This window comes from Myodes glareolus, chromosome 4 (genome assembly GCF_982192425.1).
Source record: "Myodes glareolus chromosome 4, mMyoGla1.1, whole genome shotgun sequence".
Taxonomy (NCBI): Eukaryota; Metazoa; Chordata; class Mammalia; order Rodentia; family Cricetidae; genus Myodes; species Myodes glareolus.
The window spans coordinates 57902498-58037677 of NC_142029.1; the positions used below are offsets into that span (position 1 = coordinate 57902498).

The 135180-nt window shown below is 44.5% G+C and overlaps 2 protein-coding genes and 1 long non-coding RNA gene across 9 annotated transcripts; 2 read left to right on the forward strand and 1 right to left on the reverse strand.

Moving 5' to 3' along the window:
• The first annotated feature begins 1668 nt into the window (after positions 1 to 1668).
• Positions 1669 to 57850, forward strand: Cep70 (centrosomal protein 70). 5 transcript variants are annotated; one of them, XM_085689604.2, is made up of 18 exons: positions 1669 to 1687; positions 7345 to 7442; positions 15404 to 15526; positions 20804 to 20894; positions 21027 to 21150; positions 21833 to 22013; positions 29705 to 29874; positions 31092 to 31148; positions 32876 to 32963; positions 33055 to 33143; positions 34903 to 34977; positions 41933 to 42038; positions 48740 to 48910; positions 53052 to 53198; positions 53297 to 53465; positions 54657 to 54771; positions 55878 to 55957; positions 57128 to 57850. In XM_085689604.2, exons 2-18 carry the CDS (start codon positions 7434 to 7436, stop codon positions 57187 to 57189), a joined length of 1857 nt encoding a protein of 618 aa, XP_085545730.2. In that variant the 5' UTR covers positions 1669 to 1687; positions 7345 to 7433; the 3' UTR covers positions 57190 to 57850. The 5 variants fall into 5 exon arrangements, with proteins under 5 accessions (XP_085545730.2, XP_085545729.2, XP_048272797.2 ...); XM_085689603.2 differs by lacking the exon at positions 1669 to 1687 and adding an exon at positions 4873 to 4963; XM_048416837.3 differs by lacking the exon at positions 1669 to 1687 and adding an exon at positions 4985 to 5202.
• Positions 57851 to 65684: 7834 nt separating this feature from the next.
• On the reverse strand, positions 65685 to 113258 carry Esyt3 (extended synaptotagmin 3). 3 transcript variants are annotated; one of them, XM_087905485.1, is made up of 23 exons: positions 112728 to 113257; positions 94196 to 94237; positions 91412 to 91546; positions 89018 to 89094; positions 87656 to 87722; positions 86479 to 86568; positions 85536 to 85591; positions 83394 to 83514; positions 79899 to 80069; positions 79125 to 79207; positions 77581 to 77629; positions 77044 to 77133; positions 76525 to 76587; positions 76380 to 76442; positions 75892 to 75960; positions 75477 to 75563; positions 74633 to 74782; positions 72850 to 73343; positions 72120 to 72218; positions 71514 to 71645; positions 69709 to 69814; positions 68122 to 68171; positions 65685 to 67817 (listed from the first exon to the last, which is right to left on the reverse strand). In XM_087905485.1, the coding sequence occupies exons 1-23, from the start codon at positions 113064 to 113066 to the stop codon at positions 67781 to 67783; spliced, it is 2670 nt and encodes an 889-aa protein (XP_087761611.1). In that variant the 5' UTR covers positions 113067 to 113257; the 3' UTR covers positions 65685 to 67780. The 3 variants fall into 3 exon arrangements, with proteins under 3 accessions (XP_087761611.1, XP_087761613.1, XP_087761612.1); XM_087905487.1 differs by lacking the exon at positions 75477 to 75563 and having other exon boundaries at positions 112728 to 113258; XM_087905486.1 differs by lacking the exon at positions 68122 to 68171 and having other exon boundaries at positions 112728 to 113258.
• Positions 69311 to 72405, forward strand: LOC148122281 (uncharacterized). Its single transcript, XR_015737700.1, has 2 exons — positions 69311 to 69407; positions 69919 to 72405. It is a non-coding gene; the product is annotated as an uncharacterized LOC148122281 (long non-coding RNA).
• Positions 113259 to 135180: the final 21922 nt, after the last annotated feature.

Genomic DNA, 135180 nt, shown 5'->3' on the forward strand with positions numbered 1-135180 from the left:
GATTACATCTGAATGAAGAATAGGCTTGGATAGTATTAGATCTCAGGGCATACCACACCCAAAATATTACTATAGGGGAAGAGGGCATTCTGAAGACGTTTTTGCATATTTTGAGCTGATGTTAGAATGTCTGTTAATTTTTTTTTAAAACCTAACTAGCATGATAGGCACCTTCCAAAAGTAACGAGTGCTCCCCACACAAGGAGGCCCAACAACGGAACAGAGACGTTTAAAGGGATCGAGGGCTTCCACGGGCCTAGCATCTTTGAGGGCTGTGATCATCTTAATGATGTTGTCCTTTCAAAATTTGTGTGTTGAAACTTGACTTCCAATAGAAGTCTTACGAAGTGTGGCCTTTAGGAGGTGGTTATGTCCTGTGGGCGCTGCCTTCCTGAATGGGATCGATATCTTTATAAAAGCAGTATGGCAGTTTCCATTTGCCTCTTCCACTGGTCCTGTTCTGCTCAGCTCAAAATATGCCCATTGCTGAGATGAGCTTTGTCAAAGAGAGATGATTCGAGAGGTGTATGAGAAGGCAAGTTTTACGCCTGCCTCCTCAAGTGTATTAGTGACAAAGTGACACAAACAGCTTAGAGGAGGGATGGTTATTTTGGCTCAGGATTCCAGGGGTGCCAGGGTGCCATGGTGGGGTTGGTGTGGTGGATGGAGCACCTTACACCTTGGTCCCCAGGAAACAGACCAGGTAGCTCACATCATGACAGACTGGAGGCCAAGAAAAGAGGCCAGAGTAAGACAGCATCCAAGGACATGTTCCTAGTGACTTTTTCCTCCAGCAAGGCTCCGTTTCTTACTTCTCATCCCCTACTGATAAAACCATGTTAGACTGTGAACCATCAAGGGATTATTCCATTTATTAGGTCAGAGTCCTCAAGATCTACTCTGGAAACATCATCACACTGAGAATTGCTTCACTAATTCCCGAGGCATTTCCAGTTCAGTCAAGCTGACAGTGAAGATTAGAACCAACGCAGAGAAGACAGGGTGTAGAATATTTAGAATATTTACAGACTGGGACATGGAGAAGAGAGATTAAAAGCTAGGAAGTAATCGGGGGTTTCATGATCAGACTTCAACAACTACAATGACATAAATGCCAGCTCGGAAACTGGCGACTTTTAAAACCAGTTAAAAGCAAGCATCTAGGAACAGATGAAACAGATTAAGTTGAGAGGATTTAGGCTGGAATTGAGAGCAGGGAGAATGGGTTAAGTGTGAAGAACTTGTTCAGGTTTTCTTTGGCTGCATATGGATGAAGGAAGAAGGCATCGCGTTTGAAATAGGCAAAATAAGCCCTCTCTAGGCTCTCAGTCCTCTGGCACCTTGACTTCTCAGCCAGAACAGAAAGCAACAAATGTCTGTGATTTAGAGATGATCTAGTCAAAGATTCTTTGTTATTATAGGAGCCGGAATGGGTCCCATCTTAGCTTATCTCTGCAGCGGATGATAACGTAAGGAAAGCTTGTTCCAGTGTTGGGATTGAGACAGTGGATAAAGTTTCGAGGAGCTGAGCAAGTTCAGTCTGGGAGAGAAGACAGCGGACGGGAGGAAGCAACCTATTGATTAGGTTAATAGATCTCGAAAGTGATATGCCTGAAATCCTCAGCAAAGTGTGCGACGGGAGAGCAACTGCTTTGCTCCTGACCTTGCATCGAAAGATCCCTAAAGAGTAAGACTTCTCTGTAGCCCTTTCTTGGTTATTTGTTTTTATTTGTAGATTAGAGTTTATCATAAAAGATTCACGAAAAAATAAAGAAGGTGGTGTAGAGTGGAAGTTTCCAGAGTTTGGACAAAGTTGGTTGATTTCCCCATCCCAATACTTAGTGGTCCCCATCTGAATTCTTTTTTTTTTTTCTGTAGCTTTGGAGCCTTTCCTGGAACTAGCTCTTGTAGACCAGACTGGCCTCGAACTCACAGAGATCCACCTGCCTCTCCCTCTCCAGTGCTGGGATTAAAGGCGTGTATCACCACCACCCGGCCTGAATTCCTTTTTATCAAATCCTTAATTCTGAGAAACAACTCTGAACTGGGAGGACCAGGAAACCCCAGTGGGCTCACACCTCACAGCTTGTGAAGGATAACATTTTTTTTCCCCATAAAATCCAAGGATTCTTGCTATCTTTTGTAAGACTAATAAAAACAATCCATGAAGTTCTTGCTATGTACCTCGAGTTCTCACAACAGCCCAGGGATCATATTTATTCTATTTTACACGGAGACCCAAAAGCCCTTCAGAAGGTATGGGCTTTATATTTGGAGTTAGGCACATAGGATTTGGAATGTCTATGCTAAGAGAACATATATTCAGAAAAATATTGTGTTTGAACAAAAACTTGGGCTTGATGTTTGGGGCTCATCCTCTGAGGTACACTGAAATTTGTCTGGGATTGGACAAGGTTACCCATGATTCCTCAGCTGGCTGTTTCCTCTCCCCATAGTTTCTTGTATACTGGACTCAGCGAATTGTTTGGGCGAGGTTTTATATCTGTTCCGCCGAGGCAGGACACCCACAGGAAGAAGTCATTTATCACCCACCAGGACTATGTGGCAGGAAATCATGTCTGAACAAAGCACCTTGAAAGGTCTTGAACTTAAACACGAAACATTCTTGGTGGGGCTGACTGAGCTTTTGGCTTTGTTCTGGGACTCAGGCTGCTTCCTTGCTTCTCAGGAGGTACCCAAAGGCTATTCAGCATTTCACCAACATGTTCACGGAACTACTGCCTTAAGAGAGCAGCTGGAAATACTTCCATCACAATATGACATAGTTGTGTGCGGCCTCCTTTTGAAATGGGTGGGCTGATTTTTCCAAATACAGTTTTTAAAATAGATGGAGACTGAAATTAAAGGAAAATAACTGTACCACATGCCCAGATATTTTAATTTTTTACTGTCACCCTCCCAATGTTGGCTGCGAACTCAAGGAATATTGGCTATCACCACTTTGGAAACCACTTACGATTATGGTGGTTTCTTTTCTGGAACTCAGGTTTATGCCACCCGTGCATCTCCCAAGCAATTACGATCCAAACAAAATACTGATCAGGAGGCATGGTGTGTCTGCAGATCTGTCTCAATAAAACAAACAAAAAAAACCAGATAAGTTTCTGAAGGGAAAGGAAGATTGTGGCTCTGGTTGCTCCTCATCGGCAGCTGGAAACTCATTTTAGTATGAATTTATCATGTGTGCAACAGCACAGACTAAAAGCAATTGGACCCTTTGAAACGTATTGAATCGCGGAATTAACCAACCTTAAAGTCTACCTCCTCTGGGATTTCTTGTTTTGTGAACTAATCAATTGCTGTGTTGTTTAAGACAGTTTGAATTAGGTTTTCTCTCACTAGCATCAGAACTAATGATAACCCAGGGATGTTGGACCTATGGATGCAATTAGAGCAGCTGGACTCAGAAGGATGGTAAAGCCACCCTACTGCTCTGGGAAAGGCAAGCAGTGCGCCCGTGTTAAGGAGTGGAAAATGAAAATCTGCCAGCCCCTGTTAGTGTGAATACCCAGATATAGAAACAGATGGGGAAGGAGTAGGCGGGGATAGAGGGAGGTGTTTTTGCAGGGAATAAATACAGTTCAGATTCACAGTGGTTCCACCTGGCTTGAGAGCAGTATTCTCTAAGTGCCCTTGAATCTCCTGGTGAGAGTCACCTTAGTTGGTGCATCAGGTCCACAGAAGCCCTGATGGGGCTTGTATTTTCACAGACCTTTTGGAAAGGCCTGTTATCAACAGCGACACCATGTGGTAACAAGATGCAAGAACAATGACGTTAGATTGCCTGGAATTTGAAGTCTTCAGGTTTGTGGAAGGTGGATTTTCTCTTCAGTATTTTGGATTTCTTAACCCTCTATTAGTTTTTGAAAATAGCGGAGAGGGAGCCTAGCTTTATTTTTTCTTTGGAAGCTCCCGGTGGCCTTGGCTTTTGCTATGTGTGCACTTTTGATATCTGACCTCTTCCTCCTAAATTCTTGGAGGTGTTGTGCTACCACACCTGTCTTAGGCGGTATTGAGGCTGAAACCCAACTGCTTTGCGCCTGCCAGCCTTCCACCAACTAAGCTACGTCCGCAGTTCCTGTTCCCCTCCAGGTTTAGATTCAGTCTTAATTGCACCTCAGTGGGCACTTATCCCTCCTAGCTATACATTATAATCACCTGGGGGAACCTTATAAACTCTGGACACGTGGGCCTCCTCACTCCAGAGATTTTGATTTAATTAATCAGGAGGCCCGCAGATCAAGTTTTCAAGGCTTTTCAGCCTTTCGAATGTGAAGCAAGGGTTGTGCTCCCCTGGCCCTTTGGTTCCTCTCTGTAAACTGTTTAGCCCTTTGCTAAACAGGCTTATCAGTGTCTAACACCTCCCTAACTAGACTGAGCGTCTTCAGTCGGGCAGCTCAGTACTGCATAGACATTTAAAAATGTTCAAGAAGATGAAATGTTATCAAGAAACGCTGATTGGGGTCCCCCAAATGTCAGCCTATATACACGGCTCTTCGACCGGTCTGGAGAGTCGAGAGCGCACAGATGATCCCCGGTAAAGGCTTGCAGTGAGCGCAAGCATCCAGTGATGGCGAGGCAGCCCGGGCTTCACTTTCATTTGCGACCGCAAAGTGTATTTCTAGCTTCTCACGAATCAAAGAGACTCCACACTGGTGACAAAGCGTCTACCCGACCAAGCGCCCGGGGGAGGGTCAGTGTGCTCACTGAGCACCCCGCCGCCGCAAGGCTGTGTGGGTGGGAAGCCCCGCCTCTATGCGCGGAGCCAATCATAGAGCGCGGCGCGGACCCCGCCTCCCCGGCGCGCCAGGTGGCTCCCCCGCCCCGCGGGGAGGCCATCGATGACTTCGGCTCGATTGGTCAGCCTCGCTACGCTAACGGTCGCGGAGGCGGGGCCCAGGCCGCGGGGCGGGCGCGCTGCAAGGTGCAGGCGGCTGCGAAGGTGAGTGGCCCTTGGGGTCGCCAAGGGCGTCTCGGGGTCCCCTCTCTAGAGCACGCCCCAAGGTGTCCCTCCGGAGTCTCGACCGTCTCCCTGACCAGCCAGGGCCTCCCGGGCTGCTAGGTGCGGGCTGGGAGTCGCGCGTGCAGAGGTGAGCGTGGAGCACCCTACGGGAGCCCGCCTGACACTCAGCGCAACTCGCTTCCCACTCCGTTCCCGGGGCTCCAGCTCCTGTGAACAAGGTGAGCCACCCGGTAGAGGAGGCAGGACCTGGAGCTTAGAATCGTACAGGCGCCAGCTGTGTTTGGGGTTACTTGGGGGTTGTCAGGACTGAGTTCGCTCCAGCTCGCTTTGTCGCGCTAGCTAGTGACAGCGATTTGGAGCAAAGTGCGAGATCGCGGAGTCAGGGTAGATGAGGATCCCCTCCCTCCTGTCAGACTCATTACAAATTCAGGGGGGAACTCCGCTTTTATGTAGAGTCCACATTGATTAATGTGAAAAATTACCACAAAGCCTAATCAAGGTTCCCATTGCCTTCAATCAATAAAGTTTGTGTGTTCACGCGACGGCTGGGGCGTAGAGAACGGAGGACAACCTCAGGTGTGGGTCCTTGCCTTCCACCTTGTTTGGAACAAAGTCTTGTTTTTCTGCATCCTACCCGGGCTAGCGAGGAGAGCGAGAGCATCCTCCTTCCATCTGTCCACGGGAGTGCTGGGATTACAGAATTCTCGATTTCTGTGGATTCTGGAGGTTGTATCTCCAGTTTTCTATCGGCAAGTGCCTATACCCACTGAGCCGTCTTTATTTGTAATCATACCTTTCAGCGCTGCAGGCGTCGGTTTCAACCTACATCGCATGGACTTTTGTTTTTACCCTATTGTCAAATACACATGCTCCCCCATCTTCCCTTGGGAAAGAAATTTGATGAGACTCCATGCTGCTTGCTGTGTTGATTATGCAGGGTAGGAAGGAGTTTTCCCGAAGTTTTTTCCTTCAGTCCAGGACAGGCCAATTCTGGCCTTTCTCGTCATCTGGGATGGAATGATCTGAGATGATCTCCAGTTCTAACTCCCTTTTTATTTCAGAACAGTAAACAACAAGTTGCAATATTATTGGGAGTTGTTTTATCTTTAATTTTTATTTTTTTATGCACAATCGTGTGCAGCTGAGCCTGAAGATGACCTTGAGTTCCTGATCCTCTTCAGAATGCTGGGATTACTGCCAAACATCACCACACAGAGCTAAAATTTATATATATATATATATATATATTTGAGACAGTGTTTCTTTGTGTAGCTTTGGCTTTCTTGGAACTAGCTTTCTAAGCCGGGTGGTGGTGGCACACACCTTTAATCCCAGCACTCCGGAGGCAGAGGCAGGGTCCCTGGTGAGTTCAAGGCCAGCTAGTCTACGAGAGCTCGTTCCAGGAAAGGATTGATAGCTACAGCAAAACCCTGTCTCGAAAAACCAAAAAAAAGAAACTAGCTTTCTAGACCAGGCCTTGAATTCACAATGATCTGCCTATCTCTGCCTCCCAGAGTTCTAGGATTAAAGGTGTCTGATACCTTGCCTGACTTCTGGCTTCTTTTTTTTCCCTTGAGAGAAGGTCTTGCTTTGTAACCTAGGCTCTCTGAGACTCATGATTCTCCTTTCTGAGACCCCAAAGTTGGGGATTATAGCATGTAATTTTTTTCCTTTTTAACACTTGGCTCCATTTGCTACATACTAAATAATTTCTATTCTTTACCCCTACTCCAGCAGTCTGAGGTGTTAGTTACACTCCTTAATGCTGTAGCTTCTGCCTTGGTCCTAGGATGAGTTTGTTTTCTTCCTGAAATTTCAGGGTTCCAAACCTGTGTTCTGTTAATAACCCGAGGCGGGGAAAAGACTACTGCAAAGTATTGGCATATTTGCATTAATAGGTAATACTTTCAAGGCTTTAGTTAATTTGCTTTATTAATTTGAAATGTGCTCTTGAGAAAGCTTACAGATTTCACTTTGACTCTTGGAAGAACAGGTAGAGAACTCAGGATGTTGGGGGACACTTGATCACAGGTGTAGACGAGTGCTGGACTTCCTGCTCTTACTTGAGAGTTCACAATACACTTGCGAGTAAGAATGACTACCCTTGAAGCCACCAATCAGAATGATAGATGTGGATATCCAGCACATGTTTCAACAAAGCAACGGGAGAAAGGATAAGAGAAAAGGCAAGGGGAGGTCTTTGATGAAGAGCTTTGGAACGTTCTTGTTACTGCAGTTTTTTAGGCTTTGGTTCCATGGTTATCTGTTCCATGGATACCTGCCTTGTTAATAACACAAGACCATTTTTAGTGACAGGCTGAACATTTGAAGTCTTTTGCTTGTGTCTTTTTGAAACCTAGATCAAGATCCAGTTTCGGGCATGAGACTCATTGGGTAATCATTTGAGAGCAACTTGGCTGACCGGGTGTAAAGTTCAAGAGGACTCACAATGACTGAGGTATGTCCAATGTAATGGATGACTCTAGATTTTTCCCAATTTAGGGAGATATCAAACAAAATTTATTGTGCTAGATGATAAGTTATGTTTTTCTTCCTTTTGAGTACCTGATAATTCTGTCAAATAATATTGATAGTTTAACCTCAGTAAGAAAACTGAAGTTCCACAAAGTTAACTAGATAGCAACTCTGCCCTGCTGTGATGAGCTGGCACTACTCAGTACTCTTTGAGTATTTAGTTTTCTAATCCTTGTGATACTTTTGTGAGCTAAGTACTCCTCCTCCTCCTCCTCTTCTATGAAGAAATCAAAGCATAGAGGGATTGTTTTCCCCTGTTGTGTGTTGGATTATGTGCTAGCTTTCTTTTGGTTAGTATTGCCTTAGCTTTTTTTTTTTTTTTTTTTGTTAATGATTTGGCAAACCTGTCTCAAGTGGCTGACTGGGAGCTCTTTTGTTTATATAGAAATCTTGGATAGTAAAGAAGTATTCCCTTAGTGTTGACATCCCTGAGTTTGAGACATGGATTCTAAACCTTGAGGACTAGAGGCTTAGGGCTCCAAGCTTTCAAAACCTTTTAATGCCAGCCCCGAGCAGCTCCATCGAGAGCTCTGGAGCTGTGGCTCTTTAACCTGTGCTCTTGAACACTCCTCGTACCTGGGGCTTGCAGTTCTCACAGCCGCGCCTCCTGCCTTCAGTTCATCACAGTCTCAACTTTTAGAACACACCACTACCTTTTGTGGCTTAACATCTTGCTCTTTCTGCCCTTGGGTGCTCTCTGGAGCTCTTCGGCTGCTTTCTTGTGTGGTAGTTCTGGTCATGTCCTTGGCTCGCAGTGGCTCAGTGGAATTTTTCACTGACTCTTGTCTTAGCTCTTGGTGGCTTTCAGAAACTTTTTAACTGTTTCTGCCAGAGCTAGAAGCTTGGAAATTTTGTCTCATCTTTGTGTAACCAGTTTAATCAGGTCTTTCTGTGATTAAAGTCTACAAGTAGGCAAGAACAAGTAGGCAAGAGATCGTTTGAGAGAAGACTTTATTGAGCTTAATATTGCAACATGGGGCAATGAAGGCTCATAGGAGGGAAGCCTCCTGACTGACTGATTAAAACGGCCAGTTTATGTAGCTGGAAGACAGGCCTGCCTTGTTTTGATCTGGACTGTAATTTTACCAATTTTGGTGATTTGTGCTGTTAACTTGGCAGAATCTAGACTCACCTGGGAGACTGGCTCTGGGCATGCCTGTGGGGAATAATCTTAATTACATTAATTGTGGTGGGAAGCCCACCTGAGCTGGGCAATGTCCCTCCCTGAATAGAATACCGCATCCTACAAGCAGAGAAAGGGAGCGGAGTAGCATGCTTACATTCAGTCCTATTTTCTGACTATGGATTCAATGGACCAGCTGCTTTAAGCTTCTGCTGCCTTTGCCTTGCTGCCATAATGGATTATACCTTGAACTGTGGGTTAAAATAACCCTCATCTCTCTTAGTGAATTTTTTGAGAAATTCCTTAGCTGACCTAGAACTTGCTAAGCAGACGGGGCTGGCCTCAGACTCAGAGAACTCTGCCTGCCTGTGTCTCCCAAGTGCTATGATGAAAGGTGCACACTATCATGCCCATCAACGAGTTGCTTTTAAAATCATATCACAGGCGTTACACACCTTTCATCCCAGGACTTGGGGCAGGGGCAGGCCAGGGCTACATAGTAAGACTCTGTCTCAAAAGACACAAAACAAAGACTGTTTACAAATCAGATGAAGGTATTTACTTGTTTATTGTATGTGCGTGCCCACATGTTTATGCTACTGCACTTGTGGAGATCAGAGGACAACCTGGTTGGACAAGTTGGTTCTTTCCATCTGCCTTATGTGTCCTGGTTTCACGGACTCAGGTTGTTAGGCTTGGCCTCGAGTGCCTTAACTCACTGAGCCATCTTGATGGCCCCTAAGTTGCTTTTGTCAGAGTTTTTATCATAGCGCCAGGAAAAGAAACTAAGAGACCAATCATACTCCACAGCTGCTGCATAATTGTAGGTCTGTTGATCACAAACCTTATATCTGCACCAACCGTATCCTCTACTAGGAACCATTCATAAGCCATGTGTCGTACCAACCACAGCTTCTTTGCAGACTCTGGGGAGGTGCTCCCTTCTGCATCCTGAGTGAGAAGAGCAGTGGAGTGGTCAGAATCATCTAGAGTTAGCCAAGTGTTTCTTGCCTGGAGTGCAGTCTTGAATAGCCTTCTGAAGCTGGGTGATTTTTAGAAACAGGGGTTGACACTTTAACAGCGTACTGCCATGGTCTTTGCACTGAAAATAGTTTCCTCAGAGTGATTTGATAATAGCTTGACTGCCCTGATGATAGTTCAGGTTGACTTCAAAGAAATTGATTTATTAGGAGTAACTCCCTACTCAAGGCAGCTAGGCACAAAGAGTTTGACAACGGTCAGTTAAGAGGTGGAGTGGTTCCTTGCTAACTAAAGGGAAAATTAAAGGATGTTTATAATAAAGACCTATCATTAGTTTAACTTTTTTTCTTTTTTTTTCCAAGATGGTTTCTCTGTATATCTTTGGCTGTCCTAGAACTAGCTCTGTAGACCAGGCTCTGCTGTGGGATATTTGATCACACTGTGAAACCCGAGATTGTTTTAATAAAATCAACTTTGAATCAGAGGGTGGAACAAGCAAATAATTGACAGACATTAGTCATGGTGAGTATGCAGGAGGCAGGAAGATGGATAGAGAGATGCATAGGAAGTATGCATAGGGAAGGTCAACTGGTTGCTTCTCAGCCTCTCTGAGCTAGCAGGTTTTCATGCCAACATCTGACTCCCAAGTCTTTATCGGTAAATAAAATAATAGAGACTTAGTTAAAAACTACATTTCATGGTAGACTATTGCAGGGCCTCGGCCACAGATGGAAGTTAAAATATCAGTGGATTCAGATGCAGCCACCAAATTGACAGAAAAACAACACTCTGCCTCCAGAGTGCTGGGATTAAAGGTTATGTACCACCACTGCCTGGCCAACTTTATTTTTTTTTTCAAGACAGGGTCTCACGTAGACTCTGGTGGCCTTGAACTCGCGGTGTAGTGAGGATGAACATTGAACTCTAGGCCAAAGAGGATGTTGGATTCCTTGGAGCTGCAATTACAGGTAGTTGTGAGATGTCTAACATGAGTGCTGTGAACCAATCTCAGGTCCTCTGGAAGAACAAGTGCTCTTAACTACTGAGCCATCTTTTTAGTCCCAGCAATATAGTTCTTAACTGAGCACACTGAGTAATGGGCCAGCCCCTATGTGAATATCTATAGGTCCCCCTGTCTAAAATCCCCAAGGTCCTTTTGTTTGAGGAAGGTGTTATTTTGACAGTGACTCCCATAATCTTTTTGCCTGTTGTAGGTAATAACTTTTTTTTCCCTCTCTTTTATGTCTTGGCTGTATTTATTTTGGCTTTGCTCTAAAAAAGATGTGAACTCATTGTATTTGGTTACAGAAAGATTTTTATTAATTAGAATAAAATGGTTCTTGACCTCTTGTCAAGGATGCTGTCGTAGGGTTTCTATTGCTATGAAGAGACACCATATCCTTGGTAACTCTTTTAAAGGAAAACATTTAATTGGGGTGGCTGACTTACAGTTCAGAGGTTCAGTTTATTCTCATCATATGGGACATGGCAGAGTGCAGGCAGACATAAGTAATGGAGCATAATGAGGAAATACTGGACCAAAGCAAGACTGAAAACCTCCTGGGCAAACTCTGCATCTCCATATCTGATATCAAAATGCCCTTCAGATCTCTAACTCCTTTTAGCTTTGTTGACTGCAGCACACTTTTTTCTCTTGGACTGGTTCTTCTCCCTGTTAGTAACTCTCTTCAGCAGATACTTCATAGCCCTCTTCTTCTGTCCTTGACTCTAGAACCACCTGGTCGAATCTGCCAAGTTCTGCTGTTTAGTGGTGCTGAAACATGGCTTCCTCATTCAATTACATCTTCATCAGCTTTGTCTTTTACTACCAAGCTTGGCTCCTGAAACTCGCTCTGTAGACCAAGCTGGCCTCAAACACAGAGATCTGCCAGCCTCTACATTCTGAGTGCTTGGATTAAAGGTGTGCACCACCACACCCAGCTCTAAGCTTTTCTTTAATTCCTTTTCACACTTTGGAAACTTGGCTGGGTGGGATCTTGCCCTGAGGTCACCACTCCCTTTATTCCATTTTTATCTTATTTTTAAAGGAATTTTTAAATTTTTTAAATTTTTTAAATTTTGTGTTCATTGGTGTTTTGCCTGCATGTATTGTGAGGGTGTCAGATCTTGGAGTTACAGACTTTTATTAGCTGTCATGTGGGTGCTGGGAATTGAACCTGGATCCTCTGGATAAGCAGCCATTTCTCTTAACTGCTGAGCCATCTCTTCAGCCCCTTTTCTATTTCTTAGTCTGTTTATCTCCTTGACCACAGAATTTAGCTTGATTCTACTTCCTGGTGCCCCTTTTCTCAATCTGTACATTTTGTATTTTTATTTACTCAACTTGCTCCTTTTCATCATAAATCTTTATCAGAGTTAACATTAATAACCACATGATAGAGTCTATATAGGCTGTTTGGAGATATCCTCTGCTAACAGAATTAATCCCAAACTCTTCATTTTAGCCTCAGGCAGGCTCTTCAGACTGGGGCAAAAAGCAGCCACGTTCTTCACCAAAATATCATAAAAGTGATCTCTAGGCCACATATTAATTTCCTTTAATATAACCTCTTGAGCCAGGCCTCCACAGTTCATGCCTTCCCTGCTTCTAGTAATATGGCCCATTAAGCAATGCTTAAAGCATTCCACTGCTTCCCTAACCCAAAGTACCAAAATCTAAATTCCTCCAAACAAAATCATAACAATACCCTAGTCTGTGGTACCAACTTCTGTCTTAGTTAGGGTTTCTATTGCTGTGAAGAGACACCATGACCACAGCAACTCTTATAAAGGGAAGCATTTAACTGAAGGTGCTTGCTTACAGTTCAGATGTTCAGTTCATTATTGTCATGGTGGGACTTGGCAGAGTGCAAACAGACATGGTGCTATAGATGTAGCTGAGAGTCTGAAATCTTGTAGGCAACAGGAAGTGGTCTGAGGGATTGGGCATTGCTTTGGGGCCTATATGAGACTTCAAAGCCACAGTGATGTACTTTCTCCAACAAGGCCATACCTACTCCAACAAAGCCACACCTTCTAATAGTACCAGTCCCTGTGAGTTTATGGGGCCATTACTTTTGAGCTACCACAGATGCTTATTAACTGAATGATTTAAAACTGAAAGTAGTCTACATTTTTAAGAGGTAGAAAACTAGTATCCACTCTACTCTCTGGTCCTCTTAAATTTATCTTTAACTTTGGAGGATCTCATTTACTTCTGTCAAGTGCCTGAAAGTACTCTTCAGGATATCTTGAGAGACTGAACAATCTAGAAGAGGGAAGTCAGGCTCTAGGTTAATAGAGAGCCTGTTTCTTGGTTCATACTTTCCCTGAGAAAGCTCTTATAAGTCACAACTTTAAGCTGGAGTGGCTTTTGTATTTAGTATTCATTTAGTATTCCTCAGCTCTTGAGTTTTATTAAATATCTACAGAAGAAAAGTAGCTTCTAGTTTTCTCTTTTAAAGATAGGATCTCTTGTTGCCCAAAACTGGCTTCGACTTTGCTATGAGGTTGAGCCTGAACTCTGTTTCTCCGGCCTGTACCTCCTGAGTGCTGGGACTATAGGCTTTTACCATGCTACAGCCCAGCTCACTTAGGCAGTGCTGGGACAACAACCCAGGACTTCGTCTGTGCTGGGTTCTCTAGGGGGCAGAGGAAACCCTGAGTGAGTGACGCCCTGAGTGAATGTGTATTTTGACACGAGCAAAACCTGTTGAGTACTTGGAGATTGAATGGCCCATGGGACAGAAGTGCCTCTGTTAGCCATGTGGGCCAGGCTAAAGGGGGATGGCAAAGCTTTCCTCAGATGTTAAGAGTTGTAATGACTGGTTTTGAAAGATTAATCAGTGTGTAATGAGTAGTAACTGGGGTGTCCTCTACATATCCTTACAGGCTGAAACGGCTTACCTACAGCTACCCCTTTCCCCTGTGCTGTACCTAATAAATGCTCTGAGGTTCCAGGTTGTGGCGGTAGTACTAGGGAACCCCACCAGATCCTAGCTTCATTGAATGCATATCTATGTGTCTGTCCTTTATTTCCTCACTGCCCCAGCCAGGTTTCCAAGACTCAAGTCGAGTTGAGGTCAAGGCAAAGCTAACTACATTTCTAACCCACTTCTTTTCAAGGACAAATTTCTCAGCAGATCTATAATGCCTGGTTTATATGACATCTTGGAATCTGGAATAATTCTAGTAGTGACAGTATCACCATCTTCTCCCTTCTTGACATGGATGGTTGATTTGCTGCTGCTTGTAATTACTGTGCCTTCTCAAGGATCTTTCCTGACCTGGTCCATTCTCCCTTCGTACTTCCTGCTAGCTGGGAACAGAAGTTTTCTTTGTTTTTGTTCTTTGTTTTTCAAGACATGGTTTTTCTGTATAGCTTTGGTGCTGGTCTTGGAACTAGCTCTTGTAGACCAGGCTGGCTTTGAACTCACAGAGATCCGCCTGCTTCTGCCTCCCAAGTGCTGGGATTAATGATGTGTGCCACCACCGCTTGGCCTCAGTTAGAAGTTTTAAGTTAAGCAATTTCCAGATTCTATGATGCTAATGATATGACCTTTTTGCCACTAGAAAATTTTATCTCTGTATCAAAGAAATTGAGGAATCCCCCTCCCCTGCCAAAATGGCAGTCTTATATTGCAAGAGTGATGATAAAGTAGACTATGAACTTTTTTGTTTGTTTTTATTTTTTTGTAGGCCAAACAGAAACTCTTCTTCCTAGTTTCTGATCTACTAAGAAATGAAGGCTGCCTAACAAAGGGATCCTGGTCCCTCCTTGTATACCAGTGAATGTGAGCAGTTCAGAAGCCTCACAGCCCTTTCAAAATATCTTGGGCATGGTGGCACAGGGCTGTAATCCCAGCACTCAGAGACAGATTCTCTTTGAGTTCAAGGCCAGCCTAGTCAAATTCCACATAGTCAAGACAATATACAGAGACCCTGTCATTCTTATATATAATTTCTCTCATTCATTTTTATCAAAAACTAAAATGCTATATTTCAGAGAACAATGTAAGATAGGATTTATTTAACTAAATCTTCTATAAGCATGTTGTCTACGAAGTAAAAATTTTGATATTTGCCCTGTAAAAAATAGTGGATTTTTCTTCTTTTTTCTTTTTGTTTATTGGTTTTTTGTTTGTTTGTTTGTTTCGAGACAGGGTTTCTCTGAATAGCTCTAGCTGTCCTGGAACTCACTTTGTAGACCAGGCTGGCCTCAAACTCAAAGGTCCACCTGCCTCTGCTTCCCAAGTTCTGGGATTAAAGTTGTACACCACAACCACCTAGCTGTGGATTCTTTTAAATAGGATTTTTGGGGCAAAAGTATTAAAAGACATTTTAAATATATGTTTGTTTTGTGGCAGGTCTCTACTTAGCCCTAGTTGTTCTGGAACTCACTGTGTGGATCAGGAAGGCCTTAAACTCATAGATTCAATTGTCTCTGCCTCCTAAGTGTTGGGATTAAAAGTATGGCACCACATCCAGTAAATATAAATAAGCATGAGGCTTAATTAAGAAGAGAGTCGCTGAGGAGAAAGTAAGATACACCTGAACACATGGGTGTGGGTTTGTCTAAGAGAGTGTGGCCCTACATATAATTCCTTTAACTTTGTGTTTAAGAATGACTTTGAAATTCTGCTCCTCCTGCCTCCCCCTCCCGAGTCCTTGGACACGCTAATTTTATGCAGATTTGGAGACTGAGCCCAGCATTGCGTGATAGAGAGGCACTCTACCGGCTGAATTACATCCCCAGACTTCTTTAACGTCTTTTCACTTAGGGAACTCAAATTTTTTTATCGCCGATCTTTACTTTGGATTCTACAAAAGAAACAATGCCTCTAGCAGCCCCTGAAGCCCAGGACTCCAGTCAGTTATTAAACAGATTCCTGATTGAAAAACAGGTAAGCTTAAAATAGTTTAGGTCACTGTTTCCCAAAGTATATGCCAAAAGAATGCTAGATGTACACATAGAAAATTCTGACATGGTTTTTTTTTGCATTTATTTATTTTTGTATATGGTATGTATACAGAGATCAGAGGAAACCTTGCAGGAGTTAAGATTTTCTTTCTCTCTTATGAATCTCAGGACCAAACTTGGCCTGTCAGGCTTGGTAAACTCACTGAACTTCTTGTTGGCCTGAAATTTTGACTTTAAAGATTGGTTGGTGGGATTGTGAGATGGCTCAGTGGTTAAGAGGGTGTACTGCTCTTCTAGAGGACCTGAGTTCAAGTCCCAACACCCACATCATGCAGCTGCCAACTACTCGTAAGTTCGGCTCCAGGGAATTCAACCCCTCTTCTGGCCTCTGCAGGCACCTGCTCTCACTTGAACATACTATCCCTCACTCTACTCCACCCCCAAACAATACATAAGTACATATAGTTAAAAATGAATCTTTTAAAAAATTGAATAAATTACTGAAGAATTCTAGATTAAAGACTGTCAAGTATCTTTATTTCTTTAGCACCCTCAATTTTATCAGTCTCCAGGAAGGTTTGACATATGGTCTAGAGCTGAAGTTACAGGCAGATGAAGCACCTTGACATAGGTGCTGGATACAGAACTCAGGTTTCTTTAAGAGCATGTATGTGCTCTTCACCACTGACTATTTCTCCAGGTCCCAATTTTCAGTGTGTATGAACTGTTACTTTATTCTTAGACACAGACTAGATCTTGGAAGATGGCTTAGTGAGTAAGGTTGTTGGTTGTGTAAGCATGAGGACCTACATTTAAAACCCCAGAACCCTGCACAGTCTGGTCATTGTGTAGCATAATCATTTTCCTTTGGGCTGCCAGCTCACAAATAGTGACATGGAGACTTATTATTAATTATGAAAGCTTGATCCTAGCTTAGGCTTGTCACACTAGTTCTTATAGCTTAAATCAACCCACTTCCTTTAATCTGTGCTCTGTCATGTGGCTTGTTATCTCTTCATACTGCCCATGCTGATTCCTCCTTGTCTGGCTGGCAACTTCTTCTTCTTCCCAGAGTTCTCTCTCTGCCTGGAAGTCCTTCCTATACCTCCTGCCTAGCTATTGGCTGTTCAGTTTTTTAAAAATATTTTAATATTAGACAAAAGGGGAAATGTAGTGATATTTCATTTGAATTTTAATAAATAAAGCTTACCTGAAGTTCAGAGAATAAAACAGCTGTACTGGTCAGCCTTACAGACCAGGCAGTGGTAGCACACACCTTTAATCCCAGTAGCCACACTAGTTTGCCATAGAAACTGGGTGGTAGTAGTGCATGCCTTTAATCCCAGCCCTAGAGAGGCATGTAAGACAGGAGGAGACAGCTCCTAGTCTCAGTCTCATTCTGAGATTCCTGGAGGAAGAATCACCATTTCAAACTGAGGTAGAGGTAAGAGCCAGTGTCTGGCTGTTTTGCTTTTCTGACCTTCAGGTTAAACCTCAATTTCTGTCTCTGGGTTTTTATTAATCATACTACAGAGACCCACCTGCCTCTGCCTCCTGAGTGCTGGGATTAAAGGCAGGTGCCACCAAGCTCGGCTGAAAAAGATGAAATTCTTAAAAATTTGAACTTGAATAGAAATGAAACAACTTAAAAACCTTTAAAGGTGGAGCTGGAGAAATGGGTCAGTGGTTATGAGTGCTTACTGCTCTTGGAGAGGGCCTGATGAAATACCCAGCGCCTATATCAGGTTGCTCACAACTGCCTGGCACTCCAGTTTTAGGGATCCAGTGCTGTCTTGGCTCTTCACCTATGTGGTTTACATAAAACTTATTCAAGCACACACATACATAAAGTAAAGATAATAATCAAGTCTTTAAGAAAAACCTTTAGCCAGGCAGTGGTGTCCCAGCACTCGGGAGGCAGAGGCACGTAGATCTCTGTGAGTTCAAGGGCAGCCTGGTCTACAAAGTGAGTTCCAGGACAGCGAGTGCCATTACACAGAGAAGCCCTGTCTTGAAAAATCGAATCAAACAACCCCAAAACTTTAAAGATGTATAAGTAAAACCAGGCTTTAAAAAAAGTTGTTACCTATATGGTGCTCACAGCTGTCTGTAACTCCAGATCCAGGGGAATCAATACCCTCTTCTGGCCTCTTCTGGCTTCAGGCATCAGGCACAGACATACATGGAGGCAAAACACCCATACACATACCAAAAAAGAAGATATCTTTGTTAAAATAATAAAACTCCATATTGTATTGGCACTGAGTAGATTTTGGGTACCTGGCCAGTGTGCAAAAAGCAAACAATTAAGATCTTCAGTTCCAGGCTCTTTGTGTCTTGGAATTTCCTGTTCATCTTGTTGGGCGTCTAAGTCAGACGATGATAGAGATGGTAAACCAGTATTTGCTCTGCTCTGCTTTGCTCAGCCTCAGGAGCGAACAGTCTCAGCTGTCCCACCAGCTCCTTTTGTCTCCGTGCTATTGTGCTGTTGTGGTTCAGAGTCGTTTGGACTTCCTGAATGGATAATTGAAGTTGCCGTGTGTGATACCCATGTTGAGGTGACTGTTGACAGTAGGTCTCATCTCTTTGATTTTTCTTGTCTTTGTTGTCTTCTTCTCCATGCTGTCTTTGGTGAAGAGAGCCCCCATAGAATCATGGTCTATGACCCCAGACATAGTCTTACTGGTCTGTCTTGCTCTCCTGAACCGTAAGTGTTAACAACCTCCCTCACTTTTCCCTGTGCAGGAGGGTTTGGAATACTGTGGTTGACACCCATAGGATCTTGTGTAATGATGTGGGACCCTTTACCTGGGGTAGGGCCTGAGTTGTTGGGCTTTCGGATCCCTCCTTTTTCCCTCAAATCTCACTGTTCTGGTAATTGCCTGGAGGATCCCCATGAGATGGATATTATCTATAATGGTTACTTTCTGTCTTGAACTGGAACTCCACAGGGCCTGTAACACCTTCTGCTTCCCCACCCTCTTCGTTAACAATATCAAACCTGAGTTTCTACTTCCAACACTTCTTCAAAGGTTCTTTTTGGGATTATTCTTCTTTATGGCAGTCTGTTGATGAAACTATATCCATGTCTTACAGTGAGCTGATTTACCATCCCTTACTGCTGCATGCACAGCTGCCTATGGTGCCCAGCTTGGTGTCTGAGGGTGCGGAGGTAGGGGCAACTGCGGGGTCTCTCTGTCTTGCTATTCAGGGTTGAGGTGATGGCGATTGGGGCAGGCTCTGGCAGCTGTGATTCCTTTGAGGGCAGGATGGTCAGGAGACTAGAGGCCTAGGTGTGGCTGCTCAGGGGTCTCCCTGGACTGCTGTTACTAATTGTAATGGTTGATCAGTCAGCAGAGGACGTATATGAAGGACCACAGGGCTTGAGGGCATTGAATGACTGTATGCTGTGTTCACAAATGCCTTCTTTGCCTGCTCTGGGATTTGGAGATGGCACCTTCAGAAGCAAGCAAAGGGACTTCCTGAGGTGACTCAGGCTTGTCTGAACTCATGGTAAGCAAGATGATTTCTAGGAACTATCCATGAGGTTTCTAACTATTACAGTCGAGCGAAGTACAGAACATTGAGGGGCAGGCTATGGGAGAAGAGAAGGCAGCACCAGCGGTGGCTCCTTCCAGTTGTGCTTGTTCAGTGGGCAAGGACTGGGAGGGGGCAGGCTCAACTGAGCCCCTTCTGTCAACTCACGAAAGGATTACTTAGATATTAAATTGTAGTGGAAACAAGATGGACTAAAAAGCCAATGTTATTCTATGTTGGTGGAGATGGGAGGAGAGAAGCAGAAAGGGCGCAGCTAGGGACAGTTCTGTGACTGGGACCCAGCTGGTGACGCATGTTCCATTTTTACTTTCTGAGTCTTTTTCTTCCCTTTGGTATTTGATAACAGATTTCACCAACTGTCTACCTTCCGTCTCTACTTTTCTCGTTTGTCTTTTTCTTGAGCTCCAGCCTCTGCTTGTATGTGTCTTTGGCATCTTTGTCTTTCTTTTAATGTCCAGCTCAGCAAGCAGTTTCATGGTTTGTTTGTATGCTGTGCATTTGAGCAGGTCAGGATCATCCTCTACATCTGTAAGTTTTCCTCCTCAGCTGCTGCCTCTTAACAATGCCTTCTCTTCTGTCTGAATGACATCTAGGGCTCCCCTAGCCACTTGTCACACTGTCCACAGCTTCAAAGCTTTCTGTGCACCAGCAGCAGCATCTCGATTTCAGTCAGGGTGTACCGGTGCTATACAGCTGCTAAACCTCTCTTTTATCTCTTTGTCTGTCACTTCAAGAATAGCTGGAAAATCTCAAATGGGTCCACATTAAAGAGAAACCTGCTGAACAGGGCAACCTTTCAGTTTGTTTTGGATGTAGAACTTCTATTTGTTTAGCCTTACTGTAGAAAATCATACAAGCCTCCTCTGCTACCTGCCCAGCGCCCCACCCCTTTGGAAGCTACCCTATCTCTGAAGCTGCCATTTCCCAAGTCCATCCTCTACATGACCCTTGGTTTTCTTTTTTTCATTGTTGTTAAAAGGATACTTGTTTCAGAGTGACTAGTTTTAGTTTTCAGTTGTGTCCTTTGAGTATGACCTGACCTTATTCAATTAGACTTATCTGTTTCACTGAAATCACAAACTTTCTGTTGTTTTTGTTTTAATTTGCCCACTAAAACTTACATGTGACTATTTTGTATAATGCAATAATTAACTCATTTGCATACTTCTGTTGCTGATTTTAATAATAACAATAAATCTTTTAAAATTATATTTGATCTAATCACAGCTTTATGCCTATCATACTTGAAATGGTCTTAATAAAATGTTATATTAAGCCTAGGCATGATGTACATCTTTCATTTCAGCACTTGGGAAGCAGAGGCAATCATATCTCTTTAAGTTCAAGACTGGCCTGCTCTATATTGCCGGTCCTAGTCCAGCTAAGGTTACATAGTGAGACCCTGTCTGAAAAAATTATGAGACCATTTGAGCTCTTGCTGGTCTTCCATAGGACCCTGGTTTAGTTCACACCATCCATGTCATGGGGCTCACAACCACCTCAGACTCCAGGGGCTGACACTTTCTTCTGGTTTCTGCTGCACCTGAACTTAACATGCTGACATCTACATATAGACAAGCAAGTGCATACATCTAAAAATCAAGTCTTTTGGAAGAAAGGTTCTTTTCTGAAAACATAGGAAAGTAATAAAAAGTTCTTCTTCATATCTTAAGTTGTCCTTTTTTCTGTACTGTGATTATAGCAGGAGGAAGCAGAATGGGAAAGCATAAATGGGCTGTTGATGACGCATGGCTTCAAACCTTTGTGTCTAGTCAAGAGAACCGACCTCAAAGGTAACTAGATTCTGCTCTTGCTCTGTTAGGTACAAAGCTTTATTTTTCTTGGAAAAATGTTTATCTTAAAATGGTTTTACCTTCTCTCTGCTTTTACCGTTTCTGTATATATATATATATATTACAATGTAGATCTCATCGTTTTTGACAAACAATCATCACAAAGAATGAGGCAGAATTTGAAAATGTTGATGGAAGAAACAACACGTCAGCAGAACATGATCCGGGAACTCATAGAGACGAACCAGCAGCTTAAGTAAGATGGTGGGAGTGCCCCTGGGCTTGTCTGTGTGCATTCTAACATAACTCCCCTGAAGAGGGTCCTGAAATTTCATTGCTCTTATTTTTTTTTAAGATTTACTTTTCTTCTTACGTGTATGAGTGTTTCTGTCAGCAATGTATATAAGTGTACCGTGTGGGTGCCTGAACCCACAAGTTCAGAAGCGGGGGAAGAATCAGGTCCCTGGAACTGTAGTTATAAACACTATGAACCACCATGTGGGTGTTGGGAACTGAGCCTGGGTCCTCTGAAAGAGCAGATAATGCTCTTAACTGCTGAATCATCTCTCCAGCCCCCTGAAATTTCATTTTTATTAAATGTAAGACATAAAAATATTTTTACAAGTAAGTGAGCAAAAATTAAGTAGATGACTTTCAGTAGCACTTAGCATTGATATGTAATGTTACCCTCTATTTCTTCTAATACTTTCTCTTATGAGGAAGACGAGATTGGGTGTGTCGGGCATGGCTCCAGACTGTTATAAGATAGAAGTGTTGAGGCTGGAGTACAGTTCAGTGCTAATTATGCTATTTTTTGATTCTCAGCATCAAAGCAAAGTAAAATATGTTAAGAATGTGGAGGCATTTTGGAAAGTAAGCTGTTATATAGCATGTACGATCTGATTTAACACTGAGGGAAGGAATTGTCTCTTAATTAGAAGTGAGCTTCATCTAGAACAGAACCGAGCGGCACACCAGGAACAGCGAGCCAATGACCTGGAACAGATTATGGACAGCGTGAAATCCAAAATTGGTGAATTAGAAGATGAGTCACTAAACAGGGTTTGCCAGCAACAAAATAAAATTAAAGACCTTCAAAAGGAGCATAAACTGTTACAGGTATTGTATTGACTTAGATATTTTCTTATTTGATGGTTAATACTGAAAGTTCTTTATAGTCCCAGGTCGTTTCCATGTCGCGTCTTGTCTGCGGCAAAGGTCAAGGAATCCAAATGCTTGAGGTTAGATTGTTAGAGGAAACAATTTACATTAGCATAGGGTGGTGATCTTTTCTACTCAGCACCTCATTTTGAGATTCATCTATGAGGCTGCATGTTATAGTTTCATGCATATCTCAAAAAGATGTGTGTGTGTGTGTGTGTGTGTGTGTGAATGAATATATGCCACATATGTATGGGTGCCTTTGGAGACCAGAATAGGGTGTTAGGGCCCCTGGAATTGTTGTTAGAGAAGCTTGTGAGCTGTTGGATGTGGATGCTGGGAACTGAATTCACATTCTCTGGATGAACAGGAAGTGCTCTTAACCACCGAGCCCTTCAGCATCTCATACTGCACTATTCATAGCTCATTGTGCCTGCACAGGGATTTTTCTGCCCTTGCAATGTCTAGCAGTCTACTTTAGCAACCATAGCTCCATGTTTAGAGACATAGTGTCCTGTATATAGGTAACAGTGCCAGAATAGATACCTCGTATTACTCTGTAATGAACTCAAATTTCATTGTAAATGCCTCATAATCTCTATGTACATCCCATAATGAATATTGTAGAAGTCCTAGTTATCTACAAAGAAATTCTAGTACAGTGTATATTTTATAATGTCATAAAACCCAGCATACAACTCTGTTGCCCTGTATTAAGTGTATGTTGCCCTGTACACAGCTCACAGTGCCTTCATATAGCTCATAATGCTCTGTCTGGAGTTTATGGTATTCTATATAGAATTCTATATAGTGTACCTGTATGTGGGGCATTTTCTTAATTAGTGATTATGTAGGAAGCCTAATCCCGTTGTTGGTGAGGCCACCCTTGGACTCATGATCCTGGGCAAGAAAACCAGATTGAGCCAGCCATGGGGAGCAAACTAGTAAGCAGAACCCCTCCATGGCCTCAGCATCAATTCCTGCCTCCAGGTTGCTGCCCTGTTTGATCTCCTGTCCTGACTCTTTTCAGTGATAGATTATGATGTAGGAATAAGTCAAATAAACCCTTCCTCTCCAAGTTGTTTTTGATCATGGTGTTTCATCACAGCAATAATTACCCTAACTAAGACAGTAGAGCTTACTGGAAGCCTGTATAGATCTCGTAATTCAGCTGATGGAGTTTAGAGTACTCTATATAAAGTGCATAGTGCCATGTAGAACCTATAGTGCACGTCTGTTGATTGTATCATGTGCCCCATGTTGAGCTCCTACTACAACTGCAGGAAGTTTGGAGTACACCTTTTTTTAGTGTCCATGCTGCCATATTTAGAGGCCATAGGACTTGTAGAGAGCTCCTAGTGTTCTCTGTGGAACTCATAGTTGACTTGGGTAGAACATCCAGTTCAACTTCATCTTGTACATAAAGAATTTTTAGTTTTTTTTTGTTGTTGTTGTTTTGGTTTCAGTTTTTTGAGACAAGGTTTCTCTGTGTAGCTTTAGAGCCTGTCCTGGAACTTGCTCTGTAGACCAGGCTGGCCTTGAATTCTTAGAGATCCACCTGACTCTGCCTCTCAAATGCTGGATTAAAGGCATACACCACCACTGTCTGGCAATATTCTTTTTATAGTCCTTAAAGATTATTATAGACTTCATAGGACTCTGCATGGAGCAAGGATAGACTTGTGCAGATCTCATAGTGCCTTGTGTTTTTCTCATAGTGAACCGTGCCATGATAGTGACATGGTAGTGTAAAATTCAGTAATCTCCACTGAGTTCCTAATACACATGAATAGAGCTCATAAAGCATTTATTTAGACTTCATAATCCCAAGTACATATCTTACAGTACACATACACCCATCCCTCCCTCTGTGTGTGAGAAAGTTGTATTGAATTCATAGTGTATCTGTATAGCTCATAATGTCATTTATAAAGCTCATAGTGTACCTCTGTATAGCTCAAGGTGCTCTTGATTAAAGGACGTGTAGTTGGAGGCTGCTTGTTTGTTTCCCAGCTGCCCAGACTCCTGAAATAACCACAGAGAAACTGTATTAATTAAATCACTGCTTGCCCCATTAGCTCTAGCTTCTTATTGGCTAGCTCTTACATATGAATTCAACCCATCTCTGTTAATCTGTATATCGCCATGAGACTGTGGCTTACCGGGTAAAGTTCCAACATCTGTCTCCAGTGGGGCTACATGGCTTCTCCTTGCCCCCACCTTCTTTCTCCCAGCATTCAGTTTAGTTTTCCCTGCCTAGCTCTGCTCTACCCTATCACAGGCCCAAAACAGCTTTTTTATTAACCAGTGGTATTCACAACATACAGAGGGGAATCCCACATCACCTCCATTTTCTGTTTAAACAGGAAGGTTTTAGTTTTAACATAGTAAAATTACATATACAAAATAGGGATCAAGCAAGAATTACAGTTCCTATTATTTATATCTACCATATCTTTTATCATAACTAAGGAAAACTATAATTATAACCATTCTTCAACTCCATCAAAGACTTCAGAAGGATATAATATTACCTAAGTAAACCGGAAGTACATTGTAAGCAATTTCCAAAACTCTAGAATTGACAGAGACATCTTGCTGCTTGGACAGTCACCCAAAGTTCTTCTGTACATCTTCAGCTTACAGGCAGGCACATAGCATCCAGCCGACTTTTCCATGAAGCAGGAAATTTCAAAGACCGTTTCGCCTATGTTGGCATTTTGCCAGTCACTTTCATTTGTGTCCTGCAGAATGTCTGGCTGTCTCTTTCATGAAGCAGGAACCCCGAAGGACCGTTTTACCTTTAGGCAAGTTCAGCAGTCATTTCTCTGTGGTTCCTGCATGTCCAGTTCATACAGCATAGCATCAAGCAGTCCAGGCAAGAGCAGTTTCTTGCCCAAATAGCTGGCAAACTCCTTAAAGAGCCTCTTTGATGTCTGTCTTCCTCTTGAAGTAATTAGTGCTACCAGGAGCAGATGTTTCTCGTTGTCAGGAAAAATCCTAACTTCTTTAAACATTTTAAATGCCATATTCTGAAGGTCTCTGAAAGATTTGAAGACTACCTATCTAACTGAAATATGTCTCTATAAATCTAGAAACCTAACTAGCATGACTACAAACTTGACTATTATAGATGATTATCTATTAACCTGTATATCTTAATTATGCGTTATATTATAAATGAGCTACACAAACACAACACGTTAATCAAGAGCAGAAATACATACACAGTATAACAAAATTGACCTTACATTTGTATCAATAGACCAAAATCCATACCAATGCAAAATATCCATCTTTATAGCATATTCCCCTTTAAATGTAAACAAACATTATAAACAATCACTTAGGGAATTTAGGTTTAGTTCTTGCCAAACTGCTTCCTGCTTTTTGTTGGACGAAGTATTTTTGGGGATGTTCACAGCAACCCTCCAGGGGGTCTTGGTCCATAAAACCACTTTAGTCTGGAAGGATTCCACAGGTTCTCATCCTCTGTGGAAATAAAAGAAGAACTTCTTTTTTCCAAAGCAACAAATCCTTAGACCCAAATTTTGAAATCAAGGTACTTTTGAAGTATGTATGTTGGTTACTTAGCTTCTTCACAGTCAAAAAATTCAAAAAAACACAATAATATACATTATCTAGACTCTCTATGCATATTTCATCTTCACATAGCTTATTTGTTTTTACTCTATTACTTTTTAATATTTATTTTATTATCTTTACTCCTTTAGTCTATGACTGTCTGTACTCCATCTCTTTAAAGACTTTGTTTTTTTAAACCATTTATTTCTTTTTATAACTGTCTATATTCTTTTTTCTTCTCTCTCCCAAGCCTACGCACATTTATTCAACACTGTGACTTGCTTAGAGTTTTTTTTTTTTAATGTCTGAATCTGTCCTACTGTGTATCTGTAATTCTTTTCTGTCCAGGAGCGTTTCTTAAAATGCTAAGCGCTTCTAACACTGCTTTGCCTTTTGGCTCTACCTAGTCCAACATGGTGGGGCAGAGGTCTTTTAAGCACAAACCATGCTCACAACCCCATTTTCAGGCACACAGAAGGTCTATGTCTCCATTAAACAAGTTGTAGCACTCTGCTCACAGACCCCATTTAAACACTTGGCCTCCTGAAAGAGCCGGAGTTCGTGCTGGCAGCACAGCTCAGGAAGCCACCGTTTTGAAACTGCGGTTTTTACTGCTACCACTGAGTCAGGAAACCTTCTCTTTAAAAAATTGTGCCTCTGTTTGCTTCTAGCAAACAGAGCCCACTGGAGAAAATGCTTAACTTTGTGTTTGTGTGTGTGTGTGTGTGTGTGTGTGTGTGTGTCTAGAATTCCTCTCCAAGCCCCCTCAGGTTTTACGTGGATTTAGTCAGTCCCATGTTAGTACACCAATTTGTAGTTGGAGGTCACTCATTTGTTTCCCAGCTGCCCAGACTCCCAAAATAATCACACAGGAACTGTTAATTAAATCACTGCTTGGCCCTTTAGCTCAAGTGTCTTATTGGCTAGTGCTTACATATTAATTTAACCCATCTCTTAATCTGTGTATCGCCACAAGGCTGTGGATTACCAGGCAAAGTTCGTCTGTCTCCAGCGGGGCTACATGGCTTCTCCCTGCCTCCCACAAGGACATATGCCATCTGTAAGCTCATAGTGTCCTTTATGGGCTCCAGCTGCCCTAACAGGGCTCTTCATGCCTGTTTTTATAGAGCTCATAGGGCCCTGGATAGAGCTCACAGTGCTCATGATTTTAGAGCTCATACGGAAGGAAGTAGTGTTGATCATATTGCACCTTCATGTAAGCTTACATTAGTCTGTATAGACTTCACAGTCTGCTTTATAGAACTCATAGTGCACTAATATGCAGCACACAGTGCTGACAGAAATCTCATATTGCATGTATTTTCATCTCAGGGGGACTTTATAGAGGTGATAATGCCTTTCATAAAATTCGTGATATTTTACACATAAATTACAGGGCCCTGGGCACATCTCATGCTGCCCTGCTTAGAGCTCACAGTGTCCTATACAGAGCTCATTATGTCTCATATGGAGTCATAATGCTCATGAATAGAGATCCTTTTCCACCTGTTGAAAGCTCTTGTTGGAAATTTATTGAATCCATGATGTCCTATATAGAAATTATAGTGTTCATTATCGTTCTCAGTGCCCCATTTAGAGGTTTAAGTGACCTGTCTAGATACCATTTTTTTCTTTATGTAGTTATATTGCCTTGTACTATTTGTAATAAAGCTGTGTGTAATAATTACTTTATTACTGAATTCTGTGCAGAGCATAGGTTACCTGACCTGTGAGCCTCCAGGAATTCTTCTGTTTGTTTCCCATTTTGTCATATAAATGGCGGAAGTGTCGGTGAGTGCTGCTGCACCTGGCTCCGTGCAGGCTTGGGAACCCAAAGTGCAGGCAGATGAATTGTTTACCCACTAAGCTTCTCCTCAGCCATATAATGAAAACTAAAACATTGAAAAGAGAAACTGAAGAACACACTAGATGGTGGAAGGACTTTCTGTTCGGTTTATGGGTTGTCAGGACTAGAATGTGGCTCTGTTACCAGAAGCTATTTCTTTATCACCATCAAATTCTAATGACAGTCTTCACAGAATTGAATAAACAGTCCTAATATGCATATAGTATCACAAAAGACCCTTGATAATTCTGATTGCAAAATAATAATGCTGATGATTTGTTTTCAAGTTATAGTTATAAAACTATAGTAACAAAAACAGTTTGGTACTGTCACAAAAGTATGTGTATCAATGGGATAGAATAGACAACCCAGAAATATAAACTTATCATATACCCAATTGGATTTTGAGCAAAGATGCCAGTTACATACATTGAAGAAAGAGATAACATATTTAGCATAGTACAGGGCAACATGATATCCAGAATGATATGAAATAAAACTAGATCCTCATCTCTTACCCCATATAAAAGTCAATTCAAAAATGAATCAAAGACTTTAATAATCTAAATTGAAACTGTTAGAAAAAAAAGAACCCTCTTAAAAGTATAGACATAGGCAGAAGCTTTCTGAAAAGGACTCCAAAAGCTCAGGAAATAGAAGCAAGACTCGACAGTTAGGATTGTGTGGATTTTAAAAGCTTCTGCACGGGAAAGGAACCAACAGGGTGAAGAGACAACCAATAGAAGGGGAGAAAACCATGCTAGCTGTGAATTACTATTTGGAATATATAAAGACTCAGGAAAGAATGGTGTCACATGTCTTTAATCCCAGTATTCAGGAGGCAGAGGCAGGAGGATCTCTGTGAGTTCCAGGCTAGCCAAGGCTGCAATAGTGAGATCCTTTCTCAAAAAAGCAAAACACAAGCTCAAACAGTCTAAATCAGTTGATAAATAGGCTAATTAATGAACAGACTGTTCTCTAAAGATTGAAGTACCAGTGACCCATACACAAATAATGATCAACACCCTTAGCAAACAGGGAAATGCAAATTAAAACTACATTGCAATTCTGTCTAACCCTAGTCACAATGACTATCATTAGGACAAAAAGTAACAACAAATGATGAGGATTTTAGAAAAAAGAGAGCCCTTACTGAAGAGAGTATATGTTAGTCCAGCCACTATAGAAATCAGTGTGGAGGTTTTCTCAAAAAACTAAAACTAGCACTATCTTATGACAAAGTTATACTCTTCCTGGGTATATACTCCAAAGTCGTGTGTGTGTGTGTGTATGTGTGTGTGTGTGTGTGTGTGCGCGTGTGTGCACGCGCATGCATGCACATATTTCATGTTCACTAGGAGATGGGATGTTACCAGCAACTAAGACTGTTTTCCCTTGAGGGTTGTTAAGTTTCAGTAAATTTGACATTTTGTACAGATGACCATGTGCTTAGCTGTGAGTGTTATGTTCTGAAAATGATGTCTTTTTTTTAAATCTAAGAGAACATACTGGTTATGGACCTATTTTGAATTTATAGTCTCCCCTATTGCCTGTATATTCAAACTGACTACCTCATTTTTAATCTGTAAATCATTTTTAAAATATTAATTTTCCATTGTAGTTCTTTCTCTCTCTCTGGTTTTTGAGACAGGGTTTCTCTGTGTAATAGTTCTGGCTGTCCTGGAACTCACTCTGTAGACAGGCTGGCCTTGAGCTCATAGAGATCCACCTGCCTCTGCCTCCCAAGTGCTGGGATTAAAGATGTGCCCTACCACCATCCAGCTGTTTTGTGGTTCTTTTAAAATATTTTAATATATAATTCTTTTCCTGATTATTTTTATCTCAGCTTAAATATAAGGTGGGCATGGTAATACATATCTGTTGACTCCAGAAATTAGTTGGCTAATAAAATAGAATTGCAAGGTGGAAGCCAGCCTGAACTATGAAGAAACTTCATCTCATAAAAAACCATTGAAATGTAAATTTATATTGACTTTATAGAGATTTTTTAAATCCTTATTATGAAATCTTAAATGCATGTAGTTGTCATAGTTTCCTCATTTTATAGGTTTTCACATTTGTGAGATATTAATATTCCTTACATCAGTTTTTAAACAGCCTTGATGAGATTATTGAATGAACTAGTGAAGATGGTGACACGGTATTGATAGAACGTATGTCCTACATGTATAAATATATATTTACAATCTTCGTACAGATGAGATGCCAGCATTATAAGAAAAAACGGATGGAACAAGAAGAGACCATTGCTTCTTTGCAAAAAGATATCTACAGATTAACTAAAGAGGAAGAAGAGCGTGTTGTTACTCAAAACAGAGTGTTTGCCCATCTCTGCAAGAGAGTTCCTCACACAGTCTTGGATAAACAGTAATGCCTAGTACATAGGATGATAATGGAACTAGGTTGATTATATTTCAGCTGATTTTATTTTGACAGTGGTTATATCTTTTGCCAGGAAAGTTCTTTTTTGTTTTGTTTTGTTTCATTTTTTGTTTTTGTCGAGACAGGGTTTCTCTGTAGTTTGGGGGCCTGTCCTGGAACTAGCTCTTATAGACCAGGCTGGCCTTGAGTGCTGGGATTAAAGGCATATATCGCCACCACCAGACGAAAACCCTGTCTTGAAAAACTACACACACACACACACACACACAATGACTTAGTGTTATACTTGTTTCTTGCAAGAATGATTGAAAATTTTTAAGTTTGCCAGACAGTCTGTACTTACTTTTTAAAAAGATTTTATTTTCAATAATGTGTTTATGTGCTTGTGAGTGCAGGTGCTACCAGAGGCATTGAAAGCCTCTGGAGCTGGAGTTATGGAGGATGCTGGGAACTGAACTTGGGTCCTCTGCAACAGCAGTATACTATTTATTTATTTAGTTAGTTAGTTAGTTTTTTAGGACTGGAGAGATGGCTCAGAGGTTGGGAGTACTTACTGTTCTTGCAGAGAACCTGGTTTCTATTTCCAGCACCCAAATGGTAGTTCACAGCCATCTAACTCCAGGGGATCAGATGCCCTCTTCTGCCCTCCTTTCGCACTTGAACACAAATTGTGTACACACACACACAGACACACACACACACGTACATCTTTTGTTTTATTTTTGAGACAGGGTTTCTCTGTTGTAATCTTTACTGTTCTGAAACTCACTCTGTAGACCTCGAATTCACATAGATTCACCTTCCTCTGCCTCCCAAGTTCTGGGATTATAGGCGTGTGCCACCACTACCTGGCTAATCTTAATTTTTTTCTATGTATGAGTATTTTGCCTGTATGCATGTGTATGTAGCGATGTGAGTCTGGTGCCTGTGGAGGCCATCAGAGAGTGTTTGATCTCCTGGAATGGAGTTGTGGATGATTGTAAGCCACCATGTAGGTACTAGAAATCAAAGCTGTCTTGTAAAAGAGCAGCCATTGCTCTTAACCACTGAGCAATCTCTCCAGCCCTGCAGTGGCTTCTCTTAACTGCTAAGCAATCTATCTCTAGTCTGTGCTTCCTTTTGTCATAATAATTTGAAATTATGTGAAAGAATAGCAGATACTACCTTTTGAAAATAATTGAATGTATTTTTTTGTTTTCTAGATTGCTTTGTCTAATTGATTACTATGAATCTAAACTTCGAAAACTCCATACACAAAGGTATAAATAGTATAATTTTAAAGTAATCCATGATGAATATTATCCAGGAACAAGTTAAGTTTCTATAGCTTTTGAGACTTTATGTTCTAGAAGTCTATATATCATTATGAAATTCTTTTTCAAATGTAATATTTTTATCCTTCAAGAATTTTATGTATGCATACTGTCTTACGGTTTCTGTTGTTGTGAAGAGATACCATGACCATGGTAACTCTTATAGGAAAACATTTAATTGAAGTGGCAGCTTACAATTTCAGAGATTCAGTTTATCATCATTGTGGTGGGGAGCATGGCGGCTTGCAGGCAGACTTGGTGCCGGCTACATCTTGACCAGAAGACAACAGGAAAGGAAATAGACAATGGGAGTATTTTGGGCATAGGAGAACTCAAAGGCCCACCCCACAGTGACACACTTCCTCTACTCCATCAAGGCCACAACAAGTGCTACTCCCTTTGGGGGCCATTTCTTTCAAATCACCATATATACAGTGTACTTTTTTGCATACAGTGTATTTTGGAAATATTTACCCTCCCATTTCTCACCAACAAATTTTAGTTTCCCTTCCTCACAACTTCACGTTGAGCTTCTTTTAGTAAAGATCTATAAGATTGCATTTTACTGCTTAGGTAAAAATAAGTGTTATTTCCTTTTATTTTGTTGATGCATTATGTTATTATGTTTGGTTTCTAGTACTGACATGGTGACTTACAATCATCCACAACTCCATTACAGGAGATCAAACGCAATTTTAGCCACTGGATAGCAAGTGTGTTCATAAAGTATATGGACATATAGTACATTGGCTGTGGGGCAGAGTAAGACCTTGCTATGCAAATTTAAATATATCAAAGATAGAATGTCAGTGAAAATTTGCCATATAGCTAGGTGTGGTAGTTCTTGCCTGTGTTCCCAGCTTCCTGTAGCCGAGGTAGAGAGGTTGGAACACTGAGGAAGTAAAGGAAAGGATAGCCATGAGTTTGCAGCCAGCCTGGGCTACATAGTGAATCCCCAACTGGCTTGAGTAAGAGTGAGACCCTGTCCTGATATTGTACTTGGGAAGAATGTGTGTTAGTGCCCGTATAAGTAAGTGTAAGGCATAGTGGTGTGTGCTATAATTGTGAGGCCGGTGGGACAATGCATGAGAAGGAGAGAGCAGTAAAAGGGAAAAGAACGACTTTGCAGATAGACTGCAGAGTTTTCAAAGACACGAGAAAGGATTTTTCAGTTAGATGAATACACTAGCAGGAAGAGTGGATGTAGTCAGGAATGTTACGTGATCGAAGACATCTGAAGAACAGGGTTGGTGGAGTATGCTCTGTACTGTGTATTGTTACCCACATACATGCTACTCTTTTTCTTGATGATTTCTATGAATTGAAAGTACTAGAAGGAATAAACAGTATGCACATAGTGTATGTTTTTAAAGACCAGGAATGTTCTATTTGTGTTTTGTTTGTTCATTCAACAAGTATTTTCATCTGTTTTGTGTCCCATGACAAAGTTTTCTAGTCCTCATGCATTCTAGGTAAAAGAGTTAGTAAAAGAATGCCCTAAGGTTAGGTGGTCCTGTGCTATGATACTATTCGCTGTAGAGCAAGTAGGAAATTGGGATATTTAATTCATGTTTAAATTATTAGGCCCTTATTAGACTGACTTAATCTTTGCTAGCTGAATGTTTTCTTTAGGGATGTATTTCCGTAAGATGCAGTGTGTTGTCTTCTCGCAGGCAGTGTAAAGAAGATGATAGTCAGTCAGAAGAGGAAAAAGACTACAGAAGCCTGAATGCCTCACCAAGTTACAAAGGCCTTTTGATGGTATGGGGATCAGAGAACTAAGCAATGCCTTTCTATAAAGCAAAGCAACCCCCTAGCAGAATTACTTATTTTACTGTGAAATACATTGCAGTCGTTACAGAATCAACTCAAGGAATCAAAATCCAAGATTGATGTACTGTTAGGTGAAAAGCTGAGACTCCAAAAAGATCTGGAAAACAGGTAAGAGACTTAATTTTTCTTTAGCTTTTAGGTTGTTAACGAATAATTCTTGCCCTCTTACTCTAGAACTTAATCCAAGTGCTTGACATGCTGTACTCCTTCTGGTTGGTTGTGTTTCATAGCGAATGATGAAATGAATAAGACTCCTTAGACAAGCAAGGGAAGTGAGAAAATAGCAACCCATGCTGAGGATAAACTGGTAAAGAACTTTGAGGAGATTCAGAGCTTTCTTGTGTTTGTGTGTTTATATGTGTGGGCACAAATGTGTGTGCAGTTGAGTGTGCACATCTGTGCTCATGCATGTGGAAACTAGAGGTCAGCCTCAGATGTCATTCCTTGGGTCTGTCCACCTTGTTTTATGAGACAGGATCTCTCCTTGAGACCTGCCTGAAGCATGCCAATTAGGGTGCCTGGCCAGTGAGCCCAAGGGATCTGCCTATCTTCGGCATCCCTTTCCCAGTGCTAGGATAGGAAGTGTGCACCCCCATGCCTTTTTAGGTTCTTGGATTTGAACTCTGGTCTTCATGTTTGCATGCCAAGCACTTTACCAGACTTAGATGTCTCTCCAAGCCCAGGTTCAGTCTTTGTTTTGTTTCTCTTTTAAAATTAACTTTAGTGAGAGTTGGAGAGTTTGCCCCTTTGGAAAACTGCCTGTTGTGCAAGCATGTGAAGACTTGAGTTCAGATCTCCAGCACTCACATAAAAAGCCAAGCCAGTTGTAGAAGTGTGTATCTTTAATTGCAGCGTTGGAAGAAGGTGTGAAGACAGAAGGTGTGAAGACAGGCAGATTCCTGGAGCTCATTGGCTGGCCAGCCAGCCTAGACAGTTGATGAGCTCCAAGTCCAGTGAGAGAACCTATGACAAAAATAATAACTTAGCTGCATGTTTGTGAAGAATGAACTATAAATTTAGGATAGTAGTTATCTGTGTTATGAGAGAACTAGGAATTATACTAATGAGGAAGTCTTAGCTAATGTTTCTATTGCTGTATTAAAACACATGACCAAAAGCAACTTTGGGAGGAAAGGGTTAGTTTCATTTTACAATTTATAGTGCATCATCCAGTGAAGTGAGGGCAAAAATTTTGATAGTACTGAAGTAGAGGCCATGGAGTTTTGTACTTACTCATTTGTTCCTCGAGGCTTGCTTAGACTGCTTTCTTATACCATCCAGGACCTTAGGCCCAGATGTGGGCTGGGCCCTCCCACATTATTCAAGACAGTACTCTAAAGTTTTGCCTACAGGCCAGTCTTATTGAGGTATTTTCTGATTTAATATTCCATCTTTTCAGATATATCTAGGTTTGTGTCAAGTTGACAAAAACCATCCATTATGGAGGATGATGTATTTACCATAAACAAGTTACATAATTGCACAGAAGTGAATAAAGATGTTCAATAAGAAATTATACAAGATAAATCAAAATGCCTAGTAAATGCCTAAGAATTAAGGATTTTAAATAAGGGTTTGGGAAGATGGCTCAGCAGATAAGATCGGTGGCTGCTTTCCAGAGGACCAGTGTTTGATTCTTAGAACCTACATGGAGGCTCACAGCCATCTGGACTCCAGTTCCGGGGATCCAATTCTGCCTTCTGGCATCCACAGACAACACACACAGGCAAAACACCCATACACATAGAATTTAATTTAAAAATAATTTTAATGTTTATTAATAATATGACAAGATATATTTTTGTTTGCTAAGTATTTTTGTCCTTTACAATAAATTTAATGTATTCATTTTGATTTTTTTTTACAGACCCACGGAACATGAATTAAGACTTTATAAACAACAAGTGAAGAAATTGGAAAAAGCCCTTAAGAAAAGCATCAAGTAATTACATTTTGTCAAAGTTATAGCTTATAGCTGGGCCCTATATTTCATTATTTGTTTTTTATATCTATCAGCTGTTGTGTATTATAATACAGCCTTAGCATGGAGTTTCCAAGTTCCTGAGAGATGTGACATTACAAGTTTTTTTTAGCCAGACGTGCTAGCAGGAACCTATAAATCCTGCCACTGTGGAAGCTGGGCAGAAGGATCACTACTAAGAGACTAGCCTGGGCTATATAGCAAAGCTCTGTCTCAAAAAACAGTAGTATAGAATAAAGATGGATGTTTCTGATTGTAACAGCTTAAAAGCAATTTGGATTTGGCTTTATTTTTATTTTATATATTCTTGAGAATTTCATGCATTCGGATAATTATATGCATCATTCCCCCTGTATAACTCCCTTCTCCTTAATGTGCCCCCCAAGACACTTTACAGTTTAAAAAAAAATAACCCTGTATGCCACCCATATGTACTGGGCTTGGTTTGTCCACTGAAGCCTGGGGATCTTGTTGGTGTCTACATCCTCAAAAGGAATGGTTCTCTCTCCCAGAAACTTAACTACCAGTAACAGTAAGAGTGGGACCTGGATGTCCTCCAACCTGTCTATGCTGGAATCTTATATGGCTTTATTTTAGCACTGTAGTGTTGACTGTAGTCATGAGTCCATGACTGTGATTGCCTCATCCCGAGTACAGTATTTCAGAACACCCTCCATCATTGGCTGGCTCTCTCATTCTTTCCGCCTTGACCCTGGTGTGGGGGTGTGTGATAGGACTGAGCACTCAATCTCTTATTCTCAGCACATTGACCAGTTACTTTTCTCTCCGCTGACTGCTGCCCACTGCCAAAAGAAACTTTGATCAAAGCTGAGAGCATCTCAGGTTTATAGATATAAACATAGATGTTTAGACAGCATTTTGAAAGCAAGATCATTTATCAAAATAACAATGACAGGTTCTACCCTAAGGCCTATGACTCCTGACTCATGGACATTTTTTTTTTTGTTTGTTTGTTTGTTTGTTTGTTTTTCAAGACAGGGTTTCTTTGTATAACAACCCTAGCTGTCCTGGAACTAGCTCTGTAGCTTAAGCTGGCTTTGAACTCACAGATTTCACCTGCCTCTGCCTCCTGAGTGCTGGGATTAAATGTGCGCTCTACCACCACCCATCTGAGTTATGGACTTTTGACAAGGATTAAAGTACCAGACATAAAGTTCCCTCTTGTGGAACAGGCCTCATATTCAACCAGAAAGCTGTTGGACTAACAGGCTTATCTTGCCTGGTAGGTCAGTGTTGCAGCATTCAGGGTTCAGCACTGCTTAGACTATAGATGTCTTTTCTCTTTCAGAAGCCTACATAGCCCCTCTGGCACTATGAATGCTAGCCAGCATTAGGAAGTTTCTTGGTTGGTTTGAGATCTATTTCTGTATGTTTTGCAGCCAAAGTGTATTGTGTCTTTAACAGTAGGGTTTATAGGGTTGTGTCAAATAGTTTGGTGGGTAGCCAGGGGCTATGAGAATAGCCTGTGTTGTTTTGGAGGCCTCTGGGGCCTCCCTGACCATTAATTCCTGGAGAGTATCCCATGTCTTACACCCATGTATTCCAGGAGTGGCATTGTCCACCCATGCAGGGTATTTCTATTAAAAATTTATTTAACTTGTAATTTCAAACCAGCTAGTGGGCTTCCATAAGACTTTTACATATGGATTTAGTTTTAGTTAACTTGTTCTCTCTTTAACCCCACCCCATCCCCACATGACCCCTTAACACTCAGTAATTCCTCTTCTTTTATTTCACATGTAATTCTTCTCTCCCTCCAATTCTAAAAGCAGGGTTGTAAGATAGTAGGCTTCCATATGGGTTTTCATGTAATCTTTCTTTTCTACCTCCTTGCTTCTCCCATAATATGCGCCCCTCCCTGATTAAGTCTGTATGCTCCCATTGTTCCACCCCTCAACTATGTTTTACCTATGATCTACTGTCCCCTTTCCTTTAGTGTGTTACCTTTGTAAAGCACCTTTCTGTTCTCTGACTTCCACTTATGTTCCAAGCTGAATACACAAAAGATTTGAAGATAGAAACTACATATGAGACAGTGCATATAACGTTGGTCTTTCTGGGCCTGGAGTTGGCTTTATATTCATCTCAATTTAATAAATAAAAGAGTAGGAAGAAAAGAAAATATTTTAATGGAAAATTATCTTTAGAAATTGAAGAAGTGCAAGAGAAACAATGAAACTGCAGATAGCAGGTCCTGTATTTTTATTTTAGCTAGTCAGAATCTGAAAATTTTTATGTTAAATTTTGTGCTAAAGATTGAATTTAGGTCTTGAGCATGCTAGGGTTAGTGCTATTCCACTGAGTGTCTCCCCAGCACTATCTAAAAGTTTTAGTAAGTTTTGTTACTTAAAAACTAAAAGTGTCAGAAAACACTCAGTGAGTCAGTCCTATCTACCACCTTTAACTCCTTCCCCTGCTTTGAGACGTGAGGTCTCGGGTTTTTTTTTTTTTAAATGATGATTTCAAGTATTGATGCTACTTCCTTAAGATTATCTGTGTGTGTTCTTTGATTCAAAAGACTGGAACTTGAGAAAATAATTTGTGGCGCTTTGGGATGGATTATTTTGAAAACTGTTAGTGTATGATATATATATATATCATGATATATATGTGTGTGTATGTATGTATATATTAATTCACTTGTGTTATTAGTGTATATTGTTTCAGTTTTCAGTGGTAGTTGCTCTTTTCTCCTCCCCATGGTATCACTGTCACATTGGAAAGGCAAACAAGGACAAGGAGGGATTCATTGGGTATCTACTTACATTAAGGTTGGGGAGAAAAATTGAACTAAGAAGTCTAGGGGAGAAAAATTGAACTAAGAAGTCTAGGGGAAGGTTTGGAAAAGTTGCATTTATTAAAGGCATGCACTACCACTACCAGATCTGTTGTCATTTGGAGGCATTCAGAAGGCCCAAATCAAGGATTATTTCTATAAGTAAAATCTTAACCATGTCTGGTGTCCTTTGTGTTTGGCATGGAAAAGCTTATCCAGCCTATGAAGGCATTCACTAAAACTAAAGGGACTTAGAATTAGGTCCTCCTTACATTTCACTGAAGTAAAATTACCAGTTCTCTCCTAGATGGAGTCCTTGGCTTTGGGTCCCTGGGGACTGAAGGTGCCTGTTTGAAGGGTTCATCTTTTGGCATATTTCACATCCTTGTGCCACCTATTGGATTACCTTCTAGAGACCTTGGCCTAAAAGCCTTCTGGCTAGTAGAGTGTTTTCCTTCCTAAGTGATAACATCTGCTGAAGGGATTTTCAAACTCTCTGTCCAAGAGATTTTGGTTATAGCAACTGGTCAGTAGGAGTGCCATCATCTTTAGTCAAAATGGCAGCAAAGGCTATTTCCTCCATGAAATATTTGCATCTTCTAGGAGCTAGCAGGGCTTCCTCCAAAGAACAGGGCTTTCCCCAGGACTCAGTGTAGCTCTCGGCTTCTGAATCTGCCCCCCCCCCCCCGCTTCCCTTTAGCTATACGGTCCTCTCCTATTTGATGCCTAGGAGAGTAGTTTATAGACAGGTGCTAGGGAAGGCAAGAGAATTGCACCAGGAAGCAAGCATAAGGCTCTCTCTTGAGAATGTCTGATGGGGTTTTCTTCTGTCTTTGGTAGTCCTCCTTTCTTTCCATATTGCTATGTGGACATGAAGAATAGAAAAGTTCTTGGAGTCTGTATACATACTAACTCTTTTCTTTGTGTTAATTTAATGCTTTGGCAAGAGCTATCAATTCAACAAGCTTAGCATCAAGTTTTGGGACAGTCACTCTGAGTAAGGGTATCAAAGCCAGTAGCTATTGTATGCCCTGTGTTACTGCCCCCTAATGCGGTCTGTTTTTATCGCATAGAGGTACAAGTCTGGTCAGGTGAACAGTCTGAGAGCTGGTGCTCCAGTTAAGGCCTCTTTTCTTTGGAAAAACCCACTGGATTCAGAGGTCCATTCAGTCTGAGTGTAGCCCTGGCTTTGAGTTTTCTTGAAACTCTTTGAAAGAGGGACATGGCCAATTCACCATATCTTGGGATCCAAATCATATAATATCCTGTGACTTCTAGGAAGGCCTTCAATTATTTTAGAGTCTTGGGGAATGGGAAGGCCAGGATAGGTCAGATTTGCTCTAGCCCTAGGACTTAGGTTGCCCCTGCTAGGATATGACCAGGATAAGCTACTCTTTCTAATATACTTGTGCGTTTATCTCATGTCACCTTTCAGCAAGAAGGTTAAAGAGAGGTTCTGAAGCCCAAGAGATAATCTCCTTGGAGAACCTGTAACGATCATCATCTATATATTGGAATAGTGTGCTCCAGTATGGGCCTATTCCATTAAGTCTTAGAAGAGGGCTGGCCCAAAAAGGTGTGGGGCATCCTGAAACCTTTCATGCGGCCTTTCCAGCCCTCAGAGTAGGGTCCTCAAAGGCAGAGGGAGGTCGGCTGCTGGTATGCATGGGAATGCAAATAAAGCATCTTCACTAATACGGAATTGTGAGTGGTGCTGGAGGAATCTGAATTAGCCTAGTACAGGGATCAGGAATTACTGAGTAAAGAGGAGCAACTGCCCCATTGGTGAGTCCAAGATCTCCACTTGTTGGATTCCCTTTCTTACATTAAAGATAGGGGTGTTATATGGATTTGATCATTGAATTAATGATCCCTGTTTATTTGATATTTTAATTATAGTAATGAGACCATCCCTAACTTCTAGTGTTAAAGGATATTGTGTCTGATGTGAAAAATGGAAAGGATCTTTAAAATGAATGACCATAGGGATGATGGTCCTCGCCTTCCCTATTAATTCCCCATTTGCCCATGTTGTTTGAACAATTTGGATTCTATTAGCATCAGACAATACTATAGTCTCAGGGGAAGAAGTTTTACTTTTTGTTTGGCCAGGAGATCTCTTTTCCAAAGAGTAGCAGGAGTTTGGGGGATTGTCGAAAAGAAGTGACAGAAATAGAGATCTCACCATTAACAAGCAAGAGGCTGGGTAAATAATGCTTAAGGTGCTGGCTTGGTAAGCCCCAAATGATAGCCTTTTGTGGGGGGGTTCAGAGACAGGGGAGAATAGGAGGACTAAGAATTGGGTTTCTGTGTTGGTGAGGAAATTGATTTGACTTTCCTCCATTGTAAAGACTTCTCAGGACTCCTCAAGCTGGATTGCTCCTCATTGATGGGAGAGCATATAATCTTCTAGTGATCATCATTACAAAGAGGGCAGGGTCCTGGGGGAGGTATTTGTCTCTGAGAGCATTCTCACCTGAAATAGCCTTCCTGCCTGCATAAGAAATGCATTCCTAACAATCCTAATTATGTTTCTTGAGGATTCAGCTGCCTAGCTAACTAACAACAGTTTCCAATGATGTCTATCCTTTTCTCTCCTCTTGGTCCTAGTTATAAAAAAAAAATCAGTGTAGTAGTTTATATCAAATTATCCAATGACTTGCCTGGTTCAATCACCAATTTTTGGAGTTATATATATATATATATGGCTAATCAAGTCAGGCACTTATCATTTGGATGATCTCTGCCCATGACCCTGGTTCTATATTAGTATATATTTTATGGCCTCTTGAAATCTTTGGAAGAGCATCATGTGAGTCTCCTGTCCTTCTTACTTAATGTAGTCAGTTGGGCATAGTTTAAGGGCTTAGTTGCTGACTTTGAGACCTAGGCTGCAGTAAATAAGTAGTACCCTTAAATCCATTCATTCCTCTGATCCTCTGGATTGAATTTAGGATTGGATTAGAGCTGCATCATTACCAGTGGGAAAGTTGGGGGGGGGGGGGTATTGTTCTTTCCCTGGAGGTGTGAAAGTCGGAATGTCCCACTCAGCTCTAGAAGTGGTGGAGTTTGTTCTAGCAACAGCATGCAGAATCATAAAGTTGGCTTATTCTTCAAAGCTGCGGACAGGCTGAACTGGGCCGTCAATAAAGCTCCTAGGTCTCTGTTAGTTCAGACAGAAAGGGAGCCCTGCACATAGGTTGTCCCAGAGTCCCTTCTGGAGATCCGCCTAATTGAAAACATCTCTTGTGGAAGAAAGATGTACTGTGTACTGTGGCTGGCCACCTGGGGGACAGCATTTCCCCACTGGGGAGGGGTCTGCTCTTTCTGACAGGCTGCAGATTGGGATGAGCAGCCAGGAGATTTGAAGGGATGGAAACAATCGTGTTGGGCAGTTCATGAATTTGGGGATTTGGATACTTTGTTGGAGGTTCCTTGCCCTCTAGCTCCTTTTTGAACTAGAGCACATCATAGCCAAAGTATAGTTTACACAACTGGACCAATTCAGGGTGATTCTTCAAATAAAAAAGTACAATTGAACATATGGGATCTCAATCTATTTTCCCTTTTGCTTGCAAAGCAGATTGAGTGGGGTAATGATTTGCAGTTTAAACTGCTTCTGGAGGGCAGGATTCCCAGTCTCTTAGTGAGTATTCTAGCCAGGCCTGGACAGGAGAAAAAGAACCTTTTCCTTAAGACTCTGAGGGTCAATCATACCCATATATTTTAGGAAACACAGCAGGGAGAATTTGATATGATCTTGGATAGCATCAAATCCATCTGACAGCAATAGCAAAATGGAGCATTCCTCTGAGAGACATCTCTCTTCTTACTCTCCTGTGCCCAGAGGGATGCCTCCGGTCCGGAGAGCCCTCATGTTTTTAGACATTACTTCTAACTTGTGATGTATTGGAAGGAACTTTTCCAGAGACAGAATGGCTTATATTTTGCATACATGCATATTTAATATTTGCACATGTGTGTAAATATACCTGTAAGTAAAAAGACATTAGGTTTAGAAAGACTAGCTGGATCATTGCTTAATTATTTTAATCTGCTATCTAAGAAAGTTTTTTTTTTTTTTTTTACTATTATCTTGACTTTTTTTTCCTCCTTTAGATTACGAGAGCTTATTGGTCAAAACAAGACTGATGACCCGGAGAAGAGAGACGAGCCCGGCAAAGACAGCCATCAGCAGGCTCTGATTGACCAGAGGTACTTCCAGGTACTGAACAGCTGGTGGAAAGACTGCTGTTTATGATGATCCTTGATTTTAATTGCAGTACAGTTTGCTATCACTTGGTAAGGAATGTTTGTACAGACAGCTCTTGGTATCTTTAGGGATCTGCTTCCTTGATACTCATGGATGCCTGTAGCACCTACCTGTACACTATGGGACGGTTTGCGAGTCAGGCAAGGGACTGGAGATTGAAGCACACACACACAGAGAGAGAGAGGGGGGGGGGTCATCCTTGAACCAAAAATGCCCTCTTTATTGTGTTCCAGAGTATATAAATAGGGCTCTCCTTGAGAAAGAGTCATATATGGCCACGCCCTAGCTCTCAAGATTTTTCTGCTGCAAGCCCACCAGAAACCACTCCCCTGCCATCAGGAACTCGTGAGGGTCTCATGCCAGAGCAGCTGCAAGCATAGGAAAGCAAGTTGTTTACTCCAGCAGGCAAGGGGTCATAAAAAGTTCAGGGTCTGAGGGTCTGCAGTCTCCAACAGTTGCCTAAATCTGTAAAATCCCTTATAGAATGGAATTGTGTTGTCGCTTGAATGTGTGTTTGAATATGTGCTCTTTAGCCAGTTAGAAAGGTTTTGAAACCTTTAAGAGGTGGAGCCTTGTTGGTGTCACTGGGATCAGGCCTTGAGGCTTAATAGCTTGGCCCCATGTCTTGTTCACTCTTTACTTGCTGAGTGTAGATGCAGTGTCACCTGCCTGTCTCCAGCTCTTGCCACCATGCCTTTCCTGCCTGCTGCCATGTCTTTCCATGGACTGTGTGCCTCTGAAACTGTGAGCCAAAATGAAACCCTTTCTCTCTCATAAGTTGCTCTTCTCAAGGTATTTCATCACAACAACAGAAGACTAAGACACAGAGTATTTTCCTATAGCCCACCCACATCCTCTCTGTAATAACTACTATTATAATAACTATAATAGTACAGTATAAACACTATAACAATATTAAAATTTTTTTATTCTTTACCAATGTAAACCATTTGCCCTTCTTTTTGTTGTTTTAGGATTTTTTTTTTTTTTTGAGACAGGGTTTCTCTGTGTTGCTTTGGAGCCAGTCCTGGAACCAGCTCTTATAGACCAGGCTGGCCTCGAATTGACAGAGGTCTCCCTGCCTCTGCCTCCCAGTGCTGGGACTAAAGGCGTGCTTCACCACCATCCAGCTTGTGCCACAACTGCCCACCTGCTGTTTGCCCTTTTATTGTTCCATTTGTTGATGCTGGTATTATTATGTAACTAAATCTTCAAATCTTTGCATAGCTTTTATTTGGTTTAAATTATCTATGTGATGTAAAAAAAAAAACCTTACTGGTTTTATAGACTGTTTATTGAACAGATAAGCAATTGAGTCTGTTTATTGAATGAAGTAGACTTTCACTTAAACAGTTTTTGCTTCCCTGTAAGTTTTTGTCTGTTTGAGACAATCTCTCTCTCTCTCTCTCTCTCTCTCTCTCTCTCTCTCTCTCTCTCTCTGAAGTTCTGGGCTGTCCTGAAACTTTCTAATGTAAACCAGGCTAGCCTCAAATTCACAGAGATCCATCTGCCTCGGTCTTCCAAATGCTGGGATTAAAGGTGTGCACCCCTATACTTGGCCATAGGCTTTAATTTCATTGCTAACATTTTAAATACTAAGAGAGTGTATTTTTAAAGTCCTTTAATTCCTCATGTCAGTTATCAGAGCAGCATTACATGTTCCCTTGTCAGGTATGAGCACGCGCCCTTTGACCAGCTACAGTTCCCACCTGGCCTTGTCTTTTGCAGTCATTTGCAGTCCCAGACAACTTTTCTTTCTAATTTGCTGATTTTTGTCATTTACCATTTTATGTTTATGCATACATTCCTTTCTAGATTCTGCAGTCTATCCCATTCCTTTACTATTCCAAGCTCTTCTGCACTTTCTAGTAGGTTTTTACACCATTTGAATAAATTTAAAATTCTTTGCTTAGATATATTTGAGCACATTTGCTCTTCTGGGTGAACATTTATTAAAATAAAATCCCACTAGGATGAATTGAAATATGATCGATTTTATTAATATTTGGAGAAATGAGAATTTACAATTTTAAATCATCCCATTCAGAAACATATCTCTAATTTTAAGGGGGGGTCTTTTATAGCTCCCCATAAAGTTCTATATATTTGAAATTTAGTTCAGGTGTCTGTCTTCTCAGGTTTATTTTCTAGATATTTATTGACTTTCATTGTTGTCGTGAATAAGTTCCAGGCAACTCTGTGAGAGTTTTATTTTTCTTTCCAGAAGTGTGTAACTGGGGTTCTTTCATTTGCTCTCTCGGGCTCAGTGTGAGAGCCTGTGAGTGCAGACACCAGCTCTCATCTCACCCTTCCTCTTGGCGTCCTACTGCTTTTCATGTACTTGGTTTCCTGCTCTACTCTTTGGTTTTCTTTCTTTTTCTGACATTTGCTAGATTGACAGATGTTTCTTTGTCCTTTTTAATGTTTATTTTGTGTTGTTTTTGTTTTTGAGACAAGATCTCACTATGTAGACCAGGCTGATCACCTACCTGTGCCTCCCGAGTGCTGGGATTAAAGGCCTGCACTACCCTCCCCTTTTTTTGTCCTTTAAAAAATTTCCTAGATGAATTAATTAATTAACTTAAATTTCCTTTTCTCTGATTACCTTTGGAATGCTTTAGACAGCAGCAACACAGGGAGTCTATCAGTGTCTGTGAACTCTCTGAATGGATGATAGGGAATTACTGCTCCTCTTTTAAAAATTCTTACTCTGTAGGAGTTAGTCACTTTATGGTTTCCCCATTGTTGCTATATCTTTTACTGCCAATCATCAAAAAGTCAGTTAATTCATACAGGAGACTATAAATTGCCATCAGTAAAAATTCTGATAGGGGAATTAATTCTTTCATTAAAATAATGAGTTTATATATAGTTGAAATGAAATATTGACCATATGTTTTCATGAAAACTAAAAGTCTTCTAAATAACTTCTGAAGTCATATTACCAGGAGATCCGTTAATTGCAGCTTGAAGTGTGCACAGGACAGAAATTCAAGATCAAAATGCTGATCTCATCTTCATATTCTACTTATGTATGTGCATGTGTGTGTGTGTGTTGTACACATGTGCATTCATGCATGCATGGGAGCCAGGTGTACATGTGGAGGTTAGTGAACAGCTTGTGGGTGGGCCATGTGGGTCCTGGGATGGAACTCAGCTTGCTGGTAAGCCTGAAATTTCATTAGCCCTCGTCTTCATACTTGATGATTATTTCTTAAATACGGTAGACTTGATGTTAATAAGTGGGAAATGACTTTTATTATGTATTTTTTTTCTCAAATACCATAAAGGGTACATTTGCTTATGAAAGGGTGGAGACAGGAGGGCAGGCAGTACCTAAACACAGGGCATCTTACAGAACCTGGAGCCTCATTAAAACACTTTCTAAAAGGCTCTAAAGTTATTTGAAGAGATAAAATAAGGGATAAAATAACCAAGGCTGAGAGAATGATCTATCTTACCTGAATTTGGGTGATGACTAATGGAGTACTCACATCTAGAGAGAGTCAAATAGTATATATATTAAGATATTAAGCTTTACTTCAAATATCAGTGATATTGTCAGTTTTCTTTAGTGTGATAGTGGCACTAGATTGTGTAGACTATACCAGCTTTAAGGGATGCATGCTTTACTATTTGAGGGTAAATAAGGTTGATAGCTGCATTTCCTTCCATTGGTTCAGAATCTGCAGAAAGAGTGAGCCCTGCTAGGAAAGTGTTAACAGTTTCTGTATCTAGGTAGTGATTATGTGCTTGTGGTGGTTAATTTTATGTCAGCTTGGCTGGGCTATCCATTGCCCAGCTACTTGGTTAAACAGTATGCCTGTGAGTGAATTGGTAGACAAATAGATTGTCCTCCTATGGTAGGTAGATGTCATCTAATCACTTACAAAACAAAAAGGTCAGAGGGAAATTCTATGCATGCTTTCAACATGGTTTTTTGTTTGGTTTTGGTTAGTTCTCCTATCTTTAGATTTGAACCAAAATATCAGATTTCTAGGGCTTTGGGACTACTATTCTGGGTCTCCTCTCAAATTGCTAGTCATGGGGTTCCATTAAATGCATGATCCGGTTCCTTATGTTAACTTTTTTAAATATGGTGATCTCTCTCTTGTGTGTGTGTGTGTTGTATTTGAGTCTCCGCGTGATTACACAAGGCCCACTATATATACACACAAATACATTTCCTGTTGGTGGTGTTTCTTTGGCAAAGCCTAAAACACTGTTTAACACACACACACACTGAAGTTTTTGTCTGTTTAAGATGTTGGTGATTGTTTAATTTTATTTTGAGGTAAGATCTCATTGTATAGTCCTGACTGGTTTGGAACTTGCTAGCCAAGCTAGACTTGGACCCCCAAAGATCCTCTTGCCTCTGTCTGTAGAGTACTATGATTAAAGGGATGTGCCACCATGCCTGGCTTATTTTAAATGTTTTATAATGAAAAGAAGGGTAATTTAAAACAATCTATTCAAACCTCAGCCAAAAAGTATTCTAGCTCAGACCTGATCTGTTCTACAGCCTGGCCAAGGGATGTGTTGTCTTTGCTCCATTGTTTCTTCTGGTCCCCTGCTAAGTTTGACTTTTCTGGAGTGGCAGTGAAGGGTAGACGGTGGGTGAGGAGAGAATGAGGATGGTGTCTTTCTTTCTGGTATAGCCATATTTCAGTGCTAGTGCCCTTGGTGGGGCTGACGTCCAAATAGAGCCTCTGTTTTTCTTTCATGGAGTGTGTGACTGTGCGTGCGTTCATGTGTGTGTTTAGTTTTCTCCTTTCTCTTAAGCTGGGACGTTTAACAACACAGCATTTATTTTGTGGGTAGTGCATTTTACTACTGACTTTTTATGAGGAAGTACCCTTAGGAGCTGTACTGCCATGGTCCTCCAGCCATAGACGGTTGTTTTTTTAATTTTCATGAGAGTAAAGCTTATCTCCCTCTCAATGTTCCTAGTTGCCCTGAGTCTATTCTTACTCTGTCACAAGATAGAGGGGCAGGTTTCTCTTGCTGCCCCTTTCTTCTCCATTGTGATGTTCACATATGGCTCAGTTCATCTTTGCTATGTGGCAGACATCTTCTAAAATCTAGTGATACCCTTTAATAGTATCATGCTTGGACAGTAGATAGGTGTGCTAATATTGGCCATATGTTGATGGTGAGTCATTAGAACTCTTCTTGTGGCAGTTGAGTGAATTTCTGTCTCTGTGATGGGGATGAATGGGCCTGAGTAGCTCTGCCTGTACTTGGCCATGTGGCGGCAGCAGAGTATAAACAGTGATCTAGACTACTTAAGAATTTTTCCCCCTTTGGCTGGGCGTCGTAGTGCACACTCAAGAGAAATAGGCAGGTGGCGAATCTCTTTGAGTTCGAGGCCACCCAGAGCCGTTATACAGAAAGACCCTGTCTTGAAAAAAAAAAAAAAAGAATTTTTTTTTAAAAGACCCAAACTGGCAAGACATTCATTTTAGTAAATTCTGTGGATATAAGCAAGACCCAAGACTAGCCCAGATTTAAAGGGTAAAAAGTCTCTACATTTTGATGGGAGAAACTGCAAGTCATGATGCAAACATACAACAAAGCAAGGACAAGAAATGGCTGCACTCATTTTTATATACAGCCTGAAAGTGTGCATGCATATATCTAAACATGGTGTGAAGGGCATGAAAGTGCCCTGTGGTCTTCTGAGCATCAACTCCTTGCATCTTTCAGGTCACCCACTACCTTCCTGACCTTTAGATAGGGAAGAGGACTATCTCTTTGATTCATAACTTGGAGAAGAATGTGATTTTTTTCTTTTTGTTTTGTTTTTGTTTTGTTTTTGTTTTGTTTTTGTTTTGTTTTGTTTTGTTTTGTTTGAGACAGGGTTTCTCTGTAGCCTTTTGGAGCCTGTCCTGGAACTTGTTCTGAAGACAAGGGTGGCCTCAAACTCAGAGACCTGCCTGTCTTTACCTCCCAAGTGCAGGGATTAAAGGTGTTCTCTACCACTGCCCAGCAATTTTTTTCAATTATTTGATAGTAATACATGAATTTATAATAGAAGCGAAATGTCAAAACACAGAGCCTCAGAAGTTGGGTTCTGAGAGCACCTGTTTGCTATGGCTACCTCTGGGCAGACGAGAACAGCAGTGTTTCTGCCTCGCTCTAGAAACCCTGTGCAGACACTCTCAGAGTCCGGTCTCAGTGTTTACAGTGTTTGTTAAGAATTATTGGGGCTGGAGTGATAGCTCACAACCAAAAATATAAGAACTGTTGGACTGGCTGGCCAGGACTCCTCTGTAGAATGGGGCTTAATGAGTAACTCTCTTTATTTAATATTCCAACTGAAATTGTGAAATAAGTAGAAAGCTCCCCTTAATACCATACTTAGCTCAACTATGAGGAGACAGAAGTAGGAGTCATTGAGACTTAGATAAGGATGTCTAGATGGTTATTATTTTGTGTGGATTATAGTAGATGGTAACTGCTTTCAAACCTAAATTATTAAAAATTTATTCAGTTTTCCTTAGAATTTGTACATCTATGCTAATGAGACCGCATTACCCCAATATTTTAGAAACATCTGGAAATGATGTCATGTTGGCACCTGATGCATCCTTTCCCTACCTCATGGTGTCAGATTCAGACATTTTAACCATAGATACTATCCATGGTTACAGGTGCTGAACAGCATCAATTCAATTATTCATAATCCTCGAGCTCCGGTGATTATTTATAAACAGAGCAAGGGAGGAGCCCAAAAATTCAATAAAGATATTGTTCAAGATTGTGGATTTGAACATCTCGTTCCTATAATAGAAATGTGGGCAGATGAACTGACATCCTTAAAGGTAAGCAGTTGAATATTCTTCACACGTTTTGAAAATCTGTTGACTTTTCTTGTTCTTTAACTATAAAGCTAATGATACTTTTCTAAAATTGGAATATTACTGCTTACATATTTTGTTCCATTTTGTTTTTGAGACCGAGTCTAACTGTGTAGTCCCGGCTGGATTGGAACTCTCTCTATAGAGAGGCTGGATTTGAACTCATAGATATCCACCTGCTTCTGCCTCCTGAGTGCTGCAATTAAAGGCATGTGCCACCATGCCCAGCCTTCATATTTCCAATCCTGTAAATTTGTTGCTATTGTTAAGCTTTCCTCCTCAAAAGTTCTACCATAGCAAATGTGTAGACTTTACCTCACTGAGAATCGGTAGTGGACCCATCTTTGTAGTCTAAGCTTTTCCCTATTCTGCCCTCTCCCTCCTGCTGATGTCTTGCTGAGCATGTCCTGACCTTGGCACATGCTTAAATGCTGTGTTGTAGCCTTAGTTTCTTCTTAGTTGGGACTGCTTGTTCTGTCTTCACATTTTATTTTTCTTCTCAGAACTGAGTTTATTTCTGTTTGTCTGATTGCTAGAGAAGGTGATAGTCAGCAAGCAACTGGGAAATGAACTGTACTTTCATTTGATTTATAGATATTCTTTATTGTGTAACTTGAGTTCATTACATTTTTCTTGATTGGTTTATTGAGAAGTGATTTGCTATAAAGTTAACAGTATTGCATTTCTGTGCCTTTTGAACTTTAGATTTTTTTCAGTAACTAATATCATACAGAATTCTGCTATAGTTAGTGAAGATATGATTTGGTGACAGTGTTTGTCAGCATTTGTTCTAATATCTGAAGAACCTTGTAAAGAGCAAGTGACTTCTTAGGAACAAAAAGTTTTATTTGTTCTTATATGCCTCAAAGATCTTCATGTACATGGGTACTCAATTAATATCCAAATTATTCAGAATAACTATAGTCCCAGACAACTGGAGGTGCTTTTTATTTGCTTTGCTTTGGTCTTTTTTAAAAAAAAAATTTATTTTACACACACACACACACACACACACACACACACACATATATATATATATATATTAGTTTCTTGAGACAGGATTTCTTTGTATAACCACCATGACTGTCCTGGAACTCACTTTGTAGATCAGGCTGGCCTCGAACTCACAGAGATCCGCCTGCCTCTGTCTCCCAAGAGCTGGGATTAAAGGCATGTGCCATCACTGCCTGGTGTTTTTGTTTTCGTTTTTGTTTCTTTTGAGACAAGATCTCTATTACGCAGTCTTGGGTGTCCTGAAACTCACAGAGATTCACCTGCCTCTACCTTCCAAGTGCTGGGATTAAAGGTGTGCACCACCATCACCAAGCTTGATGGTTTTGTTGTTGTTTGTTTTTTAATTTATAAAATCTTATCTGTATAAAACTCATGAAAGAATCTTGGCAGTCAGCCTAAATTTTATTTCCTTTTTTTTCTTTAGAACTTGGACAAAGCTACATAATATATAAACATTTTTGATTGAATGACAGTGCTGGGTTAATAATTTTATATGCCTCGGTTTCTCTAGTTTGTTTCAAAGAAAAGGCTGAAATAGAGATTGATTTGTAGAATCTGTCATTTCCCGCTCACTGCTTGGCAGAGAACTCTGTAGGAGGTAGCAGTGCTAACTGCTGTTCTCCTTGTCAGGAGAGTTAGACTGGAAATAGCCCTCATCTTTCCAGCAGAAGGGAAAGACTAGATGAGAAAGGTGACAAAGGCAAGAATCAAATTAATAGGCACAGTTGTTTTTCTACATGTCAGATAACAGGGAATGTGTTGCAAAATGTGAACATAAAATTCAGACCACTTGGGGAGATGAAATAATGCTAAAATATGACATTTTAAATAACTATGCCATATATTGCTAGGAGAAACTGAGTGCAGTAAAGATGGACACCTGCGGTGAAGGGAATGCGATGTGTGACTTGTCCTCCAGGGTCTGGTAGGAGAGGTCACTCTGGTCACAGCATCCAGGAAAGGCTTACAAGAGCGCAGAGTTCTTGTCACTGTGTTGTTTTCTGAATAGGAGGCAAGAAATTAGCTTTATACTTAGAATGTTGTAAGGATGGCCAGGCCGTGGTGGAGCACACCTTTAATCCCAGCTCTCGGGAGGCAGAGGCAGGCGGATCTCTTTGAGTCTGAGGCCAGCCTGGTCTACAAGAGCTAGTTCCAGGACAGGCTCCAAAGCTACAGAGAAACCCTGTCTTGAAAAAAAAATTATTGTAAGGACACCTGAGGCCATTGACTAGAATTAGCTTCTTCGGCCATTGAAGTAGCTCATGGCCTTTAGGAATGCTTCTATTATTTATAATAACAGATTCAGAATCCAGCTTAGAGAGTACATGAATCCCTTTGGTGTCTCATATGGGGAGTTTTTTATAATGTAGAACTTTCTAGTTTTGGGCAGACATCTTCCCAGTTAATATTTTTCCTTAGGTCTGATTCCTGACTTAAAAGAGAATGATGGGTTTGAGAGATGAATGGAAAAGAGAAATGTAGCAATACATACTATTACTACATGTTTGCCTATTTATTTTTGAGACAGGCCTCATTATACAAGTCTGGCTGTCCTGGAATGTACCTTGTAGATCACGCTGACCTTAAATTCACAGAGGTCCACTTGCTTCTGTCTCCTAATGCTGAGATTAAAGGCATGTGCCACTAAGCCTGGCCTTATTATATGTTTTATTTTCAATGAACATATAATTATACACGTGTGAGGATAGGACCACTGTTAAGAACATCAACAATTCTCAGCCATGCATGCTTTACTTACCCTACTGTGGTATAGAACATCCCAGATTATTTCTCTTATCCAGCTCACCCTGACTGCTAACCATCCTGTCTCCACTTCTTCTTACTCAGACTCTTCTCAGGCTTGGGAACCACTATGTGTCTAACCTTTGAAACTTTTACCTATAAGTCAGAATTTGTGGTGTTGTGTCTGTTTTATTTCACCTAACGTAATGTCTTCCAGTTCTGTCCATGTTGCAGTAAATGACAGATATCATACTTTTTATGGCTGATGTCATCATATACATGTGCATGTTTGTATCACACATACACACTATTTCTTTTTAGCCATTCATCTATCGTTAGTTGCCTAAATTTATCCCATATCTCGGCAATTCTGAGTAGTGCTTCAGTAAACACATGAGCATTGGCATCTTTTAGTTTCATTTTATTTGGATACATATCCAGATGTAAGATTGTTAGGTTATATGGCAGTTTTCTTTAGTTTTTTAGGAACCTCTATCGTTTTACACGATAGCTATACAATTTTCATTTCCATCAATAATAAATGCAGGGGATTCTCAAAAGAATTATGGTCACTTGTATGATTTCATTTAAATAAAATGCCAAGTGTAAGCAAATCCATAGCAGCAAGTAGTGGATTAGTAGTTATAGAGGCTGGAGGAGAATAGAAAAGGACTTTGTGGGTGTGGGATTTCTTTTTTATTTTTAAAATTTGTATGTGTATAAACATTTTGACTGCATATGTGTTTGTGCACCACATGCATGTCTGATTCCCGTGGAGATCAGAAGAGTGTGTCAGACCCTCTAAAACTGGAGTTATGGATGGTTGTGAACCATCATGTGGGTACTGGGAACTGAACCTGGGTCTTCTGAAGACCAAAAGGAGTTCTTCCTGCCAAATGATCTCTCCAGTCCTAGGTGTGGGACTTGCTCTTGGAAGATGGATAGGTTCTGAAATTAGACAGTGGTGGTATTTTGTACCACAGTGAAAAGATGAGAACCCTCAAATTGTGCTAGTAAAGGTGAGTATTTTGATATGTACATTTTATCTCAAAGGTGCTGTAGAGATATTTAAAGGGATGTGGCTCAGGGGTAAAGTATTTGCCTTGTGTTTGTGAGGGAGGCCTAGGCTATCTCCAGCACTGATAAAAAACAATCTAAAAAACAATACAACTACTTAAATAGCATTATTGCTTAAAGCATCTAGACTTCTTTTAAGTTGGCAATGGTATTAAAATATACTGATGATGATTATATAGCTATGTATTTTTAGACCACCTTATTACTGTTTAGTGTTACAGTACAAACTATTTTATAACCAATAATGCTTGTAATTTCTTTTGTGGTAAAGGATTTGTATAAGTCCTTAAAAATATTGTCTGCAGCAGTGGTACCTTGGCATAATTTAAAGAAACCAGATGAAAATGAAGGTGTCAAAGTAGAAGATCTGTTGTTTATGGTAGATGCCATGTTGGAAGAGGTTGAAAACAAGAAGGAGGTAAAACTTGATACTTACATAACTTTCCATTTTAAAGTTTTTTAATTAAATTTTTAATATTATTTCAAATTGTGAACTATCTTTTCACCTTCTTATAGAGCCCCAACATGCCAAACTTTCAAACTTTGCAAGCTATTGTTTCTCACTTCCAAAAGCTGTTTGATGTGCAGTCTTTAAATGGAGTCTATCCCCGGATGAATGAAGTGTATACCAGGCTTGGAGAAATGAACAACGTGGTGAGAAACCTCCAGGAGCTCTTAGAACTAGGTGATGACCCTTGTCATTTTGGGCACTGATTTAAGAACTATTCTTAATACATAAACAAAAAATAGGTGTGGGGGTTTTTGTTTTATTTTGCTTTAACAGTATTGTCTTGCTCTCACTGTAGCCAAAGCTGACCTTGAACTCCTGATCTTTGTCTTTCACCTTCCAAGAGTTCCAGTTGCTGATTCTATATGTGTACCACCACACTCCACAAAAGTCCTTTTAATTAAAAAGCAAAACAACAACAAAACCACAGAAAGGAAAAACAGAGATAGGGATATAGCCTAGTTGGTAGAGGGCTTGCCTAGCATGCATGAACTCTGTGTTTGATTCTCAATCCTGCATAATCAGGTCACGGTGGTGCACATAGAGAATTCTTGTACTCAGTAGATGGAGGCAGGAGGATTAGAAGTTCAAGTTCAGGGGCTGGAGAAATGGCCCTTCAGTTAAGAGCACTTGCTGTGAAATTATAAGGACTGGAGTTTGCATCCCATCACCCCTATAACAAGTCACTCCAGCTACAAGGAATCCAACACCCTTTTCTGGTTTCCATGTGTGTAAAAAGGACTTGTATACACATACATACATGTATACACACATTTAGATCTTTTTGTTTGTTTTTCAACAACCACCCTGTGTAACCACCCTGGCTGTCCTGGAACTCGCTCTGTAGACCAGGCTGGCCTCGAACTCAGATCCACCTGCCTTCTGCCACCACCACCTGGCAAATCTTTTTAAAAGTTCAAGATTCTGACTTAAAACAGCCACCCCCAGACAGGGTTGGAAAATGGCTCAGTAGTCAAGAACACATTCTCTGCAATCATGAGTCCAGACTTCTGATCCCAAGCTGGACCTGCTCTGAGGAGAATGGGGACGGAATTGTTGAGGCCCACTGGCTTCTAGCCTAGCTAAGAGAGTGTGAACTCCAGGCTCAAGGAGGTAGTGTGTCTTTAAGAAATAGGCAAAGGGTGAGAGAGGAGGACACCCAATACTTTTTTCTGGCCTCTGCATTTTCTGAAGTACACACCCCCATATACTTACACAGACACACAAATGTGTAAGCTAATATAAATAAATATTAATCCTTTTATCCACCAAAATAAAATTAGTAACTGAAGCAGGAAATATTAGATGAGTGCAATGATTTTGGAAATTCTTTTTTTAATATTTTATGTTTTCATTTCTCTTTTGCAGACAGTTCATCCTCATTGTGTGTGCTAGTCAGCACAGTTGGGAAATTGTGTAAGATAATTAATGAGGATGTGAATGAGCAGATTAAGCAAGTCTTAGGACCTGAAGACCTACAAAGGTATATGTTAGAAATGTATCCAAAATGCTTCAAGTGCTGAGAAGTAAAGACTTCCAAAGCTTTATAAGTTACTTATCAGGAGTGACATTTCTTTTGAGATAGCATCTGGGTGTCCTGAAATTCTGTGTAGACCAGGGTGGCCTCAAACGCAAAGAGCTCTGCTTGTCTCTGCCTCCAGAGTACTGGGATCAGAGGTGTGTGTCACCATGCTTTTCAAAAATAACTTCATAACCTTAAAGAGTCATACACCCTTGGAGATGGAAAAAATGTCACATGTACTCAAGATAAAAATTGTCGGGGCTTATAAACTCGCATAGGGCAGCTGGAGACTCTAGCAGAAACTCCCAGGGGAAGTTACAGAGAGAGAAATTAAAGACTTTATAATCAGTTCCTGAATTGGACTATAACCTAACCTCTTTCTAGGACACTACCAAACTACTGAGTCATTACTAATCACTTACTTTTTTGTTTAGAAGATAAATATTAAGGATTTTTAAAAGATTAGGCACCACTAATATAGAACCTAATATATATATTATGGGGCTAAGGCAGATGTGCAGCTCAGTGGTAGAGCTTGTGTTTACGAGGCATGTAACTCTGGTCCTCTCTCCAGTAACCCCCACTCCAGAAAATAATCCCCCCCAGACAGTGAGGCCTTCAACAACTTTCAGCAAACTATGGGAACACACACTCACCAATCCCTCACATCATCCACATATTCTGCAAGTTTTCCTGGAAGAACCCTTATATAACCTGGCAGTGGAGTCTTCTCATATTTAATTTTTTTCCCTTTTGGTTTCTCCCCTCATTTCCACTGTTTTTCTGACGACTGGTACTTAATGTTTAATAGCATACTGGGTAGAGAAGCCTGTTTTTAGCAAATGTTCTAAATAAGATGCTTTAAAAAAAATAAAAGGAGAATGGTATTAGGGTGAATTGAGATCTTAAAAGGAAAGGATTGCTGTAATTGATCATCACATTTATATTCAATTTAGCAAGTTAGTTTCTTCTCACTCTGAAAGTGTTTTGCCTGCAACTACCTGTTAACGATCAAATTCAAAATCCCGAAGTTGGAAGCTTTTGTAAACTGTGTATTTTTTAAATAGCATTATCAACAAATTGGAAGAACATGAGGAATTTTTTCCAGCATTTCAAGCTTTTACTAACGATCTTCTTGAAATCTTAGGTAAGACCTGTTGATGGTGGCTGAATCTCTTAAGATGTCAGTGGGTTTGAGAGAAGGGTGTTCCTTAGACACTGAGCGCCTGGTTACTTTAGGTGTTTGGTGGGAAGTGTAGAAAGCCGTAACTACTTTTAAGAAGAATTGGTTAGGATTAATTCTCAGAAGAGAAGAAGACAGCTATAAAGAGATAGTAACTATCTCTTTTCTTTTTAAATATTTATGTGTATGACCATTTGCCTGTATGTATGTATGGGCAGAGCCTGTGGAGGCCAGAGGTGGTGGTCGGATCCCTTGGAACTAGAGTTACAGACAGTTATGTCTTGTTAGTTCATGGAACTGAACCCAGGTCCTCTTACAAGAGCAGCAGGTATTTTTAAACTGCTGAGCTATCTCTCCAGCCCTGTGAGACTATCTTGTTTTGGGGTCTTCTCATTAGAAATAGCATATTCTGTGAGACTCTTGGCTCTGTCATTGTGACCCTACTATTAGAGATGCGTCAGGATAAGGGTAAGTACTTGCTTTCTCAGTGAGCAGGAGCTGTAGAATGTGAATTCTGGCTAAGGCTCACTGAAATTTGATGCCTTAGAAGAAAAATCAAACTCAGAAGGAAGCCTCTGAAGAACCTGAACTGCTTTGTCTGAAAATGCAGACCAGAACCAGCCATGTCCCTGAGTTTTGTTCTGGGGTTGCCACACACCTCTTACTGAACAAATCTCCCAAAAGAAGGTCTGAGAGCACTCCACTCTGAGACTAAAGGGATCAAGAAGGAACGCTGTGTTCCTTAAGAAGAAATCAATTCCCAAATCCTTAAGTGGAGACCCAGAAAAGAGATGCGTTGTCTGGCTAGGACGCATGTTGGGACCCATGTTGGCTGTACAGATTTAAGAGGTACCAAGGTATCATAAGTGCAGCCAGCTGGATGTGTTACCAAGGCTTTGTGGATGTTATAATCAATGCCATAGTCAAAGGGAAAATTGCAGATACTCTATGAGGCACCTGTGTGAGGCAGTGGTCACCTACAGCTAGCTGATCTTGGAAAAGACTCCGTGTGTGTGAGAGCACTCACTGCTATTGCTGCCCTAGGGTTTGAATTTTGTCTGTGAAGACTTTATTTTTATGAGCTTTTCACTAGAAAAATTACTCTCCTTTTAATTTGTATTTTTTCTGTTACAGAAATTGATGACTTGGATGCCATTGTACCTGCAGTAAAGAAATTAAAAGTACTTTCATACTGAAAACAAATCAAATCATTTTTACTGTGTAAATTGTATTCTTAACTATTTTAACTATTTTAAAGGACTGATCCTGAGACAAGATTCTAAAATGTATCAGCTTTCAGAATTCGTCCTCTTGCCATTGGGTCATTTTCAATCCATATAAGTTTCAGTTTTTGATTATTTAATAGTAAGTAGCTGCTAAGTTATTAAAATAGTACAATAACTTTAGATCCCTTAATTACTTCCTAAGTAATGCTTCATTCAGTGTTTTAAGATGTAATGGTTATTTTAAGGTAGAGATTGTGCATAGCAAAAGAGACTCAAGGATATTTGTAAATTATACTTACATTTAAAGGATATTTGTAAATTATACTTACATTTAAGTTCAAGGCTTAATAACTTTTTGGTCAGAGAAAAAAGAATGTCAGTTGCTTTCTAAGCCCAAACAAAAGGAAGCCACTGCCTTCCAGGCAAGGGCTAATGGGCATATTCTATTAAAATGCCTTTCAAAGCAGAAAGGTAGTGTCTTTGTATTAAGGTAGGAAGTTAATCATGAGTGAAATAGATGATTAGGTAGAAGACTTTTCAGAAAAAAAAGTGTCTTTATTTGCAATATTTATGTAATGTACTTTTTAAAGAAATAAAATCACAAATAAAATTTTTGTAAAGACTTTCTAGATGTAAGTGTTCCTAGTGGTGACATGTATTGCTCATAAATAATGAGTCATGTTATTTCTTTGGCCATTGATTCCTCCTTACTGCATTTTATGTCAGAGTCCTGTTCTTACTGATTTCTGCTTATTCTCTATGCTCTGTATTCAGTATGATGAGGGGGGGGGCAGTGTTCTGCATGACATCCATGAACACAAGCTACTCTAGGCTACCCCATGTCCTTCTTTAAAGATGCCATTCCTACTGGTTGATATGAATTATTGTCATAAAGTGTTTCTAGGAAACAGCATGGTAGTATGGAGAGTGCCAAAAAACAGGCAGGTTCTTTCTTACTTTAAAATTCTTTGCTTTCTTAACTTGTAGTTAAATTTTTAGATACTAACGCAGTGTTTCACAATCTTCCAAATACTGTGACCCTTTCAAACCATTCCTCATGTTGTGGGAACCCCAACCATAAAATTATTTTTATTGCTACTTTGCAAAGGGAATTTTGCTACTGTTATGAATCATAATGTAACTATCTGTGTTTTTTGATGGTCTTAAGCAAACCTTGTGAAAAGGTTGTTAAACCCCCAAAGGGGTCATTTCTCACAGGTTGAGAAACCACTGTAACTAGCCTATAATCTAGAATGTTTAGATGTGTTCATTAGAAAAAGCATTTGATTATTCATTTTGAATTGGCAAAATTACTCTTAAGAAATTTCTGTGATGAAGTTTGGAAGTCTTTTTAAAGATTTTAAAGGTGTGTGTGTGTGTGTGTGCGTGTGCACATGCATATATCATGTGCTGAGTGCAGGTGCCCTTGGAGTCCAAAAATGCTGGATCCCCTGAGCTGGAGTTACAGGCGGGTGTGAACAGCCCATGTAGGTACTAGGAACTGAACTCTGGTTCTCTGCAAGGGCACTATACACTCTTAACCACCGAGTCATTTCTTTAGCCCAAAGGTTGGAAGTCTTGACAATGTGTGTAATGTGTATATGTATGTATGCCCGTGTTTGAGGTGGGCTGTCCTGTATTCCAGGTTGGCTTTGAACCTGCTATAGCCAAGACTAACTTTGAACTCCTGAACCTCTTTCCACTACCCCCAAGTGCTAATATTATAAGCATGTGCCACCACACCTGTCCTTTACAATATTTGAGAATAAAAGAAGAAATATAATTAAAAGATTATAATAAGCAGCTAGAGAGATGGCTCAGCAGTTAAGAGTGCTTATTCTTGGGTAGTGGTGGTACACACCTTTAATCCCAACACTCGAGAAACAGAGGCAGGTGGATCTCTCTGAGTTTGAGGCCAGTCTGATCTACATAGTGAGTTCTAGGACAGCCAGAACTATTACACAGAGAAACCATCTCAGAAAAACAGAAAACAAACAAATAAAAAGTACTTATTCTTGCAGAGGATCCCAGGTGCCCAGCATCCATGTTGTGGATGTGACTCACAATTGCCTCTACCACCAGCCTTAAGGGGATCTGGTGCGTCCTGCCTCAGGCTTCCATGGGCACCTGTATTTATATAATAAAAAATTTTAAAAAATTATATTAATCTAAATTTCAGTGGTTAGTTTTAAACTCATAGTTAGCTCTTAGTTTAAAACGGAAGTTTTTAAATCCTTTTCCAGAGGACAGGAGGGTTTTGAAGGTGCCTCAGGGCCATTAAGGACAGTCACACTAGTGCAAATAGTTTAGGCCCTTGTTATGATGTCTACCTTTATTCAATTTTAATTGTTTAAAACTGTAAAGTATTACAGTTGTTCCTGGTTTATATATGAAATTTGAAATTTATGCTCTGACAGTGCTGAAGCATGCATGAACAGCCCATACATGGTGGTTCTGTTGAACTTGTCCATATTGGGTTTCATGGTCTAAGTTGATGAGGACGACTGACCAGGTCTCTTCCTCTGGCTTATATATAGAACTATCTAAATATAAGCATTCAAAACACACATTTGTTTGAAAACAATTTTGATATATAATTAACATAAAAACTATACAAGGAATGTAAAATTTGGTAAGTTCTGGTGTATATTTGTTTGTAATGCTGCGGTGATTTGAACGAGAGCATCTGCCACAGGCTTAGCTATTTGAATACTTGATCCCCAGTTGGTGTCACTGTTTGGGGAGGTTGGGAAGTGGTGTCTTACTGGAGGAAGTACATCACTAGCAGGCTCTGGTATTTATGATCTTGTTCTGCTTCCTGTTCATTCTCTTGCTTGTGCTTGCATTTTATGTTGTGAACTTGACATTGCTCCTTGTCACCATGACTGGTGCTGGCTGCTGTGCTTCCCCACCATGATGGACTCCTATTCTGCTAGAACTGTAAGCCCAAATAAACTTTCTTCTGTAAGTCACTGTGGTCATGTGTTTTATCACAGCAACAGAATATGGTCTTTTGCTATTGAGCCTTTAGAATTTGCTCAGACTTAGTGATGTGAGATGATTTAAATATATTCCATATACTATTTTAAAAACTTAATTTCAAAAAAGAATCACTATTATGGGTACATTTTGCTATTGTGTTATTGAGACCTATCGTCCTACCATTTTTGTCTGCTTGATTTGTCAGTTTCTAGGAGATACTAAAATCCTATAAATTTGCCAAATTTTATCCTATGTATCTTTAGCCCATTTTCTAAGTACATATAATTATAATTGATATATTTCTTAATATTTCTCTTTATTGCTATTCATGTTCACTGCCTTGAATGTTACTTTGTTCTTTTTTGTTTTCATCTATTATCATTATTACAGTTTTGTTTTGGAACTCACTATGCAGCTCTCACTGACTAGGAACTCATAGAGGTCCACCTGCATCTGCAAGGTGTGTACAGCCCTGCCTGGCTTTGTTCATTTTTAGTTTATATTATATATGTGTGCATGCACACACATATGCCACAACATGTATGTGGAGGTCAGAGGATAATTTTCTGTCAGTTCTGAGTTCTGGGGACTGAACTCAGCCTTTACCAACTGAGCCATCTCACAGCCCGGTTTTATCTTAATAACAACTAATTATTTTATTGTACTAACTTTTAAAATTTGTATAAATTATAAATATCAAGTATAATTTAAATGATTATAAAGTTAACACCCATGTAACAACCAAGAACTAGAGCACAGAGATGGCTGTCCCACACCTCCTAGGTTCCTGGAGGTCACTGTCATCCTGACTTTTATGTCAGTCACTTCCTTAGTAATTTAAAGAACTGGGGATTTTTCATGAGCATGCCTGAACCAATATATGTGCCTCTTTTTATAAAATGGAATTATAGTATCTACACTATTTTTAATGTTCCTTTTGTTCACTGTTATGATTGTGCTGTGCACCCATGTATGTTAGGCCTAAGCCATGTGTTTTCATTGCTATAGAGTATTCGCCTTTCTGTTGTGCTGAGGATTGGCATCTGGGTGGTTTCTAGGTCTCGGCTATAGTGAACTATGCTACTGTCAGCACATATCCTTATGCACATAAGCAATATATATCTAGCATATATAGCTCAAACTGAAAATGCTGGATCTCAGCAGCAATTGTTTCTATGTATATAGAAAAAAAAATTCAGTATCTACTCTGAACTCTATACAGTTCCACTATTAGGGCTGCATGTGTTCTTGTTCTTGTGGATGTGAAGAGGTAAACTCCCTGAACTGGGTTAATCAGTGAGATCCATGCAGTTTAGAAGGAGGGGGAATATGTATCATCTACTTTAGAAGCTAATGGTAAGACAAAGACACACAGACTCCTAGTCCCTTTACCATACAGGAATGTGCTATTCGGCCCAGGCCCTATTTGCACTAGCCAGCCTCTGCTTCCTTCGTGTCGTCAGTTTCTAAGTGTCAAAGAGGAGGGAGAGTGGTTCAGGAACTTCCTGTGAGTACCAACTGAATGGTTTAAGTTTTAAAATTCTTTTAAAAAATACTTGAGACGATACTAGTCGGGCAATGGTGGTGTACGCCTTTAATCCCAGCACTCGGTGGGGCAGGTGGTGGGCAGGGGCAGACAGATCTCTGTGAGTTCTAAGCCAGCCTGGTCTACAAGAGCTAGTTCCAGGACAAGTTTCAAAGCTACAGATAAACCCTGTCTTGAAAAAAAATGAACAAAAAGTACTTGAGACAAACAAAGTACTGTACTGTGTGGCACCCAACCCTAAGATTATCCTGAGGAAGGAAGAGAAGGGACGCTGGCAGTGGAGGGTCTCCTTACTTTCTTCCACAGCTCTTGTGAACTATGTTGGACTTGGAGGCTATGATGACCCCATGGCCAGACTGAAGAACAGCATAGAAGTTCCCAGTGGACCTCTGGCCTGGGGTTAATTGAAAAACGGGGCTCAGGAAATCCTGAAGATCAGCAGGAGAGACATCTGGGATGGCTCTCTTCTGACCACTGGTACCTGGTAACACAGAACCAAATGTCATGTGATATGGAACTCTGGGGAGATTCTCCTGCTGGCATCTGTCCCTCTCTAATGTCACAGACCTTTCCATTCATCAGTACAAAGTAAGTGAACTTGAGGCCCAACATGCTTTACTACTCCAAAGTCTTCTTCCTCAGCAGGGTGCAGGCTATTACTCCTGGCAGTGTCCAGCACTCCTGGGTGTCTGGTGCATCTCAAACCTCTGAAGCATCCCTGGACATTAGCCATGCATCACAGTAGCCACTGCCTTCTTGGGGTCCTCTTACACCTTGCATAGCAACTCACCACTCACTGAGCATTCCAGTACATTCTATAACATTTATTTCTTCTCATATACCTCTGCCTTTCAAGTAGCTGACAGTGTCCCAAGCTGTCTACAAAATCTTGACAACCTCCTCAGTCCAGGATGATGTTTATCAGAATGAACCATCATTGAGCTGCCTATAGGCTTTCTTTGGTTGAATATTTGATGTCATGACTTCAGCTTCCTGCAAATGGAAGAGTTTAGTTCATCCTCAGGACCCCCAGCCATGGTCAAGAGTTGGAGTAGGTGGGCCTTCTGTCTATGTGTTACTTTCATTGGTTAAATAAAGAAGGTGCCTTTTCATTTTATTGTCTTTAAGTGGTTCCCTTTGAAACAACATGCATAGCTGTACTTTTATTTCAAACTACTGGTTACTATTCTAGATTCTAACAGTGTGCTTCACTGTGTTACACATGAGCTCTTCTGACCATCCTGTGTTTTCTATAATGTTTTCTTGTGTGTTCCTCTCTCCTCACTGGGAGGTGGTTACTTTACAATATCTCCTTCACTGCTGATTTGGAAGTTTCATATTCCAGTTGTGTTTTTGTCGCTTTATTTTGTTGGTCATCATAAAATTTTGAATATATACTTTGTTATCCAGTAGACAGAAGCCACATTGTACATGAACACTTAATATAAGAATTGCTAACTAATAAAAGGTGTTTGACTACTGAAAGGGGAGGTCGTGAAGGAAGAGACTCTTAAGAGTACTGAGCAGCAATTTGAGAAAGCAAACGCTACCTCCCAGAGTTAAAGGAGAGCAGACAGGGAATGAAACATAGCTAAGCACCTCTGCTGAACTGGTTCAGACCTCAGAGGCAGCTTCCATGGGGACTACTCAGTCCACTTAGCTAAGAAACTTAAGATGGCAGACTGTTTCTAACACAGAAAGCCATGGTTGTGGTGGCAGACCCTAAGAGTGTGAGCTACTAGTAACTTATGCCCCAAAAACATTCAGCTAAAGAAAACTGTTCATCAGAGAAAAGCTTGCCGTCGTCCTTCTCTCTCCTTGCAGTAGCCCTCCATTGCCCTCTGTTGTTCCAGTGTCAGTGCTACTTTAGAGATGACCTGAGGCTGAAAGTGTAAGTAATTGACCACCCTCATGTTGGGAACTCACACTCCCAGGCACTGCTTCTACAGCCATGTCCCTCTGTCTGCAACAGTCTGCCATACATCCATGTATATGTCTATTTGTAGGATGTTTTGTGTCCATATGGAGGTTGGGAGGTGTATTTGTATGTGTGGGTACAGGTGAGTCCAGTAGAGGGTATCAGATCCTCTAGAGCAGTGGTCCTCAGCCTTCCTAATGCTGTGACCCTTTAATACAATTTCTCATGTTGTGGGGACCCCAACATAAAATTATTTTCATTGCTATTTCATAACTGTAATTTTGCTACTGTTATGAATTATAATATAAATATCTGTGTTTTCTGATGGTCTTAGGCAACCCCTGAGAAAGGGTCATTTGCCCCCCAAAGTGATTGCAACCCACATGTTGAGAATCACTGTTCTAGAGACACATAACATGGGCTCTGGAAGCTAAACTCTGGTCCTGTAAGAGCAATATGTACTCTTACTCCTGAACCATCTCTCCAACCCCAGTTTTATATTTTTGCTTTTTGGGAACAAGATTTTTCTGTGTAGCCCTGGCCATCTTGGAACTTGCTTGTAGACCAGACAGTCCTTGAACTCAGAGATCTGCTTGCTTCTGTCTTCCAGGTTCTTGGGTTAAAGGTATGTGCTATCACACCTCCTGGATTTTTAAGTTTTACTCATCTGTAATTTTTCCCATTAGGACTTGAATACATTATCAGCCTAACTGGTATGTTTTCCTTGCTGATACTTTGCGACCATCATTCAATTTGATATTCCCTAAGCTTCATGTCTTATAGTAGCAACCTTAAGTGTGAATTTTTGTAACATGAGGGCCAGCTTGTTGGGGTATCTGTCCCGCCCAGTACCCCACAGCTGGCAAGCCACAAAGAAAATCACACACTTATAAACTATAAGAAATTTTATGATTATAAATGTCTTATAAGACATTATAAATGTCTTATAAGACAGTTTATGATTATAAACTGATTGGCCCTTAGCTCTGGCTACTTATTAGCTCTTATAACATATATTACCCCATTATCCTTATCTATGTTAGCCACATGGCTCAGTACCTTTTTCAGCTGGGCAGGTTGCATGCTGCCTCTTCGGTGGTCTGCACAGGAATGGCAGAGGAAGCTTCCTGCTTCCCAGAATTCTCCTGTTCTCATTGCATCACCTCTACTTCCTGCCTGACCAATCAGCATTTTATTAAAATACATGATTGACAGAATACAGACAATTCTCCCACACCAAGTTTTGTACTTGGCTATCAAAGCTCCACAGAGTTCCAGGTTCTAAACCAATTTTCTAGTTTTGGGGGAGTTTTCACACCAGCTTGGTTCTGTATGTGGTCAGACCCTTCTCTCCAATAGCAGAGATCAGCTATTCTACATGCTGCTGCCACCTGGTCTGTATGCTCACATGGTGCCTCCTCGGTGTATGCTAACATTGTTTCCCATGCTGTAACCTCCTTTAACTCCTGCACACTGCTTCAGTTCTTTTCTGTAAATCATCACAAGAAATGTCACCATGTTCATTATTTAACTAGGTGTACTTGTTTGAATGAGAATGTCCCTATAGAGGTTTTAACTCTTGGTCACCAGTTGGTGGCACTGCTTGAGAGATTTAGGAGGTGGCAGCCTTCACTGGGATCCAGCTTTGAGAGCTTGAGGCCTCAACCTACTTGTCATCCATTGTTTCTGGTTTGTGCTTTCAGTCTAAGGAGTGAACTCTTGGTTTGCTATTCCTGCCACCATGCCTGCTGCAGCCTGTCATTATAGAACCCCTAGAACTGTTAGCTAAAATGAACTCTTCTGTAAGGTGCTTCAGTCATGGCAGCTTATCACAGCAACAGAAGAGTGAGTGATATACCAGGTAGTCATGAGTTTGGGGGACTGGTAGGCTTTCCCCTTTCTGCCACCATCAGTTTTAGGGTGGGTAATATTTATGATACATTCCTTTCTCTTTCTTTTTGCTGCTTTCCCATTTTCATGATACTTGTGTATTTAGGAAGAAATAATGTCATCATGAGGTAAGGTATCAATTGCCATATTTTATTGTGAGAATTTGTTATTTAAAATAGAAATATCAGGCTGAGAAGTTGGCTCAGTCATATAAGTAGATGTCTTGCAAATACAACAATCTGAGTTTGAGTCTCAGAACTCAACGTTAATAAGCATAACAATAATACTGATAACAAAAAACAAGTGTGGCAGTACATCTTGTATTCCCAGCACTGGGGAGGTTGGAGATTTAGGTCCCTAGAGCTCACTAGTCACCCAAGCTAGCTTACTTGATGAGTTCTGGGCCAGTGAGAGATCCTGTCTCAAAGAAAAAAAGGGGAGGGGCATCTCTAGTCTCTTTTTACACACACACACACAAGAGAAACAGCTGCAAGAACTTTATTATGCACCAAGTAGTCTACAGTTCAGTTGAGATACAAACTAAAACATGTAGTTGCTTAGCGTGTGACCTAGTAGAGCTTGTAAACACCAAGAATTGTTCAAATGGAAAGTACTACACAGGAAGAGGCTATTGCAGTGTGGACTGGCCATTGGAAAAGATGGCACGGTATCTGGACTCCTCTTTCTCAGGCTGCTGCTGAGCACACATCTGCACGGGAACACACATCTGCACGGGACTATAGCAGCAGAAACCAGAGACCAGGCTGTCTCACATTTGGCAGGTGAGTCAGAGCTTTGAATATTACACACTATAATAAATATTGTTGTTTTCTTTTGTTGAGACAGAATCTTGCTATTTAACCCAGGCAGGCCAACCTTAGCCTCCCAAGTGCCAGGATTACAGGTGTGAACCACTATGCCTAGCTGGAATGTTACTGGTTTTTGTTTTTTTTTGAGACACAGTCTCACTTTGTAGCCTTGGCTAGCCTGGAACTCACTATGTACACCAGGCTGGCCTTAAACTCAGAGGTCTATCTGCCTCTGCCTCCCAGTGCTGGGTTGAAAGGCGTGTGCAACCATACCCAACTCTGTCGCCATTCTTTAGAAGAGCATCAGAGAAGGGCCTACGAGATGGCTCAGTGGCTAAGGTGCTTTGTTGTGTAAGCTTGTCCAGAAACTACATAAAGGATTAGAACCAACTCTGTCACAAAGTTGTCCTTTAACCACATGTGCCGTGACACATATACACCTCCTGCTCACATCATACACAGAATAATAATAAATAAAAAAGAAAAGCATCATTGAAGACAACAGGAACATGGCAGGCAGTATTGCCTGAGTGGGTGAAAGATAAGGGTGTGGCCTTGACAATCACCCAAGAAACATAAGAGAACAAAAAGTCCGGTCTTACAGACTGAAATGTGTAAAAGGCACTTGTTTAAATATAGAATTTACATATTTTCCTTTTAATATGTATATCAAGGTAACTCAACCATCTCAGAATAGTAGGACTAAGTCTTAAACTTATCTGTTAGAAATAAAAAAAGCCCCCACTCCTCCTGGGAAGTGACTGTTCTGCAGCCTCCTGCACCCAGAGTTCAGATGTAGACCTGGGCTTGGGGTTAGGATTAAAACTTTCTATGGAGATAATGACACATGCCAAAGGTTTGTCCCTAGGTCTTCCCGGAGCAGTAAACTTGGAATACTTAAGGGTATCACTCTAACACTGTTGTCCCCAGAAATACACTGTCAGCTCCAAGTCAGAACCAGGGGCAAATGTCTAGGCTTACAAGCATCACAGGCATCAGCCAGAAGGCTTTGGCAGTGTTAGCAGTTTTGGGTTTGGTCACTTTTTATTTCCACAAAAGAGTGCCCTTCTTTGGTCAGAACTGCCCGGGATGCTGGTTGCTGCTCCAACCCAGCCCTGTGTTGGAGACGGGGCACTTTCCTTGCACGCCCTTTAGACAATCCTAAATGAGATGTGAACAATTACCAAAATGAGAAATCACTACTGGGGTTTTGGTGCCTCATTAGACACAAATACCACAATTTCTTTCTGAATATGAACTAATCAAATTAACAGAGATAGTTTTACATGATCCCTGTTACTATCCAGTCATGCAGTTAGAGTTCATACAGCATACACTTCCATCAAATATGTGTTCTTATTTAAATAACAAAATACACTCATACACTTTCTAACATATTGGTGATAGCACCCATCGTCAGCTCCTGGGCTGTCCATCTGGAGTCAGCTCGTACCTGTAAGACAGTCGGGTTTGGACTTGTGTTAGTAATGAGAATGTGGGGCTGCAACAAGACAAGCAGCATGCACGGTTTCCATGGAGATGGCAGTACCCAACTGTCTGGGAGTTGCTGGCCAGTTTCAGAGGACTGCAGGCAGACCTATAGTCCATAATACCTGAGTAAAGGGTTACTCTGTCTCCTTTTGTTAGAAACCAAAGCACTGAAATAATACTGAAAGGAAAAGAACTCTAGAGACCAGGACAGCTGCCGGAGATAGTGTCCTCCATAGTTACCAGGGATAAAGAGAAGGTACACTTACCACTGTGAAAACCCCTTAATCAAATCTTCTTTTGATAAGTCAATCAGTACCTACAATCACAAATATTAGCACCGTTTTAAATGGGAACACTCTGGAGTAAACTGGGCTGAGCGTGAAGGGTCTCAGTTTTCGGCAGGGGATTTTTTTTTTATAAAAAATATGTATCCTTTGAGAATTTTATACATGTATGCAATTAAATACAATTAAATACCCACACAAGCCTCATTTCCCTTCTTCAGCTCCCACTAGAGCATTGCCATATGCCCACATCCCAGCATCATGTTGTTTTTTTTTTTAATAGCCCACTAAATCCAGTTAGTGCTGTTCATATGTGTATATGTGCATAGTATGGACCAAAGGCAACCTACCAGCAGCCATGTCTGAAAAGAAGATTGAGTCCCCCTCCTCCAGCAGCTATTGACTACCAATAGCTCCTCAGCTATGGGTGGGGCTCTCTGAACCCCCTCCCCCATCCACCCATCAGGGTATTGCCCTTCATCTTGGAGCCTTTCCAGAAAGAATGCAAACACCAGCATCGTGTTCAAGAGATAACTATTTCCACCCTGCACTCGGGAGGCAGAGGCAGAATGAGGCCAGCCAGGGCTACAGAGTGAGACGCTGCATCAAAAACAAAACAAAAGCTGTTCCTGTTTGGAACAAGAATTTGAGATACTTAAAGAATATCCTCAAGAATTACAGATATTTTAACTTTCAAGTTTATGGCTGTTATAAAGAAGAAAACTTCCCCATAAAAATGAGCATAAAACCATCTGCTTTAAAGGCAGAAAATACTGCCAGTTTTATAGAAGTGGGTGTTACAGAGACTGAGTGCAGAAGGTGGTTATTAAAATATAACTACAGTACTGGACAAACAGAGGAGTATTCTTGACACTCCTGTGATTATATTTCCTCTTAAGTAAAATTCTTTTAACACAGAAACCTTGATCTAATGCAATCCAAGTTTTATTTAATGATTTATTTATAAAAATAGGTAATACCAGAGTAGATGCCACATACTTACAAAAAACTGAATTTGGATATTCTCAAGGTTGCTAAATAATGTTTATACACTAGTTTATATTTCTATGTTAGGTCTGAAACATGTGGTGTAGGAGGTCCTTCTGTATTTGTGTTGCTTTCATTGGTTATTAAAGAAACTGCCTTGGCCTAGTTGATAGGGCAGATCTCACGTAGGCGGGGAAGACAACAGAATTCTGGGAAGAAGGGCAGAGTGGCAGACGCCATGGTTCTCCTGCCCAAGACAGACGCTGGTTAGACTCATGCGGGTAAGTCACAGTCAAGTGGCGATACACATTAATGAAAATGGGTTAGATCAGGATGTGAGAGTTGGCCAAGAAGAGGATAGATATAATGGGTCAGGCAGTGATTTAATTAATACAATTTCTGTGTGGTTATTTCGGGGGTTAAACAGGCCAGGCAGTGGGACACGGCCTGCGTCCTCCTACTACATATATGAAAACAAAAAGTCCTTTTAAGGAGGCTGTCCCTCCTTACCTTCAGCTCTCATAAAATTGGAATGAGTCCATCGGGTGCTAGGATACAAGGAAGGAAATGACAGCTACTTACTCTTCCCAGCTCCTTTCTTCTGTGTGAGCCAAGAGGCCTACTGTTTTTCACTGCAACATCCAGTGACCTCTTCTGTACTTCTTCCATAGGAACAAAAAATTCAAATCTTTAAAAGTCAAAACATTCAAAGTGAGATTTACACGTAGTCACTTTTGTGGAAAACAGTTTCTTTCACTTCCCACTAAAACAAGAGCTGTCAACTTTCAACAGTTCACAGAATCAGCACTGGCTTCTAGGCTCCCAGGTGACATGTCATCTAAATCCATGAAGTGTCAAGAGACTGCTTGTGATGATCCTCAGAGAGCTGCTGTTTGGGATGTGCTGTGTCCTGACTCTACACTGACTGCTGTTTCACGGCTCTCACCTGCACCCATGCAGAGGACATCTCAGCCTTTCTGTTAGCAGAGGGGCAGGGTGCTCATGAGGTAGGCTCGCTGGAGCTGCATGGAAAATAACTGTTCTTCAGAGGACTGTGTACCAGGCTTGTCAGAGAGGCACCTGGACCCTGACTTCTGGGTTTCTTTAGGGTGGGGTTTGTTCAGTCTGCCTTCAGATAACCCTGGCTTTCATCCTGTTGTAATTTTTAGAGAGAATGACTAGCAGATTGTCTTGATAGTCAGATGCTCCCTCCTGTGTTCTTCTGTAGCCATTTTAACATCTTTGTGTAATTGTGTCAGAGTTCCCCTTCAAGGCAGTGCCCACTTGTGTGGCTATGGATGGTGTGGCTGGCAGAGTATTCAGTGACTGTTGGGTGAACATTCTTGCTGAGGACAGATAGAGACTAAAGACAACTTGGTTTCAGCCTTTTAGAGTAGTTATGATTGATTAAAATAAGAGGAAAAGTCATGTTCCCAACCTGGCTAGAAATGTCTTGTCTGAGGACTGCAAAGCAGAGGATATCAAGAATACAGTGGCTTGGTGGTTAAGAGCACTTGCTGCTTGTTCAGTTTGAAAGAAAATAGCCCCCAAAGGGAGTGGCACTATTAGGAGGTGTGACTTAGTTGGAGGAAGTGTGTCACTGTGGGGGTGGGCTTTGAGGTCTCCTATGGTCACACTACACCTATGAATCAAAATGTAGGACTCTCAGCTCATTCTCCAGCACCATGTCGCACCATGATGATAATGAACTAAAAACCTCTGAAAATGTAAGCCACCCTTGAATGTTTTCCTTTATAAGAGTTCCGTGGTCATGATGTCTCTTCACAGCAATAGAAACCCTAATACACTACTCTCACATAGGATTGAAGCTCAATTCCCTACACCCACACCAGGTACCTCAAGACCATCTTGTAACTGCAGCTGCAGAGGATCCAGACCCTCTTCTGGACTCTGCAGGTACTATTACAGACATAGAATACACATAAATTAAAAAAAGTAAGGACTTGCTACCACTGGACTATATCATCAAAAGCAAGAAATGTGCTAAAAGCTTGCCTCAGTTTTGTCTTCACAGATGTAGATGAAGAGAAAGAATCTCTTTTACCTGCCAACCTTGTTATGTTGCAGGAGAGAAGACAGACCAGAGAGCTGAGAGTATGCGCTATTCCGCCACCAGGAAAATTTTATCCTCTTAAAAACAGCACACGTAAGCAGCCTTGATCACATTTTTGGATAAACTGCCACAGCAGCCCCTTTTCCCACTAAAAAGTATATAGGGGCTTCATGAGGTCAGACCACATTTGTCCTGTCCAACTCAGGCCCCAGGCTCCCCCACCCCCGTATCTGGCAAGCTCCAGCATACTGCTAGTGTTTGGTACTCAGTACTATGAAAATAGATGAGGTTTGCTAAGCCCTGCCCTACTCACGTCTCATCAAATAGTGGCTCCAGGGTCTTGCGCTTTACTGAGGTCTTCTTGCGACTTGTCCATCGCCTTTCAGGCAATAGGTAGATGCGAACATAGGGATCAGCTCCACTGCTGGTACATGGTGTCAGGTTTCTGATGGACAGAGAAAAGGGGTTCCTAAGTACTCATTTGGGAGAAGGCTGTACCAGCCACTGGGGATTAGATGGACTGGAGGATTAAAATTCTCCGTACTCAAAAGACAAAAGCCCACAGAATTAAAGGACGAGCTATCAGCTGTGGTTTTGTTTTGAACACACACATTTTTGTGCTGTTTGGGTAGAGTCAAGAATTTTGTACTCAAGGAATTTGGGGGTTCCTCCTTAGGAAGACCTACTTGCTATTGGCCACCCCAAGACAGCAATCTGAGCAGAGTCCTTGGCTCTTGAGCCCATGCACACCAACAAAGAATGGTCACTCAACATGCCCCTTTGAGGATTTTTGCCACCGATGGCTTGTAGGTTCTCAAATATCATTTAGGAGTACATGGCTCCTGCCGTCACCCTAAGCAGCCCTGTCATATGGTCGCCTGATATTTCCAAAAACCTCCCTGTCCCAGGATCTCTTTACCTGCACCCGTTGACTAGCACCCTGAGACAGTGTCGAAGACACACATAGCGTACTGTGAGCTGAATCTCACCCAGCCGTCGCGGCCTAGGATCCCCATCTCTGTGGGAAAAAAGGGGGGCTGTCACAGTAAGAACTATTCCTCTCCCTTCACCTGAAGATAGAGAAAGATGCCCGATGTGAGGAACACAGACTCATCTGGGTCAATAATTCCCTTCTAGGTTCCATTCAGCATTCAGTGTAATTATCCTACTTCTTAGTAGAAAGCATAAATAAACCCTGGAATGGATTGGTCCTTATATCCTGATTGCTTGTAGGGCTTGAAGGAATTGGGATTTTATAATGGTCTCTTCTGTCTTATAGGGTTATAATGAAGAATGAATTAAATCAGATAATACGCTAAGCCCATAGGAAGCACTTAATACATGGAATCACTTATATAAGTCCACATTCTAAACTTTTCATGTATTCCCACAATACTCAGAATTCAGAAAATATTTCTATGGAAGGGACCTGAACAACTGAAGGCATCATGTAGCCAGAGTTGTATACCAACAACAGAGTTCGCCCCCTTGTCCTGTGTCCTTCCTATTAGTTCAAGCTGCCTCTTGTAAAGACATGTTGTGAGAAACCTGGACTTGGACAGGCCTGTAATTTCCTATTTATTCTTCAATCCAAGGACCTACTTTTCACTCAAGTTATATTAGAAAAGATCAAGCAGAGAGATGCATACTCAATGTTGAGGCTGACATCTGTCATGTCAAAGCAGGAAGAGGCCAGGGAGTTGAGTGAGGACATGCTGGGAGCCAGCCTTGTGGGTGGCCATGCGAATGGGAAGGCAGGGCGGCTCATGGGTCTGGGTGACTTGATGGGCCCTGGAGAGTGGGGGCCTGGGACAGTCAGGAAGATGGTAGCTGGGTTCCTCTTCTTCCCCATGGACTCACAGAGCCCTTTGGCACTGTCCTTGCCTTTGGACTCCAGGCCTGTCTCTGGGGGCTCAGGCTCTGTGGCCGTGGTGACAGCTGTGGTGGTATCAGTGCTCTTGGATGCTCCCTTGATGTCAGAGGCAAGGTCCGAGGCACGTGTCACATCTACAGGGCCTTCTCCCTGGGATGGGGCTTTCTGAGCCTGGTTGGTGGCTACCTTCTTGATGAACAGAGGGCCTTTCTTTACAGCATCAGGTCCAGTATATGGGCTCCCCAGTTCTCGTTCCTCCACACATAAGAACTAGAAGCATATGACAGGGTTGTTCGTAGGTGGGGCTGCCACCCTCCTCCTTCCCCTTCCTCCTCAGTTGTCAATCAACAAGCCCTTTCCTAGGGAATTCTGTTTCCAAAAATAAATGTGGGACTGAAACATCTTCATTTAAAAAGTAATCTAGAATAAAAATTCTACTGAGCAGCAAAGATCGATTAACAAGAGCTATCTCAGCTTGTATTCCAGTTAGAGGGACGGTCTTCCTCAAGCATACCAGCTTGTATTCTAGTTAAGGGAAAGTCTTCCTCAAGCATACTATCTTATAGAACTATCAAGAGTTTCTAGTTCATATTCAGATTTCCTATGGGTTTTTAAACCTATTAAGTTAACATAACAATGGATCTAGGTTTGTAATGCCCTGTGGTATTCTGCCAGATACAAAGCTAAACCTCCCTACAGACCCTTTTGATTCAGGCCATCAAGGACCACTGACCACACTCATGACAGCCACAGAACAGTTACACTGAAAACACAGATGAGATAAACAGCAAAATTCATTGCCAAGATCCTCTTGTGGATCATACTATTAAGACTGGGTATTGTGGTTGCAGACAATGTGTCTCCCTCAAACCTTTTTATGATACCACGTTACCCATCTAACATGGAAAAAAAAATTAACTCCCAGAATCTTCAGACAACAGAATTAACAGATTACAATCTAAACATTTTAAATGACTCAGGATGGATTGGGAATGCAGACAATAAAAAAAAGACTATGTGATTTGGAAGAGATGAAATTAAAGATGAAAAAAATTACTATCGAAATACAAACCATACTGAAAAAGTAGTAAGCCAGACACAGTAAAATGACATGGTGATAAGGAGGATGGTTATGAGGAAATTAGCTGGGAATAGAAGATAAGGTCGAGGCATGGATCAAGGATGGAAGTTCTAGAAGGAAGGGTTAAATGAATGGAGGAGGGAGTGTTTGAAGCAACAAAGAGATGGTATTATGACAATATCTCTTGGTCCCAAAGAGACTGAACTTTTGGCAAACCTCACAGCAAAGTTAATAATACCTTTAAGAGCATTTAAGACTGTATTTAAACCGCTATTCTACTGTGTACTCAGCCTGTTGAAGTTTTCATCCCATAATGCAACATCAAGGAAGGAACTTTCTGAGGTTATCTTCAATGCGTTAACCCAATGAGTAGATGAAGACACAAAATCTGTCCTGACTTCTGCATTCAACAGATAACTCACTCATTGCTGAGCCCTGTTCCAGCTCAGCCCCACCCACTGAGAAAGGAGGTATTTACCCGAAGCACCAGCCTCATGGAGATGAGGCTGTCCAGGCCTGAGCGATCCAGCTGGAAGCGCTGCTCAAGGGTGAGGTTGGCACAGGGGAGGATCTGGCACAGCGGAAACTCCAACACTCCCAGAGCACACTCCAGGTCATCATCCAGCACCTGGGCAGTGGACCAGTCACAAAACCAGGGGAGAGCTAAGCCCACTATGCTACCATTGCATCTGGTACTGGGGAGTCTGTGCTTATTTCAGGAAGTATACACTATGGAGCAATTAACATCTGGTGCTATTCAGCAGGTGGGATTGGCAATAGGCCAGACCTTGTACCTGCCTGGAGTCTAGTGAAGGGAGTGACTCAGAGTAGAGGTGATTATAGTCTGGATGAGGCCAGTCTGGCATGCACTCAGGGCCAGCAGGGCTTTAATACGGCTGTATGGTAGGGCATTTAGGCTCAGTTCAGGGCTCCAAAACCATCCCACCCAGCTCCAGCACTTATAGGCCATGTGCTCTTGGGCAGATGGTTGCTTTAGCCTCTATTTGCTCCTGTAAAAAGGAGGTCACTCTTCTGCAGATCTTTTGTAAAGTCTAGACTCTAGCACAGAACCCTCAGACTGCATAACCGTAGTGATCATCGTAAGGAGAACTAAGGAGATTAACTGGTTGCCTTCCTACAGTCTCCTCCGTGGTGACCTTGGGCACCGACCTCAAGGGGCTGAAGGCTTGTGGGGCCTCATACCTTCCCAACATACTTGGGGGCTGACTACTGGTAGAACTGCCCAAGGGACACAGAAAACCCTCACCTGCCCTTGGCCTAGAACATTCTCAACTGTCCCCAGAGCCCTGCTTCAAGCAAACCTCCAGGCAGAGCTGCTCAGCTGCCACACTGTGCACGAAGAAGGAGAACACCTGGCTCCACACAGGATCCTTGCTGTGGGGACAGGTCTGAGGACAGAAATGAGACCAGCTGAGTGCCAGGTTGAACATACTCTGCTCAGTGTGACGACCCACTGCCACGGGGAGCCAGGGGACAGTCAGTGTGGCAGAAAAGGCATGACTTCAGACCATGCCCCAGGGTAAACCCTAATCCTGCTGCCCTATTTTTGGCGGCATCATCACTTAGCTTTAGATTGTGAATGCTAAAGCCACATAGGGAGGGGATTCCGAAGGTTTTCTAGGCATTCAGTGTGAGAGTTTCCTTCACTCTGCCTCTCCTTAAAAGGGGGCGGGAGCATCATTTCCTTATCTCGGGCCTACAAATGAATTGTCTTACCTTACTTGTAAAGGTCTTCTTGCCTACGGATAGCTTGACATATGAAGAAGGGTCTCTGCTGGCCTTATTCTGTAAGGGGAAACCCACAATGTTGAAAGCAATGTTTTCAGGGCGGGGCCCAAAACATCTTACCTTTCCCGATGCTCACCCCTCCCCCAGGCATGCCAGTGGGTTGTAGGGCAGCTGTGGCTCCTGCTGGGGAAAATCTGCACTATGGCATGAGCACTGTGCAGAACTACCTCTGGGGAGAAGCCCCGAGTGCAGACCAGAACTAGGACAGACATGTCCAGACCCCCCACCTTCTGGGTCCTTTTTATAAAATGGCAATCACTCTTGCCCAAAACAAGAACACCTGGAATACATCACTATGGGACTCAAGTCTAGTGCCTTGCACAGGAGACTCAGTGAGCCCATGCTATGTGACAGACAGGTCCTGGCTGCAGTCACTTCAGGGGAAAGGACTCAGGTTCTCGGTGATATTCACTTACTTTGGCAAACCTGGAGAGTTTTTTGGCTCGGTATTCACCATTCAGGTAGTCAAAAGGGTTTCTCTGCAGCATAAGAATTGGAGTTAAAACAACACATGGGCATCTGGCTGTGAGCTGCATAGGGCAGTTGGGTCCCATGACTCACCGGCAGGTTGCAGGCATTTTCTAAGTAGACCACGAGGATGGCGGAGGAGTAGTCACCATGGTCCTGCAAACAGACACAGCCCTCACTGAATATTCCCAGAATCCGGGCAGAAGGACGCCAGCCAGCCTTCCAGCTAACAACCTAGCCGTATGTGGCTGAGAACACATCACAGCAGGATAGGTTCATCTCAGACACAGAGGTAGATGTCCCTGTGAAATCAGGTGGCAGGCCCTGACACAGCTCTAAGGACTCATCTTCCCTGAAAATGAAGTTCAGAGGCTTCTTACTGCCTGGTGGAGAGAAGAACATGAGTGACATGTTCTCTAGGAGACAACAAATGGGGGCTCCCGCCTCTCTTGCCTCTGCCTGCACACAGTAGGTAGAAGTGGGATATCGCCTACCTATTTGAACCATTAGGCAGAAGTGGACTCTCTTCTCCTCTGCCTGCACACAGTAGGTAGAAGCAAGTGTCCTCCCCTGACAGTCCTTTCTGTGCTGCAGCCACTGCCACCCACTCACCTCCAGCAGCGCTTCCTGGTCCGTGATCAGGGAGAGCCACTCCAGCCGCAGGTGCAGCCTCCCGCTGGTTGTGTCATTGAGAACAAACCACTGTGAGGCAGAGGAAGGAAAAGAGAACTCAGGGATGAAGATGGGCTACCGACAACTAGGGACTGCATAGTTTTGAGACTAGGGGAAAGGGTTAACCAATCCAAAGAGGGCACAGCGGATGCAGTGGGACTGGCAGATGTGGGGCAGGAGTCTTACAGTTGGGGACAATGAAACCCATGTCTAGCCTACCTTCCTCTAAAAAGTGACTTCCCTTGCTGAGTTTCCTTAGTCTGTGGACATTCCCCAAAGAAACTTCTAACCCCAGCCCTAGGGGGCTCCCTGTAGCCATCTGGGCCTCACCCAATTCTTGTCCCTGGGAATGGGTATGAGTACAGTCCTGCACAGAGGGGACCCATCACATAGGGCCAGATGACCCAAGTGACCTGCTAGAGCCATGCATTGAAAGGGGCGTTCCTGGGGGGAGGGGTTCTGGGTGAGCCACCCTACCTCATCAACCACTCTGTTCATCATGACATCTCCAAGGCAGATCTGCAGGCTGGAAGGAAAGGAGAGGGTGAGCACAAGAGTGGCCAGAGCAGGCCCTGGGGGCCCACATGGGACTCTGTTCTCAAGTGGCTGGATGTGGCCATTGGGACAGTGGCCTCATTCCTCCAGGTAAACAGTGGGAGACCATTTGTAGCTCATGAGGAGGGAAAGGCTAGTGACCTTATGCTCCATTGCACTTAGGCTGCTGGGAGGGAGGAAGGGACAAGCAGAGGTCTGGATTCATCACCTCTGGGTCTTTCGACAATACGGCTGTTAGCATGTTGACTGCGGTGATTCTTCATTGTGCCAACCTGTCCATGAGTCACAGGAATTTGGCTTCCTGTGCCATCTAAATGCCAACGGCACTTTAACAGTCAGATGCCCCTCTGACTTAAACTGGTACCAGTGCCCTGGAAGTGGTACTAACTGATGATCTATGTGTGAGGAAGCCAGGAAGTCCTGTATCACAGTGTTCCTCTAGCCTACCATGACCCAAATCCAACCCACGGGTCCTGCCAGCCTGAGGGAGGAAGCAGTTCCCGTGTGACTTGAAAGTGTACACACATTCAACTTGGACCTGAACTCAGCCCTGGAAGGTGAGTGCCATGAGTCTCCCTTCCCACCCGCAACGCTACACCACAAAGACACCAGAAATGACCAGCACCCAGCGGGGAGCTGCGTCTTCCATTTATTTGTTCATATTTCAACTCGTTACATCTCCATACTCAGGAAAACAAGCTGCATACTACAGGGACATAAGATCTGAGTCGCTTCTTCACCTGCCGCCTGCTCTGAGGAATAACCAGCTACATCACCGTCATGTACCTCTGCTCACAGACACAGGCATCTTGGGTCCTCTTGTGGGAGGCAGAATCCAGCTGCACTGTGCCCTTCTCTACTCGCGATCACACTGCGATGGCCCCAGTCACTACACAAGCTCCACACTGAATTCTTCGGTAAATGTATTCAAACATTCAGCTAGTGTCTTCCACAGGAGGGCATTGGGTGCCCACAAAGACTTAGGCAGTAGGCATTTTAAGGGCCTGTATAAGTTCCTCAAGGCGGGGCCTCTCTAGACTAAGTGAGATTTGGCCAAGCCACCCCACAGGGCTCATGTGAGCCCTTCCACAGCCTTGAGGTCTGGATGTCATCACATGGGGAGTGATGAAGGCTCCTTGAAGTGGAGCACCTAGTCATCATGCCACCTTGCTCCCTGTTCCAAATGGGATTCTGGGTAGATTCTAAGTGGGACATGAGCCCTAGGGTCCTCTCTGTACTGCTACTCTCCTCCAGGGCCTAGGTCAGGGCTGGAGACGCCTTGGGAGGTTTGTAACCGGACTGTACAATGCTAGAGCAGATTGCCTGGCACACTCACTTGTGCCACAGTAGCCATAGAGAGTCAGAGATCACTAAGCACTGAGGCCTGTGCCCACTAAATGCCCCACGGTCCAGCCTTGTACCCCAGGCAGTAAAGAAGCTCCAAAGCCCAGATCCCCACTCCTTACCTGCCCAGGAAGTCATCCCTGTCAGTGTCCTCGTCATACAGGTCCACCTCCAGGTCCTGCCCAGGCACTTCGTACACCATGAACTGCAAGGAGAGAGAAGCATCTTGCCCTGCAGGTCTTGACTGCTGAATCAGACCTTAAATCAGACCAGCTTAGGGCCCTGGCCTTGAGCCTATACCCCTCCTCTCTAGGGGTATATATTGAGCAATGCCCCTCCTCTCTAGGCAAGCAGAGAGGACCAGATACAGCACAAGCATGCCATAGCACAGTGCCCAGAGGACACTGGCTGCCATCTGTCTGCCTTGTGCAGTCACATTCTCCTCACCAGGGGGCTGTGGGCCACCAGGAAACTAAGCTTCCCTTTGTCATCCTGCTTCCATTGCCGGGGACCAGATGTAACAGAGCATGCCGATAGTGTTGTAAGGAAAGGGTCAGCTGGGAGGTGGTCCTGCAACTGTGAGTTGCAGCCACCCAGCAGCAGGGAAGGCTGGGAGCTGTGGGCAGAACTGCTTGTGCACTATTCTTTTCCTTCCACTTGCAAACATCCCATGCCTGATTCTGGTGGGGGAAAGGGCACTGACTACGGGGTGAGAAGAGCCTACCTCTGAGCCTGCTGAATAAGGAACAAGAAATAGAAAGACCTATCTGCCCATAACAAGTCTCTCCCACTAACCATGGTTTCCCTGTTGGGCCATGAGAGCTGCTTGCTCATCACAGCCCAGGGAGAAGCCTGGAGACACTAGGACTTCCAAGACAGATGGAAGAGAACCTCACCTCAAACACTTCATTCCAGGTAGGGTTCAGGTTCTTGTAGACGGTCCTGCTCCGGCAGTGCTGCAGGCCAATGCTCACCTTGGCGTACGGGTCTGACTTGCCTCCAAGCCCTAGGAAGTTGTCCTTCTGGGCCAGCTTCTCGGCCTCCAGCAAATGGACTCTGATCACCCCCTGAGAAACACCCAAGCCCCAGGTCACAACTGCCTCCTCTGGGTGCCAGCCTCAAGTCCAGGATCCCAGGACCAAAGCCACCAGAGGTCACTGTTGGACAGAGATGGCAGCCAGAGATAACAGTGACCTAGCCAAGGCCACACAGCAACTGGTGGCAGGGTCCACTGCTCTGCCCAAGGCTTTGGCCTTCCACACTCTTCGCCAGACTCAACATGCACGGCTGGCTCAGCTGAGGCTGTTTCTGCTCCTCCTCCCTTCAGCACCACCGGAAAACTGTACAGACGTAAACTGAAAGCTAGGGATACTTCAGGCAGCATGTTGTGGGCCTGCCTGCACTGGTGGTAGGTCACTGTATGCATAAATGCCTCAAGTATCATCCACCACAGGGCAGACCCTCTCCACACACTCCCACTGTTTAAAAGAAAAGCAAAAAAAGAAAAAAAAAAGAAAGAAAAGTCACAGTTCTTGACTCTTAGGCTATGCCTCTTTCCTAGCACAATATATCAGAGAACACATACATTTTCTTTGATCTCCAAAACAACCTTGAGAAATCTACCCTTAGGCACACTGGCAAAAAACATAAAGATCCGTGGACAGGCTGCTCATTGCACTGTTATCTGCAGCAGTGAAGGCCAGACACAGCCTGAATGTCCATCAACAAGGCTGGTGGTGCAGTGCCAGTACCTCCCACAGTGAAGGGCTGTGCAGCCATCAGCACGGATGTGGAAGGCTTTATCTGTACCATGGCAGTGGGGTTCTGGGATACAGTTAGCAGTAAAAGCAGGGAAGGAAAATAAAACACTAACATCTATCAGAGAAATGGGGACCACGATAACTACCACTTACAGCCTGTGCTACTATAGAAGCTTCCACACACACACACACACACACTTTTAAATGGAGTTGACCTACAACAGTAGGGTGGCAATGTCTCTACTATACTTCACAGATGGGTTACCTCTATTGGGACTGTCCTCACAGACTCCCAAACATTACAGGCTATTGCCAATGCTCTTGTACTCTCCGGGATTTGATAAGACCCTTGTGGTGATCTGAATGAAAATGGCCCCCCAAAGGAGTGGCACCATTAGGGGGTGTGAATTCGTTAGAGGAAGTGTGTCACTGTGGGAGCTGGCTTTGAGGGTTCTTGTGCTCAAACTCCCCACAGTGTGACTTTCAACTTCCCATGCCCTGCATATCAAGATATACCCAGTACCATGTGTGCCTGCACATTGCTATGCTACCCACCATGAGGATAATGTAAGCTCTGAAACTGTAAGCTACCTCCCCAATTAAATGTTTTCTTTCTATGAGTTGCCATGGTCATGGTGTCTTCACAGCGATAAAAACCCTAGCGAAGACAGCCCTGTTGCTGAAGATATCATGTACATGAGTCATAGGACAGGGAGAGACCAGGCTGGTACTGACCTGGAAACTTCCTTTTCTACCGGCTCACGTTCATAGTGCTTGCTTTACATTCTACTGGGGGAGAAAGGCAATGTTCCCCGGCTGTGAACCCCGAAAGCTACAATGACTGGCTTGGCAATACACGGCCACTGGTGTAATAGAGAAACAAATGTCATGGGAGTGAACAACACTTCCTGACTGAACTTGAGGCCCACTCCACAAGATGAAATCCATCTTGCCTGGGGCTATGATTGGTTTTATGAATCTATAGTTAGACAGGCCATGGCTCCAGGGGAGACTCTACCACCATTCTGCTAAGTGAATGTAGTATTAAACTAACTCCCAACGAGTTATGGCTTGACCCATATATTAGAGCACCTCTCAGCCCTCATTGGAGAAGTTTCTTTTTGCAATGGATGGTGATTAACAGAGAGACCCACAACTCACCAAGGTGCAGAAAATAAGAGACTAGAATGGGACATCTAGATCACACCCCAGCTCAGGGATCATTGCAGAAGAGGAAGTGGGAAGATTGTAATAGGCCATGGATGACTACAAAGAAATAGTGTTTTCCAGACACAGCATGGGGCTGCATATATAAACTCATGGGAGTTGTGACCGCATTCCCAAGACCTGCACAAGCTCGAACCAGACAAAATTCCAGGGAGACAGGAAGTTAGGTGATAGCCCTGCCTGATTAATTCTCCCCCTAGCAACTCTCAATTTCTAGGAGCTCCCCAGCTAGCTGGAGTGAACCTTCTTGGCCTTGGTATCGTCTCCTCTCTCCAAAATACACTATATGAAATTCTCAAAGAACTAATCAAAATCTAAAAATAAAAGGAAACAGCGACTATGAATATGAACAAAGATTACACATATGACTGTGTGTATGTGTCCGCATTAACACTCAAATACAATGGGATACATTACTTTAATGGTGGGGGGCAGGGACTGGGGGAAAGGAACAAGAGGCAATAAGGCTCCCTAACATGCAGTTTTGGTATTGGCCTTTAGAAACACACAACTATGTTACATAATTGTAGAAAATTAAAAAAGTAAAACTTGAAGATAGAGAACAGAATGAAATAAATGTAAATATTCATGACCTGTTACCAGAAACACATAGAAGCTGTCCCCCATTGTTCTAATGTGACAAATTGTCAGGACATCCCTAGGGCAGGTTTTAGGAATTCTTACATCGGTGAGACGGTGTTTACGTTGTTATGGGACTGCATGTAATGTGGATGAAAGCCAGTGAGCCGTCATGGGAAGACTGGGGACATCCATGCTGCCTCCCTGGCCAGCCCACGTCCCTGAATTTCATGTGAGCACTGTAGAATATGTCAGACTGAGTGTGAACAGAAGGCCTGAGGCTTTTCACCTGGCAGACAGTAAAAGAGATGTTTTCTTCTTCCAAGGCCCCTAACTGCAGCCCCTTAGCCAGTGCTACTATTTGTACGGCAGCCACAGGGCAATCTCTGGGGGGGGGGTCTCATGAATGGATCCCAGACATGGAGGAAAATGGACTCAGGATCCAAAGAATTCCCATCCTGGGTCAACCAAGAACCTTCCTTTTCTGTAGATCCCAAGGTCCTGTCCACCACTAAACAGAATCAAGGGAGGCTTCCTGAGGGAGGAAGGTGGACCTCGGGTGCCGTGGAGTGCCTACCTACAGTTTCAACTGCAATCTACAGCGGGGACAGGAACATAGTAAAACTACATGGGTGCTACCCCTTCCCAGATGGCGACTTTGGGCAAGTCACACACCTTTCCCAGCCTCTGCACCACCCTGTGAAATGGGTTGCCATGACCTCAAATGAGCATGAGGATGCCCACTAGTGAGCACCGTTCAGAACCCAGCCATGGCCTGCATTCCTCCTCATTGGCCCAACATTCGAGCCAGCTCCCGGTACTCACACTGGGCAGAGGGAAGCGCAGGTTGGTTATATCCAGCCCCCTCTTCACCGGTACAGTCACACGGTTGGGCAGCACCAGGTGGGCAGCAATGAGGTCTTCCAGCAGGCTGTCTGATACGTCACTGAAACGTCAGACGTGACCAGCTATGGAGGGGTGACATTGCTTCCGCATGCCACCTGCCCCTGTACCCATCCTCAGAGCTGGCACTAAGAGACTAGCTTGGCAGAAGGCTCCACCAGAGGCAACACTGGTCTCTTCCTGACCAGCTGCTGGGCACGAAACAGATATACATCCTGTGACCTAGACATATTGACCCAAGGAGGAGCATCCTGCTTGCACTCTCCACCCCAATTAAAAGAAGATAAAGAAGAAGAAGAGGAGGAGGAGGAGGAGGAGGAGGAGAAGGAGGAGAAGGAGGAGAAGAAGGAGAAGAAGGAGAAGAAGGAGAAGAAGAAGGAGAAGAAGAAGGAGAAGAAGAAGGAGAAGACGAAGAAGAAGACGAAGAAGACGAAGAAGACGAAGACGAAGACGAAGACGAAGACGAAGACGAAGACGAAGACGAAGACGAAGAAGAAGAAGAAGAAGAAGAAGAAGAAGAAGAAGAAGAAGAAGAAGAAGAAAAGGTCCTGCTTGTTCCTAGGCAACACAGAGTGTTTTAAGAACAGATCCTAGGTCAAGATTCCCATTCATACTCTCTAGATGCCCTGCCTTAGATGGGTGTCCTTGTGCCTTGACTTCAGTGTCCCGATAGAGGGCTGTTAACGGCTGCACCAGGAGCAGATGTGAAGGGAGTGGTGGGTACAGCGCTAAGAACAGTGCTGAGGCCACAGGACAACAGCTGGCCACTGAAGTCTTTCTCTTCCTTGACACTGGTGACATTCTCTATTCCTTGGTTCACCTACCCCCACAGGTGGACGGTACCAGCAGGCCCAGCACACAATAGCTACTCAAAAAGTCTTCTTTGAATAACAGTGTGGGGCTGCTTGAATGGGACATCGTTATCAATCCCCTTGCCAAAGTTCGGGGACCACCGCAGAGGAGGTGGTAGAAAGAAAGGAAGAGCCAATAGGTTAAATGCCGGCTCCTGGACATACATGACTATCAGGCTCATGAACTCGGAGCAGCTGTGGTTACCTGAGCAGAACATACGAAAGATCAAAGCAGACACAAAATTTAGGCCTAAGTGGGGAGGAACTCTCCAGGCCTTACCAATAACTGGGAATCTATTGGCAATGGGCAGCTGCTGGTAGAGGGAGAACCATTCTTGAGAGAGTGGCCACTGGAAGAGTTTCCCATGCATCAGAAGAGGGACCCACAGTCATGCACATATAGTCAGCATTAACTGGACTTCATGGGTTATTTAAAATAAAAATAAAAAGAGGATATGAAGTTAGGAGGAGGATGTGTTGGGAGGCCGGGGAGAGTCAGAGGAGAAAGTGGATGGTGGAGAGATTTCATTATATGCTTGTTTGGAATTCCCAAAGAACAGGAGAAAAGGTGCAGGATCGAATTCTCTCCATTTGGAACAATGAGATCAGAAGGGGACATCCCCAGTGAGCATATAGGTGACCCTCCTTGGGGCCCGCAGAGACATTCAATAGCCTTCCCGACCAATGCAGGTGACCCTGCCTCCTGGAGAGATCTAATGATGCTAGCACCCTCTCCTCTGTGCCTTAAGGAATGCCTGGTGTCTGAAGGCTGCCTGCACCCGGCTTGGGGAGCCGAGATTCCCCTAGTCCTGTCCTTTCTCAGTGGCCTCTGCTGGGAAAATGTCCCTTCCCATCTCTGTGCACATCAACCATAGTCACAGGGGCCAAATGGGCGTCTCACTACAGTGGGGGTGGGGAAGGGTGAAGCGTGAGGACGCACACCTGTGTTCCACACACAGTAGGGTTCTACCACATATGTGTATATGCTTGGGCAACTTCAAGACAAAGAAGCCCGGCCCCTCAGTCTAGCACCGAGCAAAGCTGTCAGCAGGAGTGTGTGCTCCTGTCCACGGCTAGCTTTCTGCACGCGCGTGAGCACACACACACACACACTTGCCCCCCCCCATTTCCCACTCATTATACAGGGTCGGGGGATGCAGCCTCTGTGTAGCTCACAGCTATTAGGACTCCAGGGAGCCCCCCAGGCACTTACTTGATACCTGGCATGTCCAGCAGGTTGGTCAAGCCCGTCCAGTTGATCTGCAGGTGCTGTGGACAGAGGGAGGCTGCTAGGCTCAAGGAGCTGGGAACCCAGGGCTGATATCTTTTCCAAACTCCTCATATCCCCCCAAAAGGGAGAACCCTATTTGCCGGGGTGCACCTATTGCAAGATGAGGTAGGAAGGATGTTTCTCACCCTGCCTAACCTGCCATAGGGCATGGGAAGGGGATCCTAGCTAGCTCTGCCAACTTGGCACAGCTTAGAGCCACCTGAGAAGCCTCAATTGAGGGATTCCCCCAATCCTGACTATAGGGGGGTATTATGAGTGTTAATTGATATAGGAGGACCCAGTCCACTGTGGGTGACATATTCCCTAGGCAGGAGGTGGTCTTGGGTTGTATAAGAAAGCTAGGTAAGCATGAGACTGAGCTAGCAAGCAGCTTTCCTCCATGGTGTCTGCTTTAGGTCTCTGCTTGGATTCCTGCCCCAACTTCCCTCAATGATGGACTGTTATCTGTATGCTAAAATAAGCCATTCCTCTCTTAAGCTGCTTCTGGTCAATGTTTGAACACAACAGAATAAAACTAGAACAAGGCTCGAGGCCTTAGCTTAGGCTGGTCAGGCCTGCTGCTTCATGCCAGGACCACCACAGAAGGGGGCTTTGCCACACAGCCAGGTTGGCTTGTTCTCACGAGCCTAGGTTTGTCTCGGAGTCATTTCTGGACCTTGTGACCCTCTTTCAGCTTGGTTACCTCATCATGGGCAGAGCTCTGTCTAACTCCTTGAGGTTGCCTTAAGGACCAATTAGGATTGGACCGTAGGTGTCCAGCTGTACTGGGTTGAAGCAATGTCCATTCTCAGGCTAAATCCCAACACGGGCGGTTCACTGTCTGCTCATGGAAGGCATCCAGCCTATCCCTAGGTTTTGAGCTCACCGGCTTTTGAAGGAAGAATATGGTCACGGCTCCCACAAAGGGCTTGTCCTCTAGCAGGGGCTCCAGGATGATGCGCAGGGTGCCCTGCAACTGGTAGGCACAGAGAGCTGTGAGGGACCAAACCCGTTCTCATACCTGCCACTCAGTCCTCTGTGACTTCATTCCTTCCCTCTCTATCAGGTACACCTGCCTAGGTCACCTGCTATCACTGAAGGGACCACAGCTCATGTTCGGGGACCTGGACACAGCTATGACCCCACTGCTGCCCACCAAAGGCCATGAACTAACTATACTGTGTGTGTGTGAGCAGCTGGGGTGGCTGGGACACAGAAATGACTTCCAGATCTGCACACGGCCTCTGGAGAGAGGTATTTTCACCTCCAGGTCCACCTGGGTTTCAGCTATGGCTCTCCCTCACTTTCCTAGGCAGACAAAACCTCTGGAGACTTGACATACAGGTGGCTCTAGAACCCAAGGCCCAGCAGGTTAGTGGAGCCCAGCACCTCTTGCTGACTGTGTGGCCTCATGGCTGCTCCCATGACACCAGCCCATGTCTGGTGCCATTGTGTCCCTCACAGCATGATCCAGTGTTGTGGGAAATTATTCTAAGGTGTGTTGCTTTCGTTTATGCTATGGAATATTTGTTTAATGATATGAAGACGTGTTGATTTTGTTTATGTTGTATTTGTTTAACTCTGTGAAGCTGTGATTCGTTTCCTGTCTAAAACACCTGACGGTCTAATAAAGAGCTGAAAGGCCAATAGCGAGGCCGGAGCAAGGACAGGTGGGGCTGGTGGGCAGAGTGAATAAATAGAAGGAGAAATCTGGAAGAGGGGAAGGAGCAAGAAGAGGAGGATACCATGGGCCAGGCACCCAGCCAGCCATGGAGTAAGAGTGAAAGTAAGATCCACAGAAGAAAAGGAAAAGGCCTGGAGGCCTTTTAGGTAGATGGGATAATTTAAGATAAGAAAAGCTGGCTAGAAACAAGCCAAGCTAAGGCCGGGTGATTACAATGAAGAATAAGGCTCCGTGTGTGATTTAGTTGGGAGCTGGGTGAAGGGCCCCCCAAAAGAGCAAAGAGCCAAGACAACAAACATCAACACTCCCGTGTGAGCTGATCCCACTTCCCGGAGCCCAGTGCAGGGGCTAGGGCAGCAGTCAGGGCATCCTCCCTCACCTGGATGCCGTTCACACCTGCTCGGATCTTCTGAAGCTCCACGCTGATTTCACAGTCCCCGATGTAGCTGAAACGGGGGAAGGGGGAATGTGCCACTGCTCAGAGCAGGCAGGCAACTTGCCCAGTGATACACAGCTTCAACCCTTATTGCTGGCCATCAAGTTTCAGTTAACATTCAGCATGTCACTTTTTCCATGGCCTCAGCCTCTCTTGGTCCCTCCCAGACTCCTGCACCTGGCGTCTTCAGCACACCCCCACCTCTGTCTAGGAAAGCAGGGCTTTGTGGTACCACCTAGCCCCAGGGCACCCATGAATGAAAAAGATGGACTTCTGGTAAACATGCTGTTCCTCTACCACTGCTGGATCCCTGATCGAAGGGACATGTGCGCCACACCCCCTGGTTCATCCCGCCATCATCTCTAGTTGTTGCTGGAGGCGGAGGTGGGTGATAGAACATTTTACATTTGAGGGTAAATGTCAGGAGACTATCAAAGGTCTGGAGGAAGCTAAGAGGAGGTGACTGTCACACGCCTGCACACATGTGCATATGAGCCTGCTGTCATAGAAATGCTTGGTCAGCAGGGACAGGCAGAAGAGGGTGGCACCTGAGAGGCTGAACTATTCACAGGAGGGTCTTGTGACAGAGTGTCTGGGACCAGGGGCACTCTGTGGTCTGCTACCCTTCTAACATACACAATAGAGACGAGCTCCTAAGAGGGTGGCCTCAGCCATCTTCTGTTTCTGCCAACGACAAGAAATGTGAGACTCTGGGAAGGAACGACAACCACTCTCGTCCTGTCCTCAAACACACTGTCAACACCTCAGCACCTCTGGAGAGATGGATTGCTTGAATCTCCCTTCCTGGCTCAAGCCCGTCATGAGTCTCACTGGAAAGATGTGCCCACGCCCAGTGCAGCGTGCCTTTCACAGCTGACTCTAGTTTTCCTGGCGTGTCACAGGCCAGCTCTCCAGACAGCCTCTCACCTCTGCTCAAAGCTCCCTGGTCTCAGCACAAGCACCTGCCTCCTCTCGTTACACCTGCCCCCTCTACCCACCTCTGCAGAGGCTGTTCTGACCCTCCAAGTGGCCCAGCTATGGCCTGCAAGAAAGTCCTGCAGAGTTTCTGGGGGTGCAAGTTGCCAGGCTCAGGCTGAGGAGTGAGCCAGGGCTGACTATTCGGGGCCAGTCATCCCCCATCCACTTTTCTGTACCCCACCTTTTACAAAGACCTGGGTCTCAGCCCAGAGCTGCTGTGGTCCTAGGAAGGCTTTCACGCCCCAAACCAGCGTACACACAAAGCCACTCTATCTTCAAGCTGCTGTCTAGAATTACCTTGCCTGTCCCCAAGACACCAGGACTCACCAGATCTGCAGGTCCAGGGTCACTTTCCTCCGGTTACATTTGTCAGTGTGTGCCTTAACACCGTTCACCTTGGGGCACTGAAAAAGATGACAGGACTATGGATCCCCTTGCTTCCCCTTCCTGTCACAGATAGCTAACAGGATCGACTCCATGAGGCCTTAGCCTGGAGAAGACAGGACAATGGGGACCTAGTTTGGCCTCATATGCCCACAGTCTAGCCCCGAGATAGTGGAAAGGGAGAAGTCAAATAAAGAACAGCCACTCTGCCCGACCCGGTGGGGAGGGTTGGGGGGTGAGTAGCAAGGTCTCCTAAAGAGAGTTTAACTGGAATGTGGCAGATGGGAAGGAGCTGGCCCCGCATGGGTAGGGTGAAGGCAGGGTCACTGGCTCAGGGATCCAATCCTTTGTTTTCATCCCCCCTCTATGCTTACTACGCCCTCAGGTACTCCGGTTAAGACTAATCAGGAGTAAAAACTAAATTTCATTTGCACCTGAGTAGTAATATGCATGCCAAATGCTGAGGTAAAAAGTTCACGAACGTCTGCTGTTGTTTAGAGTGCATTTTAGAGAAAGATGATTACATAGACCGAGGCATGGATAGGTAATAAATCAACCACAGCAAGATATTAGCATCTGCACAGTGTAGAGAACAGACCTGAGACGTCCACTGAATAATTCACTAAACATTTTATATGTTTAAGATTTTTCACAGTAAGTTATTGGAAATAATTCGACCAGTTCCACAAGGAGAAAGGATTCCATTAAATGTCTGCTCACCCCACAGAAAGTAGCATTTGAAAATGTATTATTGGGGCTGGAGAGACGGCTCCATGGCTCAGAGCACTCACTGCTCTTTCAGAAGACCAGGGTTTGGTTCCCAGAACCTACACAGTGGCTCACAACCACCTGCCACTCCAGTTCCAAGGGTCTGCTGCTCCTTGTTCCCCGGGAGGCCTTGGGCACATGTATGGCGCACATCAAGTCACTCAAACATACACATAACGTAAAATCTAAACATGTATTAACCTTTGAATAGATTCTCAGAGTATGGAGTTCATTAAAAACACAATGGTGGGGTTTTTTTTTTTACACCTCTGATTTGTTTTCTCATATTTAATTGTTTATTTGGTATTTTAGACTTCTTGTGGTACCTGGAATTGAACCCAAGACCTTCCATGTGTTAGGCAACTTTTAATTTTATATTCTGTTTTTTTTTAGGAGTCTCCAGAATTGTAAAAGCTGCAAAGGACACACATAGCCTGGCTCTGCCCTGGCTCATTGGAAGTGTGGTCTGGGGAGGGGTACTGTGTTCAGTCACCATTTCTCGGGGCCTGCCGGGAGTAGAGCATCGCCTGGCACCTCTGAATGTTCAGCTACCCCAATACCTCACCTTCAGGGACAGGTATTAGGGTGTCCACTAAATGCCAGGCAGGATAGTACTGGTTCAGGCTCATAGTTAGACAAGGACACTAGACCAGAATATGGCTTCCACATTCGGGACATGGTTCACCCAGCTGCAGAGGCCACCTGAGGCCAGGCCCGGTGTTCATGCCTCAGAGGAGCCCTTAGAAACTGGTCCTGTCCTTTCATGTGCTAGGAAACTGGAGCTTAGAGAGGGCAAGCCACTGGCCCTAGCTTACCGCAGCACAGAGAATGCTAAAGACACTGGCTATGTGAAAGGAGACGGCAGGGCATATGCACAGGGGCATGCACAGGCAGTCCTGGGAGAGCCCCACAGTCAGTCAGTGGAAGGAGCAGAATCAGGAGGACGAGGAACAGAGAGGAGATGGGCAAGGCCAAGAACAGAAGGAGTGAGGCCAGTCACCAGCAGGGCTAGAACATCTAGTCAGCCTCCTCGGATTCAGTGCCCAAGGAGTGGCCTGGTGGTGCAGGCTCTGCTCTAAACTCAGCAATGTAAAGTTCCCTTGCTCTGCCTGCCGAGTTCTCCAAACGCAACTCAGACATCACTTCTTTCAGGATGCATGTGGTCTCCACAGAACTCGTGTGAGCTCCTAATACCCTGAACTGCCTTGTGGCAGAGATCACAGCTGGCCCTTGGAGTTAGCAGGTACAACTTGTTCGTCTTTCTAGCTATCTGGCTCCCTCTGTGCATGTTTCTAAAGTTTCTAGAAGAAAAGAGGAACTATTTCCTTCAGCTTCTTTCTGCTCTCTGACCGTGGTTTCCTTGGAGCCTGGAAAGTTGGGTATGAGGACAGGAAGTGAGAGCTGTGCCCTTGGGCTGACAAGCTGGGAAGCACAGGCAGGGGCGATGGCTCTCTGAGACCCAGTGGCATCCTCATAACCAAGTACTGTCCTGGGTGGGGGGACCAGGAAGAGAGGACAAGACAAGACTGCCCAGGAAGTCCAGGCTGACCCCACTGAGGCATCACCAACCTTCTGCCCAAAGTAGAGCTTGGTGAAGGTGAAGGTCCTGAGGTGGACACTCTTCTCCCGGATCTTGGGCTCCAGTTTCTCCCGGATCTTGTTCTCCATGATCATGCTTAAGTAGGGCCAGATCTGCGTGATGATCTGCAAGTTGGGACAGGGGCCCTTGGAGGTCAGCTCTGTGTCCCAGGCTGCAGATCCACAGAAGCCTGGATCCTCTGCAGCCTGGTCCACGAGTGGTGTCCACAGACTGCAGATCCACAGCAGCCTGGTCCATGGGTGGCGTCCACAGTCATGTTGCTTGCCCACTAGCCTCTCACCTACCCATCAACCCATTCTGTAAACACCTGATGACAGCAGCCGATCCCACTGCCAGGCAGAGGATTAGGTGTATTTTGAGAGTACTATGGAAACACTTCAGTCTAATTCAGCAATTTAAAGCCATTAGATCTGCCCTAAACACATCCTTGCTTTGCATTGTGCCTTATACATTATACACAGTAACAGATGCTATTGGTTTAAGAAAAAAATGATGACAGAAGATATTGATAAATTGTTTCCTAGGAGTATAATTTCTACAAGTCAAAAAAAAAAAAAAAGGCAGACTTTGGTCCATTTCTGCGCCAGGATGAGTCACAGGCTTGGTCCATGAGTGGGACCAAGTTCTTCCTGATGCCAGGGCCTCATGTGCCCATGCTCTAGTCCTTATGCAAATACCAAGTGTACTAACATAAACCCAGATGGTCTAGCCTACTACACACCCAGTGGACTGGTACAGCCTACGGCTCCAAGGCTCCAAACCTGCCCAGCAAGTAACTGTGGTGAGTACTGCAGGCAACTAAGACGCATACAGTAGGCAGTGTTTGTAAACAGACATGGCTGAAACACTCGACAGGAAATGTTCAGCTCCAATCATAATCCACAGGACCACTATAGTATTTTGGTTCATTGTTGACAGAAATGATGTCATGTGGACATACTATACAATCATCAAAATTTGCCAACATGATATTGGTACAATACTTTTACTGTTTACATTGGGTGTGATGTGTGTGTGGGTGTGCGTGTGCGCATGCAAGTGCATATGCACACATGCTTGCACTATAGCACTCACGTGGCGGTCAAAGGACAATGTAGAAGTCTGTTCTCCTCGACCATGTATGTCATGGGGATGAACAAACTATCTCACTGGCAAGGCACCATGTTTTTAGCTGACCTAAAGACTGTTTCAGTTTCTTTCCTTTTTTTTTCTTTTTACCAGTAATAGCCACTTTCTATTGTAACCGCTTGAAGTGAAGGTGTTGGGTGGCAGGGGCAAGTGACAGCAGTAGTGGGGGCTTCGGGCTTCAGTATAAAGGTGCCCCTCCTCCACTCCGGTCCTCCCCATAATCATGGTAGAGCCTGAAGCTATGTGGGACCCAGGGGCTCATCCTCCCACTTTCTTGGAGACCTCTTCTACACCATCTTCCGGAGCACGTGGCATTACCCTCACATGTGGTTCACCTCCACGGCTGCCTCCATCCTCATCCTAATGGCTGCATCCACGGTCATGCGTGACACTCCACCCTAACAACTGCATCCATGGCCACGTGGCACTTGATCCTAACAGCTGCCTCCACAGCCACGTGTGCTACTCCATTCTAATGGCTGCCTCCACAGCCATGTGTGACACTCTATCTTAACAACGGCTTCCATGGCCACGTGGCACTCCATCCCAATGACTGCTTCCACAGCCACGTGGCACTCCATCCTAACAGCTACCTCCACAGTCATGTGGCCTTTAGTCGAGATTCAAGCTTGACAGTGATCAGGGCCTGGCTGGCACACACAGGAGGGGCTCTGCAGTGTGTCCCCAAGGCCTGATACCCAGCTCTTTATCCCAGAACCCAGGTCATTCCTAGGGCAGTGAGCTATTTCCTCTCTATTCCACCTGCACGCTGGGGCAGCTTTTGATATACTTGGCAATGGCATTTCCAGGAATGTGAAAATATCAGCCTTAGACTAACAACTGTCATGAGTGCTAACCCCTGACCTCAGTGATCAAATCTCCTTCCAGGGTTAAGTAGGAGAGGCAGGAGCCTAGAGGTGCGGGCTGCAGGGGACCCCCTCACAGATCAGGCTAGGGGCTGGGGACCATCTAAAGAGTCAGGGTTCCTGATGCAGATGGGTCAGAAGGCAGGACATGGAGCAGCTAGCCAGTGCAAGAGGAATTCCCTTAGATGACCTTCCACCAGTCACGACAGTGATATCAGTGAACCAGTACTCAGGCGGGCTTGGACAGGAATCATAAACACTCCCATTTTACAGATAAGGAAACTGACTCAGAGAGGCTGGGAAAATTGCCCAAGGTTACACAGCAGTGGTTTTGTAGCTGGACTGGGAGCCGCATGGAGCCCGGATGCTGTGTCTAATTGGTATCTTCCTTTCCTTATACAGTCACCTTGAGAGGAGGAAGATTAGGGTTGTTCTTTTCTCTATAAATTTTCTCTGTACTTTCAAAAACAGCAAACTTTTCTCCTCAGTCCAGATACTAATTTAAAACTTATTTAAAGGAAAAAAACCTTTAAGAGAAGAAAACGTCTCTGTGAATGCATCAATGGAGGAACCGAGGGAAGCTCGGTAGTGGAGAGGCCTCTCTCCCGTCCCTAGCAAGGGAAGTACAATCTGAGGCTTGGGTTTGCACAACACTACCGTCAGGTTGCTCAGGAACTCCATGTTGAGTTGCACAGGGCTGCATGTGAGGAAACCAGGCCTGCAGTGAACCCCACCCTTCCTGCCCACCAATGGCCTTACCTTATTGGCCCACTCCACGCGCTCCACGTCTGGGAAGTGTATCTAGAAAAGAGAAACCCCAAAGGGAATTTAGGCAGGCATCACATGCCCCCAGAAAGAGGCTTGGCAAGCCTGGTCCTGCTGCCTGGAATGATGGCTCAGTGAGTCCCCACCCCTTGCTCTGTGTAGGCCACAAGGGTGCCCTCAACATCCACGGCACACTGGGCCCTGCCTAGTGCCTTCTAGGCCTGAGGTGGCCTGAGGAAGGCTGCCCGCAGTTGGTCTCTTCCCTCAGCCACCAGTGCAGCTGTGCTGAGCTGTGGAGGGAAAAGCCTGGAGGCTGAGCCTTTGCATGTACTGGACATCCCCAGCTCCCCTGGGTTAACCAGCAAGCTTGCACCTTACAAATTTCATTTATTCATTTTTAAGGACGCAAGTGATACGCTCTATGTTAAAACAACAACAACAAAACCCAGCAAGGGTAAAACTCAGCTAAGAAAAAGAGAAATTCGGAATTTTATCAGAAAACGTCACCACTCGGTGACAGCCCTCTTTAACAGCATGCCATTTTCTTTCTCTTTTGGTTTTTCGAGACAGGGTTTCTCGGTAGCTTTTGGAGCCTGTCCTTGAACTAGCTCTTGTAGACCAGGCTGGCCTCGAACTCACAGAGATCCGCCTGCCTCTGCCTCCCAATTGCTGGGATTAAAGGCGTGCATCACCACCGCCCAGCTAACAGAGTGGCATTTTCAATGGCCACTGGGGGAGCGGCTGTGCAGAAGCACCTGCCCGCTCCCCTTTCCTTCCTCTCAGAAGTCCCACCCAAGCCTCCTCTCTCTAGCAAAGAGAACCCTCAGGCCTTGTCACAAAGCCACTTAAATTCCCCTAAGTCCCAGCCATTCTTCCTGCTCCTGGTGAGTCAAAGGGGCCAGTGGACCTAGTGGGTCCCAGGTTGCAGGTTAACCTCCATGTGACTTTCCTCCACCCTCATGATCTCCCCTGAACCTCTTAGTCCAACCCCTCACCTTCCCACCAAGGTCCCTGCAGGTTCCTGGCGTGTCACACAGTCCCGCCCTCCCCCCCCCCCCCCCCCCGATCCCTGGTCTCTTCCACTGCTGCTGTCACTTCTAGGTTTCCAAAGTAGAGGACAGATGTCCCTCTTGGGGGTCTGATGGTTCTCCATGGTAGAACTCCATACACTTTATGACAGTCCGTTGGTTTCTCCTCTCTCCCTAACCAGCTGGAAATGTATGGCTCCCTGCTGCAGACTGGCCCTGGCACAGCAATGTCCTGGTAAACACTCATGGAATGAAATGACACGGAAGAACATTGAATAAATGCACACAGGCATGAAGGTCAGCTTCTTGCCCCCAAGGCTCACCATCTGGGCACAGGAGCAGGACTAAGACAGGAGGGAGGGACCAGGAGACGTAAGCCTCAGTCAGTCCCTCATTGACACTGCCTCTCTGCTGGACCATTCCCTCTCCATCCCAAGCTACTGTACTTCCTGCTGTGGCACACTCTGGGTGTGGAGCCTGTCACATTCCCAGCCCAGGTAGATCTCCATCCTTGGCAGCTGAGCTGTTCTGCCTCTTGACCCTGGAGGCCGATCCAGTTCGGCAGGTCCAACGCTGGCCACCCATGGGAGCCGGTCAGATGTCGATTCCTAAGCCTGGCACCTCCTGAATCAGAGTGTGTTGGGGTGGGGCCCTTTGACTTATTTTTAACAAACTCCTGGGGTGATTCCAGAGCACAGTCAGGGCTGAGTTATCAATGGCCAGTCCACACTTGTGTTAAGGTGACCCACACCCGCCCCAAAAGGATGGGAGCAGGACAGGGATCAGGCCCACATTTCTGAAGTTGCCATGGCCTCTCTCGGTTCACCAAACCTGTCTCTGAGGTTCTTCACCAAGAGGCTCTCCACAGATGGCTTGAACCCCCGCCAAGGATAGCAATTCAGTTTAAGAAAACAAGACCACCCTGGCGTCCAGTGTGGCGCATGCTCCCAGGGGCGCCCCTCAGTCTGAATCTCAGCATCTGTCTTTACCTTGGAGAGCTGGTGCACGGGAGCCAATACTCTGTGCCCAGTGAGCACAGACAGAAGCTGACACTAGCAAGCTCTGGTGTAGAAAAGCCGTCAACCTATTTCCCTGTCATACTCGCTTTTTCCTATTTCTGAAGAAATCTCTACCCATGCCAAATTCTCAAGACTATTCTAAGTTTTTATCTGTGACTTACAGATTTAGATTTAGACTTTTTAAATTTAGAGAGATTTAGACTCTCCCTGGAATGTTTTTAATAGGATGAGGATATCATTTTATGCTTCCTCGTCCTACTTCCCCTAAAGCAATCTTCCACAACCATACAGCAAAACCCCTAACACACCACCCACACCCACCCACACACACACACACACACACACACCCTTTCTATGCACTCTGGAGTGTGCATAGAGTGTATTTCTACTCAAGCTTCAAGCCCATTAGTTTGTTTTCCTGTTCACACTTTCAGTAACGATGTCCTTTCAAAATGACCTGGGTGATTTTCCCAGTGATTGTTGCTTTTCGTTTTTCTTTTCCAAACTTGTGTAGATAATGGTGATGTGTTAGCCGGCCCTGATCACTGTGATGAAAACACCCCAGACACACAGCTCTCGGAGTCCCAGTATCCCATCTGAGGATACCAGGAATGTCCTAACTTCCTTCCACTAAACCCTGCCTGATACACCTTCACCACCTTCCAACTGCATCCCCCTGGAGCTGGAAGCCTATGCCTCAGGGCTCTGGGGGTGCCCTGGATCAAACCACGGCAGTGGACAGCCCATAGGGACCCTGACAGTGCGCCGCTAGAGTTTACACCACTGTTCATTATGTTCTGTTCAGGATCATAAAACTTGTTCCATAAAAAATCTATACACTTTTGTCAGAGAACTTTGCAAATTTGGCATAAAACTCTACTGAGAATTTCAAATTGTTCTAATCGTTCCTTGATATTCCTAGGTTATTTATTGGTTTGTCTTCCTTTCTTCCCTGCTTCCTTCTCTCCTTCCTTCTGACCCTCCTTCCCTCTCTCCCCTGCTCCCTCTCTTTCTTTACAGGGCCTCATGAAGCCCCAAACTTTCTACATGACTAAAGCTGGCTTTCAATTGCTGACCCTCCTGTTCCCGCCTGGCATACAGATGCACACCACACACACCACATCGGGCTTTCTCCTAGCTCCAGTAACATTCTTTATCTTTCTTGTTTGCTGTCCTTGTCTTCACATATTTCCTGTGCTTTCCCTAATCAGCCAGGGCATGTGGTTGATAAGCGGCTGTGGAGAAATGAAGCATCTCTGCTTAGGCTTTGGCCTTCAGGGGAAGCTTCTAGGGTCTTTCCTATAAAACACATTTTACAGGGGGTCTTAGGTCAGTACCTGTCAGGGTGGAGGAAGCTCTCTAATCTATGGGCTTTCATTCCACAGGGCATTTAATATATCCAATCCAACACTTTCTTATGTCCACTGAAATAATGGCCTTCAAGTCTATTCCATAAACGGAGTCAGCCTAAGTGACAGTGCTTTTAAAACAGAGTCAGCTCTCACCCAACAAATAGGAAACCATGCCTGATGCCAGAAACCCAGCCAACTACCTGGAGCTGTGAAGCCATGGATCTTAGAGAAAACCCTGCAACTGTGACTTAACCACTCATCCCGAACTACATTCTAGATACCTGTCCCTAGACCCACAGATACATGTAGCCCATCCTTCGTCAAGGAAACGTCTCTTTGCAGCAGATGGAGACGATTACAGGAAACCACAGGTAGTCAAAACGTAGAGTTATGAGGCTGGGCGGTGGTGGCGCACGCCTTTAATCCCTGCATTTGGGAGGCAAAGGCAAAGGATCTCTGGGAGTTCGAGCTCAGTCTGGTCTACAAGAGTTCCAGGACAACCAGAACTACACAGGGAAACCCTGCCTTGAAAAACCAAAAAATAAAATAAAATAAAATAAAAATGCAGAGTTATGGAGTCCACTCCCAAGAGACACATCTGTAAAACAGCTGCTCCACCTAAGGCTCGGGGTCATTGCAGAAGAGGGAGGAGGAGAGACCGGAGGAGCCAGAGGACCAGGGAGTTTGCATGGGATTGTCTCTCCTAGGAATGTCAAAAGCTACACCCATGCAGTCTTACCAACACGACTACCTAAACACAAGCTGAGGAAGGACAACTCAGACATGCTAAACTAGACAGAGCCCATGATGTCTCAACCTTATACAAAGAACTACAGCAACTAAGGAATGCTGGGAGCTGAGGAAACAGTCTTCCCTAGCGAAGAGCACACCCACTGGTTATCCAATCAACTGACCATCCCTGAAAACATATGCATACAAGGAACATTATACAGGTTGTATTTATGTGTTTATGAATATATGCGTGCACACACACACACCAACAACAACAACAACAATTAAAGAAAAAGAGGCCATGAATTAGAAAGAAAGAAAGGCAGGAGAGGTGCATGGGAAGGTCTCAAGTGAGAGGATGAAAGAAACAGGACAAATGATGTAATTATATTACAATATCAAAAATTATAATTATTAAGGAGAAATAATTAAGTTTTTAAAATTTTAAAGAAAAAAGCTATCTAACTCTTGGGAATAAACTCCATTTGATACTATGTTTTACTTGGGCCTTATATTCATTTCTCTCTCTCTCTCACTCTCTTTCTCTCTCACTGTGTGTGTGTGTGTGTGTGTGTGTGTGTGTGTGTGTGTGTAAGAGAGAGTAAGGGAGCAAGAGAGAGAAAGAAGGCACATGTGTGCATATGCATGCAGAAGCCAGAGGTTAACATCTGGTGATCTGGTGTCTTCCTCAATCTCTCTCCACCTTCTAGTTCCAGGGTATCTGATACCCTCTTTTGACTTCTCTGGGTACACACACACACACACACACACACACACACACATCACATGTAATATAAAAAATCTAATGAAAAATAAATACATAGATTTGAGATCTCTATAGTTTCCTATTACTGTTTTCTATTATTTCTTTGTATGAACAAAGATGGAACCTTTTGGTAATTCCTCTGTGGGCTGGAACATGATTAATTTCTGTGACCATTCCATGGGTGACTCCAATGAACCATGTCTTGCTAATCTATTTTTGCCTTGTGTTTACTTTTTGCTCGATTGGCTGTTGTCACAGAGGGGTAGACCAGGATTTCCAGGTTCGACCGCTGGCCCATCTACTTCCTCACGTCAGCTGCCAACTTCGATTTCAGCTTCGTATTGTGAAATCAATGTGGGCATGATGACACTAATTATCACCCTTTACGAGCATGCATCATCGTTCCTTGCCGTCAGACTTGCATCAAACTCCACTGTGTCTAATATGACAATTGCTACTCAAGTCTGCTTCGTTGCCAAGTTGCTCAGTTGTATGATTTTTTTATACACTATTTTTGACATTTTTTAAAAAGCTTTTGAATTGTGTGCATGTATGTCTGCATGCAGAACATGTATAGCACCCGAATGCAGTGTCTGAGGAGGCCAGCGGAGTTGGGGTTACAGGCAGTCGTGGGTCACCCAACATGGATGCAGGGCTTCTGCATAAACAGTAACATCTCATGGTCGTGGAACTCTCTCTCCAGCCCTCAACCTTTCATTCATTAAGTTTTTCTTTTATTAGGTTATGAAAAATAAAGCTTGGGGCTGGAAGGATGTCTCAGTGGGTAAAGGCAGCTGCCACTAAGCCTGATGATCTGAATTCAAACCCTAAAACTCAGGGCAGAAGTTGAGACCCAATTCCCCTAAGCTATCTTCTGACCACCACACACGTTCACATTGGGGGGGGGGTGCAAAAATAAGTAAATAAAACAGAAATGTAACTTTAGAAAGTCTTTAAGAACAATCAGGTATATTTTAAACTTTAAGAACAGTGGTATATTTTAAAATTGTCTTTGTTGTTTCGCTCCGTCTCTTCCACACCCTACCTTCCCTCATGCGCTCTTATCCTGGAAGCCGCCTTCCTGCTTTCACATCACAGGTGCCCTCTGTACCCCCTTGCTCCCCACTCGTGGCCACTCATGGCTCCACAGTCTATGCCCCCTCTCACAAATCTTTATTTGCATGAACACAAACATTGATCGTCAAGATCTACTCATGAGACAGCATATGATTTTTGGTCTTCCTGAGATTAGATAACTTTATTTAATACCTTCCAGTCCCACCCACTTTCCTGAAATTCTGATAATTCCATTTTTCCTAAGACCTGAGTAAAATCTTATTCCTTATGCAGGTATGCCACTTTTCCTTACCCGTCTGTCGATAGGCCAGATGTCTAGGCGGGTTCCACTTCTTTGCTACTACTCTTCCCTACCAGGAAGCCTTCAGACTAAAAACAGGACCTAGCTCCAAACCTGCTGACCCAGGATGTGCAGAAGGTCTGGGTTGCTGAGAGGAACGAGCTTTGGAACCCAGTCGTTGGAAAGCTGACTTTCCTAGGCAGCTGATACCATGGCGGAGCCTGCAGAGCTGATGGAGGCAGACTAGCCAGGAAGTGGAGCACCAGCAGCCTGAGTGCTTAGGTCACCATGGAAACAGAGAGCACAGAGCCACAGTGGAAGCTCAAGAGCCATTGAGCGCTCTCTTGACATGGTTAGGGGCAGGAGAACCAACAGGAAAACATCCCTCACCCCAGGGCCTTTGCACAGCAAGGGTTTAGTTTCCACCCCCTCTGCGCTTGCTGAAGCACCCAGATAAGGTCTGAAGAGAAGGTTTCGTGGTACTTTAGTTTTCGTTCTTACCTGATTCTGTGCATGTGCGTGTGCACACACAAGCTTCTCCCAATGGAAAAGTCACACAGAGAGGCCTGGCAAAGGCCTCAATCAGAGCCTCTGTCTTTTCTTACTAAGGAACAGAGAGAACAGCAAAGGAAGATAGCTCACCATGGGACAGAGTCCTAAAACCACAGAAAAATGATAAGCATTGTGTTTCTTTTATAGTCATGCAACATTCCTAAGGTCAATTTCTAACAATAAAAACTAAAATTTTTCTTCACTATGCCCCTATTTTCTCATCTGCAGAATGGGCTCAATGCTGCCTTTTTTCAGAATTCCTAGGTAGATGAAATGGGACAATGCATACAAGGTGCTCAGGGTCCTTTATGATCCAGAAGAACCTCAGAAATGGCAACTGTTACCAGAAGTTATGAAAGCCCTCTGAACCTTAGGATCTCAGGTCCATACAACGTCCCTGGACTGTGTGTCCCCATCTATCCCACCCAGAATCCAGCTGAATCTCCTGGCACCTCCATTTTGAGAAACAGTACTCACTGACAAGGGCCTAGAGGATGGAGAGAGGCCATAGCACACAGCTCTATCAGAGATACAGCTGGTGGTTGCTTTCCTGGCTCTGCCCATTGGCTGAGAGATCTGTGTCCCAGACACACACAGTCACCAACAGGCCAGCCCAGAGCCTACAAGGGCCATAGGAAACCCTGCCCAATGGAAATGCCACATAGGAGGAAAAGGAGCCAGTTAGATCCTCCATTTTGTCTTTTCTTACCAAGGAAGAAAGTGGGCAGCAAAGGAAGATGGTTGCTCAACACAAGACAGAGTCTTAAAGCCACCAAGCTTCTGTTCCAATGCTCCCTGACTCTCTTGGATCATTCTGGAGGTATCGTCAGACATTTCTATAAAATCGAAACAGGAAATTTCCTGGGCAGCTCCTTAATCTGAGGGCTCTCTGAATCCAGAAGGCAGACCACCGCAGCACCTGAGTTACCAAGAGTCCCCTGCTCATGGTTCTGACCTTAGTGAAGGTGGGAAAGATGAGGGGGTGGGCTCTTCTGATCGGGGTTGTGGAAGAGTCTACTCAGACCCCAGGAGGAGGTAGTTCTTCCACTGCCTCTGGCCATGGCGCCAGAGTCACTGCCTGGATCTCAGCTCTCCTGGAGACACTGCTGTCACCAAGTGCATGTCCTCTGGGCCTTAGTTAATTTACAAGGGATCTTCCAGGAAGATTTGCAACGTAATCCCTGGGATATTAATGCTGTGGTTCTGCTTGGCTCTGGGACTGCTCCTCCACATGAAAGGTAGGACATCCCACCAGAAAGAACTGCCTCTGCAGCAGACAGTGTGGCCAGGAGCTTAGGGGGCAGGTTCCGACCCTGATCTTCAGCCATAGGTTTCTCACAGGGGTGAGGCTGTTCATTCCTGCTCCACTCATACACGATCCAGGGATATGGAAGTGAGTCTACTTCTAAGCGGGCCAGGGCGCTGTCCTGCTTCGTTTCCAGAGAAACTTGGGTACTATCCCAGGTGATGCACCACAGGCAAGAATGTGTCCCTAGAACAGGCCTGGCACACGGCCCAACCACCATGACCATTCCTGGGATGCATGCAGAAGTCAGAGGGTCAGAGGATAACGGGGGAATCAGGGTCATATTGTCAAGCTTGGCAGCATACGCCTGATCATAGGCTGCTATTTTAACCAATGGCAATTAAGCAGGGAATAGAGGTAATGAGATCTTAAGAAGAGAAACTAAAGCAAGCTGAGGTTCAAGTCAAATCCCCAAACAGACAGAGCCCACCTAAGACACTGTGTCCATCTTTAGGTGGAGGTGTCTGAAATCTACCTACTAAAACCTTTAGGGACAATGGTTCCAAAGCAGCGAGGAAAACAGAGCCCAGAGGGACAGTTAAATCCTGCCAGACACACTGAAGAGCCTGGGTTTGAGCTGTGTGTTGTTAAGGAGCTTTGGGCCATTGCACCCTCTCCAGAGGAGACAGGACGCTGGAGGAGAAATCACTTAAAGGGTTTTCCTGTCTACACACCACACAGTGGTGGGAGAGAAAGACCCACAGACACATCCAGACACACATATACAAAAATGCACACCCTTAATTTAAAAAAAAAAGCCTCATGGGTCTTCCTTGCTCTAAAATGCACACACATACATACATACACACACACACACACACACACACACACACACACAGACTCAAACTAATCCCCCATGTGAGACCCATACATTTTGGGTACTGTACAGACATGTCCCGCGAAGGCTGGCTGCTGGCCCTCAGGCTGCCCCTTCTGGGCCTGGAGACCACACCACATGGGCTGATCCAGTGGTTTTCCTAGGAAAGCAATCCTCTATTTCACTAATTTTTGTCACCCCCTCCCCCTTTTTGCCAGGAGGCAAATATTCAGCCATGAAAACTACTCCCATGTTTACTTTCTGTTTTGAGACTAATTTCACTTAGTGTAGGCTGTCCTCCTGCCTCACCCTCTTGAGACCCGAGATTACAGGTGTGCGACACACCTGGCTGACAACTACTTTTAAATTGCCCCTTTCTGCATTAAATTACCCTGCTAAACATGCTTTCAGAGAAATAATTGCTCTGCCAACCTGTCTGGTGCTATCCTGTAATCCGCAGGCTCTTAATAACATACCCAGATAGCAAACTGGTCTAAACCAGCTGGGCCCAACAACAGAGAGATTGATCAGCTGGAATTCCCATAGTGGCCAACAATGACCAGCTGCCCAGCAGCCTGCTAAGGATAAGGGCTCAGAGCTGTCCACAGAGCAGGTTGTCTCATATGTGATGTGTACATGTTGTATGAGCAGGTGTGGGTACAGGTATATGCAGGTGTGTGTACAGGTGTGTGCATATGTGTGGGGATCAGAGGTTAACCTAGAGTGTCGTCCCCACCTTTTAAAACCATTTTTTAAATATTTATTTAGTTTATGTGCAGGTGCATGTGCCTGAATGCATATATTTACATAGTGTGCATGCAGGCACCCATGAAGGTCAGAGGAGGCACTGAATCCCCTGGAACTAGAGTGGCAGATGGTTGTGAGCTGCCAAGTGGGTGCTGGGCATTAACCCAGGGTCCTCTGCAAGAACCGTAAGCACTCTTAACCAGTGAGCCATCTTACCAGCCCCCACTTTATGTTTTGAGATGTGGCCTCTCACTCAATCTGGGGTTCAACATTTGACTCCACAGTAAGCGCCAGGGGTCTACCTGCTCTAACCCCAGCTCCGGGATGACAGACATATATGCTGCCACACTCAGTTTTTATGTGGGTGCTGAAGCCCTGAATTCAGGCTCTCCTGCTTGCAATGCAAACATTTCACCATTGAGTCATCTGCCCAAAGTGGGTTTCCCAGGAGACCTCAGTGATAGGCTAGAAAGTCAATAATCTAAACAAGTCTGATAATACTACAGGTTAAAAAATAGTATCTTCTTGCTCATTACACTAATAAAGGTCCCCAAAATAATAGTCATTGAGGCTGATGAGGCAACAACGAAGTGGACAAGTCTCTTTAAATGTACGTAAGCTTTAAATGGACACGGTATCAAACTGCCTTCTACATACTTATCTTTACACCGTAGGTTAGTAAAATTCTCAACCCTCAGCATGGAAACTTCCTGAAGTGGAGAGCAGTTAATACGGAGACCCACAACTGGGCCAAGTGCGGGGAGTAAGTGTTGGCGGCGCGCTCACCTTGGATGGGACATCCGCATCACACCCCCTTGTTCCCAGGGCTCAGGGACATCACAGGAGAAGGGCAAAAGTCAGCAACTGGGGAGGGCTGCTGCATAAACAAGTGTCTTTGGACACGACAGGATTCCAGAACTTATGAACACATAGCCCCTATGGGGGCCTGAATAAGACTCGCACAAGATCAAGCTGGCCACAGCACCGGCATGGATGGGGAAGGGGCCACAAATCCCACCCCTAGCTGAGGAGCTATTGGTAGCTGAAAGCTGACAGAGTAGGCAGAAGTGTCTTCAGAAGCATGCTCTGGTGCAATAGTTCTCAACCTGTGGGCCATGATCCCTTTGGGAGGCGTTGAAGACCCTTTCACAGGGGTCACTATAGACTATCAGAAAACACAGGTATTTACATTAGGATTCATAACAGTAACAACATTATGTTACTGTTATGAACAGTACAATTATGAAGTAGTAATGAAATTTCTTTATGATTGGGGCAAGCACACCATAAGGAACTGTTCTAAGGGTCTCAGTGTTAGAAGGGTTGAGAACCACCACTCTAGTGGACAAACTGACAACCATGCACACACATGCAGCACCAACTGGACTTCATGGCTCTCACACCTCATCAAAGCACCTTCTTTGTGCAGCAGGCAGAGACAAGAGCACTCCATAGCCAGTCAAAATGGAGAGAATAATGACCATGGGATACCCAGCCCCAAATGCACGTCTATAACACAGTTCCACACCTAAGACTCAGCTCGGGGAGCATTGTAAAAGGGGAGCAGAAGGAGTATAGAGCCAAAGGACAAGGACTGCTCATGACAGTTTCTTCTGAACAGGACAGGGATGTTGTTCTCATGCCTGTTAGCAAGATGGCTGCCTGTACAAGACCTGCAAAGACCCAGCATGGATACAAGAAGAGGCCCCAGCCCTAGGAAAGAGCTAGAGGTAGTCACGGCTGCAAAGGGACAGAGAACCAGTTTTTGCTTTGTTTTTCTTTTCTTTCTTTTTTTTCCCCCATCGACAATGAAATCCCGATCCTAAGGGGTCAGTCTTAAATACATGCAAATAAGAGCAACACTAATCAGACTCAGTAGGGTGTGTGTGTGTGTGTGTGTGTGCACGCGCACGTGTGTGTGTGCATGTGTGTGTGTGAGTGTGTGTGTAACAAAAATGCAAATAGGCAAAAAGGATATGAATTCAAAAGGAGGCGTGGTTTGAGGAAAGGCACAGGAGGAACTGGAGGGGGAAGAGAAGGGCGTGGCAGACATGCAAATATAATGTGCTGATATATAAACTCCTCAAATTAAAAAGAAACATCAAATTGGGAGAGGTACATGTTGGTGGATCTGGTCTTGGATGAGTTAAGATAAAGTGGGCATTAGATATAATAAAAATAGATTGTACAAATGTATAAAATTCTCAAAATAACAAATAAAATACATATTTAAAATGTTCATAAGTTTTGCTACAAGTCTATACACAATGCACATACATATATGTGAGCAAATACTCCTGCACATCAAATAAAAGTAAATATTTTAAAAGAATATTTCAAAGTAAGGAGAGGTACAAGTTTGTTTTGCTTAACTTCCACATACCATCTGTGCACATCCGTGAGCTCGAGAACTATGCATCTCTGGGTGGAGGACCTGGGTGTTCTCTAAGTCTGTCTTTTGTGCCTTCCACCTACATTGGCTTTCGTGGCTAAGAAAGCCAGATCTTGACGTAGTTTAAAGCCAGTGTTAAAATATTAAAAAGTAAACACAAAAGAAACGCAGATAGTGAGTGGAAACTTGACAAAGTGTTCGACATCCTTAGCCACTGGGAAAGACAAATTAAACTACTTCTAGATTCCACTTGACGTTACTCAGAGTGACTGTCATGAAGGAGACAAGTGACAAACGCTGGCTCAGGAGGGTGTGGGGAAAGAGGAACTGCCTGTGGGAGGGCCAACTCGTGCAGCTACTATGTAAATCCGTGGGGTGGTTTCTTAGGAAAAAATAAAAATAAAACTACCACGTGTGGCAGCTGTCCCTCTCTCGGGTCTACACCAGAAGGACTCTAAGTTGGCAGACCACAGGAATGCTTACATATCTCTGTTTACTGCTGCAGTGTTTACAATAGCCAGAAATGGAATTAGCCAGAAGAATGGATAAAGAAAGTGTGGTACATACGTAGCCATAAAGATTAAATCAAGACATTTACAGGAAAATATGGAAATCATTACGTTAAGTGAAATAAGCCAGACTCAGACAACTACCACAGTTTCTTTCACATGTGTAATTCAGGTTTAAGATTACACATAGGGTGTCTGTAAATGTGTAGTATATGGGTGGTATATGTAGTCATGAAACCAGAATGGGGATCATGAGAGGGGAGGAAGAGATCTCAACATGACCCATGACACACGTGACGTGGGAGCAGGGGGGCCAGGGGAAGGAAGGGACCAGTGGGGGGGGGGGATGAGAACACAGTATAATGACATAATGATAATGCCACACTGTATTCTAAATGTGTTTCAACCTTAAAAAATTAAAATTTTGAAGAAAAAGGGAATTTTTTAATTAAAATAAACTTGTGCAAAGGGCTGGGTGGGGGATTATGGGATTCTGAGATGTCTTTGGTTTCAAGGACACATGACACATAGGCTTCTTGGGGTAGGAGTAGGCCTGTCTTAATACAGAGATAGAGTACATGAGGCCTGGACCCTGGGTCCCTGTGAGACTAGAAGACCAAATCTCATATTCTCGGCTAGAGTACAAAAAATGTTGCTTTGTCCCTATAACAAGTAGCAGGAAAGCGGGCGGGGGCTGCTGCCAACCAGATACATCTTTGATCCTGCCTCAATAGGATGGGAGGAGGAGGAGAAAGGAAGTCTTCTGCTTCTGGTATCTGTGAGCAGCCTGTACTGAAGTTCTAGATTCTCAGAGATTAGAAATCCCTGGGGCTCAGCAGGGAGGAGGAACTGTGTGTGCATGGAGGAGGCTGAAACACTGTGGTTTGGATATAAAGTGTCCCTAACTTCAAGTGCTGAAGGCTTTAGTCTCCAGTATAGCAGTGTTCAGGGGTGGGGCTTGGAGGAAGGGACTGGATCATAAGGGCTCTGACTTCACGGATGGATTAATCCCTGGAAGATTCATAGCTCGACGGCATTGCTGGGCGATTATGGAAGCGTAGGAGGCGGGGCCTAGGTGGAGGAAGCAGATCACTGGAGGCACGCTCTGAAGGGTGTGTATTGCCCCACCCTTCCTCTCAGTGTGAGCAGCCTCTGCCACGTGCTCCCACTGCCGAGACACACTGCCTAACCTTTAGCCTGAATTTCATGGACTCAGCCAACTTCGGCCAGAAACCATTGAGTTAACAAGCCAAAATAAAACCTTCCTCCAAAAGTTGTTTCTCTAAGGTGTTTGTCACAGTGATAAAACTATCACAGAAAGGCAGGCAAGGGTCCCCAAACCCTGTTGACCAATACAACTGAATTGCGGCCCTCACATTGTGATCCTCATAATTCTCCATGAGGAAGCTCATTCTTCCCTAAGTCACCAGGGATATCCCCACAGAAATGCCACCTCTGCTTGCTTCTGAGATGCTCCTAGAGGAGCCAAAGGAAGCCAGCAATCAGCTTCCATTCCTTGTTGTCCAGTGCGGAGGAGCCTGCAACACAGGAGGGCAGGCACTGTTCCTACCCATGGCACTAAGCTGCATCTGCCACGTGACCTCCTCTGGTCACTCAGGTCTTTGGGCACCTGCGTGCAGGAGAGGTTAACCCAGACACTCCTGTTCCACCATGAATCAGGACTTCTAAATGAAGCCACGGGCAATCTCAGGTGAATTTGAATTTGGTGAAAATTGTCTTAGAATCTGCATCTTAAGTGACCAAACCTGTGGGATGCTTTGGGCCCAGTGTCTTCCACCTTTACCACAGGCCTCAACTCTACTCCACAGTGCATCTTCCAGGCAGGTTTCCTGGACATCCCCCACCTGCTCTAGATCCCTCCCCGAAATTCCTCAGCACCTTGGACTTCTGATGTGTCTCAGAATAAACTGCTCCCATGGGCCTAATGTCCCCCCTCTGCTCCTTGGTTCCTCAAGGGCAGAGGCCATGGCACACCTACATCTGTGGCTCATCCTGCAGAACTGTGGCTCACACATCGCAAGGCCTCTGTGAATGCCTGCTGACTGAGTAGAGGATGAACACACAGATGCCTAAAATCCCTGTGCTGGGCTGGGAGGAAAAGGACGCCCACACTGTCCCGCTTATTGCCCAGTCCTGGCCGAGGACACGCTAAGTCCATGAAGCATCACCAAGACATGGAACAGACACACAAAGACATGACTTAGCCCTGCTTCCTCTTCTTTCCTGAGGACAGGTTCAACTTCAAATGACTTGCATGATTTCTTAGGGCTGTGGGCATCCCCTCCCCGCTGCTGGTTTCACATGGCCCTCAACTGCTTCTGTGGCACTGGCGACAGCATCAAGTTTGGCAGGCTCATTTGAGAGTGCCCAGCCCCACTGCATTGACTTCCTCTCCTTAACAGAACTATCAGTGAGGACAGACAAGGAGAGGTGGGTCGAGGTGGGTCGGGGTGGGGGGTGGGGGGGTGTTGCTGCTCCACCCACAGTAAGAATGGTCAGCTCCAAATAAGGCAGCATTCTGGCCCTAGTTGTCTGCCTGAATGCCCAGCAGGGATGCTGATGAGGAACAATCCAGGGATTCTGCTGGTGCCTCCACACATCCATCACTTTGAGTGGGTGGGTCATCTTCCCTGGCTCTTACCCTGTCACACAGAGGGTGAGGAAGAAAGATTAGGGAATAGGTCCTAGTGGGGGGGGGGGGGGGTGAAGGCAGAGACAAGCCAACATGGGACTGGTTCATGGCTAAAAGGCATCTCCAAATGAGCATCTCCTACAGGTTCATAATTTTCAGAAGCCCTGAGACAGGTATACCCTGCTGAATGCTTGGAGACCTCTAAGTCTCCACTCTCTCCCTCTTCAGCACCAACTTGCCAGCAGTCCCCAACGGTTAACTGTCCCCAGCAAGGCTGCCAGTCGATTGCTATCAGCTGGCAGTAACAAGCTGGGCTAGACCCAGAGCCACAGACAAACTGCCAATGTTTCCCACAATTCTTTCCACTCTCTACACCACCTCAGGCTATTTGCCTAGCAACCAGCTCTCATCCCTCACACACCCCAGCAGACCGAGAGCTGGGGGAGGCGTTCACCAGACTTCACTCTCTACCAAAGCAGAGCCAAAATAAATACCTGATAAATAAAGTCCATTAATGGCTCGGTGAATGCCCTGGAAATGGTGGGACTAGGGCAGGCTCGCTCCTGTGCTAGGGTGACTGGATGCTGACCTCATGGAGAGTCCCGAGGACCGAGCGAGAAGGCCCAGGTCCGGAGGCCAGTGGGCCTCACTGTGGCGCTGAAGTTGGGATCCCCAGAACCACAGAGCAGGCCCAGCTTGGCGGAATGAGGCTTCCCTGAGGTTCTCTGTGCACCCCTCCCCTCTTGTTCTACTCTCTGCAGCCAATCAGTTCCCAAAAGACAAATTTTCTCCTGGGACACTTGGTCATTAGTTTAACGTTGGGCAAAGGTCCTCAGAGGCTCAGAAAACTGAGGACCATAAAGCCACTCGTGATTGGCTCTGGACAAGTGCTCTATGTGGGTAGTTTTGTTGAGACAGGGCCTCATGTATCTTAGGCTGGCCTCGAATTTGCTGTGTAGTTAAAACTCACCTTAAAGTCCTGATCCTCTCGTCCCTATTTCTGGGGTGCTCAGACTCTTACACGTGTGCCTGGCTCTAAACTTGGGGCTTTCAAATACTTAACTCATTATAGCCAACACATGGAGACAGAGCTTTGGGGGCTAAGTCAACCGTGTGACGGGCCTTCTGCTGGTTTGCATGTCACCCTCCACTCTGCAGACAGGGCTCCCTCGCTCCCTGGGTTTGTAAGTAGTACGCGTTCCTATTCTGAGGCAGAAAAAGAGGAAGTGAGCAGAATAGTCAACCACATGAGCCCCACTTTTCCCACCTCGTCCTCCATGAGGCTGGTCAAAGGGCGACATTTGCATCAAGCTGTGCACTCTTCCCAGGTGTTCATGGGAAAGAACACTCTCTAGACTTGTTTCCCAGAACCCCCAGGCATGGTGATGATCACCCAACTCTCTGAATCAGAAAGCTCCTGGACCCCTTGGCTCCTCCCTCACTCTAGAGGCCACAAGCAGCTATAGTCCCTCTCTAGCATATTCATCTCCTGCTGTGCCTGCTACTGCCAGGTTCAAATAATTCTCACAAGTGGGTTCTCTACCCCTACCTATTCCTTCCTTCTTCCTGCAGTGTCTCTCAAAGTCTTCCACCAGCACCTTCCAGGCCTACAGCCTTCAGAAGCTGACCCTGTCTCCCTCACGCCTGCCTCCTCTGACCACACATGTTAGACAGGCCAAGCACACACTCCCCCTCAGAAAGCCCGGTCCATTCCTCTGGGCTGTGTTCGCAAGCCTCTCTACGCCTGCAGAGCCCAGTCTAGCACCACCGCCTCAATCCTGAAGCTTACCTAGCATCTGGCACCCAAAGTCACCAGCTAAGAGAGTCTGGAAGACCCAGACTGAGGTTGGACCTTTCCAAAGACCCTCTAGAAGGCGGGAGGCTGTTGGTCTGGGAGCAATACGATGTGAGGCCTCTGATTCCCTCACTGGACTCTAAGCAGGCGCCTACTTTTGATGTGTCCAGGACCTCCATGACAATTTCCTATCCTACCTGAGATGGGCATCTATAAGGCACCATCATTTTCCTCTGTATGCTCCATGTGACCAACTGGATCAGACTGTGGCTTCTACTCTAGGGACATACTCACTGAAGTTTCTGTTGTACCCTTATCAGCAAGCATTTGGGCCCTTCAACCCAAAGACACTTACTTACTCATCTGTACAAAGCTTTGGTGCTGAGCCACATATTAGTGCTGGGGAATAAACTGAACCTTCTCACCCAAAGCTTGCATGTTCTATCCCCCAGGACCTCAGAATGCGACTGCATTTAGAGAAAATCTTGACAGATCTAATTAAATTAAAATAAAGTCATTAAGAATGTATCTGAATGCCATGATTGCTGTCCTTGTATGAAAAAAAAACACATAGACACAGTTGGGTACATGGATGGAGGAGCAAGTGAAGGCAGAAGCTACCCATAGGCAGAGGAGAAGAGTGCGGCCACAGAAGAAATGGACCCTGCAGATATGGCTTCATCTTGAACTCATCACCTACAGACTATGAGACACTAAATTGCTGTTATTCAAGCAACCGCAACTGTGGTACTTTGCAATGGTGACTTTAGCAAACTACATACAGCAGGACTTAATTTCCAAACGAGTGACAGCAGGCCATTCTTCTCAAACCCCGCTGTAGAGGTTACTACTATCCCACGCAGGTGGAGGCGCTTAGATTTAGCACTAAAAGGGGGCAGATCTGTCATGTAACAACCCTTGGAAATGGTTGTTTCCAACCATTTCCAATCCTAAGGACTTCCAATCCTAAGGATCCACGGGCCCCACCCGAGGAGTTAAGCTGTAGGCACAGAACTTGTTTTTAAGTGAGCTAGGTGGTTCTCAGGACCAGATGCATTTGAGAAACCATAGCCAGGCCAGCCGTCACCAGGAGGCGGGTTTATCCCTGGCCTGCGAGTGTGCATAAGGCCTCCGCATCCCCATGGCATAGGGAGGGAGAGGCCAGTGGTCCAGAGCAGCGTCCGGGCCAGGCACCTCTAGCCCGGCCGGGCACTCCTGCCAGGCCTCGGCTAAAGGCAACCAGAGCCTGCTGCTCCTATCGCTGCTGTGTTCGTCCATCTAAGTGCCACGCCCTGCGCGAGATCTTTAAATCAACAAGCGAGTGGAAGAAGCGCCTTCTGTTTCCCAGTAACTTTGCGGAGTCCTGGACGCCCTGTTTTTCACTCCTGGGTGTAGCCCGCCCCAGACTCTTCTCTGAGACCACCAAGTCCTCACATGAAGCCCCAGCTGTGCGCCCCTCTCCCCCTCCGAAGCACACAACCCTCCACCCGACCCGGCTCACCCAGGCCGGCAGGTGCTGGCCCCGCAGCTCGCGGCTGATGAACTCCCGCTCGTGCTCTAGGAATTCAAAGGCGGCCTCCAGGCGCCCCAGCTTCCCGCGGCGGTTCCGGCGCCACCACATCCAGAGCAAGGCGCCAAGCAGCAGCCAGGTTATGCTGAGCCCCAGGTAGCCTGCCAGGTAGACGGGTGCCAGATAGAAGAGCACGCGTGCCACGAAGCCGTAAAGCTCCGGCAACAGCTGACCCGACAGGCGCAGCTCCGGGTTCCGTGCGCGCTGACTTCTCTGCGCGTCGTCGGGGCTGCGGGGTGCGCTCGGGGCGCACGGTTCCTCTGCCTGCATCTCTCTGTCGCCCTCTTGCCTTCTCCTGAAGCTTCACCCCAGCTCAAGTTGGCGCACCCCTATGCTTGGGCACATCTGTCCTCAAAGCAGGTCTGCGCTGCGCTCCGCTCCTGCTCTACCAGCCTCTCCGCGCCCGGAGCTCAGGTTCTCTCCACCCGTAGACTGCGGTGTTTGGGAATAAGGCCAACTGGGTGGAGCTGTGGCAACCAGGGAAATCCGGAAGTCTCCGCCACCAGGGGCGGGCCCAGGTGAAAGGGGGCGTGGTCAGTCTGATGTGGCCTAAAGGGCACTCTGAGATCCCAAAGTTTGTCAGAGATGTTATCAGTAGGGGTGCAGCTGCCATTTGGGATGGGCCAAGCGCTGCCCTACGAATGGGCCTAGCTGGCTCCCCATGGATAAACATCACCTAAAACCTGTTCCTTAAACACAGTATTACCTGGACTTTTGGCTGAGTATTCCAGGCCCTTCACAAACCAGGTCATCACCAGGGTGGACCTAACTCTGAATCCAGGACCTCCAGCTGGTCTTTAGAATCTGCCGTGCTGCTCTCTCTTAAGCTGTCTGTGAAGCCTGCACTCAGCCTCCAGCACAGCCAAGCTGAATTTAGGAACCCTACTGTACCCATCCTCAGCACCACTTTCAAAACCCTCTATCAAAGGGAATCACTCAGTCTGGATCAGAGCTTCCAGGAGCCCAGCCATCTTCACACACAAGTCATTTGCTCTCTTGTGGTGAGCCCAAAGAAGGCAGGTGACCCGGGAATGGAAAAAGAAAGAGGAAACAAGCCCTGAGCTGCTTGGGAATCAGGGCAGCCCACGGCTTGCACATAGCCATGCCTGAACTATCAAACCAAGTGGAGCAGGATCCCTAAGTTCAGACAGTGACTCACCTCGTGGATGGCACATATCATAGGTGCCCATTCAAGAGATCACAGCAGTGACCAGATGGTCAACCAGAGTTGACACCAGTACAGGCTTGACTTGAGTAATTTCATTCTCTTTCGACAGCTGATGAAAGGCTCAGCCCCTTTCGAACAGTCAAAAGATGACTGCATTCTCTTTCTTGAGCTCTCCCCACCTCTCTTCTCTTCCTCCTCCATCTGGATAAATTTACTTGCTGTAGGGGGTCCGTGAGATGACTCCTTGCTTAAGAGCACTTACAGTTCATGCAGAAGACCCTAGTTGAGTTTCCAGCGCCCACAACAGCCTCACCAAGTTCAAGTGACTCCAGCTCCAAGGGATGACTTCATAGGCACCTGCATTAACGTGCACACCCCCACACAGACACACACACACACACACACACACACACACACAGAGAGAGAGAGAGAGAGAGAGAGAGAGAGAACTTAAAATTTAAACCTCAAGAAAGATATTTGTTGCAGTAATGCTTTACAACAATGGGTACATCCCTGGAGGTCAGAATACTTGGATCCTCCTCTCCCCCTTCTTGGCCTTCTTGGTCTCAGGCTACCCTGGAAATCAAGAAAAATGCTCCTACTCCTAGTGCCTTTGAAGGTCCATCTGCATTCAAAGCTTACTAAAGTTTCTGAACGTCTTATAGACGAAGGCTGTTAGACACAATTTAACCCAGTCTTTCCCCAACTATTTACTGCAGAACCCATCCCTCACAGCATTTCTCTTTTGCTTGGTCCAGGTCAACAGAAGCTGAAGACTTGAGGATATGTATTAAGAATACAAAGCTGTCTCCAAGAATATGAGGCAGAAGGAACTTACAGGATTCCTAGGTTGGGAAATTACCTGCCGGCATTCGGGCTCCTCATCCTTGGAGACCACTGCGCCTTCCCCCAGTATCCAGCCCTGCAGGTACAGGTCCAGAGACGGTGCCCAGCCCTGGGTAGACTATCAAACTCCTTGGAAAAAGGATGCCCTGCCGTTCATCATTGCCTTCAGTTCTCCCGTTCACCAGGCCCAGTCCCCTGTTCCACCTGGCTTACTGTGTTAACAGAGAATGTGGAAGGTGGCACACGTGAGGGAGGGTTGCTGGTTGCTGCTGGGAAGTAGCAGTTGGTTGTGTGTGGAATGGACACTCACCAAGACAGACGTCCAACATGAGACCTGTGGACATCCTTTGGGATGCACTGCCCCAGCTACATTGTCCTTTCTGTTCCTGGACACAGTTCATTCTACACCAAAGCTTTCGGGTTTATCTCCCCAGAATGGCCGTCTCCTGAGTCTTCCATACAGCACATTAGAGCAGTGAGAATGTTAGTTAGTGGATTTTTTTCTACTAAACCCTGTTTATATGAGACTATTGAGAATATTGCATCAAAATCTTATCTCTCCCCTCCCCCCAGATGAAGTTTGTGCTGACAGCATGGCTGCCATTCCTTCCTGGATCCAGTTACAATGTCCCACGGTTCCAGGCTCCCACGATTCCAGGGTCCCACGAAGGACTCTGGGGACTGATCACAGCTCACTCCAGGGAGAACCATGCCTTCCAGAGCTTGTGCCTATACGCATTGGAGAGAGCACCATGCTGTCCACCAGCTCCTCAGAGAACAGCGGCTTCAATGGTAATTGGCTACTGTGACAGTTGAGACGTAGCCTCCTAAAAGCTAACCTAAAAGTCCTAACCCTTGTTGAGGGAGAATTGCTGCTACATGGAAATAGTCATTACACGTGAAATCAAGTCAGAATCAGGCCAGAATACAGTAAACTCTAAATCCAGTAATCAGTACTCTTTTAATAAAGGGGAGATTTGAGAATGGGAACAAGACTCAATCAATAAAGTGCCTACTCTATAGATATGAGTTCAGATTCTCAGCATTTAAGTAAATAACTGGGTACAGGCAGCAAATGTCTATAGCCCCACTGTTGGGGTAAGCAGAGTCAGGTAGGTCCCTGAAGCGCGGATAGCCTAGCTAAAATCAATAGTTTCTGGTTCATTGATAGAACCTGTCTTAAAAAAAAAAAAAAAAAAAAAAAAAAAAAAAAAAAAAAAAAAAAAAAAAAGGTGCAAGGGCAAGGAATGGCAGCACACGCCTTTAATCCCGGTACTCCAGAGGCAGAATTAGGTCGGTGTCTGTGAGTTCAGCGCCAGCCTGGTTTATATAGTGAGTTCCAGACCAGTAGGGCTAGAGAGAGAGAGAGAGAGAGAGAGAGAGAGAGAGAGAGAGAGAGAGACCCTGTCTCAAAATAAATAAGGTGGGAAGTGGTCAAGGAAAACAACTGAATTTGAGCTCTTGCTTCACAGGCACACACACACACACACACATGATTACACACCACACACTAAACACACACACATGTGCACGCATGAGGGAACTTTGCACACAGAGGCACAGGAAATACGGAAAGGGAAGCCACATGAAGACTAAAGTTGGGGTTGGAGAGATGCGGCTGCAAGTCAAGGAATGGATGCTGGCAGCAGAAAACGTAGAGGAGACCCTGGTTCAGGCTACCAGGGTCTTACAACAATATCTGAGGCACCTAAATTGTGTAGCTTTGCAGCAATCGTCCTCTGAAAAGGGCACAGTCACTTACCCGCTGCCAGGGACTGGTCCAGGCATGGGAGATTCTGGATGAACAGGATAGAGAAGATGCCGTCTCTGAGAGATGACACACAGTCAATGTGGCTAAGGAAAAGGACAATGAAGCCTGCGATGTGAGACAGAGAAAAAGCGGGGAGAGGTCTGCTTCGGCCAGAGAGACTTGGAAAGGGCTCCACTCAGAGCTGGCATTGGAGTCGAGAACTAAATCCCCGAAACAAGTAAACATGTCCATGCAATTCCATCCTTTGAAAACCCTCAGCACCCTGTCACATCGTCTCTCCTCTGGGACACGAAGGTAACAATCCCCTGTCACCTGTGTGTCACTAGTTTTCACATCCCACGTGGCTCTCTTCCTGTGTGGTGTCCTCACAGGCACACCAACCAGGCTTCCTCAAGGACAGCATCTATTAGTGACATTCTCGTGTCTTAGTGCCAGCGTATCAGCTTGGCTCTGGAGCCGGCTGGAGACGAGGTGTCTGTACTTGGAAGGTTAAATGAAAACTCAGGCAGTTCTGGACTCTGGGCTTGTGGAAAAGATCCATGATTCTTGGCTGTTCCACTTCCTCGTGCTTAACATGGGGATGATTATAGAGCTGAGTCACTAGGTGGCTGTGCTGCCGAGTAAGCCCTCGTACGTAAAGCACACTGGGCACGCTGGGCACACGGCGCAGTGGAGGAAGTTGGTAGGGGAAACTTATTTTTGTCTGATTTTTAAAGCAGGGAGGCATTTGTGTACAATTTTCTTTTACAATTTTTAAATTGGGTTGAAAATGCACAAAATGCAATCTTTACACATTCAATCATTTTTACGCGTTCTGTTTAGGGTAGTCTCCTACAGCTCCGTCTAACCTTGAACTCTCCTTGTAGCTGAAGATGACCTTGAGTTTCTTATCCTCAACTTCTACCTCTGACGACTGGATCACAGAAGTGCACTACCACAATTAGCTTATGCTGTGCTTCCGAGAGGGGTGTGGGGGTGGTAGAGGGTGGGGGACAGTGAGATCAAACCTAAGCCCGCGTGCCGCGTGTGACCAGCACCCTCAGTCTTTACATGGTTTCACCTGGTGTACGGGGCACTCGTGCTGTGGTACAGCAATCAGTTCACCCAATCTCCACAATGCTTATCATCTTCTAAGCCTAAAAAATTATACCCATTACAAAATGAATCTTCATCCACCCCATCGCCCAGATCCTGGTGTCAACAACTTTCTGTGTTTGGGACGCTCACTGGGTTAGGTGAAATGTGCTAAGAGGAACCTTTGGATGCTTTCTCTCTCTGTGACTGGCTTGTTTTGCTTAGAGTTCATTCGTACATTACTGTGTGTCAAGAATTCCTTGATACCGTGTCTTGTGTTGTGTGATGCAGTTTGACCAATATAGTCCAGGCTGGCCTCAAACTCCTGGATTTGAGACACCTTCCTCGCTCAGTTTCCTGAGTAGCTGGGACTCCAGCATGCCTGACTACACTCAACTTCCTGTTTTATTATTATGTTCTGGCCTTCCTTTTTTTAAAAAAAAAAAATCTTCTTTTTAAATTTATTTTTATTTTATGGGCATTTGGTGTTTTGCCTGCATGTATGTCTGTGTGAGGGTGCTGAATCCTGGAGTTACAGACAGGTATAAGCTACCATGTGGGTGCTGGGAATTGAACTCAGGTCCTCTGGAGGAGCAGTCAGTTTTGCTCTTACTCGCTGAGCCATCTCTCCAATCCCTGGCCTTCCTTTTTAAAGCTAATGCCCAGCTAATGTAAATGTGTTCTAGTATCTTCAGTTCTACTCTGTAGGGGCTAAAATAACTATTGGGGTTCTTCCTGTGGCTAGGAGCAAACCTGACCTCCAACCAGCACCCTAGTGACCAGCAGAGAATCTCCGTCTCAGGTTCTCTCACACACAGGTCAGAGACAGGTCTTTCCATTTCACAGTATCTACCTTCTGTGTGTTTGCAAATTCAAGCCTGCTACACAGCTGAAGAGCACTCCTCGGAGCCCTGAATAACTGTTAGGATACATGATTTGCCCCATAGATCCTCCCAGAGCTGCAGACACCAGCATGGTTGGCTGTGTCCAGTGCGGGAAAGCCTTTGGCACAGACCCTGGAAGAAATGGTAGCCACCTTTCAGTTCTTCAAACTCTTTTGTTCTAAGAACAGCTTCATTTTACCAATGAAGATGATAGTGAAGTCCTACTCAATCTAATATTAAAATTCCTAACTTCCATCTGATTGAAATTTCCCCCATCTTTTTGTACTACTATCATCTCAGAAATACGGAGACAGTGGCTTCGCCTGATTCCTAAGTGTTGTCTGGGAGGCTACATTCATCATAATTCTCTGGAGAAATAGAGCCAGTCAGATATAGGAATTCACAATCAGAAATTGGCCCATTGATTATGAGGCCCAGAGATTCCATGATCTGCCATCTGCAAGCCAGGCAGGCGTGTGGTGCCGTTCGTCTCTAACGTCCTGTGGACCAGAGGATGTGATCCTCAGTCTAAGGGCAGAAGACAGATGTTGCAGCTCAGTAATCAAGGGAGATTAAATTCTCCTTCGTCATCTGCTGGTGCTGGCCAGGACATTGGTAGACTGGATGGTGCCACCCACGCAGCAAAGACCATTTGCTCCAGTCAGTGCATCAACCCCAGCCTAATCTCAACCCAAATCCCCTCGCAGAAATCCCCAGAGATAAGACTGCAACAAATGTCTTGGGCACCTTGGGAACTACTCAAGCTAACCACCACAGGGGCCCTAAGGAGAGAACAGAGGTGAGGAGTGTGGTTTGGTGGGCTGGGGTGCCATTGGGTGCATTGCACTTAAACTGGGCTTACTTGTTCCCCAGCATAGGCTCTTTTTCCTGTAGAAAACACCTTCTCCAGTTCTCAGCAGAGGCGGAATACGCTTTCCCTCTGCCTCCCTGCTGTGTGTGTGTGTGTGTGTGTGTGTGTGTGCCAAGGTTGGGGAGTCCCTGATAAGACCCCTACCTTCTATGGAGTCCCCTCCAGTCCACAGGAAATATGCAAATGCCATGACTCCTGCTTAAGAATGCCTTGGCAGAGTGCCCTTAGACAAGGATGGCTCCAGGACCCTCCTGCGTCTCAACTGCTCTCTGTGGCCTCTGCCTGGGAGGCCCCTTCAGGACCCCCTTCCTTAACTAGACAAGGAAAGAGAAGCCGGTCAGGCTGGGAGCCCGAGCTGGGTGGCAACAGTTTCCAATGACCTGTCTTCTTCAAAAAGGAACTTCTTGGTTTCTGGAAGTGGTTACTTAAATGCATATTGGTTGTACAAAATCAAGATCTGCATTGTAACATTTTAATGCATGCACAGAATGTACTCTGATAATATTCTCTGCCCATCTAGTCCCATGTCTCCTTGATCCTCCTCCAAAATCACCCCCCTCGACTTGCACGTTTTTTGTCTTCTTTGTGCCACACAGGAAAGAACACACAAAATGTTTGTTCGATTCAGGCTCATTTCACCTAACATGATGGCCTCCAATTCGCTTTCTGGTCAACAATACAGTTTCATTCTTTGGGGCTGAATGATACTCCGTTCTGTAAATGTTCATTCATCTGCTGATGGACACTCAGGCTATCTCTAGCTTGACTGATGTTATTTTTTCTCTCTCTCTCTCTCTTTTTTTTTCTTTTGGTGCAGAGGACCCAACCCAGGGCCTTACATTTGCTTGGCAAGTGCTCTACTGCTAAACTAAATTCCTAACCCCTAATGGCTGATGTAAACAGTACTGCCACAAACATGATTAACTCTATCGTAGGCTGACTCTGATTCCTCAGGGAGCATACCCAGTGGGTGTGTAGCTAGGTCACATGGTAGTTCCACTTTTATTTTAAGGAATCTTCATATTGATTTTCATAACAGACTAATGAAAATCACCATCAACAGTGCCTCCATTTCTGACAGTATTCTTTGTTGTTGTTTTGTTGGATTTTGTTTTGATTTTCGGTTTTTTAAGACAGTTTCTCGGTGTACCCATGACTCTATAGACCAGGCTGGCCTTGAACTCAGAGATTCACCTGCTTCTACCTCCTGCATGCTGGGATTACAGGCATACACCACCACTGCCTGACTATAATGTATTTGTTTTGTTTTGGTTTGGGGTTTTTGAGACAGGGTTTCTCTGTAACTTTGGAGCCTGTCCTGGAACTAGCTCTTGTAGACCAGACTGGCCTCGAACTCACAGATATCAGCTCGGCTCTGCCTCCTGGATACTGGGATTACAGGCATGCACCACCACTGCCTGGCTATAATGCTTTTGTTTTGTTTAGTATTGTTAATGATAGCCATTTTAACTAGGGTGGTGATGGAGGAGGGTTATCTGTCTATTGTGTTATTTTCATTGGTCAATAAAGAGACTGCCTTGGCCCCTTGATAGGACAAAAAATTAGGTAGGCGGAGTAAACAGAACAAAATGCTGGGAAGAGGGCTATGAGCCAGACGCCATGGAGCCAGCCACCAGGTCAGACATGCTAAATCTTTTCCGGTAAGCCACTACCTCGTGGTGCTACCACAAGATTATTAAAAATGGGTTAATATCAAGATATGAGAGTTAGTCAGTAACTAACTCTCTAGAGATAATGGGCCAGGCAGTATTTAAATGAATACAACTTGTGTGTTATTATTTCTGGGGCAAAGCTAGCTGTGCGGGAGCCAGGCAGGATGAAAAGCAGGCCTGCCCACAGCTCCTCACTACAGGGTGGGATTGAATCTCAACATGGTTTTGACTTGTATTACTCTCATAAGAAAGGTAAAGATGTTGGACGTGGGTTGGCCAAATGACTAAGTAGGTGAAAGCACTTGCTGCCAAGCCTGATGACCTGAGTTTGATCCCTGGTACGTAGAAGGTAGTGGGAAAAGATTACCGAAAATTGTGGTCTGACCCTCACAGTGCAAATCCATACAGTATTCATACACAAACACACGAATGTAATAAAGAAATCTCAGACATCGACCTCTTTTCATGTGTCTGTCAGTTGCATTTCCTCCTTTACAACATGTTTGTTCTGTCATGTGTAGTGATGCTTATCTGTAGCGTCAGCACTCAGGAAGCTGAGGCAGGAGGATCAGAATGCAAAACCCGTCTAGGCTATGTGGGAGAGACCTTGCCACAAACAAATGGGCCAGGTCTGAGCAGCTCATTTGCTCACCTGTCTGTCGGATAGATCGTTCCTCTGCTCTTCCACATCCTGGAGGAGAACCCCTAGCAGGGGTTCTCCCAGTCTGCAGACTGTCTCTTTACTCTGCTATTATTTTCTTTCCCGTGCCATGTAGACCCTTTGCAAATCGACTCAACTCCATTTAGTCAGTTTGCTATTATTCCTGAGGCTTTTGAAGGCCTATTCAGGAAATCGTTGCCTATGACTATATTTTAAAGTGTTTCCCCTGTGCGTTCCTCCAGGTTTCAGATCTTGACCCATTTTGAATAGATCCTTTTTTTTTTTTTTTAATGTGTGGGTATAGAGCTCAGGATGACCTTTAGCCATCTATATGGCCTAAGCCAGATCCACACTTGCCGTCTTTTTGACTCGGCCTCCTGAGGGTTGGAATTACAGAAGTGTGCCACCATACCCAGCTCTCATGGTCGCTTTTATACAGAGTGTGAGAGAGACAGCTCTAAATTCAGTCTTTTATATAATGGAAATCCAGCTTTTCCAAATGCCATTGACAAAAGAGACTGTCTTTTCTTTAATATGTTTTGGCCGCTTTATAGAGAATTAGATCGCTGTGGGTAGAAACTTGGATTTGTTTCTGGGTTCTCTCCTTTCCTGTCGGCCTCTATTTCTGTTTGCTTTCTGTTGCGGCGATTAAAAAACGCCGTGACCAAAAGCGTCTTGGGGGTGGGGGGGGAGGGCTTGTTTCAGCTTACATTTCCAGATAACAGTCTATCATTGAGGGAAGTTGGGGCGGGGGGGGGGGGGGGACAAGCAGGCACTGAAACAGAAAACACCGAGGAAGGCTGCCTGCTGTCCCACTCTGCTTGATCAGCTAGATTCTTAGGGCTTAGATTTATCCGCCAAGGATGGTACCACCCATAGCGGACCCTCCTCAACAATGACCAATCAAGACGATTCCTTGCAGACGTGGGTGCAAGCCAGCCTCACTGAGGCAGCTCTTCAGTTGATATTCCCTCGTCCCAGGAGGCTCTAAGTTGCATCAAGTTGACGCTGAAAACTCGTGCAGGGTGTTAGGAATATTTTCCTAACGCAAGCTCTCCGCCGCCGCATAATCCCAATCAAGCCAAATCAAAACAAGGCAAATCAAGAGATATCCAGGTTTAATGGGAGTTCTGTGGCCCCGAGGGGAAACAGGGAAGCTGAGCAAACTCAACCACCGGGAGAAAGAAAAGGAGACCACGCGTTCCTCTTTTGGGAGTTCACTTAAATATTCTTGGGCGTGGTCCTGACCTCCCCCGACCCCAGGGAGGGGTCAGGACCTGGCCTTCTGGGATTTGGAGTCCAGAGTGCTCACTCTCAGGGTCAGGGGGGTAGGATAGATGCAAGGGGCTGGGGCCTAAGCTCCCAACTTAACACAGGGTCTGCCCGACATCAGTCCTGTCACAGCTCTCTGATGTAGGTTACAGTCAGGCATTTCAATACTCCCAGCATCACTCCTTTGCTTAGAGTTACTTTGGCTCTTTGGGCTCCTTCTGCCTCCATGTAAATTTTACTTTTTTTTTCTAGTCTGCAAATTATTGGGATTTTGATGGGGATTTCATCAAATCTGCTAAGATCACATTTATTAATGTAGCCATTTTCACAATATTAATTCTGTTGATTCATGTCACTCCACCTTAATGTCTTTTCTAACTTCTTTCTACTGTTCTTGTAGTTTTTGTTAGAGAATTCTTTCGCGGTGTTGGTTAGGTTCCCGCCTATGTGTTTTATTCTCGCCAAGGCTATTTTGAATGGACCTGTTATTTGGGTCTCAGTGAGTTTGTTACTGGTATATTAGAAAGCCACTGGATTTTTGTATGTTAATTCTGTATCTTGTTAGCTTGCTAAACTTCCTTTTAAGGCCTAGAAGTTTTTTGGTGGTATCTTTAGGTCTCCTAAGCTTAGCATCATATCGTCTGTGGGTAGGAGGTGTTTGACTTCTTCCTCCCTTGTTTCCACCCCTTTTATTTCTTTCGCATGATTTACTGCAGTGACTATGGGCTCAAGTACTACATTGACGATTAGTGACAAGGTGCAGACATCTGTTTTCTTCCTTATTTTAAAGGACCTGATTTTCAAGGTAATACTTTCAGATTTTGCCCATTCCGTGCAGTGTGGTCCGCAAGTCTTCATGGATAGCTTTCATTGTGCCCTATGTTACTTTTATTGCTCTGCACATGTTGAATCATCCTTACGTCCCTGGAATTTGATCTTTTTTTAGATGGTAAAAGAGGCTTCATAGAGATGGCAGCAAAATACAATGTTTAATTTATATGTTATGATCTTTCTAATGTACTGCCAAATTTGGCTTGTATCTTGCTAAGGACTTTTGCATCTATGATTATCAGGTACCTTGGCCTAGAGTTTCCTATTGCCACATTTTGGCATTAGTTTGGAGTTGGCTTCATAGACTTAGAAGCATCCACTCCATATCTAGTTTATAGAAAGCTTGAGGCACATTGACATTAGTTCTTCTTTAATAACTCTGTAAATTTCAACAGTGAATCTCCCCATCCAGGGATTTCCCTTGGTGAGAGACTTTAATTACTACTTTAACTTCACAACTTGCTATTGATCCATTGAGGCCTTCTCCACTCTCCTAATCCAATTTTGGCATACCATAAACACTGAGAAACTTGCATTTTTCTACCAGATTTTCCAAATTATTCGAGTATAAATTCTCAAAATAATTTCTAACTATTCTCTGGATTTCAGGGGTGTCTGTTGTATACACACACACACACACACACACACACACACAACCTTCCAACACTTTGACTTGAAATATTTGTTCTTCACTGAAAACGATCTATGGCAACATACGCTAACAAATTGAGCTAGGGCCCATCTAGATAGGTTTTGAATTTGTTTCTCAATTTGTCAGTCAGTCCAGCCATCTGACCATCAAGCTGCATTGATGAAAACTGGACCAGGCCATGCTATTATTGGTAAAGGCTCTTTAGTTATTGTGCGTGTGCATGATGCATGGGGGGCGGGCACATGCATGCTGCAGTGCTAGTGTGGAGATCAGAGGGCAATATTTGGGAGACAGTTCTCATCTTTCACTGTGGGTTCTGGGGATCAAACTCGGGTTGCTAGGCTTGAGTGGCAAGTGCTTTCATCCACTAAACCATCTTGCTGGAACTCATGAATAGAATCTTAAGGATTCCACTTCTTTATCATTGAGGACATTGTAAAATCAAGAAGGCTTGGTATTTCACAGCAGGACTAACCACCAGTACATGCAGACAGATTTTTGATGTTCTATCTTGTTAAACAGAGAAAGATGAATAAAGGACCTTCTTGATGCAACAGGGGTGTACAGGATTCAGTTATCTCCTTCTGGAGAGGGGAGTTATTTATTTATTATTGATTTTCATTCTGCGACCATCATCTGTGTGAGCGCTTCATGGTTGACTGCCCATCTCCATTAACTTCTGTGTCTCTGATGATTTCATATTCCATTTATTAGATTTTGGCATAAGAGGAACCCTTGTAGTGTCCCATGGCCGGTGGGTCCAAACCATAACGGGTGATAGAATACACCATGCAGGCAGAACTTAAGGGAGGAGTTCTATTGAAGGAAGGAAAGGGACTGAGGAAAAGGAAGGGAGAGGAGGGAAAAGAAGAGAAAGAGAAAGAGGGGGGAGGGAGAATAGAGAAGAAGCAGGAAAAGTCCTTCCTGACCCTTCAGAAGAGCAGCAAAAAGAAGATGCAGGAGTTGTGGATGGAGCTTGTTTCTTAACCTGGGTACAGACTAAGACCCTGGGCCAAGGTACTGCCTGGGTACATCCTGCTAGATAACAGGGCAGGCCAGCATGATGCTTGAATCCTAACACTGTTAGCGTCACTCTCACATATGATTGATTGTGTGACATAGTTCTGCCGCATTGATGTAACCATCTCCGTCACTGTCAAAGGCTTGGAAACGCCACAAGGGTCTCTTCTTTCCTCTCTCTATCTTTTATTTTTCTAGCTATCATGGTCAACAAAATATCCCTAGAAGCCCATGGCACCACTATCAGCATCTACTTCCTAGATCATATCTTGAATTCAACTTCTGTTGGGTTTTGACCATATGACATGACACCTGTCAGTTCCTTTGTGGTAGCTGGGCCATCACTGCATTTACTGGACATGGAGAAAGTTTCTTTGTTGAATTCAGCCACCTTCTTCAGCCAGCTGATCGGCCATGGAGACAGTGAGGGATGGAGGAGCTGAGAGTGAGGGCAGCTGGGCCAGCAGCAGGTATGTGATGGTGGCCACCTGTGCTGGTGACGGGAAGACACAGGATCAGCCTGCGTCCCTGTCTTGTTCTGCCCTGCAGCCTCAGCCCCAACAGCAGAAGGATTGTTAAGATTGCATTCTACTGTTAATATCTATTTTCTGAGCTTTAAAAATTATATTTTAAGCAATGTGCTTTGTATGTACGTGTGTGTGGAACCACATGTGGAGGCTATAGGGCAACATAGTTTGCCACTGAGGCCTGCTGTCCAATCCACAGGCATTTGAATTTAAAAAAGAATCAAGCACCAGGGATGCAGCTTAGTCAATAAAGTGCTTGCCATGCGACCTGTGCCTGAAACCCTGCTGCTGGGGACTCAGACAGGAGGGCCCCCAAGGTTTGCTGGCCCGCTAAGTGCAGCTAGTCTGGAGTGCTCCAGGAAGAGACTTTGTCTAAAAAAAAAAAAAAAAAAAAAAAAAAAAAAAAGTGAAAGCTAGGAGAAGCATAAAAATAAAATAAAAATTTGTATTGAAGCTTCCAGTCTCATCAAAAAATGGCCCTTGAGCCCTTTTCGCAGACACTTAGACACTAAGTCTGTCTTTCTCTCTTAGTACATGCGTACTGTATTTGAGGGACATTTCTGAACGCCTTGAAACCTTTCTTAGAGGTGAACAATAGGGAAGGGACCCCAGTGAGGCTTTCTGCAGGAGCTTAGCTGGAGATTTGATTGTGAGCTTCCTGAAGAGTAGACCTATCTGTACCCCTCCCCCAGGGCATCACAGGCTTCTGTCTTCTCTCCTCTCCCCCCACCCCCCACCCCCGCGTGTCTCATCGTGGCCTCCCCCAGCCTTGAAGGGACAGTATCACAGCAGAATCGCATTATCTGATAGTTTGCAGAGTGGGCTGTCATAAGTCAGGGCTCTTTTCTAAGCAACTCTAGCGAAGCAGGACACCTTTTCATCAAGATTGAGGACTCAAACCACATCAGTGTTCGTACCATTATGGAAAAATGCTTAACGCTCTGTCAGACAAGGCAACTCTCGGTCAATTATAAGTAAGACTGCTGGCTGTGACGAGAGCAGCTTCACCTGTCTGTGGAAGGGATCCTGCAGCTCCCAGAGATGGGTGGGGTGCAGGCTGGGACAGCCCAGCAGCCCTGTGCTACTCCAAGACTGCTACTCACCTAGTTCCCCAGCCTGGCTCCAGAGACTGGGGTGCAGTGAGTCTGGAGAACATCCCAAGAATGTGACCTTTGTACCTTCGTACCAGGACTGCACTTTGAAGGCTACTGACCCGGACTTAGACTTTAGGAATCTTCCCTGAATCCCATCCATGGAAGTGACCCTCACCAAACATGGTGAGATACTGGGTTCAGAGTGTGCAAGAAACCAAAGATCAAGGGGAATTTGGAGCTGTCAAAGAGGGGGGTCATCTGACTGAGGAAAGCTGAAATCAAGGAAGACACTTTCTCCACCTGTAGAATTGTATGAACAGAGCCAAGAGATGGGCTGAAAGTCTTTATTGGGAATGTCAAGTTCCTTATGTCTCTCTGGGGAGCGCAAGCAGATGGAGAAGTCTTCAGAAGGCATATGAGGCCAGCTGTGAAGGACTGGAGCTGGTCCTTAGGCACAAAGTACCTGGAAGATCCAGGCTAGCCTGGGGTGGCACAATTCAGTTCCAGAAGGTTGATGGAACCCTTGTCTAGATGGGCCCTTGGTCTGGCCGTGTGAATTATTTGATACAAACAAATGGTGAACTTGAACTCCAAATGCACATTTCTCTGGCACCAGCAGCCCTAGCAGGTTAGGAAGTCCCACAGGGCATGGGCTAGAGAGGAAGCAGGCGAGCTGAGGCTCAGGCACTGCGGTGTCACCTTGAGCACTGCCTCCATGCAGGGAAGAGCGGTCCTAAATCAGGAGCTGCAGGCTTAAGGCTCTTTTTTTTTTTTGCTCTACAATGGCGCCCTCTAGTGGTCAAGACGGGCATTGGCTCAGCTTCCCAGGCTCTTTTAAGCCGCCAGGACGTCAGGTGAGAATAATAAAGACAGTGATACTAGAAATAACTATGGGGTGCTGAGAAGCTTCGTCGGGACAAGACCAGTATACTTTTCTAGGTTCTAAGAGCGCATTACCTCGTTTAATTCTCCACATTCGCCCTAGAGGTGAATGTCTCAGAGGCATGAACACAGGCTCATAAAGTAATCATAGGTGAGTGTATATCCTCTAGTGGCAAGGAATAAAGTCAGATGCACTGAGGCTCCCATTTAGCTTTGCCACTAGCCTTGTGACATCTGGGGACGCCCAGGTCTTTCAAAAGAAATTATAACCTCCAAAGCGGGGAGAATGCCGGAAATGAAGATTTTAACCTATTCAGCCTGTTGTACTGGTGTCGTGTTTAGTTTTCTAATCATTCCCTAATCATGGTTCACTTAGGTCCTTGACACACCTTGGCTTATGAAGGCAAAAGCCATCTTTATTAACTGTGCTTCTCTGATTATTCATTAGGACAGGATGGCATTTGGGGGGTAGAATATTTTAGTCTGAAACCTAGATTTTACAGGGTCGGTCTATCTATCTATCTATCATCTATCTATCTATCTATCTATCATCTATCTATCTATCATCTATCTATCTATCTATCTATCTATCTATCTATCTATCTATCTATCTATCTATCTATCTATCCTATCGGAGACAGAGTCTCACTATATAACCCTGGCTTGCTTGGAACTCACTCTGTAGACCAGCCTGTCCTCAAACTCACAGAGATCTGCCTGCCTCTGCCTCTGTGTGTGCCACCAAACCCAGCCTACACTTTTTGGAAGTCTTTGCTGGGCAAGGATGAAGTCTTGCTATAGCCGTATAGATGGCGTCCCTTCCCCTTGGGCTTCCCCTGCCTGTAAATTCTAGGCCCTTCCCCAAGGTCACGTGCAACTAAGGTGGCATTGCATATAACAGGTGGTAGGCAGCTCGGGTGAGGTCTTGTGGCCCTCCCCACCCACCCATGAAGGTACAAACAGTTACCAAGCCCAGCTTGCAAAAGGTAGGCTTTTTGCAAGAGGGTGTAGCTGAACTTCCCAAGTGGGTAACTAATTGACTCAGCAGATTGTCACAACAACACCTCCCTCCCCACATTTTACATGGGTGCTAAGGATCCAATCTTGAGGACTCATACTTAAGTGAACACTATCCACTGAAACATTTCCCAGGCCTTGGTTTGTTTGTTTGCTTTTTGATGGTGTCTTACCTTATATTCTGGGTTGACCTGAAACTTGTTGTGTAGTCCAGGCTACTCTCAAACACAAGATCCTCCTGCTTGGGGCTGTAGGCATGCACACAGGTAGGCAGAGGTATGTGAATCCATGAGAGCCTGAATAAAAAGGTATCAAAGATGTATTGGGGAACACTCACGAATAACAAGGTAGGGAGTCATCGAGGTCTTCCCCTCTGCCCTGGGGTGAGAGGAACCAGCAGTCTGATCTCTACTCGAGAGATCTATCCCTCAAGAGAGCGAGCATCTGCCCCCTCTTTCTTTTAAAGAAGTTACAGCAGCAAACAAGAAGCTCGGCCCCCAGCAGGCCACTTAACCCAAGGTCATGGCCAGGACGAATACCCACTACATATTCTTCCCTCTGAATTCACTTTGCAACTGAGAGCTGACGGGAGCTGAGCCCCAGGTTCCAGACAAGAGAGAGCCACAAAAGGCTGCTTTGGGGCCTAGGGAGCGTACATTGATTTCATCCTGAGATCCTGACTGGCATTTAGAATGGCTGTGCATCAGCCATAATTCTGAAAACATACACAAAATTAAAACCTAACAATAGTCTCATAGACTTAAGAGACATCCTTATTATCAGTCCAGTGAAAGTTTGACGGCCAAGCTGATTCACAGGGAGTTTGGACCACATGGCTAAGGTCACCAGGTAGCAGCGCAGACAAGGTAGACCTAGGTGTACTGGCCACCACCCCATAAGCGCCCAGCACTGGCAACATTGGAGACTCAGCAACGCCAGCCACAGAGAGAACCAAAAGTCTGGGCTGAGTGGAGACAGGAATTGCTCTATTTACAAATGATAGTCACAGTGCCTTGAATCTCTATAGCAAAGGAGCAGAGCCAAGTGTGTCGTGGGCAAAGGTCACCCGAGAGGTCATCTTAGGGCCTACAAAGTATTCAGCAAAGTTTAAGGTGGTTATGAGGGTGGGTTTTCTTTAGGGAAACTGAGGCAGGAGTTAACTTGAGGGGAGGGACTGTGGGATAGAGGCAGGTGCAAAGGTCACTGTGAGATCGTGATCTTGGGAAACGACTTGAAATTTGCTGCAACCTCGGATCACTACAAGCTGGGGAGACTATGGTCAAAGAAAGCACACGTCCCGTGGATTTGCTAATTTGCGGTTCCCAGTGGGCCCAGACACAGCATTACCTGAAAGCTGTTTAAAAAGCAAGTTAAAGCTGGTAAGTCGCATGACTTTAATCCTAACACCTTGGAGACAGAGGCAGGTGGATCTCTTGTGAGCCTGAGGCCAGCCTGATCTACAAAGCAAGTGGCAGGGCAGTTACACAGAGAAACCCTGCCTCGAAAGACAAAACAAAACGACAAAACAAAACGAGAAGCTGCTAAATCCTATCTGTATTCTAACCACCCCCACCCAGACTGGAGGATGACAGCTGCTAGGGCTCTTGGCTGTGGGTGGTTCTCTAGGCAGAAGGCCAGAGTCCTAGAACATGTTCAGGGCCCCCTGGACCTCACCCGATATGCTGTCCACGGGGGCTTCTTGACCTGGGCAGTCTCACTGCTAAGGACAGTAAAGAGAGATGGAACTGGAGGCGGTAGTGTCCAAGGCCGTGGTGAGGGCTGCCCTGGGTGGGGCTCCGGTGCGGACACTCTGGAAAATGGCTGTCATTGGAGCTGTGATGAGTCACTCAGGGGGAAGTTGGGCTACTTTCAGCTCCCTTGAAAGAAAGCAAGGAAGTGTGACAGGCGTTGAGAGGGTTCCCTCAAACACCGGTAAGATTGAAAATGGGTGTGGGGAGATAGCCTGGGCTAGCTATCTAGCCCAGGGTGGTAGCAAACAGGTTTCAGGAGCAAAACTGGGTGCATGTCCAGGCCCAGTCATTTCTGCCTGTCCCTGGCCTCAGTTTCTTTTTCTATAAAACACTGTATCACCTAGTTCACAAGGTGGTCATCAGTAAAGGAAGGTGGGTGCAGAAGTGGGCCCCTGCCTGCCTTACAGGAAGTACACTACAATGCAAGCGAGTGCTCTCCGTGTGTATCCCATGGATTTGCTAATACAGTGTTCTCAGAGGGCCAGACAAGAGGCACATGATTACCTAGAACAGGTTTTAAAAGCAAATTAAGGCCGCTAAATCCTAAGCCTGTGTTCCAGCCACCCCTACCCTGAGGGGACAACGACAGTTACTGGGGCCTGAAGACCTGCAACTAATTCATTGGGTTATTAATAATTCATAATTATTAGGGTTGTTATGCTAGAACAAGATGAACATTTAATTCTTAATGCTTGGGTTTGGCCAAGACCTATAGTAGACCTTTGACAAGTCAGCGTCCAGAAAATCCCTTGCCTGAGCAAACCGGGGACTTTAAGTCTCCCTCTTATTTCTAAGAAGAAATTGTGGGCTGTGGCTTTTTAAAAGCATCTTCATCGGGAGGGGCTGAGGGGAGGGCATCTGACATGTGGGAGGAACTAGACTGGGAGAGGGTCTGGTGGTATAGGCTCTGGTGGCCATCTTAGGACCTGCAAGTCCTCCACAAAGTTCAGGGTGGTTATGAGGATGGGTTTTCCTTGTGGAAACGGGGCGGGGATTAACTCAAGAAGAGAGGCTGTGGAATGAGGCAGATGCAGAGGCCACTGTGAGATTGTGACCTCGGGAAACTTGAAATTTGCAGTGATCTTGGGTCTGCTATAAGGTATGAAAGAGTCATACCTTATAGGAGCAAAGAAGACACATTTGAACTGTGATGGCTTGGGTTTTAAGGCATGGAGGCCAACATCTGTAATAATTATTGATTTGTTTTATAAACATTAGGTATCACCACTGTGCCACCAGCTCCTTCTCTGGACCTAGGGACATAAAAATGTAAGGAATATAGATAGACAAATGGAATATCGTTGTAGCTTGTGACCAGCCTCAAAGGGGACCCTCTTTAATGAAAATATAAGAGTTGCCTGTGGGGCTAGGAATCTAGGTCAGTGGTAGCATCCTTGCCTAGCATGCACAGGTCCTGGGTTCAATTCTCAGCACTAACACACACACACACACACACACACACACACGTGGTGTTTGCCACAGTGGGGAAGGGGATAGGTGAGTCATGTGGGTCACACACTTGGTTATGTATGGGGAACTGGGAGAAAGGCAGTTTGACCCCATCCCCTCCTGCAGGATGTCGTGGGAGGGCCTGCAGGGACATCTCCACTCAGTTAACCATTTTGTCAGCGCTTCTTCAGGGTAGCTGGCTCCTCATTCCTTTCATTTCCCCTTCCTGTTCTCTGAGGCTGTGAAACTGCCAGAAGAGCCCAGCATGGAGAGGAGCTAACTGGCTGCTTCATCTTCCCTCTGAGCGTTCCCCCAGCACAGGGAGAATCCGACAGAGTGACTGTCGGAGAGCTATAAGAGCAGAGGTGGAGCTGTCGTTTTCCCGTCTGATTCCAAGATGTCAGCCACCCCACCTGTAACCAAGGTCAAAAACCCTCCTTCTGGGATCTACCGCTCCAGATGTGGCGGGACCCTTATTAGTTAGATGCGGAAGTGAAGATGAGTTTGATTGGGTGAGCATTATCGCCCAATCACAGCTGCTTTGCAGAGAAGAGCAATCCCTGTATTGCCACAGGGATGAAGCTTTGACTTTTCACCCACACCTGCCGAATTTGGTGATTCACAAACTGTGGGCAGCATTGGACTACCATGAAGGCCTTGTCAAACACAGAGAGCGGAGCTTCAGCTCAGCAGACCGTCTGGGGCAGGACAAATGGTCCCGCTGATGCTGAAGCCCTGGCTCCAGTGAGAAGCCCTTATCAGGATCTTACCTCTATTAGTTGGCCCAGGCACCAGTCTCAGAACCAAGCAGAAATATGGCTTGCATGAGTGTGGTCAGCTGCACTCTGCACTGAAAGACTGTAGGTTCTTTGCTTACTGTGAACTCAGCCCCCCTTTTTATGCTTAAATATTCACCTAAGCATAGCGGTGAGCTATTGAACATGATGTTGGAACCCCAGAAACTACAGAGAATGAAAATTCTGGAAACAGAGCATCCCTTACTTGCATAGAATACTCTACCCTTTATTTAGATGCCTGAAGAATTCTCAGCCTGGATGGCAGATGGTAAGATTCCACTTTATCTGCAAGATCATTGTTTTCTGGTTTTGTTTGTTTGTTTGTTTGTTTGTTTTTTTTAAAGGTAAGGTCTTACTACATAGCCCTCGCTGGCCTGGAACTCACTGTATAGACCAGGCTGGCCTCTATACTCACAGGTGTTCTGCATGTTTATGCCTCCCGAGTGCTGGGATTAAAGGTGTCCACCATCATAGCTGGCCATTGCCTATATTTTAAGAAAAACCCAAGAGTAAAAAACAAAACAAAAACCTGGAAGCCCGTTCATCCTTTAATTGATGCAAAATCGTCCTCTAATTAATGGTTGCACGCGCCACCTATGGGAGGACACTTCTGAGTTCATGGTGTGGCTAGGCAGGCTCTTGCAGCTGTTGGCAGCCACATCTTCTCTAGCACAGCGCCTCTCAACCTTCCTAATGCTGCGGCCCTTTCATACAGTTCCTCATTTGTGGGGATCCCCAACCATAGCATTATTTTTGTTGCTATTTCATAACTGTAATTTTGCTACTGTTATGAATCACACTGTAAATACCTGTGTTTTCTGATGGTCTTAGGGGACCCCTGTGAAAGGGTTGCTCAACCCCCAAAGGGGTCATGACCCACAGGTTGAGTGGATGTGGTGGAACTTGGTCCAGAGGCAGAGAATCTGGGCTGAACTTCTTCTAGGGCAACACTGCTCAAGTCCCTGTGCACGTGAATCACTGAGATCTTGTTAAAAATGAAGATTCTGACTCAGGGCCTAGTGACAGGGCCTGGGTCTGCAGGTCGGAGTTGTAGGGTGATGATGCCTGTGACATCTGGGGCCCTGACACTCAGCCCCTTCGAAGTAAACCGAAGCGGTTTCTTCAAACAGTCCTTCTGGAGATGGAAGGTGGGGCAGCATAAAGTGTTTGCATGAGGACCCGAGTTCCAGCCCATGTCAAAGCTGGGTGAGCAGCGTACATCTGTCCTCGCAGCACTGGTGAAGCAGAGTCTGACCCCTGGACCTTATCGGCCAGCCCAGCCTCGCCAGCTGCTGCATTGCAGGTTCAGTGAGAGACCAGGTTTAAAGAAAGTGGAGATCAACCGAGGATACCTGACATTGACCTCTTGCCTTCAAAAGTGAATGCACACATGTGTGTGTGTGTGTGTGTGTGGCGGGGGGGGGGGGGCTCGTGCTTTTATAGATTAGACCTAGGAGAGACATCTTCACTCTTTAACAGCGATGGAATTAGTGGGCCTTATATGTGACTGGTCTTCACTAGTCCGTGATTTTTTTTAAAATATTTATTTACTTATTATGTATACAATATTCTGTCTGCAAACCAGAAGAGGGCACCAGACCTCATTACAGATGGTTATGAGCCACCATGTGGTTGCCGGGAATTGAACTCAGGACCTTTGGAAGAACAGGCAATGCTCTTAACCGTTGAGCCATCTCTCCAGCCCTAGTCCGTGATTTTGATGTTCTCTGTGACATCGCTGTGGGGCTCAGAACTCGGTGAGTGTCTGATGGGAAGGACAGGAACACATTCCGCTGTTCTCCTCTTGCAGCTAACGACCATCTATGCATTCATTGCTCATGTGTAAAGACACAGCCCACCTTGGCATCCCTGTAAAATAAGGGGTAGCTATTGGGTGGAGGATGGGGTAAACCAAGTGGAGACATAAGTTCATAAACTTCCCCCAACTTCTCTGCCGGCTGTGCTGAGAATGAACTGTGGGAAGACAAGAACAAGACATGAACAAAGGCACCATTGGCTCAAACAGTGGAGGTAGCGGGAAAGGGTAGCTTCTAGACGTATTTTGTAGGGGGAATCAACAGTCTTTGCTTACAAGGCAGGGTCAGGTGAACGAAGGGCAAGTCCAAGACTTTGGGGTTGAGAAT

Excerpts from the sequence above, each read along its gene's own strand:
- Cep70 (XM_085689604.2), top strand. Across the intron at positions 42,039-48,739 it reads TTGACCAGAGGTACTTCCAG|GTGCTGAACAGCATCAATTC; the intron begins GTACTGAACAGC and ends CCATGGTTACAG. Across the intron at positions 53,466-54,656 it reads CCAGGAGCTCTTAGAACTAG|ACAGTTCATCCTCATTGTGT; the intron begins GTGATGACCCTT and ends TCTCTTTTGCAG.
- Esyt3 (XM_087905485.1), bottom strand. The coding sequence starts at position 113,066 with ATGCAGGCAGAGGAACCGTGCGCCCCGAGCGCACCCCGCAGCCCCGAC. Across the intron at positions 73,344-74,632 it reads CCATGAGGCTGGTGCTTCGG|TTCTTATGTGTGGAGGAACG; the intron begins GTAAATACCTCC and ends ATATGCTTCTAG. Across the intron at positions 71,646-72,119 it reads GTGCTAGTCAACGGGTGCAG|AAACCTGACACCATGTACCA; the intron begins GTAAAGAGATCC and ends TCTGTCCATCAG.